The sequence below is a fragment of the Copadichromis virginalis genome, linkage group LG1 (genome assembly GCF_057382275.1).
Source record: "Copadichromis virginalis isolate Kocher_CV1m ecotype Utaka linkage group LG1, C_Virginalis_male_GT1.1, whole genome shotgun sequence".
Taxonomy (NCBI): domain Eukaryota; kingdom Metazoa; phylum Chordata; class Actinopteri; order Cichliformes; family Cichlidae; genus Copadichromis; species Copadichromis virginalis.
This window is the reverse complement of record NC_140618.1, coordinates 655,454-799,632: the sequence shown is the minus strand read 5'-3', so window position 1 is coordinate 799,632 and position 144,179 is coordinate 655,454. Positions and strand designations below refer to the sequence as shown.

Below are 144,179 nucleotides of genomic sequence, written 5' to 3'. Positions count from 1 at the left end.
ATTTTCTCTGACTTATTATCATATTAAAATAAAAAGGAATTTCTATTTAAGCGGCTGCATATTCTTTACATATCAAAAATCGTTTGATGTGTTTTTTAAAATGCATTCCTTGAAGAAAACAAAGGCGTGCATAAATTAGCAGCTAGCGCTGCAATTAGACAGTCACAGTGATTGGAAAGGAATAATTATCCAGAGGCTGGCCTGCTTTGGGCCTCTTCCACCGCTCATCCCTCCGTACAAATAAGGAGAAACAGAGAAATACAGATCAAACTGAACCTAAAAAAGCACATTATTCTGACCAGCAGGGATAGAAATGAAAATCATTACAAGTTATAAACATCACATTGTTTCACAGCTTATTAAAGAAGCAGATCGAGTTGATGATCCGTATCTGCAGCCTTGTTCAGATTCTTTCTGTTTTTGTTCCAGTTCCATAAACAAACGTTCTGATTTTGCTTTGAATGTTCTGGTTCTGTGACTTTACTGGAAAACAAACACGAGTCCAGTCTGCAAGAACCTGCAAACACTTCTTTGCTGGCGAGCCTCATTTGCTCATTTTATTCCAGGATTGTACCAGACCAGCTTTGCATGATTCAAGTTCAAAATAATCCTTCTTTGTCCCATCCTGGGTCCTGGTGCAGCCATATTGTAGCTCCTCTCCTTGTTCTGTTTAGCTTTGACTTCACTCAGGATTTTAGGAAAAGGACGTGGCCAGTGTTAAAATACTGTGTCTCTTAACCACATCCACCACGCATGTTCAAAAAAAGCTTACATTGTGCATTTAACTGTGATATCGAGGCACATTTCACTAGCATCCGTATGTGATTAGTAGTGGATCTGAACCCTGGTCCTCACGACCGAACAACCTGCAACATGAGAGGAAGCAGAAGAAGAGTGTGTTTTCATGGTGACTCTGCTCGGGGTCTGTGTGTCTGTGAAGGTTCTCAGTCATCCAGGTCATCGTAGTCAAAGGAGCTTGCTCCTCGAAAGAGTGACCTTTATCCTTGAGATGCAAATGGACTCCTGAGTCTTGTCCCATGGAGGAGCCACCTCCACACTCTTTCGAGAATGCCAATGTTCACATTTTGGACAGAGAGGACAGATGGTTTGAAAGAGGAGTGAAAGAAGCATCTATGTCCACTGTGAGCGACCATCTTTGAACAGAGGCGGGGGTTTACGACACCAACTCTCTGCCATCTATAATCCAGTTTTGAGATCCTTCCCAGACGCCTTAACGCCCACTCACATCCTGGGCCATCTGACCTCAGGAAATCACATGATAGGGTGGGGCCAGGTTTCACGATGAACTCACCCGAAACTCTGGCTGATTGTGACCCACACCCGCTTTCACACCTTGGCTCAGGCGATTAGAGGATCATCAGGGGGTCCTTTTGTCCCTCTGTGGGGAGTTACACCCACTAGGTTTATATCTGGGACTCTCCACCATTTGACCTTAGAACTGAAGAAGCTTCTCGGATGAGAGGTGAAACGTCTTCAAGCAACTTAAAGAAGTCCAGACGCTTTTCTTTGCAAGCTCCTTTGACCTCAGGGTCTGTGCTAGTGTTAATGCCTGCACAGCTGTTGGCCTCCATGTTGAGCTGAAGTTATTACACAAGATATCTTCAGCAGCACCGTCTTTTTCAGACTGGATCTATTTTGATGAGCTTTCAGAATGTGTCTCAATATGTTTTCAGTTTCCATGGACTGCTTTTGACTGCTTCATCGTTGCTGAATAAAATGCCTGCTGGAAAAAGGAAGGATAACAAGGATAACATTTTATTAAGCACTGAAAGCGTGGACTCACTCACCGCAGCTGAGCCATGTTCAGTTTTTAACCAATCCCACGACTTCTGTGACGTTCATCCATCAAACCAGAAGAAAAACCTGGTCTGTCCTCGAGGTTACCGTCCGTCTTTTTCGTTTGCTTTAAATGTGGCCATTCCTCTTAGCCCGCTGCTGAACTCACAGCAAAAACAGTCTGATTCACAGGCCAAACTTTCCCTTCTCCGATATGTTGATTTGATATACTCCAATAGAGCCTTTCTCCCAGACACCATCAATTGTCTATAGATTTTTCTGAGCTCTCCTTGGAAGAGAAACAAAAGCAGACCCTGAGAAGCCTCGAGCCTACGAGGCTTTATTGATATCGATGTTGGGAGAATATCGCCCATTTTCAACAGGGGATCAATCACCCCGTCACTGCCGCTTTACGAGTTGCTGTGCTCGTGGGCTCTCAGTGTGTGCGTGTTCATGACATACAGATATACATGAGAATAAACAGATTCAATGTTAACGCAGTGAACAGACGGTTAATCAGCTCGTCACACAGCACTGCTCCGTACTGAAACACGGGGATAATAGGATCTCTTTCAGTTCGGCACATTTCATAATTCAGAGCAAACCTGAGCAAATCATTTTTTCATTTGGTTAGCTGCCTCTTATCTGAGGATGGTTTCAATTAAAAATAGAATCTATTACAACAGGCTAAGTCAGGTTAAGCACTGAAGACGAACGGCTCGGACTCATAGGAATAAATTCAGAGTGAAATCACTCCTTCCTGTCAGGCAGCATGGTGGGCATTAGGGGCTGAACTGGAAGAGGAAAATCCCTCAGGTGCTGTGGCAAAGCTTTCACTGTTCACAGACACATTTCAGCCTGCATCCTCACCGAACGAGCAAAGAGATTTACCAAAGGTGGAAGAGCCTCAGCGCAGACATGTGTGGGAAGCATGAATTAAGTTCAGCTGTACGGATCCTTTTAAGGTCTGGAAGAATTTATGTTTTGCCGCAATCCTCAGAACAGAAAAAGCAGGAAAATGGAGGGGGTGGGTTGCAAAGCAGTTTGCAGAGGAAACAACCATTATCGATGAGGTGTGCTGATTGCAGCTCTCTTTCTGCTCATTTTCTTTTCTTCCTATTATTTCTACTTCTTTCTTTCTTTGTTGCTGCATTGAAAAACCAGACAAAGAAACAAACTTCTCCAAAATTATTTTGTACCATTTTAGATCAGTGAAATCAAAGACTCACATATTTCTAGTTAATATGAATTTTCTATTTATCTAACTTTTTCCATGGGTTTAAAAAAACAGAAATCAACGAACAAACATTCGAGAAAAAATTAAATCAAACACGAATAATCTCTGCTGATGCTTCACCTCACCTTTAAACCTTGGCCACACCCACTAACATGACATCAAAGACTCATGTTAGTAAAATTAAAGTTTTCTTCTGCAAAATCATTTAAGAAAATGGAAAGTAATCATTTTAAATAAGTTAACTCAGGTAAGTTAACAGGTGCCTTTGATGGGCTTGATTTTGCTACTGAGGAATAACATTTTGACCCAGCAGGGTGTCCACAACCTGATTTATATAATGGTGGTCATCAGATGTTCTCATCTGAGCTTCACTTTTCATTTTATTTTTCAGCTTTCATCAGTCCAGTGGAATCTCTTTGGAAACCTTTTCTGGTTTCCTCTTTGCACACACTTTTTTTCTGTCTGTGCATCATCACCATCAATTCTTTCTTCACCTGGAGGTAAATGTACTTCCTTATGTAGGGAAATGGGGGCGTGTCTGTATGCAGACCGCACAATGATTCTGATTCACTAACTTATGCACGATGTTGCACGGTAAATGGATTTCCACGCACGTATAAGTGAATGAGGGCCATTCGCTGTGAGGGGCCATTTTTTACACTGGATCCATAAAGTGAATTAGCATCGTGGTTGCTTGGCGTTCTGGTGGGAGGAGCCAGAGAAATGAATGGTGTCAGCAGTCTGGCAGATTGAGTCAGGAGTGAAGCTGTAGTGTTGTGTAACTTAACCTGCAAGGAAAAAAATGTTTGACTTTTTTTTCCTTTTCAGGTTAAACTTACGAACTTCATAATAACCCAAAGTTTGTTCCATGATGTCACTGTGAGCCTGGCTCCTGGAGGTGGTCAGGGTGGCGGCACAAACACTCCTGACTGCAGGTCTGGAGGTCTGGGTCAGAAAAGATGAAAGATAAACACAAATTTAAAAACAAAAGCTTTTATCTGTATTGCCAAGTTTTAAGGAAAAGATCATCACCAAATGTGCAGCTGGCATAGCTAGATAACTTCCCGTTAGCAAACATTTGATTCAAGCAGGAGAGGGAAGCTGATGCACATACATGTACTGCAACACACAAACACGTAGATATGAAGTCAAGCGTGTGCATTTCCACATGCATGCAATCCATGCAGTACCAGTTAGAGCAACAATGACTGTCTGCTGTCATTCCTGACAGCTGCGGGGTGTGTGTGTGTGTGTGTGTGTGTGTGTGTGCGTACGTGTGTGTGTGCGTGTGTGTGTGTGTGTACGTGTGTGTGCGTACGTGTGTGTGTGCGTACGTGTGTGTGTGGCTGGTCTAAATTGGTCCAGCTGACAAAAGCATGGTGAGAAAGTCTCATGTTACATTTGCTTGTGATCCAAATCAGATTTATTATCATCATCAAAGATAAAAGTGTTGTTTGTGTTTGTGTCACCATTTAATCCCAGGATACCTGCATCCTAACTTAGGGGGATTTGTTACACTGAATTTAAAAACTCTGATGTAAAGGGTAAAATGGTTTACACTTAGATTAATATAACATTCGTGTGAAGGCATCTGTGTGTGCGCTACTTTAAACTGTGTTAAAAATAAATGGGCCTGAAAGTGCTGGATTTGGGCTGGATTTATGAAAAAGAAAGCTCACCCTCGTTCAGTTCTAAAATTGTACACATCATGACCTACTACAAAAGTAATCTGGTCCTTAGCAGGTTATAAAATTGTTTAGCTCCTGTTAGCTCCTCTGTTAGCTCCTAGCTAAGTCCTCACCTTGGATAAATGACACCAGTCGCTGCTTAAAGCGTTGTTGTCAAAAATCTGATTATATTCAGAAGAAATCTGGTTTATATGTTCATCTTCTTCATTTAAAAGATCAGTTAGAGATGCAACGGCTCCCTGTTTCCCACACCTGGTTACAAAGAGCACAGGTAATCCTAATGTCCCAAAAAGTTGATTCTTTTCTTCTGTGGGAAGAAGTGGGTCTCACCAGGTGACTTCTTCAGTCTCAGCTTACTGCAGGTTTCCCCAGCCTTATAAACAGGGCATTTACATAATGGCTGAAACTGAATGAACAATGGGCTGGAAGGTCAGTTTATGATCATTAATATGCAATCGTCATGACCATTGACCACTGATCAATGGCCATGAGTCCCATTCACAGAGAGTTGGGGAATGGCTGCAATCACAGCATTGTAAGATGGTGACAGATGTACCCTTAGGCCCCCTCCTCGATTCAGAGATGGTCTTTCCCTTTTTACGTAAATGGCCTCCTTGACTCCGCCCTCAAACCAGCGTTCCTCCCTGTCCAGGATGTTACATCCTCATCACTGAAAGAGTGTCCACTGGCCTGTAGGTAAATAGACTGCAGAGTCCTGGCCTGACGAGGTGGCTCTGCTGTGTTGTAGCCAGAGGTTGTTTGGTTTCCCCGATGTATAAATCCTGCCAATCCTCCTGCACTTAACAGCGTACACTATGTTACTCTGTTTATGTCGGGGACCCGATCCTTGGGGTGGACCAGTTTTTGGCGCAGCGTGTTTTGGGGTTTAAAAGCCACAGAGACTGTGTTTAGAAAAAATGCGTCTCAGCTGCTGTGATACTCCTGACACGTACGGGATCACTACAGGTTTTCGCTTGGGCAGCGGTTGTCCTCCTCTCCTGGATTGGCTGGAGCTTTCTTTAGGAGCCTTCCCAGCTTTGACAAAAGTCCAGCTGGGATAACCACATCTACTCAGGGCCTTCTTGATGTTCCTCTGCCTCCCTGTCCGCTGTGTCAGTGGGGATGGTGTTCGCTCTGTGTTGTAGCGTCCTGATGACGCCCAGTTTGTGCTCCAGTGGATGATGAGAGTCAAACCTTAGATACTGATCTGTATGTGTAGGTTTACGGTACACATCAGCTTTTAGATGTCCCCCATTACTGATGGAAATCTCACAGTCTAAGAAGGCTAACCTGCCACTTTTCATATCCTCCCTGGTGAATTTGATGTATTGGTCCACCGAGTTAATGTAATCCGTGAAATGTGGTACGTCCTGAGATTTGATTTTCACCCAGGTGTCATCCACATAGCTGAACCAATGGCTTGGTGGTGTTCCAGGGTAGGATAGCAAAGCCCTCTTTTCCACTTCTTCCATGTACAAATTGGCCACGATGGGTGAAACTGGGGAGCCCATGGCACACACATGTTTCTGCCTGTAGAACTGACCCTTGGGTGTGAAATAGATGGAATTCACACACAGTTTGAACGCACTTGGTGGATGCTGAGAGTGGTCCTGTTGCTGAGGTTGGGGTCATCCTGTAATCTCTTACGAACTGCCTCCAACGCTTCCGTGACTGGGATGCAAGTGAAGAGAGATGTAACGTCGTACAAGACCATGGTTTCATCTGCCTCCATAGTGACATCTCTCACCTTCTCAACAAAATCCAGGGTGTTCAGGATTGAAGCCAGAAACTTGGAGATGTTATAGGTGACTGAGTTGATCATACAGACAATCGGTCTTAAAGGTGCACCCTGTTTATATATACGATAGCCTTTTCTAATGATAACCTTTCTGGTTTAGCAACACTGTGCACCTACTCTTGTCTGCTGAAACGATGATGATGTTGTTGTCATTGCTAAGTGATGTGAGTGCCTTCCTCTCCTCCATGCTGATGTTGGATGCATCCTTACTTGGATAATTGAGCATGTATCAAGATGCAATCCTAAAGTGTTATTTGACATCATTAGTAATATATATATATATATTAGGGGTGCAACGATACACAAAATTCACGGTTCGGTTCGGTTCGATACTTTGGTGTCACGGTTCGATATTTTTTCGATACAAAAAAATGTTCATGCATTTTTAATTTGTCATTTATTAAAATTATAAATATATATTTTAACTCAAAAGTACAGTTTTTAAATTTAACCCTAACCCTTGTGCGTGTTTTTTATTTTGACAGCGAATGCGCACCTGCGGACCACTTATGTGCAGCCCTGGTTATTTAGCTCGTCATATTGCAGCCACAGAAATTCTTTTGTCCATGAAACCATAAAGCTGCACTTTCTTTTTGCCTTATAGTCTGATTTGTCATAACTTCTCCGTTTTGTGGTAAGCTTTTCTTTGGCTGTCACTTCTTCACCCTGACCTGTCTTATTTGGCTCAGCAGAACTAAAATATATATCCTGCTGCTTTTACACACGGACTCACATAAGCTCAGCGATTCTCTGCGCGATCAACCTCTCACATGTTTAAGCTGCGGGAGATTTCACTTGTCATGTTTGCATAGTAAGCTAACGATTAATAAGACGATGTCAGAGGGATTGGTGCACAAATTATCATCACTCACAGATCAGTGCTGTCGCTCTCTATACACAGTTCGCACGATTGCAAAGTGAAAGCAAAAAAACAAGCGCAAATTCAAACGCGACTTCAATATGTCACATATTGACAGTGGCTCACCGATGCCAATGACATAATTACCCAGCTACATTTCTGAAAGAATGCAAAAGCATTGACATATATTTTTCCTACAATAGCCCGACGGGCAGGGAAGAGATAGATTTTGGTAGCCCGACTGAAAAAAATCGCTAGCTCCGGGACGTCGGGCTAGCGATATTGCGAGCCCTGTATCTGATTGAGGAATCACTCATCTTTGGAAAAGAGAGTTTATTACAGAGAAATGGCTCTTTCCAAAATAAAAGCTATACTATCCGCTTCTTCTGGGCTATATTCTCAGCAGCATAAGGAGAATCCTGTGCTAACAGCTGTCTAAATGACTCGGCTAAAGTTAGTAGCATGCTTGTTGTTTTTGTTTTTGCACTAGGATGATGTCGGCGTAAATGTGCAGTCATATTCGTTGTGTTCCCACTAGTGCTTTCAGGTTAATCTCGTTGAAATGACCTTAACGCCACAACACGGCAAATCTCCGTTAACGAGCTACCGCCGATCGCTCCGTGCATGGGGCTAGACGGCCAACACGTTAACGAGCTAACTGCGCTAACACACTAGTTCACACCAATGTAATTGAGCATTGCATGGCACATCCAACATACTGTTTTACTTTAGTCCATGACTCGCTTACCTTCAGGGTCATACGTCACATGAAAACCAAAATAATTCCAAATGCCAGATCTGAATGAGGGTGGGGGAGGTCCATGTTGCAAGGAGAGCTTAACTTCTGTCTCGCTAGCTTGCCCTGCGCTCTTCCTTCTGACTATGCTGTCTGTCTGCACTCACTTTGGATTCTCATGTCAGATCTCCGGTTTACGCTTGTTTTTAATCATTGAAGAAATATTGCTAAGTTAAGGACCATTGTGTCACATCTGGATTATTGTAATTCAGTGTTCACCTGTGTAAGCAAAAACTCCCTGGGACATCTACAGGTCGTTCAGAAGGTCGCTGTGAGGCTTCTGATAAAGACTCTTGGCCTTACTCTTCATGAACAAGCACCAGCTTACATCATTGAAGCCCAGAGGTCATGTGATCAGGACCTGCTTACTGTACATCATCCAAGGCTGAAAACTACAGGAGACGGAGCTTCTGCCATAGTGAGTTTGAGAAACAACATAAAACTTATCTTTTAAACTTGCATTTAGTTAACCTTTCTTCTTATCCTCTGTTATTTTGTTGTGAAGCACTTTGGGTCCCCTGTCTGGAAAGTTGCTATACAAATGAAAATTTACTTACTATTTTTCTTTATCTTTATTTTCCTTGTGGTCATGGTTTACAGTTTTCCAAAGCACATAAAAAGCTCAGAATTACAGTTAATTCTGTTTTGCACTAAGTACCGCAGCAATTTTGTAATGTTGTAAACCTGCTCAACATTTGGCAATAAAACCCTTTTTGATTCTGATTCTGATTCTGAAAAATTCAACTGAATGAAATTTAAAAAAATAAAAATAAAACTGCAGCAGGCTTTAATATTTTATTTTAAAACATTACAAACTGCAGCAACACCTGGCTACAAAAAGAGAGAAGGAAGTGTTGGAAAAAGCTGATTAATTTATTCATCCAAAGGAAGAAAACTGGAGAGGAAATCTGGCAGGCTCCTGTTCCCCCTCACCTCGTCCACTCGCAAGAGGCAACCGGACATTTCCAGGCAACAAAAGCGGGACACGGCCTGCAGGCTTTGATGTTTATTTTGTTTTAGCACCCTCCCCCCCCACCCACTGCCTGTCCTGCTTTTGTGTCCTTCCAGGTACAACAAGCGCCCCACCAGCCCGCCCAAAAACAACCTCTCAGGGTGCCGTCTGAGTGTGACCCAGGTCAGGGGATGTCCTGTACTTAAACCCTGAACCCACCAACACCCCTGACCCCTCTGTCCTCATCCTCACAGTCTGCTATCACCTCACACACACACAGTGCCTGGTTCTCTGAGCAGTTAGCTCACTGGCTAACTCCTGACTGTTACTGTACATGCATGTGCGTGTTAGTCATACAGCTTTGTATCACTCACTGATGGATAAAATCCAGTGATGGGAATAACAGCATTAAAAGTAACGGTGTTACTTTATTCAGTAACGAGTAGGGATGGGTATCGTTTAGGTTTTATCTGATACCAGTACCAAACTGGTACTTTTGAAACAGTGCCGGTGCTTAAATGGTGCTTGAACCGGTGCTTAAAGAATGGAGAACACAAACTTGGTCCAAAAACCTCTCATGTTCAGCTGTTTTTTTGTAAAAAGATAACAATGTTAGCCTTTTCTGCAGCTATAGGGGATTTATGGCATCACTCTTGGCTGGAAGCAGTGCTTAAACAATGGAAAAATCAAACTTTGTCCAAAAACCTCTCATGTTTAGCTGTTTTCCACTTTTTCTTTGGTCACGAAGACAGCCGCATGTAGCTATGATGGTGTTTGCTAGTTCACCTTACATGCATTAATGTAATAACGTGGTTAGCCTACTCAACGTAAATTACACACGAACAACATTAAGCTACTCACGCAGAGAAGAACAGCTGCTGCCATCATCACCCGTCATCATTCCTGCTACACTGGCAGGGCTAGGGGCCAGGACTCTATTCTTCGGGTTTTTGGGGGATGTTGCTAACTCCGGGTCAGATAACAGGCAACCCACGCACAGTAGATGTGCTCGGTGTGAGGTCTCGCAGCAAGCTATCAAATACGGTGCATTTCTGGGCTTTTAAAAAAAACGCTATGCGTCGCCAGGTGTTTCATCAGATTCGAGGTGTTACCTCCTTTGCACAGTATCACAGTATCACCTTAAAGCACTTGTTGCAGGCTGCTGAGTTTGCATTTTTTGCTGTGAAGTACAACCAGACTTTTGACTGCTTCACTTTGGGCATTTTTAATCTGTAGCTCTGCTCTAAAAGAACATACGTACCTGGGCCCGCCTACTATCTTTGAAAAGGTAAAATGATTGGCTAGAATCCAAAGTGTATGACATCACAGGAAAAAAAAAGCACTGAAATGTGCGCTGCTTTTTGGTCTTGTTACTACCGTTTATGTCAGAACCGGTGCAATAATGGCACCGGATACTGGTACCCATCCCTAGTAATGAGTAATCTAACTAATTACAATTTCTATCGTTACAACGCCGTTACCATTACTAAGAAGAAAATGCGGTGCGGTCGCGTTACTATTTTTAAACAAACAGACGGTTGAAGCTGTGTTCAGGTTACCGCAGCTTATATCAGTTGCACGGAAGTAGCTGTAAGTAATCTGGATGCTACAGCTTTAAGCAGCTGCACATGCTCCTGCGGGCGGCAATCACTTTCTGGCACAACACCTGGATCTCAGGGGGCAAAACAATCACATGAGTGCTGCTGTTTGACTGAGGAAGAATAAAGCAGTTGTGGTAAACAATCACATGGCCACTTCAAAATGTCAAAGCAACAAGGTGATATATACCAGTTTTTAAACTGTGGTGATTTTCCACGTAAAACCAGAGTCGTGATAAACTACATATACGTGTGTTTTATCCTCAATAGTTTCGCTAAGGACAGTGCTAGCAAGCACTCTCTGCTTATGAGCAAAAAATAAAAAACCCTGCCCTTTCGTGTTGGTGGAAAAATGCACCGTGTCGACCAATCAAAAAATGATATGGAAACATGACATTTGGTTGTTTAGGAAGACGGGGAAATTTTAGGAGTGACGGCCAGAGAGAGAGACAATTTATATTTGCATTTAAAGTTATGAAATATGATTCATTAAACATGTTTGTGGTTGTTACAGTAAAAAATTATTTTATGTTTTTTTGTCTGATTTTAGATCAGTTGTGTTAATACAGTTTGTCAAAATGGAAACATAACTGTAAATTCAGACACGTGAGGCTGTGCTGAAAAGGATGATACCAAACAAGGCAAAGTAAAGAGTTTTTAAAGGTGAAATGTAGAGGAAACAAAAGTAGTTAAAAATGGCCAATTATACCCTGGACCCCAGAGGGTTAAGCATTTTTTTAAGTAATGCAATAGTTACTTTTCAAGTAATTAATTACTTTTAGAATCTTGTAATTCAGTTACTAACTCAGTTACTTTTTTAAAGAAGTAACTAGTAAGTATAATTAATTACTTTTTCAAAGTAACTTGCACAACACTGGTAAAATTACTGCTGCCTTGTACACAAGTTATCATGGATCATGTTGGCTGCACAGGGAATTTTTCCACCTAGCCTGCTAGCATTTCCACTCAGGTGTGATTTATTAGCAGTAACATTACCAACCAGCTAGCTGTAGGTTAGCTACACGATTCTTGTGTGTCATTAAGGTGAGCCCAGGAGTCTGGATCAGTTAGACGACCTCATCGACTCATTTTATTACATGAGATGGTTGAAAGGTTTAAATCTGAATCAAACCGTTAGCTTGTGTGGCTCGTGGTTGCACTTGGAGCATAAACGTCATATTCTTTGGATTTTAGGGGAAAATTTATTGTTCACATCCAAATCAGTTTACAGAGAAGCATTCAGAACTGGGAGCATTTCTTTTTTTTTAAACAATTATTTCTTTTTTGTGATTTTACTCCCACATTTGTGATGGTGGTCCATCGCAGAGTAAAAACCTCCACTGTGCTCGTGGTGGCAGGCAGAGAAGGCGTAGGGAGCTGGATGGGTTTGGAGGGGGTCTGGTGGTGGTTGTGTTTAAGGAGGGGGTTATGTTTCCTTTCACTGACTGCCAATCCATCAAGCCTCAGTGTACCACTGCGCAATCCGACAGGCAGCATAGAAAAGAACAAGGCCCGGCAACAGAGCCCCCTCTCCACGGCCATCACTCATTCCCCGGCAGGCTGTGAACTCTGCCTGACCTTTTCCAGAGCCTCCAACTTCCACTCCTCAGCACCTTCGATAGTCTTAAAGGCGCAGACACAAACTGCTATCTACATTTCTGAGTGAGTTTTATTGGATGATGAAGCAGAGGAGGAGGTTTAATGTCTGCGTGTGTGTGGTGACCACCAAGGAGGAAACAAACACAGCGCTGAGCGAGGATCTGCACAAACACTCTGCAGAGGCTGGTTGGGCGCTCGTTGACATCATTAGGCCCGACACATTTTTGTCACGCTTCCAGATCTGACGCGTCTGCATTTTGCTGAATGTCGACTCGCTGGTTCTCTCCCTACCTCCCTCCCTCCCTCCCTCTCTTCCTCCGCCTCTTTGTCCTGCTTACATGTTTAATAGTGGAGACGGCTGGCTCATCGCAGCTGTCCAGACAACACTTTGTGCTGCTGTGGGAACAAATAAAGACAGAAAAAAGTGACAGAGTAAGGATGTAAAAATAAGACTGTGCCCTTGATATCCCGTCCTGCATGTCTCCACCACTACAGGCTTCATCAGCAGCATCTCTGACTACAGCAGAAACCACCAGCCCCTTTTTCACAAGTTAAATTTACACGAGTTTCTGCTCTTTCCATAACAGATGACTTCCTGTCCGGTCAGTCCGGACTCGTCAGCAGTGCAGCAACATGAGAGTGGAACCAAGAGGGGAACTCCTGTACAGTGAATCTGAGAGACTCAACCACATCTTAAACCAACCAGCAAACAAACCCTCAAACATGAAGATCCAAAACCTGCAGTTCCTCTGCCATCCAGCAGAGGCTCCAGCAGTGAGTAAGTCCCCATAGACTCCCATGTTAAAACTTTACAGCAGACATAAACATGCTCACATTGTAGACTGGGACTTCTAATCAATTTTAATGTTTTTAAACATGTTTGTTTTAAACATATGTGAGACCAGCACAATGTGTGTGTGTTGATGAGTGCCTCCCTTTTATGAAGGGTGTATTATGAGGGGGGTTATCTTCTCTAATCTCTGTGAGAGAGCTTTGCAGATTATTTTAAAGTCAACATTGATAAGGGATATTGGACAATAGCTGGTTTCAGGGTCTAAGTACAGGGTCTTTGCCTGGTTTTAGCAGGAGGCTAATGTTGGCAGAATTCATGTTTGGTGGTAGTCACCATTTTGTTTGATTTCCTGAAACATTTTGTGGAATACTGCTGGAAAGCCGTCTGGACCTGGAGCCTTATTATCGGGCATACTTTTCAGGGCTGCCTGGAGTTCACCTGATGTATCCAGTGCTATTACCTGACTGGTCATTTCAAAAGCTTACATTGTCAAGAAACTGATTAATCTCCTCTTTAGATGGGTTTATCAGTGGTGCGTAGAAAGTTTTGTAAAAGTCCCTAAAAGTGTTGTTTATTCTTTCAGGGTCATATACTTTGTTTCCAGATAAGTCTTTAACAGCACATATAGTTGTTTTTATTTATTTAATTTTAACTGGTTGACTAGACATCGACTGGATTTGTTACCATGTTAAAAATTTTGTACCAAGAATTTTGTTTTTTTATTAATAATTTCATTTAACTCTAATTTTGTTCTGCATATTTTGTTCAGTATTTCCTGTTCCTGGAGGGACTCGTAGGCTTCTTCTAAGGATTTGATTCCTGAATATGTTTGTTTTCTCGTTTCTTTTAAAAACAGAGTACTGTACATGGGACACCAGAGCTCTTCAAAATAAAACAGGAAACATGTGACACAGACATGAAACACATGAAGGGTGCTTCACACACACAAAGCTGTTAGAGAACGACAACTGCAGGTGAATAGTTAAGTTAAACAGTTGGTGTCCAAAAACATCCTCTGATGGACATCAAGCCTGTAAACATGTCGACTTAAATACACTCAGAGGCCTGACATGACCTTTCCCTGATTATGACCTCTGACCTGGTGACCACCACTGTGATACCAAAATCAAAGAGGAGACTGAACGCAGTCAAAGAGCAGCCCCAGTGTGTTCACCCAGGGGTCTGAAGTCAAACTGGAGTTTTTCACACAGTGCTGCTGTCTGTCTGAATACAGCGTTGGGGAAAGGTCATGGAGGAAGGATCAAAAAATATGAGAGTAGGAGACAGGAGAGCACTGTTTGTTTTATGTTCCCCTCCTTCGGAAAAGATCATTCATGTAGACTGTCAGAACGGAGACTTTAGGAGTCCAACACAAGACGTGAAACAATGCAATTAGCAGAAGAAACGAGTTTACAAGAATCAAAAAGACTTCTGACGAGATTTCAGAAACCAGGCAGGCAGACAAAACGAAGGGAGCGGACGGAAGCATGGAAAGGTGGGGAAGGTCAGGTGACTGACGGCGAGAAGGTTTTGGATTTTCACTTTGTAAAAAGTGCAAACTTCCCATTTGGGAACTCGACCGACTAATAAACCTGAGACCACCACCTCACAGAGTTTGCAGCGTTGGTGTTGAGGTTGTTCAGGGTAAAATGTCCATTGAGGGGTTTAAGTTGTTCTGTCACAGTCACTGGCATCCCAGGCTGTTGAGATTATAGTATTTATAAGCCGACACCAAACCAAAATGAAACACTGACCTAACCCATGGAACCCAGGTCCACTTCCTGTAAGGGTCAGGGGTCAGGTTCATTGCTAATTTGTGTGTTCATGTTACATTTCTGAAAGACTGAACATTTCAACATTTCTGCTTTTTGTCTATGAGTAAAAGTGGAAAACAATTACATTTTCACAGAAACATCCAGAGTATCCAGGCGCTACATTAAAGCGTAATGAGCCTCAGGTTGTGATTTTCTGTGTGTAGTTAAGGAAACAGGTCTGACTTAAAACAACTTTTTATGTGTATTTGAGCCAGTAAATGGATGCAGCAGCCTCTGGGGTGATGGAGAGATGGATAACTCACTAACATCTGGGCAAGCGACAGTAAAGAGGGATTTAGTGTTAGCCCCAGGAAGGCAGGGAGAAGCTGTGTGTCCATTAAACGCTTTATTACAGAGCCAGCAGCCCCATGCTAACTCACTTAGCCCAGTGTGCAGGAGGCTCTGCTCAGCGCCTGTCAGGCTATCAGCCAGGAAACACTGAGCTGCATGCAGAGGTCCCCCCACATGCTCTGGTTAGCTTAGCCTCTCAGATTGCTCGCTTATTTGTCAATCAAAAAATGACCTGTAGAATTTAAATGCAGTGTTTGTGCCATCAGAGAAATCCCTGTATGTGTGCAGCTGTCTCCACAGCTGTTCAGCTAAAGGTTAGCTGCTGTGTCTTTGAGACGTTAGCTTGTTTTCCTCTTTGAGGGAGTGTTGCCTGCTCCTCTCTGTGTGTAGGAGGATAGTTACTGATATTCAGGCATTTCGAAGCCCTGATCACAGTATAATTCAGTTTTTTTTATATCGGGCCAAATCACAGCAGCAGTTGCCTCAAGGTGCTTTAGTGTTGCAAGGTAAAGACTACAATAATAAAGACAAAACGCCAACAGTCAGACGACCATCACCTCTAAAGTCCAAACCCTCCAATAAGAGGAGGACCTTTATCAAACATCCACATCTCAAGTCTAAGACAGTCTCACAACGATGCCGGATGTGTTAAAGTGCATTATTTTTGTCTTACTTAAATCTAAGACCGATGTGATCGTGTAGTTCAGTGGATTTCTTTCAGGTTGGTCCTTTTTTATGCTCTGTAACCAGTGTTGGAGAGTAATGGAGTACATGTACCGGCGTTACATATTTAAAATACAAATATGAGTAACTGGATTCCGTTACAGTTACCGTTTAAAAAGGTGGTATTTAGAATACAGTTACTTTGTTGAAATAAAGGGATTACACGGCAGCATTTTCCTGTTTCATATGTTCGGCTATGGTCTCTCTATTTTTGGTAATTCCACGCCGGTGGAAACCCAAACAAAACACGCATTAAGAGGCTCTAATGCCTATGTCTCAATCTCGCGACCCATGTCACCTATACTTCACCCATAATGACTTGAAGAAATATTTTTTAAAATTATTGTTCAAAAAATTATTTAATATGAAAACAATAGGCTCAGTGTTACAGGCATAGCCCTAAAGAATGTAGCCTCGTGGGCAGTGTAGCCCAGCTGTAAGTAAGCTATCAAGACTCGACTGTACACTGTGTTCGTGTTTTCCTCCGAAACAATAAGTTCCGTTGCAGCAGCCTTTCAACGCCTCTCTCTGTCTCTCGCTAGCAAACTTGACCCAGACAACAAAGTACAGCTAGTTTTCAGCTACGAGCCGACACGAACCCGACGTATTAGCCAGAGGTCACTTTACTACGGTTCGGAGCCGCGGACCTGTTTTATATACACGCGAATAGTTTTCTATACGAGACCGCTGCAAAAAGTGCAGCCTTACCTAATGTCCACCTGCTGTTACTCATTTATATTAAGATTTAAACATCTAGTTGGTGTTGGTGTGGAGAGTAACCTTCAGTAATAGTAATAAATCACATTCATGTAGTTGTAAAAAGCACGATAATATATTAAGTAATCCAAAGTATTCAGAATACCTTACTCTCATTGAGTAATGTAATGGAATACGTTACAAAATACATTTTGGGTCATGTAATCTGTAATCTGTAATCTGTAGTGGAATCCATTTTAAAAGTAACCTTCCCAACACTGCCTGTCCCTGAAGGCTTTTCCACTGGTCTTTAGAAGTTAAAGAAGGCTCATGCTCTTGCTCTGTGGAGTACCAGACCCCCGCCTACTTGTGCTGTCGGGGTACTCGCTGTCTTTGGAAGAGTTTTACCCTCTGCAGGTTGGAACTGCTCTTGTTTTCAGGGATGGAGACACTGAAGTGTACAGCCTGGCTGCTGTTGTGGTCTTTTACACTCGATGAGCTCCTGCACACCACAGGTATGACAAATGGAACATACATGTAATCCAGTCCTTCTTCCAGCATCTCTTTGTTCTTTGTCCTTCAGGAAGAGCATCACTGACTGTTTGCTATCCACAGTGGATTCAGCCCCTAAAGGCTCATCATGTCGGCCTCTTTTTAGCCTCCCTCTACCTCAGCCTGTAAGTAGTCATCAGTGATGATCAGGATTAATATTAATGTTGTCCGATCTTTAAAGCAGCAGTCAGAGAGACTTTTGGCTCTGAGGGTTAACCCTAACCCTTCCAGCCAACACAGAGCTGGTTCCTCTTCTTTTGGAGGCTGATCACCTCCACTGTCGGTCAGTGAGTCACTAACTAGCAGGTTGTAGATTTTTTATAACCTTTTCCCCAAAAGCAGTTTCCTGTTGCCCAAAGAGTGAGATGACAACTCTGCGCTCTGTCATGACAAGTGTCCGTTTTCCCTTCACACAGTGCTCCTGTGTGTAATGAAATGAACTGCTCACCGATGTACAGACAGCAGCTTTGACCGGCCCTGCTTTGTTTGTCAGTCTTATTAAACTCTGATTTACTAAGGGGAGGGGCCCATTTCATTCCAACTTCCTCTAAGTCCACCGCATTTTAAGAAGTGATGGCGCTGTTTGCTGAGGGCCTTTCAGGGCCACGATTCATATTAGTGGAGTGGCGGTAACAGATCACAGATCACACCACGACCCTCCAAAGGAGGGTCAAACCCCAGCTTCCTGTCTGAGTTTGTGCGTGGACACACGTGCAGCCTGTAAACTGTAACCTCCCTGTGCACATGTGTGCATACATCGCGTGCACGGAGAGCTCCTGCAGAAAGAAGAATGAGCCGATGTCGTGTGTTTGGCTAATGAAGACAGCAGTCGACAGAGAGCCGGGAGAGCGCCGAGCGATTACGGAGAGGTGCTAATTCATAATTGAAGTAATGGATGAAATGTGTCTCAGAGCTTTTTAAGACACTCTCTGTGATTTCAGTCTGATGAGGTGTCGCACACCTTTGTGTTGCACCAAACACACACTCGTGAACACACACATCACGGCAGGAAAGTTCTGATCATACACACCGCTTCAGTCCCGACAGATTACAGCTGTCCACCACGGCGCTCCTGGAAATGTGAAGGCCTCAGCTGGGTCTGAAGCTAGGATCAGGTCTCCGTTTGATACTGCATGAATTTACAGCGTCGTGCAGGAGACGCCGTGTTTTGCAACTCTGAGGACCGTGTCACTCAGTCAGCAGTGTAGAAACCAGAGCGTGGAGGTATTCAGATTCCTGGATTTCTAAAAACATTTATGCATTGCTAATTTATTTGCATGTTTACCTCCTGACTCCAGTGTACACACACCAAACTGTTAACATATGAAAGAGGGGGTAGCACCAAAATCCAGCAGCGGGAACCACACCAACAGAGAATATCTGACAAAATCCCATCTTTAACAGCAGGTCTTCAGACTTGGGGTGAAATGACAAGTGTTAGCACGGCCACCAGCTAACATCCAATCAGTGTTTCTTCTTTTGGCCCGGCACATGGATGAATGGTGTCTTTCAGAGCGTGTTGTGTGATTGTAGGCCATCACATACTGCCAGAGCTCGCTGACGTGTTAGATACACTGAATGCAGAATCTGCTCGTCTGCAGTGTGCTCAGGCTGGCTTTGACAGTGCAGCGCTGTCTGTGTCACACTCTAACAGACAGCCAAATAACCCCTTGGCAGTGTAAACAAAGAGAGATTACACCCTGGTGAGTGGAAGGAGTCAGCCTGTGAGCTCCCAGCACTGAGCTGGATGCATCAGAAAGACAGAGGGAGGATGGTAGGTACACACTGAGATGCTAAACATGGAGGATAACAGTTAGAATACCTATAATGCACACGAGCCTCAGTGTGAGTCGTCTTACTGAGGAATCTTCAGGCTTCAGTGGGTTTGATATATTTTTTAATTAAGTGCTAGAGGAAGTGAAGTGAAAGGCTAAAGCCTGTTGTTTTTAAAAGGGAATCTGCAGCACTGACTTTTGGCTGATGGTGGCACAACCACAGATTCACAGAAAAAGCGGTTTCATCTCCAACAATGTGTTTGATGCTTTTAAGAACAGAAAAAATGGATAGGCGTGGTAGTCGGGCTGCAAACACGGTCCAGAGGTCCAGTTCTGAGACCCCACTTAGCTTAGGTGAAGCCTAGCAGACAGCTAGCAGCTACGGCCGCCTGTGTCACCATCCACCTGTCAGTCAGAGAGGCCACGCCCTAACAATGCAAACTTTAATCCAGGTAAGTTATTAAAAAACATTCTCTCCTGGTGCAGATGTTATGAAGGAGGTAGACCAAACAGTTTGTTTATTAGGCTGTGGTTCTGTGTAACACTCATGCAGAGCTGCAATCTGTGTGACAGAGAACGACAAAAGTGTCAGAGGTGACAACCCTGGGAATGGGCTCCTTTGGTCCTAGTACACCAGTACAGCGGTCCCTCGCTATAACACAGTTCACCTTTCGCGACCTCGCTGTTTCGCAGATATTTTTTGGTGCAATTTTGCATGCTTTAACAGCGCATTGTGTTCTCCATCCTGATTGGCTGTAGACCATTGCCAATCAATCTCCTCCGTGCTGTGTCTCCTGTACAGCAGAGAATGTGTTCAGCTTGTCAAATTTACATAAATCTTCAATCAGTGTGACTATGAAGTGCTGTATGTGTGTATGTTTTCTCCCCAACAAACACAATAATGTCGACGAAACAGTCAAAGGCTCCTGCGGTAGCACCCAAAAGGCAGAGGAAGATGCTAACCATCACACAGAAAGTTCTGGACATGCTAAAGGAAGGTAGAAGTTACTGTATTTTTCATATTATGTGCACATTAAGCGAAACAAAACAGTCAGATAAGTCAAACTTTACTCAACTCAACTTTACTTCTTGCTTCCTCCACTTCCATACCATTGAGTCATTAATGTTGAATTCTCTGGCAGCTGCTCTGTTCCCATGTTCTGGACCCGAAGGTTTGAACTTTTAGAGAGTTTAAACAAGAGAGAAAAGTGTGAAAATGTTCATGCCTGTCTGAGAAAAGTGTATAAAGTGTGTAGTGAGGGGTTTTACAGCCTTAAAACATCTATAATAATTGTAAAAAATAAAGCTGACTACTTTGCAAATTTCACCTATTGCTGGTTATATTTAGAACGTAACTCCCGCAATGAGTGAGGGACCACAGTAACAAGAGTTTGTTATCAGCAATCAGGTGAACGCATTGATAACAAACTTTTTCGTTTGCAAAGCCACAGGCTGCAGTAACATGACCGTCCTGATGGTGGTTCATGCTCTTATCTGAGGAGACTCCCCCTGCACAGTGACACATGTGGAAAGCTGTTTTCTACATAGTTCATCATCAGGTCAGGATGTTACTTTTCCACTGGGACATGCAGCTCTTAGTATACGGCTATAGTAACCGTGCATCCACAGGCTCCTGTGGATGCAAGTGGCTCGTGTGCTTGTATAAGTGGCCACAGACCTCAGACTATAGCTACAGTGTGTAAAGTGGATCACCTTTGATGCTGGATGGTACCTGAATGCACATCTGCAGGTGTCAGTGTCGAGCGAAACAGCTTATTGCTGTGTTCCTGTTGGCCGCTTTGCAAACGCAGGTCTTTGCAGCTCTCACACTGTGAGATGATTTGTTTTGTCCCATGCTCTTTGGTGGCAGTACAGGTCCAACCGCCATCTCTGACTGTGGGACCACTGTGGGGGTTTTAGACACAACTCAATACATCATCACGATTCTTCTACGTTGGTCATCTTTGGTCGAGACACTATCTCTACTTTAAGATTCAAACTTTCCTTTTTGCTAAAGCATAGGACTGGATCAGGTGACCCCGAATCCTCCCTTAGGCTGCTGGGAGATTCCCATGATGCACTGGGTGTTTCTTCTTCACTCACTATGTGTCAACAGACCTGTCTGCACTGAATCATCCTTGTTATTATTAATCTCTGTTAAAAGGGAGTTTTTGGCTTCGTCACCAAAGTGCTTGCTCAAAGAGGGTCAAGTGATTGTTGGGGTTTCTTTGTGTTATTGTAGGGTCTTTACTATAAACACCTTTGAGGCAACTGTTGTGATTTGGGGCTGTGTGAATAACTGTTCACGACACAGAGCGGTACTATGTCGTCATCACTGCAGATGCTGTTTTATTTGAATTTTATCTATTGCCTTTCTCTCTCCTGTTTAAACTGACCCATTTACCTTTAATTTATTCTGCCACCACGTAGAAGATCGCTGTCCTGTTAGGTGTCTTTCCTGTTTTGTATCTCTCTGTCTGTTTAGTGTTGTCACTGCTATGGATACTTTATATACTTAAAAGCAGCTAGGGTTGCCTTCTTCTGTATAAATCAGTGACTGGACTGTTGCAAGAAGCCGTTCCAGCCACGTTTGGATCTGTTTCAGGTGTTTAAGCTTGAAGGTTCAGACTCGAGCTATGCGTCGTCTTACTTAGAAAAGGTAAACTTCTGAAGCTGAATGCAAACTTACTGCTTCTCTTACGCCTTTTGCATTCTGTTCCGATCAGAGCGTCAACACCCCCGGTCCCCTTCACGTCTCCCCCTGTCAGGGGCTATCTGTGTCAGACCCCCACCCCGGCTAATAGGCCTGTCAGCTCGCCACCATCATAGGGTCGATCTGTGTGATGACACTGGATGTCACAGCCGCTGCCCATTAGCAAGCGTGACTCGCCTCCAGTGTCAGTGAGTGTGACGTGCCCGATTCACTAGCTTACACACAGACCATGATATCATGTTAGCACAGAGGTCAGCAGGTGACCCCAGCCAAGGGTCCCGCACATGGAGCACAGCAGGTTCCAGAAACCTGAAACTCGGGTAGGTCAAGATGAACTTTAACGAACGAGAGAGGAGTCAGCAACAGGATGATTAATTAGTTAACAATTTATATTAATGTTCACTGAAAGACCTCCACTTAGAGTGCAATTAATTCTAATTAAAAGAGCGGCTCCAGTTATGTCGGCGGGAAAAAAGCCTAACAATATAATCAAGCTAATTAAAAGGGGGTGGTGTGGAACCCCGTAGTTATCAGGACGCGATGATGCCTGAAAATCAACTTGATCCGTGTGTTTATGCACAAACACATGAAGCAGCTTGTTTTACAAACGCACCACAACGGCATCTCAATTAATTACACTCAGTGCACGAGGTTACACGGGAAGTATTACCACATGTTTAGTTATCCAAGAGGAAAGCTCTCCCTGAGACTCGGAAACATCTTCTTACAGAGCGAGCCACCAAACAGGGCACATGAACACGCAGATCCGTGAAACCGATATTAGAGCCATGCAAGTTAAAATGTTGACTCCTCCTCCTGTAACTGTAACTTCCAGTTTGAAAATTTCAGTTATTTTTTAAATTTATAATCTTAATAAACATGAATCTGATGTTTATTAACGCACACACACACAAACACACGCACACACGCACACACAAACACACACACAAACACACGCACACACAAACACACGCACACACAAACACACACGCACACACACGCACACACAAACACACACACAAACACACGCACACACAAACACACGCACACACGCACACACAAACACACACACGCACACACGCACACACACACACACACGCACACACACGCACACACGCACACACACACACGCACACACACACACACACGCACACACACGCACACACACACACGCACACACACGCACACACACACACACAAACACACGCACACACAAACACACACACGCACACACACACACAAACACACGCACACACGCACACACAAACACACGCACACACAGACACACACATACAGACACACAAACGCACACACGCACACACACACACAGACACACAAACGCACACACGCACACACACAGACACACACATACAGACACACAAACGCACACACGCACACACACACACAGACACACAAACGCACACACGCACACACACACACACAGACACACAAACGCACACACACACGCACACACACAGACACACAAACGCACACACGCACACACACACATAAACAGACACACAAACGCACACACACACGCACACACACACACACGCACACACGCACACACAGACACACAAACGCACACACGCTCACACACACACACACACACACGCTCACACGCACACACAGACACACAAACGCACACACGCTCACACACACATAAACAGACACACAAACGCACACACACACACACTAATGTTAAAACAGGAAACCTCTGATAAGACTCCCTTGCCAATCAGCCTTCACTGGTTTTACTCGCAGTGACAACCTTCTGTCCGTCACACGGCACAGTCGCCGTGCTGCTGCTGCCTGATGTCTGACAGTGTTCGGTGTCACACACCAGCTTTGGCTCGTCACTCTCCATCTGGATGTCAGTCTGTTGCTCCTCTACAGCCCGCTTTCAATCAAACCTGTCACTCAGCCGCTCCCGAGCTGTCTTTTGCTCTCCTCGTCCATCAGCCGCCAACTTGATTTGTTCATCATTTCCTTGTCTTTTTGTCGTGTTTCTCCCAGCATCGGGGGGGCAGCGTGGAGACAACCGAACAGGCCACTGAGTTAGCAGGTAGCTCAGCGGTGCTGACTGACAGCCGGCGATTGAACCGTTCAGCGCGGCACTGAACCGCTCAGACACGTCCCAGTTTACCTTCATCCCATGGACGCTTTGGGAGGTAGAAAAGACTCGGTTTCATTCTCTCGCTCTCTCTCTGTGCCTCTTTTTTAATCTAACTTTGCGTGTCAAAACGTCAATTCCACGACAACGGGATGTGACAAGCAGGGCCTGGGGGGGAGGGGGGGGGGCTGGCTCTGAATCGAGGCCCTGGTGCAAATTGATTTTGATTTTCCTCCAAATCAGTCAAAGTGTTCAGCTTTAATGCGAGCTGATCAGAGAGCCACTTGGAGCACGAAGGACGAGGAGAGCAAGACAGTAACTGGAGAGATTAGCTGGGCTGTCAGTTCGGAGATCAGTGCCCATCACTGTCAGCGAAACGCACACACACAAGCCCGTTCAGCTATCTTAGTGAGGACCTTCATTGACATAATGGTTTCCCTAGCCCCTTACCTGAACCCTAACCATTAAAAATGAGTGCCTAACCCATACCATAAACCTAACCATAACCTAATTGTAACCCTGATACTACAACCACATTTTGAGACTAAAAAGGCCTTCAGATTTGTGAGGACCGGTGTGTGTGTCCTCACAACTAACTGTTCTCACAAGTATAGTAGAATGCAGATTTCGGTCCTCACAAAGATAGCTAGACAGGAACACACGCACACACTTGCTTCTCTTCACTGTTTCAGAGTGTACAAACCCTACATAATGGTTTTTACGTAACGTCCTGCAGACTGCAGAGACTCAAACTTCCCTGTAACATGTTTAATGTTTATTACACAGGGTTGGCTGTAATCTAGGCAAAATAACTCTTTAACAATATCACATTTCAATTTTTTTTCTGACCCATCTATCAATTTTCTTGGCCTTATCCAGGGCCAGGTTGAGGGGGCAGCAGCCCAGTCCTCCCTCTCCCCAGCACCTCCTCCAGCTTATCGAGGGGAACTCTGAGATGTTTCCAGGCCAGTCGTGAGCTCGAATCACTCCTGTCCTGTGCGTCTGGGGTCTACTCCTCCTGGTAGGACATGCCTCACTCAGAAGGTGCCCGGGAGGCATTCTAGTCAGATGCCTGCCTCCTGTTGATGTGTAGGAGCAGCGGCTCTACTCTGAGCCCGTCTGCAATTACTGATCTACAGGGTGGACCATTTATATGGATGCACCGTAATAACATGGGAATGGTTGGTGATATTAAAGTGGCACATTAGTATATGTGAGGGGGCAAACTCCTCATGATGGGCGGTGACCATGGTGGCCATTTAGAAGTCGGCCATCTTGGATACAACTTTTGTTTTTTCAATAGGAAGAGGGCCATGTGACACATCAAACTTATTGTAATGTCACAAGAAAAACAATGGTGTGCTTGGTTTCAATGTAACTTTATTCTTTCATGAGTTATTTACAAGTTTCTGACCACTTATAAAATGTGTTCAATGTGCTGCCCATTGTGTTGGATTGTCAATGCAACCCTCTTCTCCCACTCTTCACACACTGATAGCAACACCGCAGGAGAAATGCCAGCACAGGCATCCAGTATCCGTAGTTTCAGGTGCTGCACATCTCGTATCTTCACACCATAGACAATTGCCTTCAGATGACCCCAAAAATAAAAGTCTAAGGGGGTCAGATCGGGAGACCTTGGGGGCCATTCAACTGGCCCATGACGACCAATCCACTTTCCAGGAAACTGTTCATCTAGGAATGCTCGGACCTGGCACCCATAATGTGGTGGTGCACCATCTTGCTGGAAAAACTCAGGGAACGTGCCAGCTTCAGTGCATAAAGAGGGAAACACATCATCATGTAGCAATTTCAAATATCCAGGTTTCCATTGATGAAGAATGGACCCACTATCGTTGTTCCCCATATACCACACCAAACCATCACTTTTGTTGTTCCAACCGTCTTGGAGGGATCCATCCAATGTGGGTTAGTGTCAGACCAATAGCGGTGGTTTTGTTTGTTAACTTCACCGTTCACATAAAAGTTTGCCTCATCACTGAACAAAATCTTCTGTGTGAACTGAGGGTCCTCAGTGTTTGTTTTGCCCATTCTGCAAATTCTGTGCTGATCTGGGTCATCCTCGTTGAGATGCTGCAGTAGGTGGAGTTTGTAAGGCTGCCATTTGTGAGTAGCTAATATCCGCCAAAGGGATGTTGGACTAATGCCACTCTCCAGTGACATGCGGCGAGTGCTACACTGTGGGCTCTTTCTGAATGAAGCTAGGACAGCCACTGGTGTTTCTTTATTAGTGACAGTTTTCTTGCGTCCACATTTTGGCAAATCCAACACTGAACCAGTTTCACGAAACTTAGCAAGCTCCCAACTTACTCTCAGCTCCCAGTGTAATGTAATAGACACACCTACCCACTTCTGCAAGTGTGAAATGGACATGCACATGTGTCACACGGACACGGTGTGTATTACATGCTTTGTCATGATATCGTGTTGGCCGCTGTGTAACCAGGAGGCCACCAGCTGATGGAGCCAACAGAACCACATCATCTGCATCGAGCAATAATGTAACCATACTAAACCCAGTAATCAAATTACAGTTACTAATCACACCACTATGTTATTACTGAGTTCTTCAGCTGTCTGCACAGTGAGCAGACAAATCTAAATGGAATGGGGCCCTGTGGAGAAACTTGTGCTGATTTCACTTCATACAGAAGGAGGAAAATAATGGATTAGTCTGCAATGTTTGAGGAGTTCATTCATAAACGCTGCTTTTATTTTGTTTGCAGTAGAGTGCCAACAAAGACTGTAACTGACACGCAGCAGCTGCAGACGGCATGCTAGAACAAAGGTGGTGAAGAAGAGTGGTAAATGCAGCAATGAACAGTCAGTAGGATCCATGTGGCCACAGTGTTTTTCTGCTAAATGCTCTCTGGACAGCTTAAACTGACCGACCTCGAATCAACAATCCAAGATGACGCCAGTGAAGGTAAAAATCTTAGTCTGTAATGCTGGTGATGCACGAATGGTTCTAGCTTACTAAGATCAAAACAGAACTTTCCTATGGGGACACACTAACTCTGGAGTGATGTCACTGAGTGTTCAAGTGCAGCTGAAGCACCATGTAACGCAGGACGCTTCCTGTCAGCAGGACACCTCAGTCCCTCTGACACAATCTTACTGCTGTTTTCAGCACCCCGATTTCATATGTACTTTCCAATACCCTAGAAGACAAATCCCCTTACAGTGTATTATACTGCAGTTCATACGCCAGTGTGTGTGAATGTGGCTCAGCTGCAGGGGCGGGCGAAGCAGAGGGTTCAGCTGGTCGGCACAGCTGTTGGCCATCACCTAATTGTGAGTGTCTGTCTTACACAGTGGTGTGATGGGCGTGTGTGTGTGGAGAATCCTATTTTGGAACTGTGTGATGCTAATATGCATTGAATCGGGTAAATAAACTAAAATCACCTCATGTGTGCCCGTCTGTGTGTTGGGAATGACCGGTGACAACGTATTTCCAAGGTGAATATTAGCCTGTAATGTTGTGTGTGTATGGGTACCACATTCATCATGTTAAACTTTTAGGCTTGGCTGAACTGTGTCTGCTGAATCTGAATTGTCACACGGTAAGAAATGATCTCCCGTAACGACCGTCTGACTGATTGCGGTCCAGCTTACCCTGTGGTGGGGAAACTGGATGTCTGTTCATTTGAAAGAGTTTGATGGCCTTAAACTCTGAGTGGATGGGAAGTGACAGCATCAAAGCAGGAGATAGACCACTCTAACGTCATGGTCTCTCCTGTCGCCAAGAAAGTGCCTCTGGAAAGGAGGGGGAGGAGACGTTAGGAGGCATCACTGCAATGCAAAACTAAGCCTTCCCCATTACCACGGGCATTCGTCAGAGACTAAAGACTACAAAACCTCTTGCGTGGCAGTAATACAGCTCTTTGGATCTATGCATGCATTTCCATGCAGATGCACAGCCATATATTTCTTACTCCTAGCCCTGATCTCACTCTCCTTTCAATGTAAGTCCTGTTGTGTTTTTATGGGCTTTGAAAGGCCAGAGAGGATCACAAGCCTGTTTCCCATGAGGTCAGCACTTTCCTCCAGCGCAGGGATGGTCTTTAAGGTAGCTTGTAATGTGCAAGGAGACGGGACCTAATAGATTGATACACAGGTTTTGACATGCTATTTGAGCGTGCGGGCTTGCTGTAATTGGCCACGTCATCATGCATTAAATTAACGATATATAGAGGAGTGCCCTGAGACGAGTGTCTTGGCCCGATCCGTCAGCCATCAGCGCAAAGTGCATGTGACAGGCCTCTCTGAGAGGAGGAAGAGGAGAGGGGGCGGAGAGGAGGAGGGCGCTTTTTAAAGTATTACTCTGATAGACGTTTCACTGCAAACTGTCTTTTTCTCCAACTACAGCTTTTATTCTAGGCATGTAGAAGCCACCCAGCCATCGCACTCGTTCAACTAGCTGCACTGAGCAGAGGAAGTCCACTTTGGCCCAAAACCACGGCTTTGCTCACATGTCTCCCTGCATCACGAACAAAGCTGTGTGTTAACTAGAAAACAAGAGCCTCTTAATGGACAATTCTCTGAAAATGGTTATACACAGTATTTATTTCAATGTTATCCCCATAGCACCAATTCACCACAACAGTGACCTCAAGGTGACCTTTATATATTACCCTACACCACCAGAAAGAAACCCCAACAATCAGACAGCCAACCACTTAGTGACAGTGGGGAGGAAAACCCCCTTTTAACAGGAAGAAACTTGTTGCAGAGCCAGGCTCATGTGAGGGGAAAGAGAAGAGAGCAGACGGACCCAGAGATGAATAATAATCACAACGGGACACGCTCCTGGTCAGGACCATCTTTATTTGTGGTTCTGACTTTAGATTTTTGAAGGTTTTGATTGGAGTAAAATAAAGCAACAATTACTTTAGCGTTCAATTCTCCTCTGTTCACTGAGCTCAGCATTTATTAGTACAAAGGAGATCAGTAGGAAGTGGAATGGCTCTCAGTTTCAAGCTTAGTTTCTTTTCATGTTCATACGCAGAACCATCAACGCCTGTGAGTTTAGACATTTACCAGAACAAACTGGGAATTTCAAGCCAGTGAAAGAGGTCATTTTTAATGACTAACATGTTTGCTTACAGTTCAGAGGTGAAGAAAAACATCTCAGAATCACTTCCTCACTCACTCCCAGCGTGCGGCTGCACGGCTGCAAATCATTTAAAATTCCACGTTGTCTGAGAAAATCTGCATAAATACAAGTTAGTGACAGCAGCTGTGCAGCCAGCCACGTCCGTATTTAAGATGAGTGATTACAGAAGATTGTCTTGTTAGGACCACACAGACATCTCAGGCGCCAACATGAAATATTCAGCCTTAAATGCAGAGGCTGCAGTGTCCTGCTACAGGCCACCTGCTGTTAGCTGGAGCCAGCTCAGCCTCACGAAAACCAGCCGGTTCGAAGAATATCCAGGAAGAACGGGACCTGCGGCTCTACACTGACTCTAGTGATCGACCTTTATCCCTGTCCAAATCTCCATTTACAAAAGAGTTATTTTCATTTTTTCACACGCCTCCAGTTTTTTGGAGAAGAGACCAGGTGAGTATTTCGCCTGTTTTCTCAGAGTGTATTCTTGCCTCGCTCATCATTTAAAGGTAACAAATAGAACTAATCCAGAGGTTACTGTATATATTCAACCTTTGTTTAAAGTGAAAACACTGACACCTAAGACGACCTGTTCTTTTTTTCTTCTCTTAGACATAAACAAAGGACGTGAGCACTGTTTGTTCACGTTTACAGACAGGGCTGTTTAATGGTAGTCCTACAGGATCCTCTCTCTGTGCCAAATTTCCATCCCCACCACATCAAACCTTCACCATTTCATCTGAAACATAGCTCAACGTTTAAGTCGTCTCTTGAATTATCACCTGCGTTCTTTAACAGCCTACAACAACTGTATAAAACACAACAAAAGCATCCAAAGAAATAATGTGCATATTAAGATAATGTTATATAAGAACAGAGAGCCAGCTGCACAACCAAATCACTGTGGAGCTCATAACCATCAACAGCACTGCCCGAGCACCGCCACCTCCATCCACCACAGGTATGCCAGTCAAACCTGCAAATATTTGCTGTGGATTATGACAGGACGTCTGTAGCCCTGCCTCAGCGAATCATGCTGCTGTCTCATAGCGTGAAGATGCTGTAGAAAAAAAGGGTTCAGGATTCCTCTGAGGCCAGCGGGCGATCAAAAACGCTCTCCAAATTATCGGAAAGAAATAATCCAACTGAAAAATCATCTAATGCTCGTTTTGGCAGCACCTTCAGTTTTACTTACACAGTGACTAATCACATCAGCAGTCACCTCGAGGCCCTGTAAGCTAAAGACCTACAATAACACAGAAAAAACTAAACTGTGACCAAGTGCTTGGCAACAGTGGAAAGGAAAAAATCCCTTTTAACTGGAAGAAACCTCCTGCAGAAAGATGCTCTGGGAGAGGCAGCCATGTGCAATTTTAATCAATGTATCTTTTATAATGTATCAGTAGTTTTAAGATAAGTACTGCATAACATAAAGTATTTGACAGAAAAGTACTTAAGCAGTACCTGAGTTTAATTACAGTATAATTATTTGTGTAATTATTAGTTATTACTGACTTGTTTCAGTACACCTGCCTTTAAGTCTTTGTAGTTCAAATAAAGTCAGTGTAATTACAGGTGAATTAGTCATGGCTGCATTTTAAGTCACTTTGTGCCAAACTCGCTGGGTTTGCTCGAAAACATTCAGTCAGAGGATTCGCTGGTCCTGCCGGGCGTTACAGCAAACTCTTAACCTTCATTATGTCACAGTTTCCACCACGTTAGCTCCTGATGTTAGTTAGGAACCCTCTCTGTGATCACTTACAACATCTGAAGCTTCTCAGCACGGCCAGCTTTTAATGACATGCTAATCTATCAAACAAGGCCTCGGTTCAGACAAAGGAATTAGAGCCGAGCTTTGTGCAAAGGGTTCCCAGATTAGTTTGCAATCTTGAAGAAATTATTAAAAAGTCTCACCTTGGCCTGACTGTCTAATGTAAATGGCACGTGTGTGAAAGGCTGTGTGTCCATACATGTTCATGCATATATTCATTTTATCTGTGTGTGTGTGTGTGTGGGTGTGATGGAAACACTGACTCCTCTAATCTTTAAATTAGCTCTGAAAAAGAGAGCGCTGACCTTTACACAGAAGTTATATAAAGTTCAATTTAACAAGCTTCTCCTCTCTGTGATTTATGAACCTGGAGGCTGAAGTGGAGCCCACTCCTTCACTGCAGGAGGAGCAGAGAGAAAAGTCTCACCTGTGGAGGAGTTGGCCTCTCTTTCCAACTTTTTATTGGTGTGCGTTTCGCACTCTCTTTGTGTTCATCTCTGCTTTTCCCCGGACGCACATTAGCGCTTAGCTCAGATAGCAGGACAAAAATGACTCAGGCACTGAAAAGCAATCATGAATGTTGCTTCATGTGTCAGTTCATTTTCCCACTGTGGCTGCTGCTTTCCTTCCATCCCTTCACCTCCTTTCCCGTGGTTCCAGGTCCTCCTCCTCCTCCTTGCCCTGAGCTCACGTTAGCTCTCAGCCTGTGTTTCCAGGGGTTAAATCACGTCAGAGCAAACCTGCTGTGGACTGGGCAGTGATCACATGAACCTGCTGACCAATTAGTTGTCTGGAAAACATGCTCATCAAGATCCCATGGACCACCATCTCAAGCTTTAGTTTTAACCTCACTAGCACTGAGACATTCTTGGAAAACCATTTGCTGTCTTAGCTTTATACATGCAGACATTGTAGCTCCAGCCTGGTTACAGGTTTAACTCTTTTCCCCCAAAAGCCGACTGGCACTAACCTCTGAAGCTCTTTTCTAAACTGAGAAGCTGGTGATAGAACAACATGACTGGGGTTACATCACACGTTTCTTTAAGGAGAACGAGTAAAGGCGGCACGCTACGACTTCCTCTATGGAAACGGCTAAAATGATCGAATAGCTTCATCTAAGCTTCGTGATCATTTCACAAAACTGTAGCTGGAAGTCTGCTAGCTTGCGTAGTCGGCATTCTATCCACATATGTATACATGTTTTTAATATACAAGGATGTCAGCTTGTCACAGACTCACACATCTGTTTAATTTTAATCAGACTGTGATTTCTCTTCCTTCGTACACCTGTCCACGTTGACTGTGTAGCCTGATGTTCAGCTCAGGGATGCCTGATCAGGAAAACATGTCCTGGATCTGTTGAGTTGACTGAGACTGCAGGCCTGTGGAGCTCAAAGCAGAAAGGTGGGGCGTTAGTAGAACTCAGCGGGGGTGAGACAGATCGAAGGGGCAGAGGTAAATAATGAAGACGAGGGTGAATGACAGCGACGAAGAAAAGGCCGGATGGGAGGAGGGAGAGCCGGGAGCAGCCAGGTGGCGTTTGAAGCAGGAAGCTGGCGAGACAACAGAGGCGGCTTTACTCCAGAGACACAGCAATCGGACACCACAATGGGAGTCACGCAGGCCAAACTGCGTCTGTGTGATGGAGACGTTCGGCCTTTCATTGTGTCTGCAGAGCACCTTTGTGCCATCCTGAGACACAATCCAACAGCAGAGTGTAAAGAAGGAGCAGGGGACAAGTGGGCGAGCAAACACGGTTAAACAAACCTCCTGTGTAAATGCTCCGTTTGTGATCCGGTGCCCATTTTTATTTATCTCCTGCTCCTCCTCTCCTCCCTCGGCACACCTGGGCCTCGGAGCCTCGCCGGCTTTGTGTGTCGAACGCCGTCAGGACATATTTGCATAGAAAAGCCGTTTGCATATCAAACAGCTGGGACAGCGAGTGCACATCATCTCTCACTGATTTACAGCGAGATGCATGTTGCGCTGACACGCTGGAGTGCGTGTCCCCTTTACCTCCATTTGCCCTTTGTGGGCATATCTTAAACGATCGCAGCGGCAGTTAGTGTGTGAATTTACTCTGACATGCTCAGTTTGCTGTGTATGTTCTCTCTCTCTCGCTCTCTCTTTCTCTCACACACACTCACAAACACACACAGAGGATCCACTGTGGTTGCTAATAAGGGTATTCGTCACGCCGACAGCTCTCAATGACAGTGCTTTTCCACTGGCCACCACGATTCTCTGTCAATTATGAACTTATCTTTTGATTCTGCCTGTGTGTGCTTGTGTGTGTGTGTGTGTGTGTGTGTGTGCTACCTGATGTCATGATGGACGTTAGTTAAGAGCTAGGGTCGACCTTCATCATCATCTGAGCTTCCAATGCAAACCGCCCTCATATCTGACTCCTCCCCTTCTTTTCCATCAGCACCTGATGTCATTGTTGATGTGTTAACAGACCTCTCTGCATTGGATTGTACTTGTTGTTAATCTCTGTCTCTCTTCCACAGCATGTCTTTATCCTGTGCACTTGGTGGACTCGCTCTGCGGTAGAGTATCACTTCCTGTTCCTGCTCAAACACAGTGGTGTTTCTGAGTAGCTTATCTGCTTAGCAATTTAAAATACTTTAAAATACATTCTTCATCCGAAGCACACTTTCTGTGTACTCACTACCTAATTTATAGACAAAGTATTCACTCACTGTCTCTGTACTGTTTCGCTAGCTTAGCTTGTAGCCGACTCGTTAGCACCATGGCTACTTCTCCTGTCCCTCCTGCACTTTCTTGCTCATTGTGTCAGATGTTTAGTTACTCCTCGGCCTCCTTTAGCAGTAATGATATCTGTAACAAATGTAGCATATTTGCAGCTCTGGAGGCCAGGATTACTGAATTGGAGACTCGGCTTCGCACCCTTCATTCACCCGTAGCTAGCCAGGCCCCTGTAGCTGGTGCAGCCGAAGATAGCGTAGGCCCTGCCAGCTGTTCCCCAGCAGACCCCAAGCAGCTGGGGAAAGAGGGCGGCTGGGTGATGGTGAGGAGGAAGCATAGTCTTAAACAGAAGCCCCAGGTACACCACCAATCTGTTCATGTGTCTAACCGACACACCCGCCGGGGGTCAAACTCTGGTAATTGGTGATTCTGTTCTCAGACATGTGAAGCTAGAGACACCGGCAACCGTAGTCAATTGTCTTCCAGGGGCCAGAGCAGGCGACATTGAAGGAAATTTAAAACTGCTGGCTAAGGGTAAACGTAAATACAATAAAATTATAATTCACGTCGGCAGTAATGACACCCGGTTACGCCAGTCGGAGGTCACTAAAATCAATATTGAATCGGTGTGTAACTTTGCCAAAACAATGTCGGACTCTGTAGTTTTCTCTGGTCCCCTCCCCAATCAGACCAGGAGTGACATGTTTAGCTGCATGTTCTCCTTAAACTGCTGGCTGTCTGAGTGGTGTCCCAGAAACGATGTGGGCTTCAAAGATAATTGGCAAACCTTCTGGAGGAAACCTGGTCTTGTTAGAGAGACGGCATCCATCCCACTTTGGATGGAGCAGCTCTCATTTCTAGAAATATGAACAAATTTATTAAACCCTCCAAAATATGACTATCCAGATTTGGGACCAGGAAGCAGAGTTGTGGTCTTACACGCCTCTCTGCAGCTTCTCTCCTCCTGCTACCCCCCCAAAAACCCATCTCCATAGAGACTGTGTCAGCTCCCAAACAGACAGAAAACAAACTAAAAACCAGCAACAAACAACTTAAACATAAACACAAAGAAAGAACAATACAGTATCCACATCTGAACCAAAGAGTAAAACAGTGAAATGTGGATTATTAAATATTAGGTCTCTCTCCTCCAAGTCTCTGTTAGTACATGACTTAATAATTGATCAACAAATTGATTTACTCTGCCTTACAGAAACCTGGTTGCAGCAGGATGATTATGTTAGTTTAAATGAATCAACACCCCCGAGTCATTCTAACTACCAGAAATCTCGAAGCACAGGCCGAGGGGGCGGTGTGGCAGCAATTTTTCACACCAGCCTATTAATCAACCAAAGACCCAGACAGACTTTTAATTCATTTGAAAGCCTGATGCTTAGCTTCATCCACCCCAGCTGTGAAACTCAGAAACCAGTCTTACTTGTTATCATCTATCGTCCACCTGGGCCTTACACAGAGTTTCTCTCTGATTTCTCAGACTTTTTATCTGATTTAGTTCTGAGCTCAGATAAAATAATTATTGTGGGTGATTTTAACATCCATGTAGATGCTAAAAATGACAGCCTCAACATGGCATTTAATCTGTTATTAGACTCAATTGGTTTCTTTCAAAATGTAAAAGAACCCACCCACCACTTTAATCACACTCTAGATCTTGTTTTAACATATGGCATAGAAACTGAACATTTAACAGTGTTTCCTGAAAACCCTCTCCTGTCTGATCATTTCCTGATAACATTTACATTTACAATAATTGATTACACAGCGGTGGAGAGTAGACTTTATCAAAGTAGATGTCTTTCTGAAAGCGCTGTAACTAGGTTTAAGAATATAATCCACCCACTGTTATCATCTTCAATGCCCTGTACCAACATAGAGCAGAGCAGCTATCTGAACGCTACTCCAACAGAGGTCGATCATCTTGTTAATAATTTCACCTCCTCACTACGTACGACTCTGGATACTGTAGCTCCTGTGAAAACTAAGGTCTCTAATCAGAAGTACCTGACTCCGTGGTATAATTCTCAAACACGTAGCCTAAAGCAGATGACTCGTAATCTGGAGAGGAAATGGCGTGTCACAAATTTAGAGGATCATCATTTAGCCTGGAGAAATAGTTTGCTGCTTTATAAGAAAGCCCTCTGCAAAGCCAGAACATCTTACTATTCATCACTGATTGAAGAAAATAAGAACCCCAGGTTTCTCTTCAGCTCTGTAGCCAGGCTGACAAAAAGTCAGAGCTCTTGTGAGCCAACCATCCCTTTAACGCTAACTAGTAATGACTTCATGAACTTCTTCACAAATAAAATTTTAATCATTAGAGAAAAAATGACCAATAATCATCCCACAGATGTAATATTATCTACAGCTACTCTTAGTACCATTGATGTTAAGTTAGACTCTTTTTCTCCAATTGATCTTTCTGAGTTAACTTCAATAATTACTTCCTCCAAACCATCAGGCTGGACAGCTGCAATTCATTATTATTAGGATGTCCAAAAAACACCCTGAAAAAGCCTTCAGTTAATCCAAAATGCTGCAGCAAGAGTCCTGACATGCACTGGAAAGAGAGAGCAGATTTCTCCTGTTTTGGCTTCCCTTCATTGGCTCCCTGTTAAATCCAGAATTCAAAATCCTGCTCCTCACATACAAGGTCTTAAATAATCAGGCCCCATCTTATCTTAATGACCTTGTAGTACCATATCACCCTATTAGAGCACTTCGCTCTGACACTGCAAGCTTACTTGTTGTTCCTAGAGTATTTAAAAGTAGAATGGGAAGCAGAGCTTCCAGTTTGGATTCAGGAGACAGACACTATCTCTACTTTTAAGATTAGGCTTCAAACTTTCCTTTTTGCTAAAGCATATAGTTAGGGCTGGACCAGGTGACCCTGAATCCTCCCTTAGTTATGCTGCAATAGACGTAGGCTGCTGGGGATTCCCATGATGCATTGAGTTTTTCCTTTCCAGTCACCTTTCTCACTCACTATGTGTTAACAGACCTCTCTGCATTGAATCATATCTGTTATTAACCTCTGTCTCTCTTCCACAGCATGTCTTTATCCTGTCTTCCTTCTCTCACCCCACCCGGTCGCAGCAGATGCCCCACCCCTCCCTGAGCCTGGTTCTGCCGGAGGTTTCTTCCTGTTAAAAGGGAGTTTTTCCTTCCCACTGTCGCCAAAGTGCTTGCTCATAGGGGGTCATATGATTGTTGGGTTTTTCTCTGTATCTATTATTGTAGGGTCTACTTTACAATATAAAGCACCTTGAGGCGACTGTTGTTGTGATTTGGCGCTGTATAAATAAAATTGAATGAACCATTTCTTCATAAACTCCTTCAGTTCCTAAAGTCTGAGGCACACCTGAGAGTTAAAACTTCCAAACTGAGCTCCCGTGAAACTTTTGTGAAGCATTCAGAAATTTGCCGTCCGTGAGCTTTAAAACACTCGACCAGAGCTGATGAAGAGCTCGCAACCACCAAAGGCTTTTATTAAAACATAAAGGATGAGTGGCGCAGAGACACGGTCAATATATAAGCAGGTGACAAGTGTTTAACCCTCCCCTCGTGCAGCCGTGTGCCGCCGCCATCCGTTGTTCCGTCTGTGAATGCAGGGCCATGCGGTCTGGCCGTGGCCAGGTTTCTGCTGTTTTGCATGCTGAAATCTCATTCCTCCTCCTGCCCTAAATTAGTCCAGAGTCTGAGGTAATGAAATCACTCACAGCATTAGGAAGTAACTTGGCATTCCTTTTTGTTCCTGTGCACTGCTTAACGGTCCTCCTGAGGGAACCGGGCTCTTGCCAGTGAAAGTTCCACCCTGGCACAAACCGAGCCTTCGCAAATGAAGACATATGTCGCTAAGAGAGAAGAAAAAGGCCAGCACATACCTCTGAGTGAACAAAAAGGCCTCATAAATCCAACCTTTCCAGTAAGACACAAATGAAATTTGGAGCTGAAGTTTTAGAGTTTCTCTCTTAGATGATTGGAATGAATATGGGCTGGTTAAAGTTTAATATCCTATTATGCGCGTCTGTTTAACTTGCCTGGACTGTCAGGGACCCAAGCTTTTTTTCTTCTGTCACTCGCTCACTGAGATTTTTCAATATTTTCCAGAGCTTATGGGCATCCGTAACAGCTCAGATCTGCTTTTTCATTTGACATGTTGAGCCTCCGGGGTACGATCTGTGTCACTTAGGAAGGCTGAGTCTGGAGCCTCTGATGTGTATTACAAGATATGTAAAACAGCTCCAGTGTGCAGCTACAGATAAGCTCTTAGCTGAGCGATGGAAAATATTACACAATAACTGACTGAATGTGTGAAAGTGACTTGAAATAATGAAGAGCGTTTGATGAGAAAGAGAACATTTCGGGATAATAGCGGCGTGAACGGTAACTTCTCTTTCTTTAAACCCTAAAACGAGGCGCTTCACTAAAAAAGAAAGCACACCAACTGCGACATTCACGCTGGAGCCATACAAGTCCTGAAAGTTTACATGCCGCCACTTTAGGTTTAAGTAACCACAGCTGGCCACATTTGGCTGATAACTTGGTTATCAGTCAGGAGACTGTACAGGAGCATCAATCAGACACAGATCAGGATCAGTAACATTCAGATAAAATCCTAAATAAATAAAAAGCCATCTTGTAGGTCACATGATGTCATTCAAACACAGTCCAGAGGTCCAGTTCAGGGACTCCAGTTAGCTCAGGTGAAGCATAGGAATCAGCTAGCAGCTACACCCGTCTGTGTCGCCATCCACCTGTCAGTCACAGAGGTCACGCCCCTAACAGTGCAAAAGTCTTAATACAATTTAAACAGATGAGCTACAGAAACATCCTCCCCTGTACAGGTGTTATGGAGAACCAAATCTTTGTGTATCAGACTGTAAATGTGTTTATTTCTGCTGTGAAGCTTTAATATCGAAGTCTATGGAGACGGACTCACTGCTGCCTCTGCTGGACGTTAGAGGAACTGCAGGTTCACAGGTTACTGCTTAACACATAACAAATTTACTTGGATATTTTTAACAAATCAATCAATCAAGAATGACCAATTTATTAAGTGGAACTCTTTAATTCAATTCAATTCAATTCAATTTTATTTATATAGCGCCAAATCACAACAACAGTCGCCTCAAGGCACTTTATATTGTACAGTAGATTGTACAATAATAGATACAGAGAAAAACCCAACAATCATATGACCCCCTATGAGCAAGCACTTTGGCGACAGTGGGAAGGAAAAACTCCCTTTTAACAGGAAGAAACCTCCGGCAGAATCAGGCTCAGGGAGGGGCGGGGCCATCTGTCACCACCAGTTGGGGTGAGAGAAGGAAGACAGGATAAAGACATGCTGTGGAAGAGAGACAGAGATTAAATCAAATCAAATCACTTTTATTGTCACATCACATGTGCAGGTACATTGGTACAGCACATGTGAGTGAAATTCTTGTGTGCGAGCTTCACAAGCAACAGAGTTGTGCAAAATACAATAATGTAAACAGGCAAAATATACGAATGGCTAAATCTGAAACTAATAAATATATGTACAATATATAATAGTATATGCAAAAAAAAAAAAAAAGTTTCTGGATGTGTATACTAAATGTTTTTCTACGTGTGTGTGTGTGTGTGTACACATATTTTACAGATTAAATAGAGTCAACAATAAATAAAATATATAAAAATATACAGAGTGAGACATGTGCAAAACAGTGGCATTACTGTACAGTATGGAGTGCATAATGTTGAAGTTCCAGTAGTGAAGCTGAGGTGTCTATGACGTGTTCAGCAGTCTGATGGCCTGGTGGAAGAAGCTGTCTCTCAGTCTGCTGGTACGGGACCGGATGCTGCAGAACCTCCTTCCTGATGGAAGCAGTCTGAACAGTTTATGGCTGGGGTGACTGGAGTCCTTGATGATCCTCCCCGCTTTCCTCAGGCACCGCTTCCTGTAGATGTCTTGGAGGGAGGGAAGCTCACCTCCAATTATCCGTTCAGAGCACCGCACTACTCGCTGGAGAGCTTTGCGGTTGTAGGCGGTGCTGTTGCCATACCAGGTGGTGATGCATCCAGTGAGGATGCTCTCAATGGCACAGCAATAGAACGTCCTGAGGATGCGGGGGCTCATGCCAAATCTTTTCAGTCTCCTGAGAAAGAAGAGGCGCTGTTGCGCCCTTTTCACTGTTTTGTTCATGTGTACTGACCACGTAAGATCCTCAGCCAGATGTACCCCAAGGAACCGGACTGTAGTGAACCGGAGGTTAATAAAAGATATGATTCAATGCAGAGAGGTCTATTAACACATAGTGAGTGAGAAAGGTGACTGGAAAGGAAAAACTCAATGCTTCTTCATTCAGATCAAACTGAGGTTATTGTACTCGGCCCCCGAAAATCTTAGAAATATGGTATCTAAGCAGATTCTTACTCTGGATGGCATTACCTTGTAGTGATGTTTGATTCGTGAATGAATCGTTCAAGACTCGAGAATCAACTGACTCACTGACTCATCCCTGTTTCTGTTAGCAAACTAATTCGCTTAGTAGAAATATATCTAGCTTAAGAAACAGCCAGTTTCTTAACAAAAGCATTTCTGCTCTGAACTGGAAGAAAAAACCCTGAGTAGAAGCTCACATCAAGAAAATAGCTCCTCGGTTCACAGTAGCATCGCTCTGCTAACATGCTAACAGCACATTTGAGCTACTCACCCCCTCCCTTCCTGTGTTGAATCGTAAGCGTAAGCGAATCACTCAGGACTCACTCACCCCCTCCCTCCTGGCTCACAGCTTCTTCTTCTTCTTGGTTGGCAACCAATGTTAAGGCGCATTACCGCCCCCTGGCGCACAGCTCAATGGACATTTAGATGCGAAAATATATATTTAACACATTTAAGGAAAATACTAATAAAATAAAAATAAACAAAATAAATGTTTATTAAGCAATTTTGATAGGAAATTGCTTAATTTTAGAAATGTTTTTGCTCTTTTTTGCTCTATAAAATAGTTGTTTTTTTTAGAATCACTCATCTTAGCAGTAGGATTTACATGAAAAGAGAAACAAATTAAGTTTGAGTGAAAATGTAAATTTTTTGCACTCTCTGGTCAACTGACTCAGTGAATCAAATGACTCAAAACACCCGATTCACTTTGGTGAGTGACTCATTAAAATCCGATTCAGTAAAAAGAATCAAATTTACCATCACTATTACCTTGGCCTCCAGTAACACTGTGCGGAACCTTGGAGTCATGTTTGACTTACATGCCCCTTCTTGAAGGTTTCAGTCCAGTGTAGTGTGTTACTAATGGCAGTCACTGTGGTCCTTCAGATCAATAACAAGCTACTCCTGTGTAGTTCTGGGCTGACCCGCCTCCTTTCTCATGATCATCCTGACCCCTTTTGCATGGAAGGCCTGTCTGAGGATGGTAGATGGTCATTTCCAAACAATCGCACAAAAAACGGTCACCTTCTCATCAAGCTTCATCGTCTTATAGCTTACCCTAGCCTCGTGCAGTTCTGCAGTCTTGTCCCTTACATCCTCTGACAGCTCTTTGGTTCTGAACATGGTGTGAAAAATTTATTCTGTGGACAAATTAAATGTTACATCTCAGGTACTGTTGTGGCAATAGTTTGAAATCAGTTATTTTCAGTTTCCTCTTAAAGATCTTAAAGTTTACCTGAATCCACCTCAGGTGTTTCTGGTGTGACCTCACCACGGTTGTTTCTTCGCTTTATAAACTCTTACAATTCTCTCCAATTGTATTTATTCGTCACCAAAATCACAACAGCCTCACGGTGCTTCATGCTGTAAGGCAGAGACTACAGTAATAAGAATCTTAATTTACAGTGAGGCGCTTCAAGGCCTTTTGTTATTTTATGTATGTTTAAGATATTTTAAGACTATTCGCGTAATCCAAGGAGTAAATTACTTAATTAACATGACACGAAAGAACGCGGTGTGACCTGATTTCTTCCTCAGTAGATTTTATAACGGCACTGGGAATAATCTGATCCCTGACCTGATGCGTGCACGTATGACACACACTGATTTAAATTTTTCCTGCACATAAATGTGCGCCTTCACTAAAAGCACTCTTTCAGACCTTCAGCAAAGCAGGCTCCGTCCTCACTTACCCCACCGCGAGGAGGACAGGAAGCAGCTGGGATGTGTTGGCGTGACAGCAGACCGACCAGAGGACCAGTTTTCATAGTTCTTTAATTAATTATGCCTCTTTTTTATTCCCCTCCCCCACCATTGCTGCGATAAACCCAGTAATTCGCTGAATGCGGCGTACACATTCCACATCGGCGTCACATCCTGATGTGACAAGCGTGGAGGAGTAATTGATTACATTAATAGCTAATTGCTGGCTCATAATTGGGTCTGACTCAATTAAAAAACCTCTGGGTGATAGTAATGAAACAGGGCGCTGCGGCTGAGCGAGCGGTGGTGAGACCGATCTCGCCACTTTCCACAGGCTTCGAGAAAGGGGGAGGGGGTTCTCGATACACCTGCAATGCTAAATCATGACTGCCTCAGTAGATAGAGGCCAGCCTGGGAATGCTTTGTGCTGTTTTTGCAATTCCTCAATGTGGATTTATATCTTTTGCTTTGGGAGAGGTTGTAATATTTCACCGGGTGTGCGGCGGTGGAAGTGCACACGTGGGGGTTGTGTGAGGGTTGGGGTTGCGGAAATACGGTATCAGCATATATTGTAATTTCATTTTGATAAGGCCGTGCTTATGGCCCGCTACGGCTCATTGTAGCAAAGGGAAGCAGCATTATTTTACATATTCTCCCAGCGCAGGGACACTGAAGCGCAGTTATTAGCGCGGCAGCGCTAAAAGGGGATAGCATCTGCAAATGAGGACAGGTGCTCGGCTAGCTAACACAACGCACTGGAGCGGCCTGATAACACAAACGTGCCGTGAAGTCGGTTTATTTCCTGAAATGCAGATGTGATGCGTGCTGATGTTTGTCTCTGTGTTTAGCTGAGTCTGTATGCAAAGAGGCACACATTAATATTCCTGCACGAGTGTGTATCGCGTGTCTTAATCTGTGTGTGTGCGTCAGTGAGTGTGTGTGCATCCCCTACCTCCGCCGCTGTCAAAATTTCCTTTCAAAGCTGCCTGATCGGGTCGGGCCTCGTCAGCCTGTCACCAAGGCCGGCGTTTCATTAGGGCTGCCGCTCTCCGTCCGTCCGCCCCGCCGAGCACAAGAGCTCAAACACATGCGCAAATTAAATCGACATCCAAACTCACTCCCATACACAAAGCAATTTAAATGATATTCATTAGAGCGATGACAAGTCCTGATGAGCCTTTCAGTACTGCAGAGAGGCTGAGAGACAGGGAGAGGGGATGGAGGGATCTTTTTCTCCCCATCAGCTTTTTGCCAACTCTGTTTCAGGGGCGCTCAGCCAAGGCTCCCGTCAGCGCACGTCCCCTCAGAAGAAAAATACACATCGTGTAAAGAGCTTCTACCTGTCCACGTGTGGTGTCGTCTTCCAGTGAGATAAGTATGTCTGAGTGTGGGCCGTGGGCCCATGCTGAAGATGTGAATGATCTGAAAGCTGCCGGTGGTGTGGGTAAAGTTTCCATCATAGGATGTGGAACACAAAGGCGTTTCCCAGCGATGGTGGTCAGCACCCCCGCTGGCACTTGTGACGTACATGAAAAATAAGTATGAATTGATCGGCCAGTCAATCAATAATTACAGATCTCAAGTTATTAGAAGACACAGTTTGTCCCAATGAGCTGTTAAAGGACTTCAAGGACAGGATGTACAGACCGTCAACAAGAAGCTCGATGAGAAGGCAACCGCTGTTGTCATGATTGTTCAGAAACGGAAGAAATAGAAAGTGACCATCAGTCTGGAGCTCCATGAAAGGCCCTGCATCTCAGGGTGAGGATGCACATCAGAAAGAGGGTGGATCAGCCCAAAACTACACAGGAGAAGCCACCCTAGCCCTAAACTGAAGGCTTCGCTGTACTAGACTGAGGTCTCGATGGTCTCTGATGCTGTCGGCATATCCATAACGCTGAGTCAGTGTGTAGTTCTAACCGTGCAGTGATTTGTTTGATTCTGTCGGGACGTTACTGCTCTCTCTTTCTTCTGCTCCTAACAGAACAAATCAATTCTCTCCTAAAAGCCTCTGAGGAACCTTCAGGCTTGACAAAGGTGAATGAAGCTCTCTTATATTAAATGTAAACATGCTGTCCGAGTGTTTGCGGTCATCGCTGCACTGAATGCATGCGGCGCTGTACATGTAGCGTGTTTCTACAGCTCCGCTCAGCCTTTTGTTCCTGCAGCCGCACGCACATCAGCTCAGATGTTGTAATCAATTTGTGCGGCCAGACGTGGTCTGGACATGTGTGTTAATTAACGCTCTTGTGGGAGGAAATAATTTAACCGTGATAATTAGCTTGAAGAGAAGCAGTGAGAGGGGTGTGATCTCTGGAATGTCTGCCATCCAAACTCTAACGAACACCACAACATCAGCATTTATAAGGCACGAAATCATCAATGTTACAGTCTCCACTGTTCAATTAAGGAAATGACAGAGTCGTCCGAACCTCCCAGCATCCTCCTTCAACTTCACCTGGAGCTCCGTGGTTTTATCCTCCCTGTCAGCCTGTGAAGTTCACGTGTTGGGACTTGATGATTATGGCTCACTATCCTACTCATTATCCATTTTCTGTTTATCCATAGCTTGATCTGAGTTTCCTAGGACTGCTGTGTGTCAGTGACTATGTTCAGAACTTTCTGGACTGGCTTTTCAGCTGCGGCTAAGAGGTGGAGGGGTTCTCAGGTGGTCTCAGACTCATCTCTCTGCTTTTTGCAGGTGACGTCAGAGTCTCAGCGTCCCAAAGTGAAGTTTAAACAACTCCCTGCCTTCAGCGCCAGTTGGTTGCGGCAGATGGCCGCCCCTCCCTCAACCAGGAGGTTTCTTCTTGTTAAAAGGGAGTTTTTCCTTCCCGCTGTTGTGCTGTTGGAGTTTCACTGTACTATTGTAGGGTCTTTCTTTACAATATAAAGCACCTTAATAAATAAAACTGATCTGAACTGAAAAATGAAAACACACATAATACGAGGAACTCAATAGCAGGCAGTGATTTCAGTGAAGTCATACCAATTAATGCACAATTATCATTCATTAATTAATTATCCACTCAAAGGGTGACTATCTGGTATGTGTTTTAGTAAAATAAATAAGACCATGCTTTAACGGGTTAAACACATTTTTATTACAGTCCTGGTGAGTTTCCCTCCAGGGAGGCCGAAGTCTTTGGAGAGGCGTTGAGAATCTGACGATCTGATTAAAGACATTAATACTCCAAACAGACACAGGATTGTAAAATATGATCTGAGAGATTATTTAAGCAAAGATCAGAGATGGAGGTCTCCTGAGTGAGAATCCATTACCAAATATAATCTGTTCCCCTCTGAGGGGACGCTATCACGACCTGCAGAACAATACAGACGCTGTTTGATCTGCTGCTCTGCAGATAATACGACACCTGCATCCTTCCAACTGCACCAAAATAATGCTGGAGCCATCTGAAATCATTTACCAAATGTTCACAACTGATGCATGATTACATACAGTATTTATATTTATTAGGTGGGAAGTAACAAAGTATAAACATTGTTACTGTGTTTAAGTAGAATTTTTAGGTATCTGTACTTCAGCAGTGATTTTTCTGTCCAATTTTTACTTTTACTCGCTACATTTTTAAACAAATATCTGTACTTTCTATTGCTTACATTTTCAGAACAAGCTTGTTACTTTTGGTTGAACACATTTGAGAGGAGTTTTTATTTCACATCACGGCGGGCCTTTAAATATAAAACCGATTTGAGCCTAAAGCGTAACACGCAGAAGGCATCCCAGTTACAGGGATGTAACATAAAAGGAGATGAAAGAGGCTAAACCGTGCGGCATAATCAGGGGTAAACATGGGTTGTTTTGGGGTTTTTTTGCACAACACTGGAAAGACTGCAGGTGTCCATAAGTTGGGGTCGCCGTGCTTCAGCATCTAGCTGGCGTTACAGAAGGGGAGTGAACATAAAGGGAGTAACTTCTTTTTCTAAGGTAATTTGAAATGCAGCTCAACAAACACACAAAGTGTCAGGGCGCGGATCTGTGACTGTTACGTCCCCTGGCTAGTCTAGGAGGTTGAAGGAACGAACATAAAGGTGGATAGAGAAGGAGGAGCCAAGATGGTAATGTTAGAAAGTTTATTTAATACTGGTGATGGGATCAGACTGAGGTATAACGTCAGGGAGAGCCAAGGCCAACATAACAAACAAAACATCCCTGATGTTGAAATAAAAGAAACTTACCTAACTCCAAAGAAACAAAATATACAACCTATAACCATAACCTACCCAACAACACATAAACAGGAGAAAACAGGGTGTCCAAACAAAAGGCAGCTCTCCCCTACAAGCAGTCTGAACATGAAAACAACAATGCTCATACAAGTTACAAAGGCATGCAAGCCTGCACAAGTATGGCAACCAAAATAGCCCGAGGGCACAGAAGTCCACAGGCCTTAAATAGTGCTCTGCTGATTACCAATTAGCCGGACTCTGCGCAGCATCCAATCAGGACAGAGGAGGTGGAGCCTGGGCAAAACAAAGGGTTAGTAGGGAGAAGAGACATCCTCCTGGGGGATGTAACAGTGACCCAGCAGTTTATTTTGTATGTCTGATTTCTGATGACATATTAAAGTAATGGTAAGTTTTTATTAGTCTTAGTTAGGTTTTGTTTAGTTAAAGCTTCGTTCAATCTCCCTTGTTTATGTGTCGGTTTCTGTTTCCTGTGTAAGTCTGATTTTTAGTTACATCTGTGCCTCGCTCCTCTCCCCTGTTTCCATGTTCCTCTCCTGGTGTATCATTCTCCCCAGTCTGTTATGTGTTTCATGTCATATTGTCAAGCTCACGTTGTCGCAGTCTTCGTCTCATTATGTTTCCTGTTTTATTTTGACAGTCTCATGTTTCCATGTTCAGTGTGTTTAGTTTTGCTTCCCCTGTAGCGTCATGTTCCTTTGTGTCGCCTGTGTTTTCACTTTCCTCATTTCATTTTGTTAAATTATAGTTTAGCTAAAGGTCCAGCTGCTGTATTTGACAAGGAGAGCAAAGAAAGAGAGCTAACTTCACTCAGAGATGAAGAAAGATAAGAAAGACAGGGCAGGAGAGGAAGAAGAGAGCTTAGATTTAAAGGGAAGGGTGCTCATTTAAAGCCCACATGTAAGTCCTCATGTTTTTAAACCACATATTGGGTCTGTGCATGTGACATTATGTTTTTTATATCATGAAACCTAGGCTGCATCAAAATCCTCTGCAGGTTATTGCTGGATAAACTGGTTAGCTTGCTGCACAGTGGTGGATTTGCTGTGTGTGACTGGTGCACAGTGGCTGTGGTACTCATGGTAGGCGTTGGGTCACATCCAGTGTAGCAGAGATGAATTTGAAGTTAAGCTGATGATGCTGAGATCCATTCACTGAACTCCACCTTCATACTGTTTAGTATGAAACAGCATAAACACCGTACGGTCAGTGTGAAGGATGAAAATCAGCCATGAAACATCTCTGACATCAGGTTGAATTTAGAGTTCAGTTCAGTCCAGAGCAGCAGGTCAGATGATCACAGCCTGTACTGGAGCTCTTGTGACTCTTTCTCCCTCCGCCACTGCAGCGGATTTTAAGGTTCCCCACCTGTTGAATCCCACTTTAACCCTTGACTCCCCAGCGGTGCCTTGATTAACGAGTTGATGGAGCTTGTAACTCGAATTTCACGTATGTTAAATCCATTGAAATGATTTCAAATGCCATTAATCCGTTCTGGACTCCAAAGAACCACAATTTTTTATTTATTTACTTTTGTTACATGTTTTGAAATAAGAAAACTGTATTTAAAAATAATGGATATCGTATAAAAAGACAATACAATAGAATGGACTGCAATAAACTGGTTTCATTCAGTATAATGTACAGTGTTTACTTGGAGGAGGAGAAAGGCTGAACTGAACAAATGAATCTGCTGATTTTTCAGAGCCTGTACTTTTTCCCTTTTACTCGAGTAAAGAAGTTCGATCAGTACTTCATCTTTTACTAGAATATTTTCAGCATGACTATCTGTACTTCTACTTAAGTCTATACTTTTGCCACTTCTGATTATTATATAATCTGAGAGTGAACACTAAATAAATCACAGTTAGCCTTCATACTGTTAAACTCTTTATATAAATGATAAAAGCAGCAGAGAAGAGGAGAGATGTATTCATTTGTTAAAACACATGAAAACTTAAATCAGTTTTTTAAAGTGCGTCTGATAAAGAAAATAAGAGAAACTCAGAGAAAATCAGCCTTTCTGACAAAATATGGAAAGTTATTTTGGATGCTGAGGAGTTCATTTTTGTCTTTTAAATTTTTCCTTTTTCACTAATTTTATAATTTTGCCTTTTTTTTGGTGAACTCTTAGTTTCCCTTTTTATTTTACAATGTAACAATGTACGATAAGTATATATGAATGAGTGTTGATGACATCAGGAGTCAATTACACACAAAGAACAGAATTTCTTAGTAAGAGATACAAGCCATAAAACTCTGTATGTTAAGTACAAGTAAGCACACACATAGAACATGTGAAGCACACGCTGTGAGATTAACAGAGGGCGCACACGCATAACCAGCAGAATAATGTGTGACGTTTTATCCCTTTAAAACAAAGAAAATGCTGCACACACACCTGCGAACTCACCCACCCACACTCAGCACGGTCCTGTGTGTGTGTGCGCGCGTGTGTGAAGTGGCTGAGCTGTGTTTGCAGCATTTAGAGGAAATTACCCTGCGAGCGATGCCTCGGCCGCAGCAGATAGCAGGTCGACTCTCCAGGCTGCACGCCATATTGATTTCTTGTTGTGAGCAGTGCTGTTCAAGCCCCATTTAAGATTTCCATCCAGCCTGCCGCCCAGAGTGCACCAGTCAGCCGTAAATTAGGGAAATTGCACATTCATCACAGCGTTATTTTAAGATACTTTGGAAATATGTGTGGAGGGGAGGGGGAGGAGATGTACCGCATTCAGGTAACAAACACAGCTGGACTAGCGTTCCGGCTAACGATGTCTCTGACAGACTGAGTCTATTTGACGGCTTCGTACAAATATTTCAGCTTTCAGCCGTAACACTTCTGTCCTGCCAAATCCATCTGAGGGATATCCCCATTCTCATCCACTGATTTCTCATTTTATCATTTGTGGGGTAACAAACAATCTAAACAGGAAATTAAAAAACTCAGACATCCTGACTACGAATTGTGGGGGGGGGGGGACCCCGAACACACAGACCATTCAGGTGCGACCTACCCCATGCACCTGCCAGCTCTCAGAGACAACAATGTACCAGACCTGACAGCTTCTTCCTGCTCACTGTTATGGCATCAAAAAACAGGCACAGAGGAGCGCGCTGTTTGTGGTTATGGACACGGACATTTTTATTTCAGTCAACATGAAACTGAAACTGACAAATTTCAACCTGAAAAATCTGCAGGTCAAGTTTGCAAGTCCTCTGAGGGGATGCGTCTACCGTCAACAAAGGATGGACAAGGACAAAAAATGGACAAGTGCTGCATTTTTCCTAAAGTAGTGCCCTGTGCCTGAACTCGGAGAGTAGATTTTATTGATGTATAAAGCAAAGGAATCCTTTACAGACCAATTTATCCTGCTTATTTGGATGTTTTCGCTTTTTAAATGTGAAAAACTTCCGATTATGTTCGTGGAGATGAAAAAGCGATGCTGCTGTGATGCAAACAGGAACAGACATCAGTGCATTCAGTTTTTCATGATGTGACTTTTGTTCTCCGGAGCAGTAAAAGTGCAAACCTCTTTTTTTTTCAAATCCCCGATCCCTGTAAGAGGTCACATCCAGTGTGTTGGTAGTAATAAATGAATGCAGACTGTTTAGTGTCCGTCTTCCTTCGGTATGCATAGAAAAGAAGGCAAGAATATGAACGCTAACCCTTGTAAGGACTTGTTAAATTTTTACTAAAAGGTAAATAAATGTCAGGGCTGCCTCTGATGTCTGACTTTGATGTGCAACTTCTCGGTCTTTCGGCACACTCGCTGTAGTCTTCTTAAGAAACTGAACCTGCTCAGGCTGAATTTCCATATGTCATAGCTCTGATCTGAGACATCAGCAGCTCTATGAATGAAGAACTTCCTCCAAATCAAGACATTAGCAAATCAAGGCCCTGCTAATGTTAGCATACTAAGAGGCTGCAGACAGAGATTCACAGAGCGATGCTTTGGTCTCTCACATGCTTCTTTGATCTTTTACAGCCAAATGAGTTCAGTTTGGTTTGTTACTGTCGTACCAATGCTCTGCTGTGCTCACTGGAAGTGAATGCTGTTGCTGCAGGTGAAGCATGTTGGCCCACATGGATGTTTTTCAATTTTACACCAACTTCAAACAGATTAGCTTCATTTTTCTAAAACTGAACTACCTGCAAGACCTGAAGGGTTATATTACTGGCATGCATCTGTCCATCCATCCATCCATCATCCATCCATCTAGCCATCATCTGTCCGTCTGTCCATCCATCATCCATCCATCTTTCCTTCCATCATCCATCCAGCCATCCATCATCCATCCATCCATCCATCCATCCATCATCCATCCATCTTTCCTTCCATCATCCATCCAGCCATCCATCATCCATCCATCCATCATCCATCTTTCCATCCATCCATCCATCCATCCATCCATCCATCCATCCATCCATCGGTTTAGAGAGGTCCTTTGCAGTTTGTCCTGAAGGATCTTGGGGTGTTCCTACGCTTGATGAGATTTGAATCTCTTCAGTGCGATCTGGTTCTGCCCCAGGGTCTCCTTCCAGTTTGGTGAGACTAAAGCTGTTTGACTGAAAAAGAACTGAAGCTCCTAAGAGTGGACCAGATGACAGCCCTGGAAACACTGAATAAATCTTCCACGGGGTCTCATACGGAAATATTGTGAATTTTACTTTCTCTATGTAGAGCTTGTTGACTCTGTTGACTCTGTTCCTGCGGGTATGCAACATGGGTGCAGATTAGCTTGTTTTCATAATTACTGGCAGCAAAAAAAAAAAAAAATCTGAAATGGGTCAGTCGTAAGATCTACGATTCATCCTCGTGAGAAACACCTCCACTGCTGAGAAGGTAAAGGATCTGTTTCAACTTTGCTGTTCAATATATTTTCTTTTCTTTTCAGAAAGGTCACCGTCTTCATCATTACCAAAGATGTGACACAAACATCAGCCAGCCCAGTGTGCTTGCACTCAATTGACATCTCACCTGAGAAACTGCAGTCTGAGGTAAGTTAAAGGTAATAAAACCCTCCCAGCAGGAGCTGTTATGTTTAGCAGGACAATAAATAATTGGATGTTCAGCAGCCTGCTGCTCTGTGTGCGAAGAATCGAATGGTGGGAGAACAAACAGAAGCAGAAAGAGAAAAGAGATGGACAGGCCGCCTGTACTTGTACTCCCGCTTTCTTTGCGTTATGCTGTGTGATTCCTTTGTGAGGACCATTTCCACTGAGCTTGTATTCCCACCCTCCCACCAGCCCAGATTCACATCAAGAAGTCTGGATGTGCAACACACCGCCTCATGTGCACGCAGCAGCTTACGGCGCTCCTCTGTGATCTGCACTGAGTGGCCTACAGATTTACAGTACATCCCAGGAAGACCACCTCCCAGTAAACCTTAGAGAGCATGCAGGTTTTTATGCACAAGCCTGTGGACATGTGCATTTATTTATTTATCATTAACTGTCAGTGTCTCACTGCTGGAGTTAAAATAATGGTTAGGGTTAAATTAACACATAAAAATTCACATTTATTTAACCTTTAACCTTCATCTGAAACCAGGACCACCTTCCTTCTGGCTCTAAATATGTTTTGATATTTAGAGCCAGAAGATGTGAGCTGTGAGGACACGGGATCCCAACCTTCGATTCGAGCTAACATCAGTCAAACATAACGTGGAAAACATGAACCTACAAACACTTAAATAAATGGCTCACATCGACAGGAAGCGGGGACGACCAGCAGACGGCAGACAGCAAAAGCACTCCCGTGATTTTTCTTCTAAAACAGGGCTGTCAAACATGAGGCCCGGGGCCAGAATCGGCCTGCCGAAGACTCTAATCTGGCCGAGTTGACAGCTTTGGAAAACAAGAAAACATTTTAAATTTGTTTTTCCTACTGATAACAGTCAAATGATGAAAAGGTTCCTGTGTTTTTTCTACTGCTATATGAATATTTTTTAATTGGACTATAGTTAAATATAAATAATTAAAGGACATTTTCTGTGACTTAACAGAAACTTATGGTGTGTTCACACCGAACGCGATAGACACAACCAAAAACGCGCCAGACGCCCCTAACTTGACGCGTGCAAATTCGCACCTCGACACGTGTCCAATGCAAATTAATTGCATATTGCATATTTTGACGCGCGTGAACCGGAAATGTGGGAGGAAGTTGTGCCAGTTGATTAGCCTTTCCTCCATATTGAATGAAGTATGAAGGGCTTTGGCTGGATCTGCCCCTTTGACCTAGGTCAGAGCCACGTCACCAGGCTCCTGATTGGTTGTCGCGGCGTGAATTGACGCTGGAGTTCAGATTTTTCCAACTCGAGCGGTAGACGCGATACGCGTGTATGCACAAAATGCAACACAAAAACTGGCAAATAAAAATACGCGCGTCAAACACGCCCGACGTTCTACTTTGACGCACGTTTTCTCATCGCGTCAAACGCTTCTGAATTTTCGCAGGACCCGCACTCGCGTCATCACGCTTTTCCATTGACTTTACATGTAAACCTGACGCTTTGGTCGCGTCTATTGCATTCGGTGTGAACACACCGTTAATGTTTTGTAATTACGGCACCGTCTGGCCAATGAGCTACCAGGACGGTTTGTTATTTTACACATTTATTTATCATAATTTAAGCCCAAAGAGTCATGCTGACAGATTTCTTTCTTTGCAGCATTTCTTTATCATGAGAGAAACTGAGATGTGCTGTTCTTTTCTTTTTCTTATAATCAGATATCTGAAGAATTAAATGTGCAGCTAAACACTGTTGTACAAGTAGAGTTTCATCACTTTGGCCCACAAATTGGCCCTTCATGTAAAAGTTCACGAGTCCCTTATAATGATGTTACAATAAAATATTCAGTTAATAAATGATTCAGTTATTCCATATTTACAGCAGCTGAAAAAGCAACAATAATAACAGGAATAATATTAACGGTAGCAGTAATAATAATAATTCGACACATAATGAGGTTGTGTTATTGTCACGTGACAGTTGAAGGCCTCAGTGCAGAGGGAGGTCACTCCACCGCAGCGTCCAGCCAATCACAGAGCAGGCTTCTGATACACCTTCTCATACACCTCGATAAAGAAGGCAGAGCGTGTTCATGTAAACGTACAAATCCAGTAACTTTGTTCACATTTTTCAGAGTACTGAAGTGAAAGCTTTGTGTGTATGAGGATCTGTTAGCTAAATTCTTCCACTCAGTGTGGAGCTGATGGGCTTCAGTCCACATGATGTTTACACACAGTTATGTGGTTAGTGAGTGTGTGCGAGCACGGTGGTGGTCTCCATCGTCTCCCGCACGCCGGGTTCGAACCTTAATAAGCTCCCGTGTTGGCAGAAAGACAGAAAATGGCTTCTCACACTTCAATTTCACGCATATTTTCTTTGAGGCTAATGAGAGCCTTAAACACAGCCAGACTTCAGGCTGACATTTGCACACACAGTGCCACCCTGTCACTGTGGATGAAATCCTACCTGCCTCTGTGTGTGTGTGCTCGGTGGGTCTATGAACACATTTAGATGCTGCTTGGGTCTTCAGCTGATATCTACCTGTGCTGAACCGGTTCTGCTCCTGTGTAGGGCTGCAGGTCTTTCACCTCTCAGCGTAATTTCACTGTGTTTTTCCCGTGTTCCTGCTGCACATCATCAGATTGATGGTGATACAGTTCCTATTTAATCACGCTCGATCCACAAAAAAATCTGCCTAAATAAACACTTGAAAGGAGCTGCACATCTTGTCAGCATTGTTGTCATCTCCCATGAAGCTTAAACAAATATACCTGCCAGGTTTCTTACCTCGCCAAGAGGTGTCACAAAATGGACGTCCGAGGTAATTATAGAGCCGCAGACGTGGAAGGGAAACTCTGTGGGAGTGAGTGTCGCTCTTTATACTTTCATATCCCATGAGGAGGAAGAGGATGGAGCACCGCTGCTCTCTGCTTTTTAATCTAACACTGAGTGGATGAAACAGATTTTCAGTTTGCCGCGTGACAGAACGCGCGCATCTCTGCGTTAACGGTCATCTGCAGAGCACTTGAAAGATTTTATTCATGCTATTAGTGACAGGTTTTTTCTTTCCAGCATGTTTTAAAAGAGACTGTCATCATCATCATCATTATCTGCTTTTTTGTTATTAGACCTTAAAGGGGACACAAAACACTGAAATTATAAAGGCTAATTTACCCCACTGAGCCTTGCTCTGATGGACTGACATGGATAAAAAAAACATGCGTAGCACCATCTTCTGCCAGTACGTGACGTCATGTGGTTGGTTGGTTGCGGCTAATAGACCTGCATTAGTTTGTGTTCGCTAACTAGTGACAGGATCGATAACTCAGAGGAAAATAAGGACACTGAAACTAAACATCACTGTAGTGCTGCAACAATGAGTTTATGTTAAACCAGGATAAACTGTCCGCTTTACTGTCTGTCGCTTTAGCAGGAAGTAGCTGTTCGTTGTTTGGCTAGCTGCACTCATACAGGAAAATCCAGCTGTTAGCCGTAATGTTCGGGTATGTAAAGCACTTTATAAATGAGGACTGTGGAGGAGAGCCTTTGATTTTGTTTTGATTGGCTGGAGCTCACAAACAAGTGCTTTGAAAAGCAGGTGGGTGGGGCTTCCCCTCTCTATGATATCATCCAGATCCAAGAGTAGAAAAAACAGTCAAAGATCGAATGTTTAAAGCAGCCTTAGCTTTTAGCTCACTGCACGTACACTGGCCTCGTTATTAGAATCTCTGGTCATGTTTTACACGAATATTTGCCATTGAAAGAGGTGAGACATAGCAGACCACCGCCCAGTGTCAGGTTCATACCACAGCTGCTCTACATTAACAGTACTGGTTAATTATGTTTCTGTAATGGTTAATCCAGTCTGTGAGAGCTCTTCAGCCAAAATCATATTTTTAACTGTGATTACTGTCTTTATCTGTGAATTTTCATATTTAATGTGTGACAAGAAGCAGAAAAATTAATCAAGTGCATTAATATTATTTAACCAAATTACATTTAATTACAGTTACCTACATTTCTGAACAGAAAAATCTGTTTTAGTGCTCAAATATTATGCTTGATTCATTTTATTACATTTTAGGACAAATTCCAGCGTGCCAGCTCAAATTTGGGTATAAAGACACAAATTCAGTTTATATGTGGTGAATATATTTTTCAGTCTTAAACCTGTTTTTGACAGATTTCTAAAATATGAGTGTTTTTATGACAGGCGGTCTAATAAATTGTATATGACAGGAAGTATGAACTTCAGCTTTGAGCTTTTTTCAGATAAACTTGACTTAGATGTCTTTTTAGTAGACTGTAGTGTAACAACTCATTTGAATGTGAAGGACTCGGGAATGAAATGTCTGAGTATGCCTTAAGTTTGGAGATGCTTCACTTTCGGCTCCATTGATTCCTCCTGTGCATTTCCAGCTACTTCTTTGATTTTATCAGTGAGAGAATAACAATCATCAATATAAGTAATAATAATAAGAAGAACATTAATATAAGAACTCGCAACTGTCAGCAGATTCCTCGATGGAGATTGCTTAGAATGGACATAAATGTACTAAGACATGGAAAAACTACAGCGACAAATATGTTCATAAAGCACCACGACACGACCCTTAACTAAATTTTTTACTAGCGCGGTAATGATGTAATGTTTTTCTGTACTAAATTCAGTAGGTTGGTACTCACATTACAAAGGTTCTTCTGTTATCTGACGCTGGGTGGATAGGAAGAACAAAAGAAATCAGATTTTTTTCTTTCTGCGCTCACGCTACAATCAGCTGATTTCAGTTTGGTCTTTTCAGGAGCGGTAACATGACCATGACTATTGTTTTAAATGCACAAAAGGACAAGAGCGTGATGTTATGTGGAAACAGAAACTGATATTTATACCGCTAACAACATCATAGACAGCATGCTAATGCTGTGCTAGCTAACGCTATGCTAGCCAAGAGCCCAGAGTGATGTTAAAGCCGAGCATATGCAGACTCCAGCCCAGCAGCCAGAGCCTGAACTTCAACAGGTAACAAACTGAAGAGCTGTACAGTACAGCCATACAGTAGAATCACCATGACGACCACATTAAAGTCTCTTTGCGCTGGTTTCCATCTTTGTTTTGTGGATCTACAAGCGTTCATACTAAGAGGAAGATCAGGTGTACAAAGTAGGATAGAGATTTGCGTTGGTGTGTGCGACTGTAGCCAGTAGGTCTATATTGTTCATTGGTAATTATGACACAATGCGTTTCAGCTTGTTTAACAGAGAAACCCGAAAGCAGCGTAACAAATGACTTTGTCTGGCAAGTAGTTAAGTAACATACTGCATTACTTTTAAGAAAACTACGACTAATGTAAAACAGATAATGACCCCAGCACTGATGGGTGGAGGGTATTTGTTGTCCATTTTGAGATGACTTTATGGCCCAACGTTACAGACTAATCATGGCCAGCGTTGCTAAGTCTGCGCTCGATGGCTAACCTTGCTTTCTTGGTAGCGTTGTCGATAGCAGATACAATCCGAAGTCAGGAGATCGCCGCGCCAGTTTCCTTCAGCGGCTTTGTGATCCATGAGACCGAGCTCCTTAAGGCACCAGGATAACAGACGAGGCTACAGGGAAGCGCCACAACCATGGTTTCTGTTTGCATGTCTGAGACTGTGTGTGTGTTTGTCTCCCACACGCCCGCTGCTGCCACTCACTGTAAACTAGTCTGCAGTTCGTCACAGACAGACGCTGACACACTCCCGGTCTAATGTGCTCATTAGGGACTGCACAGCACACACATAATTGATAGCCACGACACACACAGTGCACACACACACGCGCATTATTGCAAAAAACAGTTTCCGTTTTTAATGCTGCAGTAGAAAACAAGGTTATATGAAGTCATATAATGGGGTTCATTGTCAAGAACAACAACAACAAAAAACAACAGAAGGAAGTGAAAAGACGACCGGCACAGAATGCATAACGGTGTCTGTGCTGTTTACATGCCCATATTTTACACATAAGTATTTTTTCTTCTTCTCTCTCCACTCTGGCAGCTGTCAGTTACTTCAGCAAATTAACTGCCAAAAATGCAGCCGAACCTGTCACTCAGGAGGTTAGCGTAGCCATGGTTACCTTTCATATCCCAAAAAGATAAAGCTGCAGAGGAATCATGGCCGACTAATTAGACAGAAAAAAAAGGAAAAAAGAAAAGGCATTCAGCGATATGAAACAACCCAGAGTGCTTATAAATAACAGTTTACATGTGAAACATCTTCATAAAGGAACATCTTTTTGTACAGCCTCAAATATCTTCTCACTGTTCGTTCACGTGTCGGATAAAAAGAGTCTTTAACCCTTTGAGCACGAGTCAGGAATAAAAAGATTCACCTGTTGTCCTTCGTTTGCTTTCTCCCTTTGTTTCTGTATCCTTTGATTAAATAACACATTTATAAAACTATTGTGCAAAACAATTTATTTATGTCTTCATATACTGTGCACCAGCAGATAGTCATAGTCCTTTAAATTAAAAATATAGAAACAATGCATAATTTAGACAGGATAAGTCATATGTCTTATGTACATATTTTACACAGACCTGAATTAATAGCGGCCCCTGATCAATGAAAGTAAATCTTTTTTTTTCCCTTTTATTCACAAAGCTGCGATATTTGTGTCACATCCTGTGAGACGAGGATCCCGCATCGGGCGGAGGATCTGCTTGACTCGACATTTTCTCTGCTTGGGACGTGACGCGTGTCTAATTTTCACGAGGGCCTCGATAAATTTCCAATCTCTAATCTCAAGTCGACAGTGTTTGGATGTCCGGTGCAGAAATGCTTTGACGTACTCAGAGGGTTAAATTTTAAATGCTGCCTCAGCACCAAAAACAATGAAACAGAAGACAGAGCAGTCAGGAGTGAAAAGAGAAAACAAACCATGAAAAGGGCACCAGGTTTAGCTCCAGAAGGTTCAACTAAACTTTGTTTTTTTATGCATGCAGCTTATCACACCTCAGTGATGCCAAAATATAAAAACAACAGAAATCCATTTACACAAATCTCAAAATACAAACACTTTGTTTTAGAGCTCTTTTTTTTTACTTCATATACTGCCCCATCAGCCCCCACCCAATCCCCGCCCTTAAAAAAAATGAACGTCTGCGTGAAAAGTCAGTCTACATCATACATAATAAAATTAAAAATCTTCTACAACACAAAATGTAAAACCATGTGCCGAAACTCAGAGCAGTAGTTGCATGGCATCTTTGTGCAGTCCTAACGCTTAAGGCGTCCTTCGTCATCGTTTCTCATCTGTCAGAGACGGCGAGCAAGCCGGTGCTACTGTTTGTCCAGCTCGCACACATACATGAGGTGATCCTCTGGCGACTTCCCATGAGTCTTACTCAGGTGAAGCTTGACCGCGTGCTTGCTCGCAAATGTCCGATTACACAGTTTGCACTGATAAAGGGCGCCGCTGTCGTCGTCCTCGGGAGAGGGCAACGGCGATTCGGAGGAGGGCAGAGATGTGGTTAAGGATGAGGACAGGGAGATGGGTAAGGAGGACGGGATGGATGTGGGGAGTGAGGACGGCAAAGGGTGGCTGGACGGGTGGAGGTTGGAGAACAGTTTCTCAGACAGTCCTTTGGTATGGCGTTGGTGGTGGTGTTGCTGGGAGATCTGGCTGAGCAGCTGCTCCCCAGAAAGCTTCGCCAGGTCTCGCAGGCGAAAGCCCAGGTGGGATTCCAGGTGGCTGACGTAGGTGGACGGCGAGCGAATCTGAGAGGCGCAGTCACTGCAGAAAAACACAGGGTGACCAGAATCCAGGTTCTTCAAGAACTTTGTGCCACCGGTTCTCCTCAGCTGGTACTTGACATTTGCCAGCCAATGGGATATGGTTGTCATGGAGAGACCCGTAAAGCGGGAGATATGCATTCTTTCCTGTGGGCTCAGGTCCGACATCATGTACTTGCCGTCATTTGTTTGTCTGAGACTGGAAGCAAACTGGGCCTGTAGGATGAGGAGGTGCTGAGGGTTCCAGTTGGACTGGCGGCCTTTACGCTTCTGGGCAGGCGAAACATCTTCGGTCTCTTCCTGCGTGACGCCGTCGATATCAGAGCGCTCGGACTGGCTGGTGGGCGTGGAGGACTTGGACACAGCCTGGCTTTCTGTCAGGTTCCTCAACATGTCTGAGATATCTGAGAGGGCGTTTTCTCTCAGAGGTGATGTGGACATGAAGGAAGCTACTGCAGCTGAGGCTTTGGTCATGCTGATGGTGGAGGAGGGAGACACCGAGGATGGGGTGGAAGTGGGGGAGGAGAGAGATGTCGACCCCAAAGAGTTGCTGCTTTTGTCTGCATTTTTTCCTTTGGTAAGGTCTATGGGTTGGTCGTTGTTCAGATGCTGCTGGTAGAAATATCGCTCGAGGTGCTCGCTACCGGTCTTTTTGGTCTGTGCTGGTGGTGTAGAAGCGGCCACTGCTGCTTTCTCAGCCAAGCTGTTGCTCATCTTGAACAGCATGCTCATTGGGTCCAAGGAGGGCAGGGCCGGCTTGGCGGCCTTCCCCAGGTGCACGTTCATGACGGACTGCAGCGCACTCAGAGGGTTCACAAACGGCTGTTCTGGAGGCGGGTGATCAGTGATGATGGCTGTGCTGCCACACGCAGAGGTGGGTGGGGGTGAGGTCACGGCAGCAGACTCTACACCATTCTCTGCCGTCTCCTTTGTAGACACATCCCCGTTTGCATCTCTGTGGTTGGGTCCATTTTCTTCTTCTGCACTTGCATTCTCAGGGGTCTTACTGCCTCCTGGTTGGCTTTCTTTGGGGGACTCTCCTCGGGCTGACTCCTCTGCCTCGCTGTTGCACGGTGAAGGGGTGGTGCGCCTCAGAGGAGAGCCCCTCACAACAGCAGCCGGCTCCCTCATTTTCTCCTCCACCTTGGCCACCTTCTCTGTCACTTTCTTGACGAGTTCCTCCATAGCATGGAAGTTGTTTTTAGGTAGTGGAGAGGTCTGGCAGCTAGGAGGCGAGATCAGCGGCTGGTTCTTGGCAGTGGGGGAGAGGATCTCCCCTCCGGGGAACATATATTTCAGTGGGGAGCTCTTTCCAGAGGTACCCAGTGAAAGCTTCATGATGTTTGGTAGCTGGTAGGCAGCGTGGATGCTGGGATATCCTCCCCAGCTGGGAGCTCCATTCTGGGCCTTGTTGATGGCTGAGGTCACTGTGTTCTCCAAGGACTTGAGGATATCAAGACCCCCCTTTGGACTTTCCTCCAGATCCTCCTCAGTCAGATAGCTATACTTTGAAGTGATATCAAACTTTTCCTCAACCTCCTCCTCACCTACGGCCTTCTTCTCCTTGCTCACATTGTTAACATTATTCAGAATGGACTCTGCAGTGCACTCCTCCTCCTTCGCCTCCTTCTTTATCTCCATAACCATAGGAGTGGGGGAGATGCTGGTCGGAGGAGGCACCGGGGCAGGTGGAGGGGAGAAGGTGGTAGCAGCCAGGGGGACCGACTGCACCTTCTCTTCAGCTGCTGAGTTTGACCTCGGTGCCTGGGCGGATGCCTCTATGATCGGTTTGCCTTTCTTAATCGCAGAGTTGGTGACTTTGATGAAATGTCCTGTCACCATCATGTGAGCCGTGAGCTCCTGCAGCGTGTCGTGAGAGCTGCCGCACTCCATGCATTTGAGGATCTGTGACTTCCTGGATTCGAACTGCCAGGCATAGCTGGCACCATTTTGGTGTCCATAGCGGTTGTTGGGCGTGATGTAAGGGTTGGTGACCTTTTGGAGTATATCGCCAGAGTCACTGAGGGAGGTGGGCTTTGGTGTGGCGCCTCCATTAGAGTCTGGCGAGCTGGGGATGTCCAGGTCAAGAGGGGCTCTCTTTCGAGCAGAAGAGATAATCTTAGCTGTCACAGGTGTGACAGGCTCTTTCAGAGGCACTTTCTGGTAGTGTTTCGTCTTAATCATGTGGACACTCAGGTCCTGAAGGGATTCAAAAGAGTGTCCACAGTACATGCACTTCAGAACCTTCTGCGCGTCCTCCTTCCCTTCCATCTCCAGCAAAGATCGTTTCCTAGGTTTGGACCACCGTTTAGCTCCCTCGCCATCCGTCTCGTGGTTATCATCACGGTAGTGGCCCGTCTCATTCATGTGCACCGTGAGCTCCACCAGCGTGTCGTATGCTGCGCTGCAGTCCTTACAGCGGAATTTGCTGGCACCAGTGAATATGGAGCCATAGAGCTTGGAGCTCTGCCGGTAGAGCTGGACGGTACTGAAGAGGTTGGGTTCTGTTGATGGGGTGCTCACGGCCACTGTAGGATGTTGGACCAGCGCCATCCTGTTGTGGTGGTTCTGGGAGACCTGCTGGAGGGTTTTAGCCATGGCTGTCTGGTGCCAGTCGTAGCCTCCGCTCCCACAGCTGCTGCTACTGCTGCTGCTGCTGCTGCTGCTGTGGCTGCGGGGGGGCTTCTCCGCTGGGGGCTGGCTCAGGTTCAGGTTTAGGGTGGACCAATAGGAATTGGTCAGAAAAGAGGTGTAAATGGCCTTCATCTTCTCCAGGCTGTCAGCAACAGAGCCTGTTGCTGCTAATATGGCCTCTTCGCCAGCGACAGTGGCGGCAGCGTTGGCGGCGGCCATCATGGTAGAGGAGGAGGACGGCGACAGGGCATTGGAGGGATCTTTAGAATGGAGGATCTCGTCCTCATTTTTAAGTGAGGAGCTATCAAAGTCAGACATTCTGTCACTGGTTTCGCTCAGATGGGACTCGCTGTCCAGCTCCTGACCAGAGAAGTCAGTGGCGTTGGGGGAGTCACGGAAGCCCGGCCGGTCCTTGAAGAGGAAGTCCTTGTCTGGACACAGGAGTTTGGCAGCGGGCTCTTCCCCGTCCTGGGCCGAGTCGTCTCCATCCAGGTCTTCATCCAACATAGCTGCTTCCTTCTCATCTTCAGGGACGTATGCTGCGAAATGAAGAACAAAGACAGAGAGAGATCGGTTAGACCTACCACAGGAGGAGGATTGTATTAGTCTCAGAGTTGATTCATCATGATGAAAACTCTTCTGACTAATGTGATTTTTGAAACATGTTGCTAATATTTCCCTGAACAGCTAAAGGATCAAACTCCAGTCCTCGGCGGCCGCTGTCCTGAATCTTTTCCATGTATCACTGCTGCAGCACACCTGAATAAAATTAGTACGTCATTAGCAAGACTCTAACGAACTTGACTGCATGCTGAGGTGGCAGTTCAGCCACTTGATTCATGTTACAGCAGCTCACGAGTGAATGAACATGGTGCAGTAAAAGTACTTTTAGAAGTACATTTTTCCAAACACATTTATTTAAATGAGCAGGTTGGGGGTTGCCACACCAGCATGCAGTCAGTTTTATTCAGGTGTGTTGCAGCAGGGATGCATGGAAACGTTGCAGGACAGCGGCCCTCGAGGACTGGAGTTTGACACCCCTGCTTTAGTGTGTGTGAGGGGCACATGCATCATGACGGGCGCGTGTTGCTTTGAATAAGGATAAATGAAATGTTTGCATCGTGTACATGGCCTGACTGCTTTCTCTGAAGCAGCAAACAAATAAATGCAGCGTATCTGTGAGTGAAACAGCCTCGATCTTCAGGACATCTTCTGAACCTGTTGAGAGGCAGCATGAGCCGACGGCACGGGCTTCACACTTTGTGCAATCGTTCACAGATGAAGGATTTACTCCCATAAACGGGACTCGTGCTCGCACTGACATTGTTTTCTCATTGGAACCGAGTCAGCACCCCGCCCCTCCTCCCTCAGGTCTTTGTTCTGCACAAAATCAGCGGGAGACAGGCGGAGAGAGAGACTGAGGATGGGAAGAGAAAGATGAAGTGAGGGAGAGGCGAAAAATGTCTCTTCAAACACAACTTGCCACCTTATTCTTCTCAAGGGGCAACAGCTTGAAATTAAAACTAAATTTGAAATTAATGAAGCACATTCTGGCGGTGGCATTCGTTTCTGAAGTAATAAATTACTTGTATCAACCTCGGAGACAGCGGTTCCTGTCTGTCAATTAATATGTCTTACGCTTCTTCTGCAGACTCTAATGCATTCTCTAACAGACACACTCGCCATTTAAATTAAGCATGCATGTTCACTCATTACACCGCTCAGCCCTCGCCTCCTCGTAAATAAAAAAAATGTATGTACGTTTCCCTGCGACAAATCTCTCCCCGCAAAACCCATTTGCTTCAATTACAGAAGATTAGAAAAAAGTTTAGAGTTATTATTTACAGTTTAGCTGCAGGGAGACGGCTCGAGGATCTCCATTTATATTCAAATCCCTCCAGTTTAAGAAGAATACAGTGGAAATCACACAGAGAAGAGATGCATCAAGACAAATCACACTGTCGCCTCTCCGTGCAACTACCAATGTTTTCTTTGGTTAATAAGTCCATCAGAGGGGAAGCAGATGAGCAACGCTCGCGCTGTGCACGTCGAGCTGAGCGTGCTCGCACGCGCACATGCAACAGATACAGAAGGAGAGGGTGTGTGTGTGTAACGGGCTGTCACTCGCCCATCTGACCTGGCGTGTAAGCACAGGAAATGCATCTGTAACCACAATCCACCGCTTTCACAGACACAAAGGCTACGTTCACACTGCAGGCGAAAGCGACTTTTTTGACCTTCTGCGACCCATCTATCCGATCATGGTGTGACAGTGTGAACGGCACAAATCCGATATTTTTAAATCCGATCTGGGTCACTTTCGTATGTGGTCCTGAATCCAATACATATCTGATGTTTTAGAAAGGGACTGCTGTTTGATGGTCATGTCGCATTAAATCCGTCTTTTATGTCACTGACACAATACAGACGCCAATTATCAGCGCCGGAGAAGACATCACGAACGCTTCCATCCAGTACAACTGTTGGGAAGACAACGTTGGAGAAACGTGAACATTTTATTTGTACTGTATAATCTGCAGATTCTGACAGAAATCTGCAGCTATCCTCTGAAGCACTGCTCCTCTAAAACAGCAGTAAGGATCATTATTAGGACAAATGTAGATAACACAATAACTTTATAACTTAAAGCAAAGTTGGGAAACGTAAAGTCCGAAGTCTTTATATTGAGGCCATCAGTCAAACATACTGTTTGCTCTGGGTGTAAACAGAGCGCGTTGTGTGTGACGTCTTCTTTTGCGCATGCGGCCACTTTGAGGGTTCACACTAGAGCGCGTTGGCTGTCGCATTTTGTTTGTAGTGTGAACGAGCAGACAAAAAAATCGGATTTGATGAAAAAAATCGGAATGGAGCATTAAGACCTGCAGCGTGAATGTGGCCAAAGAAACGAGCTGCCGCAGACACCGTCAGAGGTCTGGTCCCACTGTCTCTGAGCTGATTATTCTAGCCAATAAGGTTACGTCCCCATGCTGTCTGTTCGGCAAAGACTGGACACAGTGGGGGAATGACGCTGAGAGGTCGGTCGTGCTTTAACCGAATCTTGCCATAGCTCAGATGGTTTTAACAGGTTTTTGTTGAGCAGGAAAAAAACCACTGAAACCGGAGCAAAGTGACACAAACAAAACTTCCTGCCTGGAATACCTGCACGACCTGCTGGCATCATGTGTGTGTATGTGTGTGTCTGTAATGTACGTGTGTGTACTGCATCAGCAGTGAAACGGAGAGAGGAGTCTTTGTCATTGTCAGGCTCCTGTTTGCCGTCGGCGATGATACGACACTGCCGTGGGATAAACAGATGTAGAGAGACACAGATATCCCCGAGCCATCACGCGCACACACACACTTCCTGTATGTACTGTATGCACTGCAGTGTAACAGCTCTGTGCCTCGAGGCGATCTCTGGAGTTTGTTTTCAGGGTCCACCTGAAAAGCTTTAAACGCGTCACGGCGAGCGCTTTAAACCCGTACGGTCATCTGACCTCTCACCGACACTACGTGCGGTAACGGCGCCCTTTGTTGCAATAAAGCAGCTGTGTATCTGAATGCGTTTCGTCTCTCAGCCTCCTTGGCTCTACCTCCGTCTGTCTCGAGCCGCCACCCGTGCATACGAGCACTCACCATCTGCTGTGAATCAGCCCAAACGACAGCTGTGTAAGAGAACCGTGCAGAGCCACAGCAGCCCAGAGCGCTCATCGAGGCCAAACGTGAGCACGTGAAACCACATTACGGCGAGCCGCCTCTGAGAGAATCCACGTCTCTGTAAAGTACACAGCTTTTATTGGAAACCACGTTTTAGTGGTGAAAGTGTGGAACAAAGAGCAGAACTGCAACAAAGGCAATGAGATTTGAAGATCAGTGGTTCTTCCTCGTTTAAAGGCTTTGTGTTGCTAATGTTTGTGGTTCTTCCAACGGTTCCTCCTGGATTCTCCTGGAGTCTCTGAGCAGTCCCTCAGTCTGTCAGCCCGAGTTTTATCCTAACACGCAGCCTGCAGGAGGTCCAGATGTTCTCGTGCAGCACCTCTGATGAGTTAGCTGAGTCTGTGCTCTGATGAAAAGGCTGGAGACAGGCGAGCAGCTCTAAGATGATACATCATCTCAGTGGCAGGAAGTGAATTATGAACTTCTCTAAATTTCTCAGCAGGAGATGTTTAAAGACATGACGTCGATTCAGATTTGTACTATCCAAAGTCCTTCAGGCCTTCACCTTCACAAAGACCTTCACCTTTCTTAAGAAGACCAAAGTTTAAATGCAGCATCTGAAAACTTCCTCATGTATACTGAGAAAGACTTTTCCAGTCACTCTGCTTCTCTGTGACATCACACTGTAATATTTTCATCGTGTGTACGGCATGTGTGAGGGGTCAAAAATCCTGCAGCTCTGATTTTACTGCAGGTGAATTAGCCATGTACACCAGAGAGGAGGGAGGAGGAGGGAGGATGAGGGGGGAGGAGTGAAGTAAAAAATGAGGACACACACGCTGAGATGATCCCCAACGCTGCTGGCTCGGGCTCGATTGTGACCCAGGATACTGAGATCAGTACGCACGCGTACACACTTATACCACGCTGCAGTACGAGGAGGCAGGGTCAAACACACCAGGTATGCAGGTGCTCTTTTAATTAGTAGAGCAAGCTGCAGATGAAGGATCAGCAGGGTGGAGAAGCTGGTTTGATCTGAGAGGAGAAAAAATACAAATTTTTTTCCAGTTTTTCAGGACATTATACTGCTGCTGTTCTATCAAAATTTTAAACAAATATCCTCATATGTGGCTCTCATTTTTCTTAAAAACAAAAATAAGGTAAAAAAAAATCTGGTAATTCTTTGTTTTTACATTCATCGGGCCCCAATTAGCCAAAATATCAAAGAGAAATTAAAAATGCTGCCGTGGAAGAGTTCGGGTCTTAGGAGGTTAATGTGGTGAGGGTGGAACTTTAACCATCTTTTCCTGAAGCACGTCGAGCGGCTTTAATGCCTAAAACTGATCCAGCCGCACGTTTAGCCCCCTCTAGCCTCCTGACATGGAGTGTTGTCTCTCAGTGAACAATACCACCTAACGACACGGTAACGAGACACGGCTCGGGGAGCGCTGCTTCATGATGATCACGTCCTCTCCCTGCCTCACGTCTGTCCCTCCGCAGTCAGCAGAGCAGCCACGTTAATGAAGTTAATTGAATCCACGATCAATAACGCTTAATTATAGTGATTTGAAATGCACAGACAAATTGGTGGGATAGCCCTTCTGCACGTGCACTCAGGGTGCTGTAGTTCCTCTAGCTATGAGGCGTGTGGCCTCACAGCTGCTAGCAGTCTGGAGCAGCATTGGCGACAGCGTTCACCTGCATGGACGTCAGCTTGGGAGGTTTCACAGCTGACTATTGCCATGACGACAGCACAGCTGATAAAGCTGTGTAGCTAACGTGCTCTCGGTTCAGCGGTGATCTCAGAGCTTTTGCATTCTGAGTGGAAACGTGCACACAGCGAGTGTGGGAAGTTGCTTGGTATCTATTACCTGCCAGTCTGCTCTGATCTCTTTGGACAGCTCTGATCAAAAGATGTCATCCAGTCCACTCGACCCGGCTCGCCGGGGGAGCGTGCGTGCACGTGTGTGTGTGTTGCCGAGTAAATCACAGCGAGGCCTGGGTGTAAACAAAATGACAGGATCACTTTAAGGTTCTGTCAAGTAGGCAGGAGGCGATTATGATAACGCCCGCTCTGTTCCAATGCAAACGGACACACTTAAATTCAGCGGGCGTGGGATCGCACCCACGGCGGAGCTTGTTCTCCGCGTCCGCCGCTCTTCTTTAGTCCTCCTCGCCTCGCAGAAATAATGCCTTTCTCTGGTGCTCAGTAGAGCTCGACTTACAGGCTGGATGTAAACACACAGAATGACATCTTCCTGAATGTGGGCATGAAACAAAAGAAGTCCTTCGAATGAATCTGCGCGGCAAACGTGGATGTAAAGAGGCTGAAAGAAGTTCCACGGAGGCAATAAAAGGTGTAAAATGTGCCGAGTTTGGGAGAAAAGAAAAACGGTGCGCAATAAAACTGGAAAACAGCTCTGCTCCGAGGCAATTTAGACTGCAAAACACAAACCATTAAGTTTGTGCATTATCTTTTAATTTAATCTTGAATGATTTATAATCCATCACGCAAGGCTTCAACCATATCCAATTATTCTCTGCTGCTTGATTGACAACAAATGTGATTTATTAAGCTAATAAAAAGTGACGTGCTCTGAAAATAACCAGCGAGACGGACACGCAAACACCTGAGAGATCGATACTCTGCACGTATGTGTGTGACTTTAAAGCCGTGCGAGAAAACCCTTTGAACAATCACGTATGCATCTCTTTACTTAAAAGAGAAATCCGTCTCCATCCAACGCGCTCGCTCTGCAGAAACGTCGGAAATCAAAATGTCAGCCGTGTGACGACTGATGGCTTTTCCTCACGCAGGCCGACTGATTATATTAGACTTTAATTCCTCCGTCCGCGGCTTACGTGTCATCTTAGTCTGCGCTTTATCTGCTAATGTTACGCTCAATCACTTGATATTAATGAAAAACAGAGAGCCAAGCAACGTGTGTGTGTGTGTGTGTGTGTGTGTGAGGAGGAGGGGGTTAACGGTCTACAGTTTACATGCATATCAATGTAGGAGTGTGCCATTAAGAAATATTAGCATGTTTACAGCATCACGCCGTGTACGGGCTCATTTAGTGAAGCCGACACACACACACACACACACACACACACACACACACACACACACACTGTGAAACAACAGAGATAATTTTAAATCTGACCAGGAAAGAAAATTACGCACATTACAGAATCGTACGTGTTCGTGACGTAGTGTGGAAAAAAAGGGGTTTGCTGGAGCTGACAGCCATCGACCTCCAGGGCTGACACATGAGCCTGCAGTTCCTCTAATTCTCTGCAGAGGCAGCAGTGAGCAGGTCCTCATGTTAAAGCAGAAACATTTAGAGCCTGTTACAGAGACAGTGTGGTCAGTTTGCATTATTAGGGGCGTGGCCTCTCTGACTGACAGGCAGATGGTGACACAGGTGGCTGTTGCTCCTAGTCAGAGCGTTTATGCTGTTGGAGCTTTTGTAGCATTTTTAATGACATCATGTGACCAATAACATGGCTGCTGTGAGGTCACTGGACTAACAGACCATCCAAGAAGACGGAGCTCTAGTTTTAGGATTTTATGGCTAAGCTAGCAAGCATCAGGGGAGAGCTAAGCTCTTCACCCCAAAAACAAACGGAGGCTTTGCTACTAGGAGGTGACACCATGGTGGAAGGTCCATCTTTGATATGACAGACACAGGGTCATGCATGTGAATGTGTGCATGAGCGACAGGGCAGCGCATGATTAAACGTCATCCTAACGTTGAATTTACAGCTGATTTTCCAGCAGTTTGGTTTGTGCAGATAATGTGGGAGACTGATCTGGTCCCAGCTCGTTTCCCTGATCGTGACGGGTTCTGATGTTCTTCTGTTCTCCTGAGTTTAACTCCTCCAGCTCTGCAGGTGTCTGCAGATACAGTTCAGGTTCACGCTGTGCTCCTCTCCGAGCTGCAGACATGTTGACACATCATTGCTATGACTCAAAGCAACAAACAGGCGCCATGATTACGAACGCTGATTATGTTTCAGCTCCAACATGTTTCCTTTAGAAAAGTCTGTGCTACACATTGTTCTACACATGAGTTCCTGACGCCATCGATACGGACTAAACAACATCTCCATCACTCACATCAGCTGTGCAACTCATTTTACTCTCACACGTCTGTCACACACGTGTCCCTGTGATTCAAAGGAAACTAAAGCCACCATGAGTCACCAGAAAGTGAGCTTCCTGTTCTCAGGCAGAAACCGAAGCATGGCTGCTGTATGTTTATGATCAGCTGAAATCAGACATCATCTTATTCTGAACTGTAAGTCATGCAAAGCTACCCCAGCAGAGAGCAGCTGGGGCCACGTTACAGTTGGTGGTGAGTCTCAGAGGAGGACGAACTGCTGAATCCGCTCGGATTTCTCAAGTTTCTCTCTGAATCTGCAGCTTTCCTCTGCAGGATGGAAACACATGGAGGCCGTCAAACTGAAACGATTTCACCTGCTGATCAGAACATCAACAGATCTGTTCACTGACACCTTCATCGTATGCAGCAATTAAAAAGAAACCTGAGCTGCGGCTTTAAAAACACATTAGCATGTTGTTAACATCTCATGTGATGGATCTCCGGTCCACGCTGCCCCTCTTCATCAGTGTGTGTGTGTGAGGTTTCAGTTTCAAAGCGCTGTGTGTGTGCGTGTGTGTCTGTGTGTAGTTTCCAGCGTGGTGGTAAATACACAGACAGCCATGAATGATGTCAGGAAGCAGAGCGCCATTTTTAATCATGTAATGAGACCCCGAAGACCAGAAAACACCAGACCGAGTGCTTTAATGTCACACAGATGATGTCAGAGTGGGACCAGAGTGTGTGTGTGTGTGTGTGTGAGAGAGAGAGAGAGACCAGGCTGCAGGTGAAGCAGTAACACACAGCTGTGAGAAATGGTGAGCTGGGCTTGACGTCCTCGTCTCTCCGTGACCACAAGTCTTCAGAAAACCATCTGTGGCTCACCTTCAGAGAGCTGACAGGAAGTTAGACTTCTGAACTGCGGAGCCTCTGTCTCTGAGTTAGCCCCATGTTAGCAACACAAGCTTTAACATTCAGAGTTACTGTTTCTATGGCTCGTGTTAAACAAAGACCTGACTTCAGAAATCTAGGTGAGGGACAGGGGAGCTGCCTAAGGTGTTCGGACCTGTTCCTGCAGAGCTCCATACGAATTAAACCGAGCACCATGTGAAAACAAAACGCCGTCTACGATGAACACATCCGCTCACGTGGAGGCCTCGGTCCAACGTTCCACTGTCAGGACGATGATCGCTCCTGCAGTCAGGTGATAATGTGACTGCAGGCTTCTCTGTCTGAACGTTGCTACCGTGGGATTACTTAATATCTGAAAAACAACTGACCTGCCACAGCCACGCCGATGTGTTTGTGATATATCGGCGCCAGCATTAATGCTTCCCCTCCCTTGAAATCCCTTCTCTTTCACCAAACCCTGCTGCTGTGGTGTCCTAAAAAGGAGAAAAGAGCTTTCACAGGCTCGTCCACATCGAACTGCACCTCGGGACACTGGGTCACATTTGTCCAGAGGATGCAGAGATTTTTAAATTTGCACCATCAGGAGACGATCTGTGCTCAAACTGAAGAAACGGCATCATTAATTTGGTGTCTGTGATGCTGATGAATGAGACGTTTCACTGAAAAGCTGGACTTCATTTACAGGAAAAAGACTGCTGTAAGTAGTTTTAATTTTATGCTTTGTGCTCTACCAAACAAAACCATCTCCTCCACGATGCTCATTAATTTTTATATACAAATATTTACATCCAGTGTGAAGTTATGAGGCCTTAAAGCCTCCAGATGCTCCGTAACTCCAATGTTTCTCCCGCTGGATGTCAGAGTAGACGATCAATCAGATTACTGCTGACAGATGTCACACAGAAGGAAAACAAGCGCCGTACCTGCCCTCTCATGTGGGTGGGTTTTAACCACCTTCAGCACCAGGTGGTCACATGTTGGTCATATGCTCCACCAAAACCTCTAAAGTTTGTGTATCTGTCAAACCAAATCAGTTTAACCCAAAATATGCTGTTGGTTTGGTCTGAATCATCAGGGCTTGCTCGCCTTTAAGTCGCTGTAACCCCACAGCTTTAAGAGAAACCCCAACAACCCTTTGAGCACTCAGCAAGAGAAGGAAGCAAAAACTCTCTTTTAACAGGAAGAAAGAAACAGACGAGCAGGAAAACACAGAGACGCCAAAACAAATGTGTGTGATTGGAGCTTAGTGTGGGAGTTTTTCTTGCGCACCTCCTCACCATAACAGATGATCTGATATCCTCGTGTCGGTGTTGTTCCCACATCATCATAATAAATGTTGTTCCAGGTTCAACATTGCAAGTGACCAATCACATTGTTGTGATGTACTTTTGCAAGCCAAGCCATTCATTCATTTATGAAATTCCAGTGTTGCAAGGACAATATGCATAATGCTTACCGTTTATTAAAGAACAGCATCCTGAAATGCAAAGAATTCAAATTGCTGGATCGGCGGACAGAGGTGGTTTCTCGCAAGTTAAGTAGATTTTTTTTTTTACGGCGCTTTTTTCCGAAGTCGCAAAAGTATGACGTCACAACAATGCGATTGGTCACTTGCAATGTTGAACCTGGAACAACATTTATTATGATGATGTGGGAACAACACCGACACGAGGATATCAGATCGTGCTCACCATAACACCAATCCACACGTTAGTGAAACGAGCCCACGCGGGAAGCATCGTCGGTGGCGAGTCCACACACTCTGACCACAGTTTGTGATTCAAACAAGAAAACCTGACAGTGCCCAAGCGTGAAAAACCAAGTAACGCTTAGCTTCATCCATGCCGTGGACTGAGGACTGGACCGACACCAGCTCACCGCATACCCCCGGTTCAAGATGTGACAGGACCAGCGGTAATTTGAACTATATGATAAGAATTGTTCAGTAATTCCTGAGAAACATTCCTGGTTTGGGTTCAGTCCAGATTAGATTTTTTCAGTGTTCAGACAGAACCAGCCGCATGTGGAGACACCCAACGATTGATCAATAACTCAATGGCTGCTCGTTAATCAATCAAGTGTCCTTTGACTGGGTTGTGCTCATCTAAGTAAAGCAGAGCAGACTGTCATTTCTGTGTGTGGCGTTCACTGACACCGAGTAGCACCCAGGGCGAAGCTCGAGGCGAAATCATTCCTGGTGGAGTTACAGAAAGGCAGGAAGCAAAACGTTAAACACTGACTGAAGCTCGGCAACTGACATCCACCTCTGCCACTCGCTGCATTTCTACACGTGCTCTCTGGGCTTCCTGTGTGAGCGTGTGCCGCTCGGCTCTAACCCCGCCTCCCGGCCTCTGTCTGCAAGGTCACAGGAACCTCCCACAAACGTTCCAAACACGGGCGTTTTGCCTGAAGCCGATAAGATTTTATTGCACAAAGACAGGTTTGTGATTGCATATGAAGAAAATCTGCTGTAGGATTTTTACTGACACGTGTTCGCTGCTGAGTTAACATGAACCACGTCTGCCTGACTCGTGGCAGCAGGCTGGCGGGATCAGAAGGAAGGACTGACTGCAAGCAGAAAATCACACGCTGCTGTGCAGAGGGTTCACCTCGAGGCCACAAAGTCCCACCCATGACACAGCAGTACCTTCTCAGAGAGGTCACCTGCTGATGTGACCACTTCTTATAGAGCATTCACCTCTAGCTCAAACACAGTTCAAAATGTAATAAAACTGAAATACCTTTAAAAAAACTACGTGGCAGGACGCAGGCTTGTGCTTGAGTCAGAGTAGTGGGTGCGTCTGCGGTGGACGACCCTGTTGTTAAGGCGGCAGCTCGTTCCCGTCTCAGTGACGAGCCTCAGGCTCACTTACACAAAACCTCCCGATCTTCTACATCCACCTTTCTGAATGAAGGCCATCTTAGTTTGAGCTTCTACGGATGAAGATACAACAAATCATAACTTTAATTCTGAGTTATTGTCCAGCCCACTGTGAACATCTATCCACCCACTTTGTTACAGTCTGTTGACTTTACTCCACGAAACACTTTCAGTCAACCCAAAATCTCTTTCAGACACGAACACACCCCGGGGGTTCCCGTCACACTGTGGAAACGCCGATCACAGACCTGACACGGACACGTCAGCTCCGACGGAAACAACACAAAGACCAGCAATTAGGGCTGAACGATATATCGCATTTGCGATAATATCGCGACATGATCAAGCGCAATTTTCTAACCGCAAAGGCTGCGATTATACTCTGGACATGTCTAAATTCATGGGCTGCATCCTCCTGAGGCCGCATTTGTAGACCGATTACGTCACAGCGACGCGCCGAAGGCTGTCCAAATGACTACCATATCCCAGAATTCATAGCGCGGCCCAGCCAAACTCCAGTTTCCAACAATGGCGGCCGCTACTAAGTTTTAAAATTACTCATACTAATCTTTCTGGGTCACAAAATAAACTTTTAAAATATTTTCAGGCGAGAAAGTAGTTGTGTAAACATCAAATATCTGCTCGGTTTATCAAGATATCCCATATTTGCAAAAGTGCTTCGACGTTTTCAGAGGCGTCTGCTACCCACCAGCTCGACAGCTAGCCGGGAGCTCGAGGGTTACTGATGCGGCCGAGAACGGCACAACTCCCGGCACATCATTTTCAGATCACCGCGGAGTTTCGCTGCTCGGGTTAAACGTAATATATAAGTCACTTAGACAACCTAAAAATGTTATTGTTGGGCTTTTTTCAGTGTTTTGTTTGTTCGTGAGTAAATCGGTTTGGCTGAGATTAAAGTTATTAGATTAGATAAAATAAAACTTTATTAATCCCCCGGGTGGGTTCCTCCTTGGTTTTCACACAGCTGACTAAACGTCAAACAGAAAACTTATTAAACAGAAGTATGAGACAGTCGAGAATTTACACCAGTGTCTGGTTATATTTTAGATAGCAAGAAGCAGACGGCCGAGTTTATTAAACTCCACCGAGACAGCGGTGACGCTAATCAGAACTAGACCGTCCAATTTCACGCCTTTAAATTTTAAAGGCGTGTTTGTGTGTGTGTTTATACAATTGCTATTATGTTTGCACTTTATGTGTAATGTTACTGACTGCAGAGATCAGTAAGATGTGTGTATTTTTTATTTATTAGTTTTATTTATTTAATATTATTTTGTAATTGAATGACTGTCTAGTAGTTCACAGATGTCGAAAAACTGAGTGTGGTAAAGCCACTGATTTTGTTTATGTATATTTCTGCAATCTGCACATTGTACTGACTTTCATTTTAATGTTTACACCAGGGTTCCTTGTCAGCACTTTATGCTCAGATGTTTGTAAGCTAAAAATAAACTATTGTGTATGTTCAAATATACTGTTGTGATTGAAGAAGTTAAATAAAAATGTCAGTCATCAATTCATGCATCACCTCATGTCATCATAACAGAGGTCTGTCTTCCAGGAAAGAACAGTTTAAAATTAATGTAATATAGTATTGGCCATACTATATGATGTATTGCTTGTCTTTGTTTAATAATACAGAAGACAAAGACCTTAAAAAATAATCGCATATCGCATCGCAATCGCAATATTGGGGCAAAAAATCGCAATTAGATTATTTTCCATAATCGTTCAGCCCTAGCCTAAAATCAGACTAATGTTTTCCTCTCAGGTCACACTGAGGGAAACGTTCACATTCAAACATTGAATGATTCGATTCATTTTCATTGTTACTGGTTTTCATGTGCACGGTGACGGAGTGACGTTTCCAGATGAGTGAGCCCACACGCTCAGGGAAAGGCTTCATGTCTGTCCCTAAACGTGCACGAAACACAAATCCGGACCTTCGATGTGACCTGCAGAGCCTGAACCATGAAATAACGGAAATAATCATTTTAGTTTGCATCATACTTGCTATGGTGGCAGGAACTGTTGCTTAAAGCTGTGAGTTGTTACTGAAACTGCACATCCACTGACTTTACTTCCTGTTAAACTTATTTTTATATTATTTTGTGCTTTTTGAATTTCCAGGGGGAATAAAAGCTAGTGAGGCTACTTCTGCGCTCACATTTGATGCGTGCTGAGTCAGGACTGCTGCACGGAGGATCCTCATTTCAGCAGATTCAAATTAGGAAGCGTCATCAGTGACAGCAGCTTGGCGGAGAGAGGGAAGCAAACCGCCATCTTTTACTTACACAGCTCTGATTTTAAGGCTGTATCACCCCTACACTGGTACAACAAGGTACACATAGTACTTACAGTAGCTTCCTCTAGCTTTAAAGTTCAGTATCAGAAAATAAATACAAATAGAAATGAGGTTGAATATTAACTGAATAGAAAAGCCTGCTATTGTACATGTACAACAAAACTGTGGGCGCTCCACGCCGTGTGTGTTGGAATAAATAACAGATCAGGTAAATGAAGCTAAAACTTTGAACACATTTGACAAATTCAGGTCTCTCAGGTTCAGGTGAGTTTCCTCCCACAGCCCGCAGGTGTGCATGTTTGGAACCTTTTTGGCTGTTAAACAGTTAAAGAATAATTTGCACAGAAACGTCTGAAAGTGGACGCAAAGCGCCGTTTCTGCACGGGTCCTCTGAGTATGGCGGAGGTTGACGCTGAAAAGCGAAGGTTCTTGATTTTCTGGAAACCTAGCAGACTCAGAACCAAACGGCTCGTCTTCGGACGGCAGATGTGCTTCCAGATGTTCCGAGGTGATCTCGCTTCACGGTGGACGTTTCTGCTCTGCTGCCTGCAGATACAAACGGGCTCTGAGGATTTAACGAAGAACAAAACAAGCAGCAGACAGAAGACCTGCAGACGCAGACACCTTCACAGCGAATCCACATAAATCAACTGGGTCACGTGACTCCATCTTTAAATGCAAACATCATGTTTTTCTGAGCAGAGCGACTAACTCTCAGTTGGCTCTCTGAACCGGAGGTGACGGATGGATCTTCAGCACTCTGAGAGCACTCTCCATCCCTCCGTGAAGCCTTTTTAAACCCTTTCTCTGGTTTTTCCAGCCCATCTCCTCCTAATTAATAAGAGCAGGAGAGCCTGTTTTATCAGCATTCACTCACTCCACTCGTCTGAGGGAGGAGGAGGAGGGGGGGTCACGCGAGAGCAGGAGGAATCTTAAAGAACTACTGAGCGATAGCAGTGATGAGGAGTCCTCCTCTTCCTCTCACCTTTTCTTTTTTACTCCTCTTTCCTGGACAAACCTGGGACCAAGCGGCAGCAGCAAGGGTCATATCTTTTTAATTATCTTTGCCGCCTTTGATTAATTATTCGCCGTGACAACAGCACGTCGGTAATGCTTTTCACCTGCCGCCGCTGACTGACGGCCCCTCTGTTGAACTCTAAAGCAAACAGCTGCTGCCATGATCGCCTAGCAACGGCCCGTGATGGATGAGGAGCAGAGACGGATGGCCACAATAAATCAGCACGTCTGCCTCGGTGCTATAGAAACCTGGGAGGAGAGGGAGCGACGGAGGGCAGGGGAGGAGGCGGCGCTCCAAAAAACACTGGAAGGAGCAGCGAGGAGGATCCACGGAGGCTACGTGCTGACTTCCTCTCTCACCGAAAACTCTCGCGGGGTTAGCGGTGAATCTACAGAAGCGGCCAGGAGGTGGCCGAGCCCACAGTCTGAACCCGGGGACCAATCAGAGCCTACAGAGACAGGACGCAAACAATACAGCCAGGCATCCAGGATTGGAAACACACACACTCAAATGGGCCTGCTGGTGCTTCTGTCCTCCCGCTCCAGAGTAGCTCAAGTCTGCAGTATCCATGTGACCGTGGCGATATACCCCAGTAACAAGTGAATCACCCACCAGTCAAAGCACTTTAGACTGACATTCACTTCAAGCTCTTTATCTAGCTCTCGTCCATTAGCAGCTTCACAGTCTCCAGCTAACCCACCCAGCTCGTGTTTGGACTGGAAGTCGGAGAACCCAGAGAACCGCCACGTGGAGAACATGCAGCCTAGCATTAGGTCGCAGTGTCCAATCACAATCGTGACTGCTGTGGTTGCTCACACCTTTAATCTCGCTCTTCCTGTAGTTCATATACACCCCCCCACCCCCGCGTGTCGGGTTACAGCTCTGCAGGGATCCAGTCTAAATAATGTAACAGTGATGAATGAGGGGCCAGATTCATATCCATCAACAGGCTCTTTTTAAGGAGCATCCATCTTCTTCCTGTAAGGCCTCCCTTTGAATCAGAGGACAGGCTCTGTGTGTGTGTGTTGGACACACACACACACACACACACACACACACACACACACACACACACACACACACACACACAGAGGTTTACATAGCTACAAGCTGTAATTATTCATGATGTTCAATAAGAACACAAGCACGTAAAACAGCGTTTAACGTTTCTGTTTCCTCTCTGATCACCACAAGAGGAATCAAACCCTCCTCCTCCTCTCCTGGAGGAGATCTCCGCCCTACTCTAACACACACACACACGAGGCCTGGCAAGGCCGTGTTTGATAAATGACACACGTCACTGTGTCAGGAGAGAAGGGCGGGTCTGTGATGTATGGAGCGGACGACGAGAGGGGGAAATCGACTGTTTGGCAGCGACACACCATTCGGCTCTCAGAGGCCTCCGAATACATGCAACACACACACACACACACACACACACACACACACACACACACACACACACACATACCTGTACACGGTCTCTGCAGGAAAATCACACTTTTGTGTTTTAAGCTGAAATCTAAGTTTACATCATTTCAGAACCAGAGAAACACTTTGGACCCGACTGAATTTTACCCATGATGCACCCTGATTATTCACATGCAGATTTATGTGTGTCTGAAAGTAGCTGCTGATGCCACAGACCACGCTACCTTTAGTCAGCACCATCCAGTGCTGGCAGTCCAGGACGCAACTGTTCAGGTGTAATCCGGATAAAAATGATGCTTCCATGGAAAACGTCAAATGGTAAATGGCCTGTATTTGTATAGTGCTTTACTTAGTCCCAATGGACCCCAAAGCACTTTACACTACATTCAGTCATTCACCCATTCACACACAGGTGATGGCAGCTACATTGTAGCCACAGCCACCCTGGGGCGCACTGACAGAGGCGAGGCTGCCGGACACTGGCGCCACCGGGCCCTCTGACCACCACCAGTAGGCAACGGGTGAAGTGTCTTGCCCAAGGACACAACGACCGAGACTGTCGGAGCCGGGGCTCGAACCGGCAACCTTCCAATTACAAGGCGAACTCCCAACTCCCAAGAGTCAATCTGCCCCAGGTACAGACTTTAAGGATTCAAGAAATCTGGATCATCTGTACTTTCAATGCCAGTGGCACCAAAACTAACAAAATGAATTATAAATTATAAAACCAAGCACACCATTGTTTTTCTTGTGACATTACCAATAAGTCTGATGTGTCACATGGCCCTCTTCCTATTGAAAAAACGAAAGTTGTATCCAAGATGGCCGACTTCTAAATGGCCACCATGGTCACCACCCATCTTGAGGAGTTTGCCCCCTCACATATACTAATGTGCCACAAACAGGACTTTAATATCACCAACCATTCCCATGTTATTATGGTGTATCCATATAAATGGCCCACCCTGTACAGTCATTATGTCTGCTATGTGGGTATCAAACTCAACTGCTGTGATCACATTTAAACTCTTACTTCATAACCTTGATTTTACCATACAGCTCACAGTTTGTGGTATCTTACATTTATCTATGAACTGTAAGTACAGAGCATCATAAATAAACTGACAAATGTATGAAAACAGTTATCATGTACAAAGTCGTTTGATACACTTCCAGTTTTTATTTCATTTTTCCTGTTACGTAGTCTGGATCCAGTCCTCTGCTGGGATCAGGACTGATATTAATCCTGATCCTGCTGAAACGCAGAGAACAACTCCGACTGGATCCAGTTTGATCTTCTACGATCACATAATCCTGGTCTTCCTGTGAACGACCAGATTTCTGGATTTGGTTTCACTGGATTTGAACACTGGGCGCTGGATTTAGGGTTAGTGAATCCAAGGGTGACGAAAATATTCAAGACTAAAAGTCACATTTGACTTCTACAAACCGAGCATGGCCAACACGTCTGCAGTTTTTGTGAAGCTGGTTTTCCAGCATTCAGTTGAAGCCCAGCATCACGTGTGTGTGGGGTGGGGGGCTGCTGGTTGTATCAGGTGTTTATCTATGCAGCTGACTTTTTTTTCATTGACACAGAAGAAGAAGAAGAAGAAGAAGAAGAGTTCATTGAGAATTAAAGGTGGAGAAGCTGCTGGTGGATGTGGGCAGGCAGGCGGGGTAGGGGGGTATCAATCGCAGGCGGGGAGGGGGTGGGGGTATCAATCACAGTCCTGTTTGGCAACAGAGATGCTAGTATTTCAAATAAAACAGGCAAACGCAGACAAATGGCCTGAACACGGGGCTGTAACCTGAACCCAAACTCTGGCTTTGTCTCGCTTTTTTCCTGGCTCGCCGTCTTCCCCCTGCCTCTTTTCTCTCTGGCAGCCGAGGTGGCTGACATCTGCAGAGTGCATTTAAAGAGAAAAAAATGTGTCAGAGGAGTGTGATGCACTCTTTTGCACCCCCCCACACACACACACGGCCCCCCTTGCTCGGTTTCATTAGCTCACTGGCAGGGTGGCACTTCTCAAGCTCATTACTGAGGAAGGATTTATGGCGCGGCAGCCAGTGGCGGAGAAAAGGCATCTGTCAATAATTGCAGGGAGCAGCAACTCCCATCTCCACCAGCTTTGAAATCTCATTAGGTATGCAGTTATCAGGCATAAAGATCAAAAACATTACTCAGCTCCGACAGAAACCGACCAAGAAACATTAATTAGCAACAGGCCCTCACAGTAGAAAATAAAACAGCCTTCCTCCTCCTCGCCCCCTCCCTGCGTTCAGCATGGACGACTCTCTCTCTCTCACCTGCCTCCACTCACACACACACGCACACACACACACACACACACACACACACACACGCACAGACACACACACGCACACACACACACACACACACAAACACACACACACGCACACACACTCATCTGCTCCATGCAGATCGTTGTGTGTGGCGCTCTGAGCGTACAGTGGGGTTTTCTGGGATGTTGAATGGTTAAAAACTAAAAAAAAAAAAGAAGCAGAGCCCGAAGACAAACCCGCAAACAGGAAGTGATCAGCTACTCTGGACCAAAACTGGCCGTCTGTGAACGACCCAAGCTTCATCCTCAGAGAGGATGCGAAACACTGCGTGGTGGAGACACTGTCGGACAAAGAAACTGTATCCACAGCCTGGAATCACTCTTAAAGGGACGAAACTGGAATAACAATGATCGGACGTCCTCCACAGCTGCTGATCTGTTCTGGGACGAAATCTGAAAGAGTACAGATTTCTGTTTGATGGAGGATCAAAGCCCTCCAACAAGGTAAGAAAGTAAAACTCGCAGCAGGTTCACCTTTGCCCTCTGACCTGATTGCAGGTTAAAGCTCAATAAATTTGATATATTAATAAGTTTAAAGTTAAATAAAGTTCTGCTGCACTTTTCCTGCCTGCTTTCAGCTCAGTGCTGGCTCACAAACACGGCACTCAGATCAAAACTTTCAGAGGCTCTGATCTGTGTGTGTCTGTGGACTGAAGAGGAAGGCCCTGTCAGCCTGAGGAGGATGTCAGCTTAGGCTGGCCCTGATTACCAGACCTTCAGACGGGTCCTCGCTGCCGGCTCTCCTGCCTTTCATCACACTCACGCACGCACGCACACACAGACTGATGGCTGCCAGTCTCGTCTGGGTTAGGCCAAAGCCTCCGTGGGAAAGCGAAGGACACACACATTTCGCAGACATAAAGGGAACCCCCACTGAGGGTAAGAAGAAACCAGACCTGGAGCTGAGCCCAGATGACACTCAAAACAGACACACACACACACACACACACACACACACACCTTGTCTCAACACTAACTCTTGTCTCAACACTAACTCATCCTCCAACTGGGCCTCTCGTCTCTCGATGTGTCTCCTGAGCATGACAGGAAGTCTAACGGGCCGTAAAAATAAAGGCAGCAGTTGGAGAGGAACGGCCGAGCTTCTTAAAGAGACTCAAAGCATCATTCAGAGTTTGAGGGAAATGATGACGATGATTAGGAACCCTCTGTGATGAAGAGCGTGGGAGCAAAGAAAATCTCAAAGCAGGCTGTGTAGCTGTCTCAGTAATAATCTGTGAGACCAGTGTGTGTGTGTGTGTGTGTGTCACAGAAACCTTGTTTATCCTGAACACACACACACACACCTGTCATTCTTCCCTCCGTCACGTCTTCTCTGTGTCGCTTCAAGAATGAAAACGATTTCCCTTTAAACACACACTGCTGATGTTTTAGCTGCTGTTGTTCTGACTCCCCCCCCCCCACACACACACACACACACCAGGGTGTTTGGAGAGGAAGAGGAGGTGAGCAGGGAGCAGACAGACAGAGGAGAGGGGGGAGAAGAAATGAGGAGGAGCGGATGCAGCCTTGTGAGCCAATTTAAGAAATAACTGCTGATGCATCAGCTATCGACTGTTTGAGCGCTCGTGATAACGCTCAAGGCGAAACTGGGAGCGAATGACAGCATCAACTGCCGGCAATAAAGTGCAGAGCGCCAGACCAAGGGAGGCTAATTGACAGCTGTCAACCTAATGGGAGCCGTGACGGAGGATTGTGAGAGAGAAGGAGAAGAAACACTGTTTAGAAACCATCAGCCACTTATCCTGGAGGAATGGGGGGACCCCCCGTGACTGTCGTTTGTCTGCTCGCCGGCTTCTTCGTTCCTTTCTGCTTCCTCCCGCCTGTGCGCATAATCTGCTTTACAGTGTCAATGGCTTCCTGTCCGTCCTTGTGATCCAATATTTAACTACGGTACAATCACAGCATCCGCCAGCTTCAAACGCTTCATTAAGGGGCCGAGTTTAACCGCAGCGGGTCACAGACGACGGCCTTGGTGTTCCAGCCTCACGCTGAACGAGCTTCAGAGACCGTGGCGTATTCCCGTACACGTCTCTGACCTCACAGCTCATCTGACCTCATATATTTACTCCAGATAAAGATCAAATTTTAGGGCTACGTCTCTGAGTCTGAGAACCACAAAAACACCAAACCTGCTTTGCTTTGGGTCCTTCTCTTTGTGCACAACACATCATTTCCTTATTTTTCCGGAAATGTGCTTTTTATTTTTCAGGTAAACTTCTAAGTTCTCCGCCTGAAACTGATGGTGTCACGATGGTGACACTTCCTGTTTGGTTTCAGATGTGTCCTCTCAGCTGAGATCCACTCACATTCACCATAAGACAGACACTATCTCTGCCTTTAAGATTGAAACTTTCCTTTTTGCTAAAGCATATAGTTAGGGCTGGACCAGGTGACCCTGAATCCTCCCTTAGTTATGCTGCAATAGACGTAGGCTGCCGGGGGATTCCCATGATCCTTGTTCTGATGGATGTCTCTTTGCTTCCCATTTCTGATTGCCAGGTCTTTACTTTATAAACACCTTCAGGTGACTGTTGTTGAGATTTGAATCGAACGGTTTGTAGACGAGGTTACGTACGAGTGAGCGCCCTGCAGGCTGGGGAACCAATAATATCACAGCTTTAAGGAACCAATCACAGTGTGCGAGTCAAACAAATAATGACGTGGAAACATCGTAACGACTGTGAAACAGCGATCAAATGTCCATATGTAGCAGTTTGTAGCATTGTTACCGTGGTTACCGCCTGATTAGGGCAGGCCGGACGTGAAAAAGACCCTCAGATATCGAGTCACCAGAATAACGCTGGTTCGTGATCAGATCGTGTTTTCTTAAAAATCCTTTTACGGCCTTTTTTGAAGCTGCTGCAGATCGGCCATGTTGGAGCAGGCGGTGGAAGCCACTCCCACTTTAACTCTGTGACATCAGGAAAGTGCCGCTCGGCTGGAGACAGGCTTCCTTCCTCACATTGTTTTCTAAGACCTGCAAAAAACCAGCTCAACAGTTTGTGTTTGAGAACGCAACACTTTATTATTCTAACTGCTGCAGTCGTCCGCCGAGCCGTCGAGGACGCCGAACATCCGAGTCGTGGTATACGTCTGGCATTTTCAGGTTTTTTGCTTAAAATCTAATTTTAACAAAGTCAAAAGAAGAAAACAGTCATCAGCGGTTCCAGAGATGAAGAGACCCGGAGCAGCTTCGTTTGAAGGGAAAACGTGCGTGTGGCCCGTGTTGGTTCACCGGCGACCGAACATGCAGCAGCTGAGCGCATGGGCACGAAAACGGCGCGGGGTTCTTCGTGAACATCTCCTTAACCCGAGGAAAAAGGCCGACCTCTGATACCTGAGCGTCTTCAGCAGCCATGTGTGTGTGTCTGTGTGTGCGTCTGTGTGCGTGTGTGTGCTGTTCACTAACAGGTGAAATAAATCAGAGACGAGTGGCATGTTTCTACGACTAACCAGAGCTCAAAGATCATCTGACAAACCTTGACGTGACTTTTGGAGCTCAAAAAGTCTCTGAATCGTTTCTACTGAAAGACGTCGCACACCGAGGAAAGCGCCAACCTTCCCTCCGTTTGAGCCTCACAGTGATCAGCTCACCCATAACATCACGAGTCACATGATCTTCAGCCTCATCGTCACCTGATTTTACCGAATTATGATGAAAAGCTGCAGTTTGGAAGATAATCATTAAAACTTTAAACAAACTCAACCAGCTGAACTTTAACGATGGATCTCGTTACATCACGGAGACAATGACACACTCACGCACACACACTCCTATGAACTAAGACTTGTTGTCCTCACACGAGTGTGTGTGTGTGTGTGTGTGAGGACTTGTAATTCAAATGTAAGACGTGCAGGCGCCTCACTGATGATGGCGTTTTTTTGTTTGGGGATAAATAACGGCGCTGTGCTGTTTGATGGTGGAACTTCCTGTGTGAGAACAATGAAGTGTGACTTTGAAGCTTGGGGACAAAAGCCCGCTGATGTCACGAGCTCGGAAAAAATAAAGCCTCCTGCTCAGGACGGTCACCTCGAATGAACCCTCACCGGCGGCGGGGTGGACGGGAGGCAAACGAGGACGGCGTACGATCATGTTGATTAAATCCAGCGATGGTGGAGAGCTAATTGGCGAGCGTGACAATGTGCGGAGCTTGTCATCTCCAATCATTAGGCCTGTCACAGATCCATCAGCTGCTCGGCTAATTAGCACAACGCTAATGAAGCTGGCAAAACAACTCCTCTTAAGACAGCTGAGCGCGCTCCGTCACCACGGCAGGAAGCGTGTGTGTGTGTGTGTGTGTCGGGTGGTGAAGGGGAGAAGAAACGGGTCTAATGTTCAGAAGAGCTCAGCAGAGACTCAAAAATGTAAACGCCAAGAAAACGGCAAGGTTTGGTTACAAAGAGAAAATGTGAGTGAGAGAAGGAGCATCAGATTCACCTCCTCACTGTGAGGCCACGCCGCTAACTGCTGCGCCACCGCGCCGCCCTGGCCTGCAGGAACAATCCTCTGAACATCCTCACACTGACACGGAAACACACAAATGTGCTTTTAGATGAGAAACATGGCGTCCAGTAAAAACAGTCTGCGCATGTGGAGCGCGTGCTGTGAGCTTGCTGTGGCGTGCACGACCAAACTTTCACCTCAGACAAGCGTGTCCTGAGCACACGTGCTGCTCAGGGAACAGATCAGCGTCACGGCGGAACACGCCGAAGGAAAAGCAGGCTCCTCGGCCCAAAACTCCGAATCATCCTCCCAGAACTCTGTCACCACACGGCAACCAGTTTGACATCACCCTCTCAAACTCAATCTTCCAAAACCGCTCAGCTCGCAGCTGCAGGACGAGGAGAGGAGGAGAGGAGAGGAGGAGAAAAAATAGGACGTGGCTGCTAGTTTGAAATGAAGCTCCTCCTTCAGCAGGCACGTTTATTCTCAAGAAAGAAATCCATCGTTTAGCTTCTGCATCCATCCGCGGCTTTAACCCCTCCCGGCATGTCCATTACCCCCCCACCCCCCAGCACTGATTGACCATAAGAGCCTCTGATGAATGTGGCTGTCAGCGTTCAGACGATTGAATCAAATATGAAGCAAAGCCTCACATCTGTAACACCACAGTGTGTGTGCGCGCTCAGCAATCCTCCAGTTAAAGCCAAACACCAAAGGTTAAAGGTCATCGTAAAATGATCTGTGATTCAGCAAGATGTTAAGCTGAGCGCTAACAACAGAACGAGGTGAGCGCTGAAGTTTGTGAGGTCGACGTGACTTCAGCCTGTCTGGGGGGAGGAGGAGGAGGAGGAGATTATTGGGAATGAACAGATCAAAAGCCCGGTCGGGTGACGGGTGATCAATCAGGCGTCAAATCAAAGATGGCGACTGTCCATTAAGCTCTTTTCCAGCATCACTCCCTCCTCGCTCTGCAGCCCGTGAACTAATCTTTACTTGGGGAGAGAAGTCTTTCCCAGAAACTGAAAGAGGAGGGAAAGAAAACAGAGGTGGAAAAATCTGAGGGCCGGGAATGACCGGCCCCCGATTATCGAGGATAAATCGACGGCCGGAGGAACAACGAGAAACTCAGAAATATGACGACACTAAAAATGAGAAAAATGTTTTAAAAATCCATCAACTAAAAAAGAACAAGATAAATCTGACTTTGTTTTCTGTCGGTTATTTGGTAATCCTCAAAAAACCCATTGGAGTCGGCAGACCCAAGGTGCTGGGTCCACACTGAGCCCGACCAAACCTTTTCCTAGAGCTCATACTGACCTTTGACCTCTGCTGGAAGCTGATGGTCACATGTGTGAAGAGCTGAAGGTTTATTCTGAAAATTCACTTCATCGAACATGCAGCCTACAGGTGTGTGTGTGTGTGTGTGTGTGTGTGTGTGTGTGTGTGTGTGTGTGTGTGTGTGTGTCAAAATAAAAATATTTTACTCAAAATAAACTCTCACACACTCCAAACACACGTTGGGTTAAAACGGTAAAAATCTGAAAAATAAATCCAGCTGTCTGTTTTTAACTAGAGATGCTGTGTGTGCGTGAGAGCGCGTGTGTGTGAGAGTGTGTGTGTATGACAGTGTGTGTGTTTGTGTTTGGAGTGTGTGTGTGTGAGAGAACGAGTGTGTGTGAGAGAGTGGGGAAATATTAATGAAAAGTAGCTGCTTAGCGGAGGGGGGCAAACAGCGGGGCTTACCTGCGGCGCGCCGCGGCGCTTGCTGCTTCCTCCGCGGCATGTCGGCTCAGGAGTCCGGCGGAGAGTCGCTCTGAGTCGGCGCTGATCCGAGGCAGCCCGGGGGCTCCGCGGAGCTCCGGCAATGTGCCCCCCCGCTGCTCTCAGGACTCCCGCATAGAGCGGGGAGGGTGCGTGGGGAGCGGGGGGGGGGGGGGGGGGGGGGGGCAAAAACTGCAGAAAGGAGATTTAAAGAGGTGACGGAAGACCGGCGGGAGTCCCGGTCCGTGGCCGAGCCTCGGCGCGCCGCTCCGGCAGCAGCAGGAGGAGCAGCTCCGCCTCTTGAGTCGCCGATGAGTCCGAGCTGCAACAGGCGAGCTGCGGGGACAAAACCGGAGGACAGACCGGAGGACTGCGTCAGTCAAAGTCCGCAAACCTGCCGCGCGCGCACTGAGCGGCGCTTCGTCTCCGGTTCAAGCTCCGCGCTGAGCGGCGTCACGTAGCTCCCTCCTCCCGACCTCCTCTCTCCCTCTCTCTCTCTCTCTCTCTCTCTCTCTCTCTCACACACACACACACACACAAACACACACACACACTTACTTTGCGGGCTGGGACTTCGCCGCGTGCCTCCCGGTGATCACGCGCACTTCTTCAGAGCGGGAACAAACATCCAGATAAAACTGCTTCTGCACCGGGAGCGGAGGAGCGGAGGACCGGAGGAGGTGTTTGTCCGCTTTGAAAAATCCGCTGAAGACAAGTCCCTCACTCACCGTGTGCGCGTGAATCGATGAGATGCGTGCTTGATTGGATCTCCCTGCTTGCAATAATGTGCATGAGGAGGAGGAGGCTCGGGCTGCCGTTGAGACTTGCTCCTTCTGCCCAGGAGCGCCTCCCTCTGCGCTCCTGCTAGAACAAGGAGCCGTGTCCGCGCGCAGGTGAGCTCCCTCAGGTGAGGCCACGGTGAGGAGGCGCGGAGCCGCTCGCGGACGAGAGCAAAGTTTGGAGGAGGAGGTTTTCCGGCGCTCGGATCTTCGCGCAGACCCGGTGAGTGTCCCGTGTGTGCCCGCGCGCTCTCCGCGGCTCGCGCTCCGAGTGTGTGTCGGACTGAGCGCGAGCTGCTGCTGCTCCGTTAGATCCGCCCCAGCATCTGTCCGTCTCTCCATTGGCGCATCCATCAGTGTCACACACACACACACACACACACACACACACACACACACACACACACACACACACACACCACTCCCACTACGCGCACGCGCTGACTGACACGGTCCACTTTGGGAAATCAAAGCTGCGTTTCTTCTTCTGTGAATCAGAGAAACACGGAGCCACGCGGAGAGGACACACACACACACACACACACGCACACACTCACTAAACACGCGCGTGTTTATGAGGGAAACAAAGTTTAACCCTCACGTGACCAAACTGAAAGCGAACAAACACATTTTTAGATTTTATTCAAAGATATTTCACATGTTTGAGAGTAATCTGATTACTCCGATCAGCTGTGTGTTTGTAGAAAGCGTAGCCTTAACACTTTTAAAGGTACTTTTAGTCTGCAAGTCAAACTGCGGCAGATGTGCACACAGATGTTAGCTGATTCTGTGCACTGTGTGTGTGTGTGAGATGTTGAAATCAAAGTAATTTTTTCAGATTGTTTTTCTTCTGATTTTAAAGTTTCTCAGCAGCTTCATTTAAATTTGGACTTTTATTTATTTTTAATTTGGTTTAAACTTTTTGTTTCACGTGAAAACATCAGCGCGCGCCGCACAGCCGCCTGCCTGCTCCTCTCTCTACAACAACAAAAAAAAAGAATAATATTAATTACATATTACAATAATACAAACAATCACAATAATTATTGTTATACTAAAATTATTCATAATATTAGTAATAATGTCAGTATAAAATAATTATAATTATTGATATAATAATAATTATTATTAGAATAATAGTTATTATTAAATATATTAATGATAATTATTATAACTATAATAATAATAATGATAATAATCATTACTATTGTTGTTGTGGAGGGGGGGTGAGGACATGTATCGCGGCGGGTTCATCTGTGAGGAAACGTCAGATGTCCGCAGCCTTTTCTGCTGCGCGTGCACGTGACAGATTTATTCTGAAAAAATGCGGCATAAATGTGCGGAACATCCGCAGTTATTTGGAAAACAGGAAATGATTTTCAAAGTTAGAGACAGAAAAGTTTTTTAATGGTTTTTTAAGCATGCGGGGAAAACCGACACACACGCCTTACTGCGTGCGCGTGTGTGTACGGGTCGGATTTTACGCAGTTTTTGCGCAGATTCCAGTTTGTTCTTTTTTTAAAACAACGCAAAAACTCAGAAACCTGTCCGGGGTCACTGATGGAGGTGACGTTTTTATGGGTTTGTTTTGTTAATTCACGCGCGCGCGCGCGCGCACACACACACACACACACAGATTTGTGAGCTGGGTGAAAATGATACATGAATAAAAACAACGGACGAAAGTGTTCACGGAGCTCTGAGCTCACTTAAACTGACATCCAAAATCAAAACTCTCAGCAGTTTTTTAGTATTCACAGTTTAAAATGACTCAAACACAGTTTGTTGATATTTTTAAAGACTGAAAATAATTTTAATGTTCACACAGAAATCAAATTGATCAGTTTATTAATGATCTTCTAGTAAACTGATCAGTTTCTGGTAGATCCATTTGCAAACATTTTTCCAGTAAAATGGTTAAAAATCAGGAAACTTAAATTCAGCACAGATGGAATTTCTCTCGTTATCTGTTCCTAAAAATGAGACCAATAATCTCTGCAGGCCCCTCGCAGTCTGAGACCAGCTGCTTCATCCCACCGTCTCGGCCGCCGCCTCCAAAATAAAAGACAAAAAAAAGAAACCTGGCAAGCTTGTGCTTTTATTTTACAGAGAAGAGAAAAAAATCACATTTGCATGAAACCAAAACAGGACAGGCTCTCCACCTGAGAGCTCCCTAACTCCCACAGAAGGAGCTGAAGGGGCAGGTAGCCCCCCCCCACACACACACACACACAGACACCCCCACCCACACTGTCCTCACTCCTCCTCTTCCTCTGTGGGTGAGTTGCGGAGCTAGCAGGGTTGAGGGGGCAAGTGCTGACCAGCCCTCTTTCTTTCTCTGTCTGCTGTTATTAGGTCACCACACACACACGCACACACCCCTCTGCTCTCCTCTGGTCAGTGCTGCCACCAGGGAGTGGGGTAATTTAAGCCCTCCTTGATGCAGCCTATTCATCACTGTCCCGCGCTGCGCCTTCAAAATTAAAGTCTGATCTCCAACGTTCAACTGGAACCAGATAAAACCCGGCAGAGGTCACAGACGGAGGGCCGGGTAGGTCGCAAACCGAGCCGAGGCTCAGCGGGAACACAAAGTCGCCGCTCGAAGTTTTATCGTTGTCTTCATCGTCTTCATCGTCTTCATCATCTTTATGTTGGTTTGTTGGGGGGAGGGTGCAGGTCAGGCTGAAGCCTTCAGATGATTCCCCACAAATCCAAACTGTGAACTCGGCATTGAGAACAGAAAAAATGCTCCCCACGATCGGGGGAAGCATGCTCGAGCGGCGCTCAGAGAGGCTTTTTCTAACAGACCTGATCAGAAACAAACTGGGAACTTGTTAAACCCCTCGGCAGCTTTTAAAAGCTCCTCGCCGTTCCACATCTCAGCTTCACAACTGCTGCTGGGCGGAGGGTTCCTCCCCCAGGAACATGAATTTTTATGAATGCAAAGAAAAGTGATAAAAATGAGGCAGCAGGTCTTGAGGATGAAGCTGGGTGTCCCTCTCAGTCGTGGACAGGGGTCAGAGGTTACTGCTCGTGTCATATGGATCTGTGTTCCCGGGATTCTCTCCCTGCTCTAACTGGAAACCAGTCAGAAAAATACACCACCAGTCTCAGCCTCCTGCTTGCCAGACATATGAGAGAAAAACTGTATTTTCATATTAACAAATATTTAAAAGTGATATTGTTCGTTGTTTGTCTCTGGTTTATTGGTGGCAGAGGTGCATTTGTTTTTTTTTTCAAATTTTGACTTGTTTTTAAAAAAATCAAACTGGATAAACTGGACTCGATTGAAACTCAGAGAGGACGGGACGCGTTCATTCAGATTTCCTGTCGGCCGAGCAGAGACGCGTCCTTGCTTCAGAGCACGTTTCAGTCAGCTGTGCTGGGTTTTTTTCTGGCAGGACGGAGAATTAAAAATTTAGTGAAATGAGAATCTGCTCGCTGCACGAGGATCGTTAGAGGAGGAAAATCATCTGAAGCGTTTCTTTGTGTCCTTGCAGCCGCCGAGCCGTCACTCTGACTCCTCTAACGCTCACGCTAAAAGGTAAAAAAATGAAGCGACGTTAAAACATTTAACACACAAACACACACAATGGAGAACAGGCAGGAAAATGTGTGTTTTTACGGCAGTGCGGTGAGGATATTTTTGGCTGCAGGTATTTCTCAGGAAGAGTTTGTGTGTCTGATGACTTTGTTTTTATCAGCGTACAGTAAGACGGCGCACCGCTGAGTGACTCACTGCTTCCTCCTCACTGCGAGTGTGTGTTTTCTGTGGAAGTGTGTGTGTGTGCAGAAACCAGGCTGACAGCTGCAGCTCATTACAGGCACTATTACTGATGGGGACTGCTGGGGGAAATTCCTTCTTCCACAGAGCAAGCCACCCTGTTTACCACACACACACACACACACACACACACACACACACACACACACACACACACACACACACACACATATTCATAAAGTGGAGCTTCAACATCTGTAAGCAAAACAAAAGGAAACAGAAACATTTCTGTTTCCTTTCACTGTGGAGTGGAACACTGAGAAAAACATTAAAACATGAATGGAGCTCCTGCAGGAGACGCGATCGCTGTCTCCGGGTACGAGCGGCCTCCTCGACACAGCGTCCGCACCAGTGCCGTGAGTGGGTGCGCACGTAAATACAGACACATCCACAGCCACGGGCGGAGCACTCTGAGAGGAGATGAGATCATCCACACACAGTCAGAGTATACAGTGTCCAGTGACGTTAATGAGAGGGCTGAGAGCCAGACGCACATGTGTTACAGTCATTAGGACAGACTTCAGGCCACTGCGCTCCATTACTGAGCCGCTTGCAAACATGGGGGGTTTCTCAAAGCCATGCTCAGGGACCACCGGGGCTCCATCACAGGCCTAAATGAACCCCCTGAGGTCTCAGTCGCCGTTAGACACAACACGACCAAAATCCGAAGACTAACCCGGATAATTCATTTTTATTATTAAATATATTCATTTTGCAAAACAGGAAATATTCACTCTGTCTCACATGCGTCAAAAAAAGCTCAGATGTTTGCTAAAACAGTTCAGGTCTTTCTCTAATTCTAATATATCAGGGTGATTTAGGCCACAGCACAAAAAAATCTGCCCAAAACCCTGGCTTTTGGTAATTTAATTACATGTAAAAGTACTGAGAAAAAATTTCCTTTGAATGAATCGTGGTAAAATAAATTTCCTTGACTCGTGTGCAGTCAGTTTATATCAAATAAACTTTAATGATTAATTACTGGAATAAATAAACTTTGATATTATATATTTCAGTTGCATTTTACTCACATGTTTACTGAGGGGTAAAAATATATAATAATTTTTTGAGTGAGTGTAACACAATAACTTACTCCAGCTTTCAGTAACCATTTGGTTTGGCTGGTTTTGTCCGCTCACTAAACAAGCAGATTATTTAAAAACCATTTACTGTTTCTCGTACACCTGTACACAGTCTTTCCATTTGCTGACCAGGTGGATGTTAGGAGTTCAATGCAGAGAGATTATTTTTCATACATGCGATGAAGAGATGTTCAGATACTGCAGCGTCCCTCCCTGATTAAACTTTTCCAGCTGAATGTTTCAATTTTCAATTTAATGAAAAACTCAAATACCCAGTGTGGCTGACAGGTGAAAGGAAATCTCTTCCTCCCAAACGCCTCCCATCAAACACTGTCTGCCTCTTAGATCTGATGTGGGTTAGCCATGTCTACGTCAAAATTTTTCTCGTTTCATTTTAAGTGTTTGAAAATGAAATGAGAAGAAGCATTCTTCCCTAAAACGTTCAGTGTCTGGGCAAACCACGAGACCAGGTTTAAGGTTTTAAAAACTGCGCTGAAAGATGTACATACATACATCGACCATCCATTGACTGTCCATCAACCATCCATCACTCGTCCATCGACCATCCATCAACCATCCATTGACCGTCCATCAACCATCTATTGAACATACATCGCCCATCCATTGACCATCCATCGAGCATCCATCAACCATCCATTGAACATCCATCAACCATCCATTGACCGTCCATCTACCATCTATTGAACATACATCATCCATCAACCATCCATCACTCGTCCATCTATCTACCATCAACTGTCCATCTACCATTCATCAACTGTCCATCATCCATCAACCATCCATTGACCGTCCATCAACCATCTATTGAACATACATCGACCATCCATCGACTGTCCATCTACCATCTATCGACCATCCATTGACCAACTATCGAACATCCATTGACCATCCGCACACACTTAGATTTGATTCATTTTAAGGGCTTTAAAGGCAGACGTAAGATACTTATTTATTTTGAGTTTACATTCCTCAGTGCGTACAGGTTCAGTGTGGCTCAACCTACTCTGCTTGTTTCCTGCCCCTTGGACACTATTCCTCCCAGAGCTCTTCATGAGTTTCTACTGGTCATCTCCCCTGACTTCTCCGTTATCAGTCAGTCACGATCATCTGGGTGATCCACTGGTTTAGATCATTACTAATTGCAGGTCCTTTTGCAAACTTCAACTCGTTTCTTAAATCCCAGAGAAAACTGTGGCCCATCAACTGCTTACAGCTGGTGCAGCCTTCGACAACACTGAGTGCACTATTCCCACTGTCATACTTAATATTCACCAGCCATCTCTAGGGATGGGTATTGTTTAGGTTTTATCTGATACCAGTGCCAAACCGGTACTTTTGAAATGGTGCCGGTGCTCAAACGGTGCTCGAACCGGTGCTTAAAGAATGGAGAACACAAACTTTGTCCAAAAACCTCTCATGTGTAGCTGTTTTTTTGTAAAAAGATAATAATGTTAGCCTTTTCTGCAGCTATGGGGCATATATGGTATCACTCTTGGCTGGAAGCAGTGCTTAATCAATGGAAAAAACACAAACTTTGTCCAAAAACCTCTCATATTTAGCTTTTTTCCACTTTTTGTTTGGTCATTTTAGCCTTTTTGGCCAGGGTGAAGGGAGTATCTGCCATCAAACAAGAAGACAGCCGCATGTAGCTATGATGATGTTTGCTAGTTCACCTTACATGCATTAATGTAATAACGTGGTTAGCCTACTCAACGTAAATTACACACGAACAACATTAAGCTACTCACGCAGAGAGGAACGGCTGCTGCTGCATCATCATCCTCATCATTTCTGCTACACTGGCAGGGCTAGGGGCCAGGACTCTCCTCTTTGGGTTCTTGGGAGATGTTGCTAACTCCGGGTCCAATAACAGGCACCACAAGCGCAGTAGATGTGCACGGTGTGAGGTCTCGCAGCAAGCTATCACATACGGTGTATTTCTTGGCTTTTAAAAAAACGCTATGCGTCGCCAGGTGTTTCATCATATTCAAGGAGTTACCTCCTTTGCACAGTATCACCTTAAAGCACTTGTTGCAGGCTGCTGAGTTTGCATCTTTTGCTGTGAAGTACAGCCAGACTTTGACCGCTTCGCTTTGGGCATTTTTAATCTGTAGCTCTGCTCTAAAAGAACGTACGTACCTGGGCCCGCCTACTATCCTTGAAAAGGTAAAATGATTGGCTAGAATCCAAAGTGTATGACATCACTGGAAAAAAAAAGCACCGAAATAAAGCACCGAAATGTGCGCTGCTTTTCGGTCTGGTTACTACCGTTTATGTCAGAACCAGTGCCATAATGGCAACGGATACCGGTACCCATCCCTAGCCATCACTAATATTAAGTATGATATAACGATCATCTCTGCACATATTGGGTGATACAAACAGATACAGAAGACCTAAGATACCACAGATTGCTTCATAAAGCATCTAACGACATAATGATGTCATCCAAACGTCATCTCTTTTTGTCCGGCACGTTTGGAAGCAGAATCATGGTCCGCATGCTTTGTTGTGCCAAGCACATCAGCTTTGACAGTATGAGCACTGTATTTATTTATTTGTTTATTCACATTATTACCTGCATTATGCAAAAAAGCAGAGGAATAGAAAAAGAAAAGGGGAGAAAAGACGAGGGTGGTTGAAGAGTTGAGGGTGAAGCCAACAGTCATGCTGGCCTCCACCAGCATGATGCTGCCCATCATGCTGGTGGAGGCCAGCATGACGGATAGCTCCGTAGGAAGCGTGGTGGCCCCATGATCGGAAGGTCGGGGGTTCGACTCCACTGAATGGCTACCCTGAGGTACCCCTGAGCAGGGTACCGTCCCTACACACTGCTCCCCGGGCGCTGCATTGATGGCTGCCCACTGCTTCACTGGGTGAATGGGTTAAATGCAGAGGAACTATTTCCCTATGGGGACTAACACATACACACATTAGGGCTGCTCAATTAATCGAATTTTAATCACGGTTACAATCTGGGCTTTCAACGATCATTAAAAATGACTGAGCCGATTATTAGCCCCTCCCTCATGCTTTACTCTCGCGCTGCTTCGTGTGGCAAATCGAGCGCACCTCTCTGCATTTCGAACACGTGTCACAACAATTAAGAGCAGCGGTCCCCAATCCCCGGGCCTTGGACCGGTACCAGTCCGTGAGTCGTTTGGTATCGGGCCGCGAGAGTTGAGGCTCAGGTATGAAATGTCTGGTTTTCAGGGTTTTTATCGGTTTTCAGCGTTATTTTGTTATCGTTTTGATTGTTAAGTCGGTTTTCCTGGGTCTTTTCACCTGTGTTATGAATAAATCTTCTTTTTTACGGTACCGGTACTAGTTTTATTTTGTTGTATTTATCCGCGACACCTTAAAGGCCGGTCCGTGAAAATATTGTCGGGCATAAACCGGTCCGTGGCACAAAAAAGGTTGGAGACCGCTGATTAAGAGGACCCAAGGGAAGCTCGGAAAGCTAAGCAGAAGTTATTTGGAGAGGAGAGTGACTGCCGTTGGTTGAAAAGAGAGGTAAAAAAAAACTTCAGTGGTGTTGCACACTATTTTATATTATTTTTAAAAGTCATTATTCAATACATTGTTATTATTAACCCTTTAAAGCCGGTCAGAGCAGCACGCTCCGTTTTGTGTAACTATTTTTAAATCCCTGTAGAACCTGAACCGCGTAAGCTAGCGCAATTTTTTTTTGCATATGAAACTGGAGGAGTTGTACTTACATCTTATGCCATCAGCTTGTCCTAGGTCATGGTTTCCTTCCACATATAGCTTTGCAAAAATTGCATAAAAAGCGCTTGCATGAACAAAAACATAATATTCCAGAAACACGTTTTGCCGATCCGATCAGCTGTTCGTAACACTTCGCACATGTCCGCCATTTCCTGCCCGAAACCGGAAGTGACGTCATTTTCGCGGAAAATGTAGTTTTTTACTTGTAGGCCTTAAAAGCCTATACTGGTGCTTTTATAAGTCATGTTTGACTTTTCTCAATAGTTTCTGGGATGCTTAGAACTCAAATTGCACTGCTGGAAATAGTTTATTTTGATGCACATGCTGTTTTCTTTGCAAATTTGCATCATAGGATTGTTTTTTTGTTTTTCCTGCAGTATATAAAAATTGCTGTATCTCCAAAATAAAACTATGAAGACACTCAAAATAAATTTCCTGTTGTTGTAAACTATTTTTTGCAACTTTTTTGTATTTAAAGTTTTGAGGGATAAACCTCTTAAATTTCTCCAAGTAGAGATATATGTAAAAAAAAACAAAAACAATTTTTAATTTTTTTGTAGTTTATTGCACTTTTTTGCAATTAATGTAGTTACTATGGACTTAATGCATACATATTATTAAAATATGGGCTATAAAAGTTGTATTGATGTATAGCAACTTGAAATGCTCCCACAAATGGCACTACAACATGTAAAAAAATAATATGGCGGACTTGTTTGTATAGTAGGTCTTAAAGGGTTAAATAAATATCGTCAAATAATCGAGATCTCAATTTCAGTGAAAATAATCGTGATTATCATTTTTGCCATAATCGAGCAGCCCTAGTATGATGGATTATGTAGAAAAAGTAGAATTGGGCTGAAAGATCTATCGCTTTATCACCTATTCAGGTTGTAAATCGTGTTTTTAAAAAGTAACTAAGTAACTAAGTAATTAATTACGTTTGAAAATAAGTAATCATTAAAGTAACGGGATTACTTTTTGGGGAAGTAATCAGTAATTAGTTACTGATTACTTTTTTCAAGTAACTTGACCAACACTGCACAAGACACAATAAACAACAATGGGAACTTTAACACACGGGAACACTACTGACACACATGAACCTAATGACAGGGCAGGGGAAGGGAAACTAAATACAATGAACAAAGAACATACTGGATTCTTTCAAAGTAAAACAGGAAACATGGAGACGTAGACATGACACACAGGGGAACCTGATAAACCATGAACTAAACTGCAAACTAAACATGGCTGAATAACTAGATAACTGAAAAGAAACTGGAATACAGATGAAATAACAACACAACATGAAACTCAGAAACACTGGGTCGCATGACCCAGGAACATGACACCTGGCTACTCTTTGGGTCTCCGAAAGGACTGTGACAGTGACCTCTGACCTCTGTGCCGGTGGTCCGGGTCTGCCTGGAGATTTCCTCCATCTCAGTCCTGGTAAGCTGAAGTTCTTGTACTCAGCCCTCAGAGCTTCTCCAAGGAGGTCAGTCAGGACTGATCATCTGCGCAGAACCTCAGCATTATTTCTGACCAGCGTCTGAAATCTCACATCTCAAAGCTCATCCAGTCTTTTTTTCATATCATTCAAGAAACATCACAGAATTCTGGCCTTCATGGCATCGCCCCTCCTCTTTCTTCACCTCCCTGCACGATCGTGTCACACTGTTATTAATGACATAACAAGCTCTTCATGGACTTTGTATGTCATTAAACACCAGCGGGCCTCTCCGATCTTCTGATCAGGTCTCCTGACTGTCTCGCACTGTGGTTTTAAATCCAGAGGTGATCACACTTTCAGTCTGTAGCTCCTGATCCTTAGAGCAGCCTTCCTCACCCCATTCAGGTCGAATCTTTTAAACGACCTCTGAAAACCTATTCTTACATTAGCTTCTTAGCTTTTTGGCTCTTCTAATGTTTGTGTGTGTGTGTGCATGAGAATGTGTATTAGACCATGTGTGTTGTATGTTTGATTGTGTACGCTTAATTTTAATGTGTAATTTTTGTCAAACTGTGAAACACTTTGTAACAGTGCTGTACAAATACAGTTATTCTTATTATTACATTATGGCAGTTAAGGCACATACTGTGTGTGCACTCTGTGCTGTCGTGTAACTGTGGCATTAATCAGCCTCTTAAACTGGAACAGGCTGCTTTTATTAATTATGTTCAATGAGACGGTGGTGGTGCCACTCTCAGCCAGCCCTCCCTCCTCGTTTAGAGGCACCAGTCACTTCCTGAAGGGAAGACAGCATCATTACAGCATAATGAAAATGGAGTCCAGTGAAGTGCAGTACAGAGTTCAGAAGGGACTCGTGCTTTAAATCCAGAGGTGACTTTTCTTGTGTTTACAACTTGTGTAAATGGAGGAAAAATCACTGCTGTAAGCTGGGACTGTGTTCCCGCAGATCTGAGGCATATTAATGGCTTCGTTTTGACACAAATGTCAATATTATGAAGGAAACACTGATGATCTTTCAATATATGAATTTTGTAGAAATGTGTCTGAAAACCTGAAACACTGCAGAGCGCTCCGCTCCTAACACATCGGCGCTCCTCCCTCCACCTGACGGTGTTAGGTTCTGCTCTGTCTCTGAAGACAGCTGAGTGTGTTTAAGGTTTTTAAACCTTTTTTGTTCTGTATTTTTTACATGATCAGAATAAATTGGGGAAAAAAAACAGTTCTGGTTAAATTACCACTGGTTGCAATATAGCTCCCACAAAAGTTTTTTTTAAATTCAGTTTAATGCCACAAATTTGAAAAAGTCAAGATTGAAATCTACGACTGGAATACTGGAAACTATGAATACTGCTGAGCACAGCTGTGAGACACGGACTCATCACGGTGCCTCTGATAAATATCGACAGGTTTAAAGAGACCGAGTGAATCCAGCCTCACATTTATCAACAGCGTTTCTCAGCCAGTGAGAAAATCTTCTGCTGCACGTCAGCCTGCTGCCCCCCCCCCCCCCCCCCCACACACACACACACACACACACTCTGAAGTGATACCCTGTCTCTGTGTTAAATGCAGGCACCCCGGGGTGCACCGGCCACACTTTCTCCTCAGTGACGGGCAGCTGGGGCCCTCGGGCCTCTGCGCTTTCTATCTGCTTTGACATCTACGTCGGTGTCACGGCTGCTCCACGCCTGCCTGAATTAGTGCTTTGGCGCTGGGGCTGAAACGGCCAGCGGTGTGCCCTGCCCCGGGGCCAGAAGACGAGAGGTCAATCTGCTCAAATGATTTTCCACTTCAGCACAGAGCAAGGACTCGTAGCTCTGGCACGTTCAGGAACGCGGAGGCTTCCGTACGCCGCCTGCTCCTCAAATGCTCAGAGGTTGAGTTTGATCTGCGCGGACAGACGGCGACGAAGCGCGGAGACGGCAGACATGTGCTGACCAGCAGATCGCCATCATCATGCCTCTGACCACGCTCAGTGATGTGCTGTGTGTGAGTGTGTGTGAGTGTGTGTGTGTGTGAGTGTGTGTGAGTGTGTGTGTGTGTGTGTCAGTGTGTGTGTGTGTGAGTGTGTGTGTGTGTCAGTGTGTGTGTGTGTGTGTGTGTGTGTGTGTGTGAGTGTGTGTGTGTCAGTGTGTGTGTGTGTGTGTCAGTGTGTGTGTGTCAGTGTGTGTGTGTGTGAGTGTGTGTGTGTGTCAGTGTGTGTGTGTGTGAGTGTGTGTGTGTGTGTGTCAGTGTGTGTGTGTGTCAGTGTGTGTGTGTGTCAGTGTGTGTCAGTGTGTGTGTGTGTGAGTGTGTGTGTGTCAGTGTGTGTGTGTGTGAGTGTGTGTGTGTGTCAGTGTGTGTGTGTGTGTGTGTGTGTGTGTGTGTGTGTGTGTCAGTGTGTGTGTGTGTAGTCCAGAGGAGTTTGTAAAGGCTTTCTGTCTGAGGTGTCAGCCTCCCAGAGAGAGGATCAAGTGCTAAGCTGAGGACTCAGGAGCTCAGTGCCAGCTCTGTGCACGTGTCCGTCCAGTAGCGCGCGCACACACACACACACGGAGGCAGTGACACATCCCTTTATCTGTAACTCCGGTGACCACAAGTCTGACTGCAGTCACCCCGCAAAGCTAAATCCACTCACTCAAAGGCCAGATCAGTGTGTGTGTGTTGGGATGTTCAGAGCTTCTGCAGAGAGCAGAGCTTTTCTCCTGAGGGGGAAGTGCAAAGTTGAAAGGCCAAACACACTTGTGGGGGGTCAGCGAGCAGCCTGGCAAGCGGAACAGAAACCTCACAGTGTGTGTGTTTATATTTGCCACACACACACACACACACACACACACACACACACACACACACACACACACACACACACACACACACACACAGCGTGGTATTACTGTTATATTACCATTAGAAAACATGATTTCTCTGTAAGGATGACACATCAGCTTGTGTGTTATAAATCAAACATCAGTGACGAGCTGATGTCTCCTTGGATCTAAAACTTTATTTTTCAGATACAAACTGGTTTTACGTATATGCTCACGGGAAATGTTGCAGAAAATTCTTCACTGTGACAAAACTGAAGCAATAATGAGCTGGTCCTGATGTTTCTGAACAACAAAAGGAACAAAGAGATTCTGGATCATCAGGTTTTCAGGAGGCAGTGGCACGCCGGTTCGGTCAAAGCTCAAGACGTCAGTTTGAGCTGTTCTACGTTTATTTGATACAAATACATGTTTGGGTGATAAAGGGGGCGTCTGCCTTTGAACACACGTTCTGCTTCCTTGTGTATGAAACACACCTTGCAGCAGCAACATGAATTTCATTCACACTCTGTAGGAACACAGCTGCTGCCCTGTTACACCTCGCTTTATGGCGCTGTAAAGGGAGGCGGTGCATGTCGAGGCGTCCGGCAAGCTACACGCCAGCGCGGAGAAACGCGTTAAAAGCTGAAGCGTGTTTGTCTTTCTCGCAGTTCAACTACAGCACGAGGACCGCCCTGGCTTCTTCTTCTGTGGTGTGCACAGATTTGGGAGACCTCAGCTGGAGGTATGAGGGCACACACACGTGAAAACCTGTAAGGCCAGCGGACACGCTGCTGCTTGCTGAGTAGAATTTTCGCGCATCACGCACTACTCCACTTTCACATCAGACTCACACACACATCGTTAAATCTCTCAGTCTGAGTGAGTGTGTGTGTGTTTGGGTGGAGATGACAGCAGAGAGGAGGAAGTACACAGGAAGTACATTAGTTATCACTCCCCCGTCTTCTCTACCTTTTCACTTCTTATCACCAGCAGACGTTTCAGAGCCGACCGAGCCGCCGCTCTTCCCGCTCTCGCAGTTCTCTGCTCCACTTTCATGTCGTCGCTGCGATCCAGATGACACTTGGCAAGCCGCAGAAGCCGCAAGACAACTAGATGAAATATTTAAATGAAATATGGCAGGGGTATGAGAGGTGAAGAAAGGATGAGGAGTAAGTGATAGAAGAAAAAACGAGCCGAGGAACAATACTCCAAGTGTCAGGGATTTCTTTTCTTGGCTCGGAGAAGTGATGGGAAGTGCAGATGAATTGGCTTTGACCCGGGTGTAGCCTGAAGACACAGGTATAACTGTATGAGCTCACACTAATGTGTCCTGGAATGATCAGAGGATAGTCTGAACCCTTCAGCTTCAGGCAGCAGCACTGCAGTCCAGATGGACCGGATAACGGCTCTGACCCCGGGCTCGGTGCTTGTACGGAAGCTGGCGTGGCACCAAAGATGGGCGGGGCCTAAGTGCAGTCCTGTCATTGTGTCAACCTTAGTTTTATGAAACCAGACAAGTGAGGTGGAGATCTGCCAATCACAGGTAGCACCGCCCGAGGCCCGCCCCTGCTTGCTGCTCCTTTGTGACGCTACTTTGACACTTCCTGTTACGCCCCTCCCCCACTCCCCCTGAGACTGTAAATAGTATCATTTGTCTATAAAGTTGTTATTACACGTGCATCTCTGCATAACATTGTGTCCTTATTAACATTAAAGAAAACAAAAAAACAAAGAATAACTTTATTAAGATTGTTTTTTAGTCTGTAACAGATTTAAAGTGCATGTAGTAGTACTGCAACTCTCTAAAATACTACTACTACACTTAAAGAGCATCAGTTTGTCTGAAATCAAAAAAATAAATTCTTATTCACACTATAAACATTTTTTTGACCGACTTGATTCAGAAAAATAAAATTAAACAAAATTGAAATTGATCAGCAACATTAACTACTCAGCAGACGGCCTGGCCTCGTCTCCCGTTGCAGTCACAGTGAAGCCGAGCGCCACATACGCCTGGGTGGAGGTGCTACAGGAGAACCAAGGGGAGCGTTAAAAATCTGCTTGTTCCTCTGTAGCACACACGGGTCAAACAGCCTGACCTGAACCGTCACCGACCCCTTGTCGTCTCGAGGTGAGCGACTGCAGGCCGCAGCCCTCCTCTGCAGCCGTGTGTCTGTAGGCTGATTCAAACAGTCATACAGGAGGTCAGTTTTATTTTTCATATTAGTTATGTTTTTATGTCAAGTTGCACATTTACTCAGAGGACAGGGTCAGGACCTGTGTGGGGTAACGTGATGATCTCACAATAAAAGTCCTTATTCTCTGAGCTGCAGTTTACATTCATCTGTTTCCCGCTGCTCTTCAACCGAGGCTGAAGGAGATCAGAAAAACAGTAATCTGATAATAATTCATAGTTTTTTATTAATCAGGAAGTGAAGCTGTACTGTGTTAGTGAGCGTGCCCTGAGCGCAGGAATAGTAAAAATCAAAAACAATAAAATGAAACCTCTTTACTGAAAACTGTGTGTGTGTGTTTTACACAGTTAAATATCTTCTTATTTTCTTAAAGCTGTGAAAATATTATAAACCAGGATCAAAGACAAAGCAGGAAAATCCCACCGTAAGTCAGCAGTGTGCCGCAGTCATGTGACCTCAGCTGCAGGTCTTCGTTACTGAGCTGATTTTGTCTCTCTGTGAGCAGGTGAGCGATAGAATGAAGCGTAATATCCAACAACGTGAAACAGATTCTTATCTGACTGCAGATCGAAGCTCATTCAACTTTATTCAACTTCACATGCAAATCAGAACAGCAGTCGCCTCAAGGTGCTTCATGTTGTAAGGTAAAGACAACAATAGAGAGAAACAAACAGACAGCCCCCTGTGAGCAAGCAACAGTGGGGAACGAAGAACTCCCTATTTAACATGAAGAACCCGCTGACAGAGGGAGGGGAGGGAGGGAGACGGAACAAAAAAAAGGTTCAGTTACTGCAGAACAGCTGAAGCCACCTGACAGACACCACACCTGATCTCAGGTAACTTCAGCAGGAGGTACCAGAATAATCTGTGATGGATGGATCCAGACAGGTGTGCTGTGACTGAGGTGTCCGCCTTCAAATATTCAAGTTCATTATTCAGGAACCTTTAATCTGACTTCCACCCACTGTCCCAGTCTTCGTGGATGTTCTCAATGTCTGCGTACACAGTGACATCATCAAAGACAAACCAGCTGTTCTTCTTCTACTCGCTGATGTTCTGGAGTCCCTGCGTCTCAGAGTGACGTTTTCATAAATGTGCATGGGTGTAGTCATGAGAGCAGGAGAAGAAACCCTGCATGCAGTAGTCGCAGTTAAGTATTACTTCAAATAAACAGTGTGTTTCCCGGCGCTCGGCTCTGTGGACAAATGAAAGGAAGAAGGAACGCAGGGCTCTGATTGGCTGCAGATGTGAGCTCAACTCTGGCTTTCGTTAGCATCCCGCTGCCAGGAATATTTGCTTCAATTCAATAAATAGAGCTGTTAGGAGCAAAGCATTTCCTCGTCACCATGTCGGGGTTTCAGAGCGGATGTTTCACGTCGGGTGTTTTCCCCTCAGCTGCACGCTTGCAGAAAACACTGGAGAACAGCTGCAGACTCACAGCTGCACATGTGGCTCCGACGAGGACTCGAGGCACAAATACTTTAGATTATTGTGAAGAGTCAGGTATTAAAGAAGGGCATAAAATGAAAAAGAAAAAGGCTCTTAACTATTTTAAATATTACTTTTACTCTGTATTAAAACATCTCAAAAGAGAAACAGTTTCCACCTCTGCAGGTACACCAGATAAAAAATGAGCTGCTTAATTTAAAAACAGACAAACATCCAGCTGTTCGTGCCAGTTTTGTAAACTAATTCTTTATTGAAAGGTAAAAAAAATTAGGATTGTTAGAGGAAAGCACCCCAGAGGGTCATTAACACCACCCAGAGGGTCACTGGCTGCCCTCTCCCCACGCTGTCTCAAAAGACACCGCACACCCAGCCACTCCCTGTTTGTACAGAGCAATCAGTGAAAGGACAAATACACTCAAACACAGCTTTTACTCAACTGCAAAAACACGTCTGAGTGCTGCTACAAAATACTGATCACTACGCCGCTCTTGAAATGATCTGCACTGACCAAGGTTTGTGAATGTTTGTTTGTGCATGGGGCTCAGGCCATTGTCTAGGTATAGTATTCTTATTAGTACAGTATTTTATTTTGATTTTATTTAAATTTCATATTTTTATGCATGATGCACTGATCGGAGAACACTTTCAGTTTCGTTGTACCTGTGACAATGACAATAAAGACTAAAGTCTATTAATTAATTAATTTAACCTGAGTGTGCATCAGCTCTGCGTAAAAATCACATTTCCTGTCCTGTATTTATATATCAGGTCTTTAAGGAGCTGGATGTTTGGTGAACAGGTGGAGTAACTGTCCTCCATCAGATCAGCGCTGCTCCTCCTTCTCCTCCTCCTCTGTGCCCTATCAAATCATTGCATGGAGATATCCCGGTGATCCAAGAGGGCCCGGTAGAAAGGTCATGGAGAGAGTCCGTAAAATGGATGAAGCCTAATGATTAGCTCAACCTTTACCTAATCAATAATCATTTATCCAACAATATCACCGGCAGCCATAGCCCCATTTGCCATTAACCTCGGCGCTGAGGAGAGGAGCAGTATTGTTTCCCGTGGCAGCTTTATGGTTCTCAGATGAGTGGTAGGCTCCTGTGCTATTAAAGGACTGCAGGTATTTTAGCGCAGCGCTGTCGTATAATCAGCCTTTGAATGATCCGAATGATTCAGCGCGTCGCCGCCGGGCACTTTTCACTCCAAACATTATGAGAAAGAAATATTAAAATACTTCTGTCAGTTTTTAAAGCTTTAAAAATGCATTTTGTTTCTTTGCTTCCAGAGAGAGAAACAATCACTTCTGTTCAGCTTTATTTGATCTTTTCACATTAAAATACTGTAGCATGAACACACACACACACAGTCTCCTCTGTGTCTCTCCATGATGCCATCTTCATCATAACCTCTCCCTCTTTATTGCCTTTAATGACTCCCTCTGTCTTTTCATTAATCGATTCTCGCTGACATGGTCTGAATTATTTTCCAATTACAGCAAATAAAAGAAACAGAGAATCCGCTGCGAACACATGCCTGCATGTATGTTTGCATCTGACTGGAGCTGCACACACACACACACACTCACACACACACACACACACACACACACACACACGCACACACACACACGCACACACACACACACACAGCAGGGGAAGCTATAAAGGTCAGAGGAAGCCAACAGCTCTCCTGAGTTGACACTCCTGGACGGTGTGTGCGTTACAGAGGTGCGGCAGTTACACATGAGCAGAACGCACCGACACACTCAACACGCATCCAGAACACAAGTCAAACACACACTGATGCAGAAAGTCTGCAGCAGTAGAAACGAGGAGTCTGTCTGCCGGTCCGAGCGACCTCCCGCAGGTCATTGATTTAATAGGTTTCAGCAACCAGGCGAGAGTGAACCGCCTCCTATTCTGTTCTTTAATCACATGACTCGAGCACACCATTCACACTTTTGCTTGAAAATGTGCACAAACTCGTAGTCTCAAAAAAAAATTTACCATGTGAAATGAAAAGAGAAAACGTTCCCAAAGAAGCCGATCTGAGCACTCGGCAACCGTCGCAGTAAAAACTCTGCTGACGAACATAAATCCCACCGGAGCAAAGGTCCTTAAGGTTAGACCGCACCTTTTACAACCTCTGTTTAGCAGAAGTGATGTAATGGTAGGATGGCCAAGATTTTATTTAATTAATAGTATTTACAGCTTTACAGAGCTCAGTTTGTTGGCGTGCCCCATACACTATACTGGTACACTAACACAGTACAAACTAAGTAATTTCAATTTAAGAGATGTGACCTTGCTTATTTTCAGACACATATGTGCATATATATGATAAAGATGGTAGAATACAGAAATACTGTAAACCATCAAAGTCTGCCAGAGCTTATTTTTTTGGAGCATTTCAATTTGCTATGCATCAATACAACCTTTATGTCCCAGATTTTATTAATATATATATGTAAGTCCATTAGTAACTACATAAATGACTAAAAGTGCAATAAACCACAAAGGCACTGAAAATCTTATTTGTTTTGTTAACACATATTTTTTCTAGATACAGGAAATACTGAAGTGTATGAAAAAAGGTTGCACGAGATAGCATTAAATCAGAGGAGATTTATTTTGAGCGTTTTTATATTTTCATTTTTTTGAGAAATACTCATTTTTATAAACTGTAGCAAAAATTAAAATTGGTATAACTGTGTACAATTTGAAAAAAAAACAACAACTACATCAAAACTTGATGTAGTTGAGAGAGACTTGAGAGACTTCCAACTGCCCTCCAAGGTGCTCAGGAACTTTTACTCGTGCACCATAGAGAGCAATCTGACGGGAAACATCTCAACCTGGTTCGGGAACAGCACCATGCAGGACAGACGAGCTCTACAGAGGGTTGTGCGGTCAGCTGAGCGCACCATCCGCTCCGAGCTCCCTGACCTGCACTCAATCTACAGCAGGCGGTGCTGGACCAAGGCCAGGAAGATGGTGAAGGACCTCAGCCATCCCAACAACAGACTGTTCTCTCTGTTGAGGTCAGGAAAGCGATTCCGCTCCCTGAAGACCAACACAGAGAGACTGAGGAGGAGCTTCTTCCCGCAGGCGATACGGTCTCTCAATCACACCACCACACAGTCCTGACCCACACATATGGTTCTTACACACACACTGGACTTTCTGGACTTTGGTTTTGCACAACACTGGTCACTATATTCTTCATTTCCGGTTAATACTTGTACAGCTGCTGTTATTGTGTATATATTTATTTAGATTTAGATTTCTTCATACATTCTTATATAGTTCTATATTGTGTATTTTGTTGTACAGTTATTTTATTTTCAACTTTAATTTATATATTTTATCTTATTCTTCCCAGTTAAATTTACCCTTCATTCTAATTTGTGTTGTACAGTTATTTCATTTTTAACCTTAATTTATATTCTATTCCTTCCTAGTTAAATTTACCCTTTTTAATTTTTCATATTTATTTCCTATCTTATTCATAGCCTTTTCCTTTTTTGTTTTCTTTAGGTCACGAGCAGTTGTCCAAGCATTTCACTACATATCGTACTGTGTATGACTGTGTACGTGACAAATAAAAATTTGAATTTGAATTTGAATTTGAAAACAAACAATTTCCAACAATGCAATCTAAATTCTCAGTGTCCCAAAAACTGCTTCACAGAAAGTCAAAGGTGATTTTTCAACAGCACCAGTGGAGGTGTGACAGGCTTTGGAGGTCAATGAACGCAAACTCATTAGTGGAAGGAAACAGTGACTTGGGATTTATTGAACGGGTGATATGTAAGTGCGGCTCCTCCCATTTTGTGTGCAAAAAGGAATTATTATTCTAATGTATTTGGTTGCAATTCTACTGAAATTTAAAAATAGTTACACAGACGGGCGCTCCCATTGGCTATAAAGGCTTAAAACAACTAATACAAGAAATTCACAAAATGTCCCAATGTTCAGTGAGTCCGAGATCTCGGTTTGTGTCCTGTACATCACACAGCTACAATAATGTCAAAATCAACCCATTTAAGTTAAAAGAGGAAAGTATTTGTCTTCCCGACAGATGTGAAGCTTTTCAGTCAAATTTCATGACAGGGAGAAAAAATGAAACTCACAGTGTGAGCGCTGTCTGCCGGCCTCTTGGGCTAAAAGAGAAATATACACAAACAAGGCAGAGGGTAATTCAGTGCACATGATCATTAAAAAAAGGAGCAAAAAGAAGCCACATAAACACATTAACAAATGACCAAATATAATTTCATTACCAAATTACAAAATACAAAAATAACAGCACATAAGTAATTTTCCAGTTGGACGTAAATATTAGAATATGAATAGAATTTATACTATAATATAATATAATAATATATATAATATATAATATAATATTTATATATTATAGGCTTTTATCTCAGCTGCTGCTTCATGCCGTTCACTGTCTGGTATGGCACCGTCGTTAATAATCGTATTGATTCTTTTAGAAAGCTAAACATAAGAATCATTTATTCCTATTGCTATTTATAAATCATTCAACATTTAGCTGTCTTTTTCAGCCTGAATCTACTCGTTTCTCCGACTCATAGAGCAAAACTGGTGAACCTCTCTCATCAAACAACTGTAACTGGGATGGAGCAAATAATCCCAGATGTGTAGCTTCAGTTAGCACACAGCCCTTGCCTGTTTTCAACTGCCCTTAAAAGAAAACAAATTTTTTATGGTGTGTGTGTCGGGAGGGATGGGTGGCACGGGGTGCAATGCTCAGAGAAAGAAAGTTTGAATTTTTCAGATTACAATTTTTTTTACTTCAAAAATTCTTAGGTTTGAATATTTTTGTGCAAATTCATCGTTTTTTCTCTGTCGTTTTTAAACATTCTTCTTATTTTGTTTTGTTTTGTTTTACCTTCAACAGCCCAACATTGTAGTTTTGCACCTCTGAGAGTAAAGAAGCCACTTGGATGAGTGACAAAACATTTCCCCCACTGAATTTCCTTACCTGGATGATTGAGCGTGCATCAAGACGTCATGTGTCTGGCGTGTGTGTGCTTGGACGTCCTCCACTGTCACTGAGTGTGTTTTTATAAACCTGTCAAAGAGGGGGTGTGTATCTGTGTGTGACTGTGTGTATATATGTGTGTGTGTGTGTCCTGAGCCGTCCTGGCCTCTCCCCCGTCCCTCCTCGGAGGGAGGGGGTGATATACGGAGCTTTAATTGTCAGGTCTGGCCCCCACATTCCTCGTCTCCTCCATCCTCCAACACTGTGTCACTTTAACAACCACAAATTATCACTGCGATGGAGATCTCCGCCTCGCCGCGGCTCTGCGAGGATACAGAAACACTTCCTTCAATAAATTACACACACACACGGTCATTACCTGCCTGCAGCCCTCTCCCGCTGCACTCGGCGCTCTGACTGACATTTTTATTGTGTCGCCTGAAGATGGGAGCAGATCTGACTAAAAGGGGCTGAAATGACTCCTCGCCATCATGCGACCGAGGTTATTGATCCTCACAGAGCTGAGGGGGAACGCTGATTGGCGGAAAGCGACCTAGGATCATTCCTCCAACAACATCTGACTTCATCTGATCAGAAGGAAGAGTTCTGTGAGGCTCTCTCAGTCGTTCTCCCTAAAACCAGAGACAATCAACTTTCTCTCTCCGCGTTCATGTGGTTCATTCTTATATCGGCACTAAACAGAAATAATTCCAGCCAGCCAATCGGATGCAGCCTAAGTGCTTCAGCATGGTGAGCAGAGCCGGGCTGATGCTCTCCAGCCGACGGGATGCCACGTAAGTGTTTCAGTCTGTCTTCAGAGAAGAGCCGTCCAGGTCCGGGCTGCTGCCTAATCAAACGCAGACCAGAAACAGCTCGGACTGATTTCCTACATCTTGACATGATATCCTGAATTAATTACCAGAACTTGAATAATATATAAAGGAAAAATAAATGTCCAACACTCAGGGCGAACACAGAGAGGCTTCAGAGCACACATTCTCCCCTGTGTGTGTGTGTGCGTGGCTGCATAACCTTTGCAGTGTGTTTCCACATTGTTCTCGTGTGTGTTCAGGATTCACACCGAAGGCAGCTTCACACACAAACTGTGACAGAGTTTATTCAGGATGTATCCAGTCGGAATAATTAACCCCAGTCTGATTTCTATGGAAGTTTATCAGCTCGGAGGCGCCCCCTGTCCCACAGCTGGGGGAGGGGGAGTAAATGCTGTCTCTGTTTCAGACAATAAACTTCATAAAGTGTACTGTAATGGAGGCAGAACAAGCACTCCTTTGTGTTTTAGCCTCACAGAGGATCAGTGTTACACATTTTGTTCATGTTGCTCATTGGTTTATGGCTGTCTCCTCTATGAGGGTTTCTGTTTTCATAAATTTATAAAAAAAAATAGATATTTAAAAAAAAAACTGTTGTCAAACAAAAACAAACAAAAACTTTTTATCACCTTTGTCAGCAAAGGCCTGGATTTTAATCATTTAGCAGTATTTAGTTTCACAGAGCTCAGTTTGTTGGCGTGCTCCATACACCACACAGGCACACTAACACTAACGGTTTAAATTACAAATCAAATAAATTCAACTTAAGAAGGGTTCACTGACCTCTTTAGTTTGCTTTACTCATTCTCATTAGACAGACTTATGGTGAAAGAGAAAATATATGCAAACACGGCAGATGGTCATTCAGTACACCTGGAATACATCAGCAGGAGATGTTTCAAATCTTTTTTGACCTCCACAATCACTAAACACAACATAGCACACATCCTTTGAAACCCTGCTTGTCGGTTACAAAGAAACTGCTTCGTAAAAACAAAAATCTCTTTGTTTTTAGGAGAATATATTCTCCTCTTATTCAGATAAGACAGCAAAGATAAATGAGCTGACTCAATTCCGTTGGTTGCGATTTTAGCCCATTTTTGGGAGTGCTTCAGCAGCTTAGATTCATTTTCAGCACCCCCAAAATGAATCTATGCACCCCCAAAGATTTCCTACGTTTTTTTGACAATATTTGCTGTTTGTGTGACACACTACTAAAGATATAAAAAGCATACAGTACTGTACTTGTTTGAGACGTAACATTTTAACAACAAAAGTATAGATAACCCCCCTCCCAAAATGGTTTGTTCCAGCTCTCCTCTCCCCTGCTCTGGCTCTAGCACCGTTGCTGCCATGGTGGCTGAGACGCAGCAGAGCGGAGGTGTAAGTGCCTGGCTTAAAACAGGACATATTAGCTGCATTTAACCTTCAGTTACTCTTTATATAGTTAGGTAGGAGTCAGAACATGTTTCTTTTTAGCTGAAAAACATTACACTAGGTAACCTGCAGTGTTGAAAATGTGTTTTCCAACATTGTTTGCTACCCTACAATCCGTCCTGCTCTGTGGTAAATTCAGCGACATTTGACTGTCCTGTTGCTCCCATTGAAATGTATACAGCCTGTTTAAAATCTAAAACTTTAAATTGTCCGCAGCCTGCTGTTGTTACTACTGTCCTGTTTGAAATGAATACTAACTGACTGAATGCCCATTAACCTTATAACTCCTGTTGTGTGTGTGTGTGTGTGTGTGTGTGTGTGTGTGTGTGTGTGTGTGTGTGTGTGTGTGTGTGTGTGTGTGTACAGAGAGACAGCCAGGTTCATAATGGATATAAGGGCGTTTTTTCAAAAAAGGAGCCACATTCAGGTAAGAGTGTAAAATCAAATGATCCGTCAATCAAGAATAATGTTGGATCAGTGTTTCAATATTTATATCTTTTATTAGATGTTCATGTGGTTTGGTTATTTTCCTTTTGACTGAAAGTACACTGAGAGAGGATTTTTTGTTATTGATCTTAATAGTATTTTTTCATATTAATGTAATTTTTCATCTAATTGAATCTATTTGTGTATGATTGTCAGTCCAAAGGGGGAGAGAGGAAAGAGGGAACGTGAGGAGAAAGTACAAGGTCAGGAAGAACCAGGTAAGCAAACAGACAGGGAGCAGTGACAGGCACAACAGAAACTGTTAAACTGACAAAGAGAAAAACCTGATTTTACTCACAGTCTGGAAGTTGTGTCCTCCCTATATTAAAGCTGCTAAACAGAATCTGCTAAACAAACTGGGTTGAAACCTTTTTGACCCTCTTTAACAACATTCCAACATAACATTATCATTGATCGGGGAGATTAAAATTAATGATATATTTTAATGCACTGTAAAACCTAATAAGTTCACAGAACTCAAAAATTGTTGTGTAACAGATTACACAACAATTTTCTAGTGATGTTTTTAAAAGTTTTAAGTTTAACTAAAATAAAAATTGTAGTTGCAGTTGCCTTAAATTACCTCAATGTTAACTCATAAATGTTGATATTCCTCAACTTATAATTAGGGAGTAATAAACTCAAAATGTTCAATATGTTTCAACTTAATTAAGGTGGGAAATACACTCAAAATATTTTACATATTGCAACTCATATGATGTGGGAAATGAACTCAAACTTTTTCATATTTTCTAACTTATAATATGGGAAATAACACTTAATCTTCAAGATTTTTAAAATACTGTGGGAAATACACTTACAAATAATTCTGAACTATTTGCCCAGTAAATTATAATCAGCTAAAAGTGTTAGAAAACATGTAACAACACTAACAATTTAACAACTTTTTATTAAACACAATGTGCTTTTAAAAAGGCACAAACAACAGAGCTCACTCATAAAAAAGTGCTTCATAAATAAAACAAGAGAAAAAGACTCCAAGGGTCACAACCTTCTGGATACATGTGAATAAAAGCTCGAGAGTCTGCGTATTGTAGGTCTAGTGCACAGAACTACCCAAAAAGCAGGAGAAATGAGGCATCCATGTACTGGTTTACACAACTGTACATAACTGGGAACAAACATCAGGTAGTGCATTGAGGTATTAGGCAACACAACGTTAAACATGAATAGTCCACAAAATGAGCAGTCATTCACTTTAAATTAGAAGTAGAAAAGCCCAATGATTAGGAAAAAAAACAAACAAAAAAAAGCTTCCTCAATACTCAGCTCAACAAGTAGTCCATTCTGAGTGATTCACTCATTGAACAAATCATTCTTCAGCGTCAGTAGACGCCCTTTCAGTGGTTTGTTGTCCTCAAGGCACATCACAACCTTCTGGATAAATGTGAATGTAAGCTCAAGTTTCTTTGGGTATTGTAGGTCTAGTGCATAGATGTACCCAAAGAGCAGGAGAAATGACTCAGCCAGATTTGTGGGACCATTCACAAGTATTTCATCCTCAATGACAATGCAGATGCTTTCGGGACTGAAGAGGGCCGAATCAGTAGTGTCATCCGTGACAACTGTCAGCAGAGCCACAGGAGTGTCAGTGAGGTCTGGACCATCTGCTGACTGCAAAACAAAAATAATACAAGAATGAGTTCAGCCCCACAAGGACACAAATCATGCTATTGATTAGAGGTGTGAATCTTCATAAGTCACACGTTTCTTTTAGGATTATAATGTCAACGATTTAATTTGATATGGCGATACATCATGATGCATTACAATAATCTTAATTTCGGTTTGACTTCAAAACATATGTTTAAATAAATGTTTTCAATAATAAATATATGCCAAGATTTTTGTTTTTGTTATTTACCAAACATTTCTCTGACCACAACATGGCACCTCCAAAAAACTAGAACACTTGAATTTTAAAAGGGAGATAGTTTTTATCTGCAGATTTTTTTTGTATAATAATCTTTCAACTATTTTCATGTTTTCTGGTTTATGCGTAACAATCTTCTTGCAATCTTATTCAACAATAGTTGATATATGGGAGAAAACAAGTCAGATGAGGACTGTTGAACCTCCTTCCTGATATACACCCTGGTTCTCCTTGAGTTCTGAGCGATGTCATATGTTTGACTGAACAGCTAGGCAAAGGGGTTGATGCTGAGGCCAGTACACTTACATCACAAGTCCTGAATAACATGGAGGCATCTTCACGCAGGTACACAGGAAGTGCACGAAGGACGAGGGCCCATCTTGTATTTACATCATGCTGTTCCTAGATGAACATACAATATCTATTAGAATAGTATTTACACAAATGCAGAGTAAAAACAAAGTGTTGGATAGCCATGTTCTGATTGTCATTGTTATAGATCAGGGGTGTCCAAACTTTTTGTGTAACGGGCTAAACTTGTCAATCTAGAAGGGTAACCCTACCCTACCCTACCCTAGCCATAGATGGTAAATTCTGTATTTTGGATTTTTTTGGATATTTTGATAGGATAGATTTTGTCAAGATGTCCTTCTCCTAAAATGACAACCTTGTATCCATGGCATAATCACTTAATCTCGGAGCACAGTTGAAGCAATTGACACTATGGCTTCTTACAGCTGTGTACAAACCATCGGTTAATGTAATCCTGAATCATGTGAAATGAAAAATTTACCCGAATGTCATAAATTCTCATGAGCTTTGCTAGCTCCTCTGCAATCTTGCCAGTCTTGATGGCCTTGTCTCGGAACAAAGTGATGAGTCTAGGGGTGTGTCTGTCCAGCTCCTTGTAGAATTGAGTGCGCAGGTTAACATTGTTGATTCGGTGGAACTCTGCCACCACCTGTACATGAACAGAAATACACAGAAATGAACAAAGATGAATTAGGAACAGAATTGTGAATGTATTTTAAAAAGTTCTCAGGTTAGCAAAACCAGAGAAATTCTAATCAGAACCAAGGCCAAAATAGAAAGTTATTCGTCATTCTTTGTAATGTTATCTAAAGGAAATTTAAATAAATAAACTTCTAGAGACTTTGTTTACTATGAATGGGGAAAAAAAGGAAAAAAAAACATCACAGTGATGTGTTGTCATTTTACATCTGCCATTTGCTTTTTGGTAAATTGTTTGAAAATCTAGACTTTTAAAAACTGGGAGAACAGTAAAGAGACAGACAGACAGACACACACACACACACACACACACACACACACACACACACACACACACTTTTAATTTTATTTTATTTTTACCTGTGACTCTATAAGTAGGGCTGGCCATCTGTCCACGACGTCTCTCACTCGTGGAGCTACAACAGCTCCAACAATTTCTTGGCGACGTAGGGCATAGGTTGTGTCCATGAGCTTGCCTATGACCAAGTAGTTTCTCTCAGTCTTTTCGACTTCATGCATGATCTGTTCTCTCATTTTTTCCAGAGAGGCTGGGGTTTGATCCTTCGGTAGGTTAGTGATGTAGTTGACCTCAGCTTTTCGAGCTTTCTTTATGTTTTGATGGGGGTGATCATTGTTGGGGTTGTTTCGGCTCCGCCTCCCTGTGTTGATGGCTACTTCTGCAACCCCAGCTTTGGCCAGATTGTTACGGTAAGATGCAAGCTTGTACCCCATGTGGCGTTTCCATCCCAACTTCACCAGCTGTCATTCTGAGACATGGATGAGCTCTAATCAAAGCTTGAGCAGCCATTGCCAATTCCTTGTCATGTGCGTATGCTTTAAAACTGTAGATTGTTTCTGCCATTTTTCTAAGGATTTCACTCTTCTGTGATCTCTTTAACTTCAGCAATTTTCCTGATTCTTCATAAACTCGATTTCCTTCTTCTAGTATATGATCCATTTCATAACCAAAACTAGGAACAACAAATTCATCAGGCCAACTCTTCTGGCGCTGTATCGCAGGTACATGTGGGAGTATGTCTGTGTCAGAAGATGCAGTAGAGAAGGTGTCGCTTTCAGGTCTGACAACTCTTAATGTGCCCTTCTCTGGTAACTCCTGGATGTCCACAAGGAGACAAAGATCACCATCAAAGTCCGGATCCTCATAGTGAAGGCTAAAGTCCCCATCCAGTCTTGGCTTGAACCTCTCTTGAATTATTTCTTTCAGCTCCTCCACTGACTTTGGTCGCTCAAGTAGAGTAAGTTTCAGGGCGGTGTCTCGTTCAACATACACACGCAGCACATGCTTCTGGGCAGCAGCCATCTTTTGGTTCCTAGGGGAAGAAAAAAAAAGAAAAAGGGAAAAAAAAGAACAAACATTAATTTTTATGGAGAGTAAACGTGATACAAACAATGTACACAAGTCCATAGCCTCACTTGAACGATGGGAAGTATGGAAGGACACCTGCTGGAGTGAGGCAGTTTATTCATGGACCCACTGCCCAGCACAGCTCCAAGAGAATGTTGAAGTCAGCTGTTAACCTGCTTCAATAAATCTTCAATGTAATAATATGAAACGTTTTGGTGTCAAGAGCAATCTTCCATCTACGTTGTAAGCACAGAGAGGTGTTTTGTCATTTAGCTCTGATGGGGTGTGAACAGCCAGATTATTTGGGAAAAGTTCGTAAGATCTCAGGTGTTCAATGTAGTGCGATATGTGCCTTTGGCAAAGAAAGACAACACTACTATTAACCAGGAGAACCTGTTCAATTCTACAGAACTTAGGCAGTCCTCCCTCTTGTCCAACAGACAAAAACATTCCTACATTATAATCAGTTCCATCAATGCAGATCTTTGATGTGCTGTAAATAACATTGCTTGCTGTTATTTGTTTAACATATGTCTTTGCAACATCTGGAAGCATTGATACCAGTACAGAGGAGACATTTGATGCTTGCTGGTGAGGTCTGAAGAATCCTGAGGCACTGAGATGAACAACCCGTTCTCACTCCCAAAGCGTAACATTTTACGCTAGGTGACAAATCGTCACCATATTACGTTTTCGGCTACCCACCACGTTCCTAAATGACGACCTCGGAAAAAGAGGAAATATGAGAACCGTCTGGACTGAACCTACACATGTTCGCTCTTTTTCTTCAAATCGCTTAGAAACACGCTATTTAACATCATTAAAGTCCTGGTTAAGGTCAGGAATAAGGTTATGGTCAGGGCTAGGGATAAGGTTAGGTTTAGGGCTGAAATACAGGGCTGGAACGTCTACTACCGCGGGAGCGTCATTGCACTGGATTCCAGCAATAACCCGCCGCGTACCATAAGAACGCCGAAGGTCTCCTTTCACGTTCCTCAGGAACGCCGCAGGACGTGACAAAACGTCGACATGTTACGCCTCGGGAGTGAGAACGCTCTGAGATGAAATGCTACCATGTACTGATGCCTGTCGGCGAGTGTTTTTAACACATTTTTAAAGTTTTGTGTATCGTGTACAACTCTCTTGAAAAAACTGTGTTTTCCCTCAAACCTCATTGTCCACAAGTGTACAAGGGGCCCAAAAAGACGTATAAGGTCAGGATAGTGTTCAATGTAGTGATGCTTAGGACGGAGTTTGAAATCTGGAAAGGCTTCTTTCAGCATCTGTCTATGATCTTGGATCTTCGACTGTAAATACTGGATGGACTCCTCTGTGAATTCTGAAGACAGTGATAACTCTACTACCTCTTTTAAGTCCATTAGCACAGTCCATATCCCATCCTCTTCAGGAACAGCATTTCCAATAATCAAAGGGAGCAGTCTAAGCAATGTGGCATTTTCATGGCCATTACCACCAATGCTTTTCTTTAAAGCAAAGCTCTGTGGTATTTTATGAGGTTTCTCAAGCTTGTCTGTTCCTTGGTAGGGAAATGACAGAATTCTGTCATTCAAATATTCAAGGGTGAAGTATTTGCGACGGATCATCTCTCCAATACACAGGGCGAGCTCTGTAGGCACAATGCCCTCCAAAAGATCATGGAGGGCATCAGGTGGAAAGCCAGTGACAGTATGAAAATGCTCTAGTTGCTGTCTCAGGACACAATCTGCCTGAACACCATTTTGACTCCGACTGACCCCATGCATTACGGCATGCACATCACTATTATGGCTGTCTTTTGTCCTAAGACTGAACTCGCCGCTTGCAACTTCATGAGTCTGAAGTTTAACTTGTGTTGCTGTGCAGAACCTGCAAAAGTGTTCTGCTCTAAAAGACTTTGAAAAGCCTGCCAACTCATGGGCTGCAAGATTGTCACACACCACACACATGACTGTTCCTTGGACTACCTTACCAATAGACTCAATAAATATCCCATCTTGTTCAAGGGTACGGAGGTCTCTCAACAAAGGACCAAGTGCTTTTTCATACCCAAATGTCTGGATGTCAGCCACTTTACATAAAGCAGCAAGCTGAATCACATGCAAGGCTGACCGGTATTTACTGGGAAGATCAGCAAGCATCCAGTATACTGAACAGATTTTGTGTATTTTGCGCGATGTGCCAAGTGGATTGGCTATCTCCAAATCATCAATGTACAAAATTAGTGTTATTTTGAACTCATCTGAAGACAAGAATGTGTTCTCTTTGAAGTACAAACCATCTTGGTGGCTTACATAGACACCGTTTTGTGCCACCTTTGTTTCTTTAATTTTATCAAGAATATCTGTATGACTGAAGATTTTTTGTATCATTTTGAGAATGGGAACATGTACTGCTGTGTGTCCTGGCTGTAGCAGATACTGTACAGGCTTTACCACAGGGTAATTATTTTCGATGAAGGTTTTCCTTCTCTTGGTTGAGGATAACGGCTTCCCCTTAGCTGTGGCACTGACAATAACATTGCAGTCCATAACAGTACTGACAACCTCATTTAGAATTGCTTCACTGACAGTGATATCATGACTCTCTAAGACCTCTCTGATGTCATGTTTGAGTATCGGTTGGGACAAGAAAAATATCTGAGTCAAATGTTCCACTATTTCCTGAGATGCCATTTCTGACACATGAAGAATAGATTGCATCTTTAGAAATAACGATGCCAAGTTATGGTTCAGCTGGGCCTTTAACATGTCTGGGTCACACTGACTGTTTATCTCATCGAGATCAAATGTGTCTGCAGACCCTGGACTGTGAGTTTCAGCAGGTTCCCGAAGACTTTCTGCTGCAACTAGCTCTGGGGCGCTATCGTTGTATGCCAATACAACACATTCACCAAAGCCTGAATCACCACTATGCTTTCTACTTTTGTGTGCATTAAATGCTGAGTAACTATTTGTTCTGTAATTACAGTTTTTGAATGGGCATGGTACCATCTCATGACTTCTTAAATGATTTCTCAAGTGACCAAACAGAATTCCCTCAGAAAAGGGCTGTGTGAAGTTACACAAAGGACATATAAAACAACTACGTGCTCCTTCAGTTGCATCAACTCTATGTGAATCATTATGTGATCTTGACAGATGAGCTTTCATTGCCTCGAATGATGGAAAAGTACAAATGCAACTGTCATAGAGACATGGCAGGGGGGACACTCGTGAATATTGGGTATGCAATACAGTGTAGTGCCAAAATAATTGTCCCCGAGTATTTGAAGTTGCAGAACACAACTTGCATTTCCACTCCATTGGGCCAACTTCACCCCTGCAATTAAAACATTTGCAGTCAAAACCATTTCAGCCCTGTTTGCACTTTTGGCTTTTCAAAATGCACTGTTTACACGCATTGTACTTAAAATGCATGTCAATTTTTAAATTAGGTGGAACATAATTATGCCAACAAGTTCACACAGTAATTAAATTTTGTCTGTTCTGTTGCAAAAAAAAAAATCTAAAAATTTTGAATAATTCAGGGCAAAATTCTCTAGTTTCTTTGTATTTATTTTTTATTTAAATTAGGACACAAATTATAAAACTCACCCACTGACAACTGGTGAAATGCTGACTCTCTGTAGCGCTCTTTGCAGTCTGATATCTGTAAACAATATGTGCACAAAGACGACTTGTTAATGTTCAAAAACATTTTTTGCACAGCACACACACACGTAGTCAGCTGATCTCATCTGATGCAGATCTGCTCCTTGATCAAGTGACATTTGTCCGGATTTTTGGCACGAGTCACGTCGAATCAGCACCGCAGCTGGATGGCCCGATTTACATACCCAGCGCAGCTGATACTCACCACAATAATTTACTAAGATTATATGCACTCCTGTTATTAAGTCCAGTTCAGTCTGTTAATGTTAACCGTTTCAAACTAATGTTAATAGGTGTGTTGCTAAGCTTAATAACTTAAATAACAAACTTGAAATTTACCCGTCCTATTTTCCCCTTTATTGTTTTTTCTCTGTGCTGTAAATCTTCTGTCTAAGAAGAAATCTGAAGCTGCTGTTCTGAAAATGAGCTACCAAAACTTTTTCTGAATGAATCAATAAAGATCAATTTATGGAAAGCTGTGATGAAGGCGGTTTTGTCTTTAATTATATTCAACAATATAACATATTCGACCACTTTTAAGTGATTTTGTGATCTTTAATACACTTTAATACACTAAAGTTAAGGTTTTTTACCTAATTTCTAGTAAGTGGCCCAACCCCTCCTATATTTTTATGTATGTGGCCCTCAGTGAAAAAAGTTTGGACACCCCTGCCTTACAGGTTAGGGAGTATTTGTGATCCGCACAGTCTGCATCAATGATTCTTTCTTAGCCTGGGAGCAGAACGCGGCTCTTTATTTTCATTTCATTTCAATTTATCTAGCAAAGATCGATAGGGTCTGGCTTAAAGGTGTCAAGGAGGCGCCTCAGTCTGGCTGGTTGAGCCTTGTCGAATTAGCGCGAACAATTTAGGTGAACTTCGTTCGTAGCACCGAGTTTGACCAGTGTGTAATGTTAGGCTGAATCAGGCGATGCATTTTTCCGCAAGGCTTGACTTGTAGAGCTCGCTTAGTGGAATACCCCTCTAAACTGTTAAAAGAACTTCGAGATTATCTCACAACCACACATTTGAGACTACGAAAAAATACAAACATGTGTCTAATTACCATCATGATAACACACTCATGTTGTTTATTATTGTTCGCTTCATGCTAGCACACACACATAGCTCAACAGCGTAAACTACTGACTGTGTAACACGGACACTTATTGAAATAAGTATACTCACAATACGCACGTGCATTACCGGCGAATACGACAACCGGTAGAAACGGACAGTAGAAAATTTTAGTAGAAAGTTCAAAGGCATAGAGCTAGAACTGCCACCGTCAACTTCCCGGGCAAGAATACAATGCATTATGGGAAATGTTGTCCCCCACGGAAAACCGCCAAAACGTTACACCGTTCTAATTTGAAATAACATTACGTATTTGTCACATTCGAAAACTTCTAAAATTACAATTACTTGGATTCGAATTCATTTATAACAAACATTCACTGTGCGCAAAGTACGAATGTATTTCCAGTAAAAAAATAAAAAAGAATGTTTATCGAAATTAAATTTAAACAAAACAAAAACACGTTAGACTTACCAAATTTAGGGCAGTTGATGAAAAAAAATAAGGTGGTGGTCGTGGTAGGTTGAAGTTGGGGACTCTTAATCCACACGGGCTGGCCAAATCTTCCCTGCATCAAGGTAAATTCAAGATGGCTGACTCAGCTTTCCTGAGGGAGCGACAAGACTCCACCCACCAGAACGTCACTAATATATGCTTCTTAAACTTTTTGAGCGTTCCGAACAAATTAGCTAAAAAATATTGAGCCCTATTCAATTAAAGTTGCATAAAAGCCAACAGAGCTCAATACTTTATAGTTTGCTCAACTACAAAACGACATTTGAGTGTTATGAGCTTATTAGTTATGAGCTAGAACAACTGTTAGGGATTACAGTGTGGGGTTCAGCCACAGCTCTACTAAAACCTCAGCCAGTAATAGGTCGGCCAACTTTTGGACCGTCCAGTTGTCTGTATGACTGCCGCAGTACGTGCATCACATGTGCTCACTATCAGAAAGAGCCAAACAGCCCTGGTGGAGTGAGGAGCTGTAAAGAGAAGCAGATGCTCTGTTTCTAAAAATTTTTAAGCTTGTTTCAAAGATTCTGTACTGCAGCTTTAAATGTTTTCCAAAAGCACACACACACTTATCAGTGTTTCTCAAACTTTTTACAGTGTGGACCAGCTGAGAAAAATGTCAAGCTCTCCTAAGGACCACCATGAAAGCATGAAACTCATAAATCTTACAACACAAAATTAGTTTCTGCAGTAAAGATGTTTTCATGCATGGTATACATTCTACCACAGGCAAAGTTGCCTCCATTTTTACATTTTTAAAAAAATATTTTGTAATAATTTATTTGTAATAATTTATTCTGTTTTGGAGTGTTTTTTATGCATCTGTATTATATTAAACACACACATTCAAAGTGAATCTCCGTCCAAAAAATGCACTCAGTTTACTTTTTACTCACTATGAGCATCATTCATTATTAGTAATTCAGGTTAGGATATGTATTTTTTTATTCCAATCCATTCTTCTTTTGCAGCATTTAAATAAACTTTATCAGATTTGATGGTTTTGTTACAGACTTTTCAAAAAAGTGTTTTTCTTTTCTTTCACAAATGTGGGGATTAAATGGTGTTAAAATGTACAAAAGAGTGATGTCATGTTTTGTGACAAGGACCCAGGCACAGAGAGACTTGATGAATTTAAGAATCTTTTGATTTAATAAAGAAATTTGCAGACTTGCACAGAGATGGTAAAATTATAATGACTGATAACGGAGACGAAGAGGACAGGGAGGAACAGGGGTTTAAATGCACCAAAGTGACAGTCAGAGAGAACTCGGGACATTGCCACCCTGGGGTGCACTGACAGAGGCGAGGCTGCCGGACACTGGCGCCACCGGGCCCTCTGACCACCACCAGCAGGCAACAGGTGAAGTGTCTTGCCCAAGGACACAACGACTGAGACTGTCCGAGCCGGGGCTCAAACCAGCAACCTTCCGATTACAAGACGAACTCCCAACTCTTGAGCCACGATCGCCCCCAATGCTCAGGGAAACTGAATGGAATGGGAGACAGACGGGTTGGGAAAAACATACATGAAAGTAGACAACGGACACAAGGAGGGGAACATATAAACAGGGAAGGGAGATGAGACACAACAACAGCAGTTCGGAGGTCAGTGGTACAGGGGAGACTGGTCTGTAGGCCGACTGCGAGGCCAGCGGTGGTGAGGTGTGGTTGATGGTCAAACGTGTGGCCAACGGTATCTCACAGGGGCCCAACAGTGGTGATGAACCCCCCTCAGGAGGCTTGGCAGTGTGGAGGATGCAGGTGGCAGAACTTACTTCGCTGAACCTCCAGGTGCTGAGGAAGGATGCTGATTCCGAGAGAATCTGAGAAATAAAATTCAGCCCTGATGTTCCCAAAATCTGACTTCAGTCTTTTATTTACAGATTGTGGATCTGTCAACATGAAGGTAAGTAACATAGTCTCTCTACTAGCTGACTTGGAAACAAAACCTCAGCACAGAAACAGCTTTAGTGAAGGTTACAAATGATCTTCTTATGGCCTCTGACAGTGGACTCATCTCTGTGCTTGTCCTGCTAGACCTCAGTGCAGCGTTCGATACTGTCGACCATAATATCCTATTAGAGCGATTAGAACATGCTGTAGGTATTACAGGTACTGTGCTGCAGTGGTTTGTATCATATCTATCTGATAGACTCCAGTTTGTTCATGTAAATGGAGAGTCCTCTTCACACACTGAGGTTAATTATGGAGTTCCACAGGGTTCAGTGCTAGGACCAATTCTGTTTACATTATAAATGCTTCCCTTAGGCAGCATCATTAGAAGACATAGCATACATTTACACTGCTATGCAGATGACATCCAGCTCTATCTGTCCATGAAGCCAGATAACACACACCAATGAGTTAAACTGCAGGAATGTCTTAAAGACAGTAGCGGTTTTTGATACGGGCGACATGGGCGGTTGCCCGGGGCGGCATCACGGGCATCAGCAAAAAAAAAAAAAAAAAAAAAATTGCTCGTTCTCATGCTGCCCCGACATCAGCCAGCGCATATTGGGAATGTCACAGTCACCGATCGGTTTTCTATCGCCCATTTGCTGGTAGTAAGGGCGCCCTCCGTTTGCGAGGTGCGCCTGCTGCTTGCGGCACAGGGAGGAGAGGGCGGGGCGGCGGGGGTTCTCTGGCTGGCTGGAGCAGCATCTAATAACCAACTCGCAAAATAAAACAAAATAAAAACAAACCAACAAACACGAAAACACCCGACATCATGATACAGACTTATAATTTGCACCGATGTTTTTTTTCGAAATTCTATACGTGAAAAGTGAACGCGAGAGCCCTCGGTGCGCCTGCGCGCTGCTGAAGTCAAAGTAAACTTTATTGTCATCTCCGCTACATACAGTCCAGCATATAGAGAGACGAGGCGACGAGGCTGCAGTTACAGCGGTGCAAGTAAACAAACAATAAATATAAGAAGAGTAAGAAAATAAATCTACACTTTAGGACTCGGGGTAAAGGATCAATAACAATTGAAAATTTATAATTTACAGTTTGATGATTTAAAGTCTCACACACAACCCGTTGAAAGGGGAGGGGCCGGCTGCTTCCAAATAGAGCGCATTTCATTCATAATGATGTAAATCCAAGTCCATTATGTATTCATGATTTGAGTCCTGGGTTGTGTGAAATCCCAGAAATAAACCTTAGACAAAGGGAGTCTGTGAACTAAGGTGTAGGTCTGTTAGGTTATGTTGTGGTGATCCTCGAGTTGGGGGATTTGTGTTCATACTGGAGTGCATAATTAAAACCAATGGAAGATGGACAAGAAAAGTTCAAAGTCATCAGTTGCTCAGTTTAGAAAAAAGAGAAAAGAAGAGGAGGAGAAACGGGCAACAGATGCAGGTAAGCAGATGCGTGATTGGATGATGGCAGGTCATCCTGAAACAATCAGAATCAGAATACTTTATTAATCCCTGAGGAAATTATGTGGGTTACAGTTGCTCCAAGAAGAAATGGTAAAAATAGTAACAGTAACAGACTAAACTCCAAACATTATGCTACAGATTTTAATATTAATTAGTCATTGTCAGTTGTTGATTTGTCCTGTTCTCATTGTATGACGAATTATGATGGCTGTTTGGTAGCCGTTTGCATACAATGTATACTCTCTCTCTCTTTATATGTGTGTGTGTGTGTTTCTCTGGCGAAATTCAGTATGGTTCCAACAACAGTTTTATGTTAATGTATAATCCTTAATATGTTTTATGTGTGTGTGTGTGTGTGTGTGTGTGGGGAGGGGGGGGGGGGGGGGTGCCAGAGGGAGTGTTTGCCCGGGGCGCCAAACAGGCTAGGACCGCCACTGCTTAAAGACATAAAGACCTGAATGATATTTTATTTGATATTTTGATAATTATGGAAAAGGGTGGAGTGCCCACTCCGGGTCGGGGATGAGTTCCTGCCCCAAGTGGAGGAGTTCAAGTATCTCGGGGTCTTGTTCGCGAGTGATGGGAGAAGGGAGCAATGGCGTGTCCAGCGGGGTGGCCTGGGGGGGCACAGGCCACCCCCCCAACCAGACTGGCCACCCCAGGTGCCACCCCAAAGGTAAAACAATAAAATTAAATCAAATATCAAATGTACGATTATGTTTTCACGGTGAAGCTCAGATATCCGAGTGTAAGTGAATGCAGCATCCTTCTGCGCTATGCGCATCACGTTAGCAAAGGTAGGAGAGCCAAGCAGAAAGACGGCACTGCAGGAAACAATTTTTCGGTGAAAGAAAATGAGGACAGAATAAATGTCCCGGTAAGTAATAATAAGTTTGTTGAGTTTAGTAAACTTCGGTGAAATTAGAATACCAAAGAAAAAATAACACTTAAAGAATTATTGCAGCTGTGGAATATTTCAGACAGTATGCTACTGAGGGCAGCTAACATAAGAGTTATGAGTTATAAGATATAATCCAAGTCGTAACATTGCTGTATGGAGCTGCAGATTTGGTTGCAGGTTAACATAGCTGGACTGGCCATCGGGCATACCGGGTATATGCCCGGTGACTTATTTTTTATTTTTATTTTTTGTAATGGCATGAACAATGAGAGGTGGTGGATTGGCCAGATGCAGGTCGATGTGTGTAAAAATTACTCAGTTGTTTGGTGGTGGCTATGGGGGAGCTTCCACAGAGGCCAGAAGGTGGATGAGGGAAGGGGAGGCAGGAGGAGAGCCCCGAGGCGGCCACCAGTCCGCGTGTCAGGTGAACTGAACTTCAGGTAAGAAGTTATGACCTGCAGTCTATCTGGGTCAGATATAAACTAAGTTTAGGTGGAGTTTATTTCATTGTGCTGACTTTTTACCGTCAGTTACAATAACTCATACTGCGTTCTAGCCAGCTTGACGGAGTTTTTATACAGCTGGGTGGGTGCTATGATGTTACTGATAGTGAACTTTATTTTATTCATAAGGTTAGTTAGTAGAGTTGCCAACGGCTCCTTAAAAAAATGGAATGGTCCCTCATTCAGAGAAAATATTACACGTTTCATATTGAGCTGAGAAGAGACGCAGTTTGTCCCGGACTTCAGCTAGGATGGAAAAAGGCACAAAGCTGGAGTTATTGTGTCGTTACGCTGTCAGCTGCCTCTTCTTCTCTCATTCTCTCCCCCTCCCTCTCCTGTTGCTACTTCAATCATGAAACTCATCAATGATCAGCTGATCGTCTCTCTTGTTTATTTATCGCCCACTTTGCGCCAGAAAGAGGAAACCAGCAGATGTCGCGCTAAACAACAGCAGCACGTTTAAGCTTGATCAGCTGTTGTCAGAATTTATTTAATATTAATTTCTAGTATCAGCTGATGTTTGCTGGAGCCACAGCTGTAAACCTGCTGGTCATGATATCGGTTTGGTTATCTGGTGAGAGGGAAACATGAAGATGAAACCAGGAGATGTCCTTACTGAATCATCAGAGCTGAACAGGTGATGGAGGAACAGGTTTACCTTTTAGGTGACAGGAATGAGTTGAAGGGAAGTTATGAACTGTTTCTGAGAGACAAATAACACCAGGATCCTTTTCTAAGTAGCTGACAGCTGGTAACTGTGCAGGGGCGGGTCTAGGAAATTTTTGCCAGGGGGCCAGGTAGGGCATTAACAGGGAGAGGGGGGCACAAAGAATGGTAAATGGTAAATGGCCTGTATTTATATAGCGCTTTTCTAGTCCCTAAGGACCCCAAAGTGCTTTACATATCCAGTCATCCACCCATTCACACACTGGTGATGGCAGCTACATTGTAACCACAGCCACCCTGGGGCGCACTGACAGAGGCGAGGCTGCCGGACACTGGCGCCACCGGGCCCTCTGACCACCACCAGTAGGCAACGGGTGAAGTGTCTTGCCCAAGGACACAACGACCGAGACTGTCCAAGCCGGGGCTCGAACCGACAACCTTCCGATTACAAGGCGAACTCCCAACTCTTGAGCCACGATCGAAATACTTTTCTTTCTTATTCTCATTTAAAATATCTAGCTTTTATTAAATAATTATCTAAATCTTACAACTAAAGTTTTTATCTGACGTAAAATGTATAGAAATCATACATATACCAACAAGACTGTACATCACTGTCACAACAGCATTTGTTTTCATTCAAAGTCTTTATGGCTTTACTACCTGGTGGGCCGGTCTGTAGTCAAAATGCCCGATTTTCTGTCCCAGTCCAGCCCTGCAGGTTATACTGGCAGTGTCACCATGCCAGCTGACTGTATTTCATCATCAGCCAGTGCTGTTCTTTATCAATATTACCAAAGTTTACCATAAGGCAGCATAGAAAGTATTTACTTGCTTTCAGGTTTTATTCAAATGTTAGTCTTTTCAGTTGTTTCTCCACTTTTTTCCTGTTTCAAAATCAAACACCAGTTTGTGAGAAGATTATCTTCTTTTTTTAACAGGCAGAGAAAGTTTTACATTGGCATTGGCTAATTTGTCAATTGTTTGTTACAAATGTTCGTATTTTAATATAAAAAAAATGTTTTTGCCCAAAACATATGTGCACTATATGTCAGTAAAAATGCTATGCAAATATTGATGTCCTTGAATGCTGAGTAAACACTGACAAAGCACTGATTGTATCTCTTGTACTTTATCAACGCAGTATCTAAAAACTTTGCACCGTAGTGGTTAAAATCTCATTCTAATAAGAGTTAAAAGCGCATTCGGTTATTAGGTTTATAGGATTATTGAATTATGGTGAACGGTTGGTAGAATTGTTTTTAAACATTATCTGCCAATTACATCTGCCACCCTTCTCCAAATCTGTGCCCCTACCTGGCCCCCCCAACAAAAATTTTCTAGACACGCCACTGGAAGGGAGCCGGAGATCGACAGACGGATTGGGGCTGCAGCTGCAGCAATGCGGATGCTGCACCGGTCCGTCGTGGTGAAGAGGGAGCTGAGTGTAAAAGCGAAGCTCTCAATTTACCGGTCGATCTACGTCCCTACCCTCACCTATGGCCACGAGCTGTGGGTAGTGACCGAAAGAACGAGATCGCGGATACAAGCGGCAGAAATGAGCTTCCTCCGAAGGGTGGCTGGCCTCTCCCTTAGAGATAGGGTGAGAAGGTCGGCCATCCGGGAGGGGCTCAGAGTAGAGCCGCTGCTGCTCCACATCGAAAGGAGCCAGCTGAGGTGGTTCGGGCATCTGACAAGGATGCCCCCTGGGCGCCTCCTGGGTGAGGTGTTCCAGGCATGTCCCACCGGGAGGAGGCCCCGGGGCAGACCCAGGACACGCTGGAGAGATTATATCTCTCAGCTGGCCTGGGAACGCCTTGGTATTCCCCCGGATAAGCTGGAGGAGGTGGATGGGGAGAGGGAGGTCTGGGCCTCTTTGCTTAGGCTGCTGCCCCCGCGACCCGGCCCCGGATAAAGCGGATGAAGATGGATGGATGGATGGATGGATGGATAATTATGGAGTTCCACTTCTGACCAAATTATTCCTTCGGTGCACATATTAAACAAATATGTAAGACTGCTTTCTTCCATTTGTGCAACATCTCTAAAATTAGAAACATCCTGTCTCAGAGTGACGCTGAAAAACGAGTTCATGCATTTATTTACTGCCTCCCATTCTACTTTTAAATACTCTAGGAACAACAAGTAGGCCTGCAGTGTGAGAGCGAAGTGCTCTAATAGGGTGATATGGTACTACAAGGTCATTAAGATAAGATGGGGCCTGATTATTTAAGACCTTGTATGTGAGGAGCAGGATTTTGAATTCTGGATTTAACAGGAAGACAAAACAGGAGAAATCTGCTCTCTCTTTCTAGTCCCTGTCAGGACTCTTGCTGCAGCATTTTGGATTAGCTGAAGGCTTTTCAGGGAGTTTTTTGGACTTCCTGATAATAATGAATTACAGTCGTCCAGCCTGGAAGTAATAAATGCATGAACTACTTTTTCAGCGTCACTCTGAGACAGGATATTTCTAACTTTAGAGATGTTGCACAAATGGAAGAAAGGGTTAAGGTTAGGGTTATGTGGAACCAACTCCCAGTTTGCACTTGGGCCCTAATACATCCCTTAGTCACAGGGCGGATTATTAAACATTACCCATGAGCCAAAAACAGCAAATAAACAAATAAACCAGTAAAGGAGACTAACTCATGAGGAGGATGGTCAAAACTTTTATTTAGCAGAAGTATTCAGTAGATTAGAAGTGGAACATGAAGAGGAGGACCCAAATGCAGGGCACGAACAAAAGCAACACATTTATTTGTTGCTTCAAAATCCAAAAATTAAACAAAGTCATTAAAACCAGAATCAAACAGAAATCAGAGAAGTGTGAGGAGCACAGATAAATGTTCTGTCAACAAAGGGACAGTGAGCAAAGATGGAGACTGGGAATTACTGAATGGAACATTGGTGGGATCATAACACAAGAAGTTAAATCAAACTAAAACAGAAAATAACCAAAAGATTAATGTGAAACACAGAGACAAGAAAGCTCGTGATCAACATGAAGACAGAGATGAGGGAACTGATGAGGAGTCACCATAACAAGACTGTCCTCCGAGGAAGGCCAATCCAAACATCAGGAATCTGCAAACACTCCAGCCCAACTTTTCTTTCAAGGTCAGACCAGTTGAGCTCAAACAGCTCAACAGGTGACTCGGTGTCCCTGGATGCTTCTTGTGTGCTGGTGTGTTTTTCTCCAGAAGTGAATGGCACAGGCAAGTTTCTAACAATGAAGGCAGAAGGTGAGTATGACTTGACTTTAAAGCCTAGTAAGAGGTAAGCATCAAAAAACAGGCCTGAGCTGCTCACTACCACACAGATCAGGTTAAAAATCAGGCAACAAGTGGAGAGAAGAGCGAAATACTGCTGGTGAGGAGTTATGAGTGTGACAGCTGGAGTCAGAACCAGAACAGAAACCATCTGAAGACATCATCTACAATAACAATGGATGAAAACACAGGATCACAAACCAGCAAACCCATGAAGGCAAAAAGGAAACTAGCAATCAGACTGACTTCCAGAATAAAGAAATGCAAACAGGAATCCAGAACTTCCTAAACGTGAAACAATGGTGAAATCTCAAATACAACAATCAATGTTTGTGTTTATGGACTGTAATTAAAAACCAATCATTCAAACAGAACCAGAGAGAAAACGTCCCAAAAAGTCTACCACAACAGTCACATCAAGGTGCTTTGTATTTTAAGGTAAAAACCTTACACCTGCTGGACACGAGCGATCCAACAGTCTGGAGTATTCTGAGAGGATCCTGATTGGTGGAAGAGCTGCTGTACCTTCAGAGAAAACATTAACCTCTCCTCCAGCTCATCTCCTCCTCTCAGCCAGGACCCGAAGAAGAGGAGGGAGAGAAACGATCACCTTCAATTGGATGACTCTCCTCACATTGACACTCGAATTATTATGAAAGAAGTTGACTGCAGATTTACAACCAGTGGAAACCAATCAGTCAGAGGAGTTAACAGCAAATGCCATCCTCTCTCCCAGATACTCCGCTGTCTCATTGCTCCTCATCTGAATCCAAACAGGAAGCAAACGTGGAGAATTTCCCATTCCCAGAGTTTTCCCTTTCAGTTTCCAAGCTGAAATACAGATCAGCCTGCCACATTAAAAGCACCTACTCTGAGTATGTAGCAGACTGGCTCCACCACATTAAAAGCATCTACTTTTAGTATATAACAGATCAGCCCCACCACATTAAAAGTGCCTGCTCTGAGTATCCCCTCACCTAAAACAGGCATAATTAGCCTGTGGGTATTTTAGGATAATTGTTCTAACTTGTGATAAATGTCTTTTTTGCTTCCACAGAGGCTGTTTCATCAGTAGTGTCATAAAGAACGAGGCTCAGCTCTTAATCATCGGGACAAATACACCATTAACTTTTGAATTCATTTCCTGAATCTGCATCAGCGACGGTAAACTCTTCCTCATTACGGAAGCAGATGCTTTAAAAGCCAGACTGGATGGGATCAAAGGCCAGCGCGGCTCCCCGGCTCACTGCTTTAGCTCATTTTCATTAAAACATCTATCGCATAATGCATTAACGCTTTAAAAGCTGCTCACGAACACCTTTCCTGTGATAGAAATGGGCAAAGGACAGCGGAGAGCCTCGCATCAAGTCAATCAAAACGTTCCTGCCGATGGTGGCGACCCTGACAGGTGAGAGGAGCGCGTGTGTGCTGGGCAGAGGCCGCAGAGCCATGCAGACCAAGGGTAATGCATTTTTCTCCAAACAAGAAAGATTGCTGAATCCCTGCCTCCCGGAGCATGGGGGCCTGGAGGGGGAGCAGGGCAGTGCATAGTGATGCAGGTATATGGATGGCCTGAGGAGGTTTCCATCATTCATAAAGCGCGGCGGCCGTACGCGCCCTGACGCCGAATTGATCTTGCAAAAGAAGCTGGGTGGCAGAGCGACCACTTCATTAGTCTCCCCGAGCTACAAATCACCTGCTGCTGCAGCGCTCAGAGGGGCCGGCGTTATCCGTTGTATTACCCCGCTGCAGCCTCAGCACGCTAAAGGGACCGGCCGCTCATGCAGCCATTACGAGTGAGTTATGTGGCGATGCCAAAATCTTCCTCCTACATCTGCAGGTCACTCGGAGCAGAATAATTCACAGCAAGGAGCATCTGGAAGCTCGTTTGACTTTTCAAATGTGACTTTTAGAAATAGAGATGTGATCTGAAAAAACTGCACATTTTCTGTTCGGTTTGTCGACTCGATCATATCGCACCTTAAAACCGAGCATTAGCATCCAGGCTGAAAAAACCCTGCAGTTTCACTACCGTCCAGCAGAGGCATCGACATGTTTACAGCCTGATGCACAAACTGATCTATATAGATAAGTTCCCCCTTCATAAAAAACTTCATACCAGCTGGAATGATGTTGTAACTCACATGTTTAAGCTGCTAGCTGTCTGCTAGCTTTACCTGAGCTGCAGCCAGTGTTGGGGAGTAATGGAGTACATGTACCGCCGTGACGTATTTAAAATACAAAACATGAGTAACTGCATTCCGTTACAGTTACCGTTTAAAAAGGTGGTATTTAGAATACAGTTACTTTGTTGAAATAAAGGGATTACACGGCAGTCTTTTCCTGCTTCATATGTTAGGCCAGGGGTCGGCAAGCTGCAGCTCCGCATGCGGCTCTTTAGTCCGTATACTGTGGCTCCGCGTGGTTTGGGAAAATAAATTAGAAGTATTTAGCTGAAGTGTATTTTATTTATGTTAGTTCTTTTTTAACTTGTAGTTCTAAATTGGAAGATTATTGTGATATTGAAATATAAAAATACAATTATATTCTATTATTTTTTCATCGTTCAAAATAAGTGTCACACTCAAAGAAGCCGATATACTCGCCGAAACACCATGCATTTATCGAGACTTTCAACCCCAGGTAGGCCAATTATGGATCTTCGGCTCCACATTATGTCAGCAACTATTCTCCACCGTGAACTATGTTAAAAAAAAACACTGCTCGCGCCTCAAAGATGACAGATGTAAAGCTGCCTGCATAAAGATGAAAGTGACTTCGTACAGCCCTGATTTGCAGACACTGTGCGCCTGAGGTTCAGGAGCAGAAGTCCCATTATAAAGATATCACGGCAGACCCGACGATGTTTGCATGAACACGCTTTTCAGCATCTCTTTATTGACCACTTTTAAAACACGGTTGCTGTACGCATACAGCCGGCTGTAGCTTTTCAGCCTCACAGCCCAACACATACCAACACAACACAACAGCATAGATGGCACAGACGTAAAGGCGGCGAGGTGTGATTGCGGGTGCCGCTCAGGTGCGTCCGCCTCCCCTGCAGCGGCGCTGCAGACCACGCCCCGCCACACACATTAACCAGGTAAAATACATATTTAGGCAGAATTTTGCAAATATCAATTTTTCATTTTTCAGCAGCATAGTGCTTTTTTTCTATTATTTTTTAAAAGTCAGGTCAAGGCTCCAAAAGCCCAAAGGCGATATAAGGGTGGCTTACAGCAGTTTTTGTTTGCTACATGGATCATTGTAGTTCAGCTGGGTGTCTTTGCTTTTGTTATATTTCTTTAGGAGTTCAAAATGTGTTAATTACATAAATAAAATGTAACTTTCTCTGTACACTTCATGGATTTCATAAGCAACACACCTTAGTTGTTCACACAAAGCATAAAGGTAAAAAACAATATATACAGCGTTATCTTCATTTTAGATGTCAGAAAGTATTTGCGGCTCCCAGAGTTTTCTTTTGCGTGGGAACCGGCTCCAAATGGCTCTTTGGGTCCTAAAGGTTGCTGACCCCTGTGTTTGGCTATGCCCTCTCTATTTTTGGTAATACCACGCCGGTGGAAACCCAAACAAAACACGCATTAAGAGGCTCTAATGCCTGTCTCAATCTCAAGAAATATTTTAAAAAAGGATTTACATTTAAATTAATTTAATTTAAATTCTAGACAAAGGGGAGTAGCAATTTTAATACATAAAAATATTAATTTCACAGTACTCGATACAGTTATAGATCCAGAGGGAAGATTCTTAATCATTAAACTATCTATACTTGATAAAAAGCTGTGTATTGCAAGTGTATATGGTCCAAATGTTGATGATCCCTCATTCTTTCACGGTTTTTTCAGTGCACTCTCTGAACACTTAGATGGCACACTTGTTCTTGGAGGCGACCTCAACCTTGGACTAAATGAAGAAATGGATAGGCTCAATACAGCAGGAACTCAGCGTAATTGGCAGTCCACAAATATAATCAAACAGTATATGAGCGACTTTGGTCTTTGCGATGCATGGCGCTCCCTTCAGCCCACCAGTAAGGAATATTCTTTCTTCTCACATGTCCATCACTCCTACTCTCGTCTGGATTATTTTTTGGTCAGCAGCTCACTGCTGAGTGACATTTCAGACACTGAGATTCATCCTATAGCTGTCAGCGATCATGGTCCTGTATCTTTAACACTAATGCACAAGAATAATACTACGCCAAGAAAAAACTGGAGATTTAATACATCACTAGTTAAAGATGAAGACTTTATTAAATATTTTAAAAAGGAATGGACTTCATATTTAGACTATAATGACACTCCCGAAACATCAGCTTCTGTTCTATGGGAAGCAGGGAAAGCTGTGATGAGAGGTAAAATAATTTCTTTCTCATCACATAAAAAGAAAAAAGAAAACAAAAATATTCAGGAATTAGAAAAAAACATCAAATCACTAGAAGAAGCCTACGCGTCCCACCAAGATCAGGAAACATTGAACAAAATACGCAAAACAAAACTAGAATTAAATGAGATAATTGATAAAAAAAAACAAAATTCTTAGTACAAAGACTACGCCTACAAAATTATGAACATGGTAATAAATCCGGTCAATTTCTAGCAAACCAGCTAAAAATAAATAGAGAAAAAACAACTATATGTGCTGTTCAAGATTCATCTGGGAACACAATATATGATCCGATACAAATAAACAACATTTTCAGGGATTTCTATAAAACGTTGTATTCACCACAAATAAACCCATCTAAAAAAGAAATTGATCAGTTTTTGGACAACATAACTCTTCCAAAATTATTAGACACTCAAGCAATGGCACTGGATTCACCACTGACACCAGGTGAACTCCAGGAAGCCCTGATAAGTATGCCCAATAATAAGGCTCCAGGTCCAGACGGCTTTCCTGCAGAAATCCACAAAGAATTCTGGACGTTTCTAGCACCAGTTTTCTACAGAACGTTGTTGGAAATCAAAGAAAAGGGCAGACTGTCATGCGCCGTGGTGCGCGGGCACGAAAGGATCCAGGCGCAGACTCCGAGCTAACAAAAAGACACTTTAATAAAACAACGAAAGGCGACCCGGGGAAAGTAGAGAGCAAAACAGAAACTAAAAATCCGGGGAAACAATGACACGAGGAAGCCGGGATCGGGACGGCGGGGGGCTGTGTTAAGGTTCACAATTGAGGAGGGAGAGTACAAACCACCCATGGTCCAGAGGATCTTGGTCCAACAATGATTTTAATGAACACACGTGTGGGAAGACACTCTGTACGCAGACAGCCAGTAGTCCTCAACTCAATCAAAGCATGAACAGATATTTTATAGCATCAGGGTTTGATTTACTGACGCCCCTTCATGCGTCACAGATACATTTTATACATAGATCAGATCAACACCACCATGGCTTTTAAGACAGAACATCATCTTCTATTTTCATGGCTGGCCCTTCCTGTCTACCTTTCAGTTCTTGTCTTGTTCCTCTTTCTTGCCGAGACAACAAGGAACGGTTCCTCTTTTACCGAGACACTTTTGCAGTTACAGCCAGACATGAGTAACCTCTTCTCTAAATAAATCTAACTAATGTGTGTGTGTGTGTGTTGACCTCACATGCTCTTTGTGTCACCTCTTCACCTACTGTCTGTGTCTCGTCCTCAAATGCTCTTTCTCAATTCACCTGTTGCACTTCTGACCTTTTACCAGACCAGAGGCTCACTGAGACTATGTGTATGTCTTCTACTAAATAAATGTTTTAACCAAGAACCTCTACTAAAACCTTAATATAAAATGATCTGATATATAAGTGTTTTGTAAGCATGTATTGCAATTCCTTCTATGGCTCCAAGTCACTTGCACAATAGATTGTCCGAACATCGCGCCGAACAAAGCTTCCGACCCCCAATTAATTGACCGAGCTCCAACTCTTTAATAAGCACAGATATGCATTGTGTATAAAATAGTCATAACTGCTTAAGGCCTTCTTAAAGCTATCTGTTACATTGTTAAAGCCTCGTCTTAGCCTGCTGCTCAAAATAACTTCCACTTCTGCAAAACTCTCCAAGCCTGTTTCCTGTCAGCCTGTGACTTTTAGCTTTTCTGAAAGACACACACTGTTCAACCCCTGAATGCAATATAAACTCCAGATTATATTATTAATGCAATGGTAATGATGACAATTATTTAACAATAGCAGTAAAATAATTTCCCTGCTCCACAGCTGCAATAGAAAGGGGAGATGATTACTAGGGAGCCAGGAAGCGGGGAGAACATATCAGGACTGAGTTAGAGTAGGGGCTTACGATAGAACGGAACCGTGGGAGCTCGGGAGGGAAGTGTGGCAGTCCGTGGGGGCAGGAAGTCCGTGGAATGGCGAGTGGGCCAGGTGAGCACCGCGAGATCCAGTTGAGCCGGAGGACAGGCAGGTAGCAGACGCCGAGTAGAAACCTGGACAGAAGTAGGCAGGTTAAACAAAGTTCCAAGCAGAAGAGAATGCACACTTTTCGTGGAAGTCTGGTTACCACTGTGGGGATGACTACGAACTGGCGTGGAGCATCCGTCAGCGCCGGATTAAGTGGATCTCCGTGTAATCACCGGGATGGAGAGCAGGTGTGCTGGTGATGGCCCAGCCCGGGGGTGTGGCTACCCGAGCATCACGCATTCCACAGACACAGGACCACGGACCATGACACAGACTTCCATCAAATATGAATTCTGCAAACATTAATCTCCTGCTAAAACCAGGCAAGAACATCTCTGGGCGCAAATTGGATGACATCTCGGAGAGGTACACTGCCGTGAGTTCTCAGAAATTGGCTCCTTGAGCACAAGAAATGACAACATCACAGAACGCAAGTATGGCAAAGCTCGCGGCTCTCCAACGGGAGATTGAGAGACCAGTGTTGGACTGCAGAACTGCTTTGAAATTCATATGAGCTGTTCGCACTAAAGTAAAAAATACCATCACTTATGCGGATACCCCTTTGAAGCCAGCTGCAAGGCCGGCGCTGAACAAAACACCCTGATAACGACTGTGTTTAGTCTGTTCCTTCCCATTCCATGCAAGGCCACCTGGGTTGGCTGGAAGACTGTTTACTTAGCCTGGCAGGGCGAAGGACACTGTCTCAGCTGAACTATGGACATGCACACATAGGGCTGCTCAATTAATTGAATTTTAATCACGATTACGATCTGGGCTTTCAACGATCATTAAAAATGACTGAGCCGTTTATTGACCCCTCCCCCGTGCTTTATTTTCGCGCTGCTCCGTGTGGCAAATCGAGCGCACCTCTCTGCATTTCGAACACGCATCACAACAATTAAGAGGACCCGAGGGAAGCTCGGAAAGCTAAGCAGAAGTTATTTGGAGAGGAGAGTGACTGCCGTTGGTTGAAAAGAGAGGAAAAAAAAAACTTCAGTGGTGTGGAAACATTATGGGTTGGCGGAGTCAGACGTGGATAAAGTAGACACAGTGTGTAAACTTTGCTACAGTGTCATAGCTGCACCACAGAGCAACACTGCAAAGCTCACTAAACATAGATGTTTACATTTTTGATTTATTTTTTATATTGCAAACATTTGCACTGTTATCAGTATTTGCACACTATTTATATTATTTTTTAAAGTCATTATTCAACACATTGTTATTGTTAACCCTTTAAAGCCGGTCAGAGCAGCACGCTCCGTTTTGTGTAACTATTTTTAAATCCCTGTAGAACCTGAACCGTGTAAGCTAGCGCAATAATTTATTTTGCATATGAAACTGGAGGAGTTGTACTTACATCTGATGCCATCAGCTTGTCCTCGGTCACGGTTTCCTTCCACATAAAGCTTTGCAAAAATTGCATAAAAAGCGCTTGCATGAACAAAAACATAATATTCCAGAAACACGCTTTGCCGATCCAATCAGCTGTTCGTAACACTTCCCACATTGAAACAGAGGTAAACACGAACTATCGCATGTCCGCCATTTCCTGCCCGAAACCGGAAGTGACATCATTTTCACGGAAAATGTCGTTTTTTACTTGTAGGCCTTAAAAGCCTATACTGTGTTTTTATAAGTCATGTTTGACTTTTCTCAATAGTTTCTGGGATGCTTAGAACTCGAATTGCACTGCTGGAAATAGTTTATTTTGATGCACTTGGTGTTTTCTTTGCAAATTTGCATCATAGGATTGTTTTGTGCTGTGGTGTGTTGATATCTGTGCATTCTTGTATTATCCTTCTGTGTTACATATTTCGATGTTTTTGTCCTCGCTACCTAGCCTGACCTGTCTCCCCAATGTGATGTTTGTGTATTGTATGTACGGTCGGCAAGGTCTGTCATCTCGGTTGTGGGCAAAAGACCTGCAACTGACAAATAAAGGCTATCACATCTCATAAAATCAGCTTTTATGCGGATGATGTGTTACTTTTTCTCCAAAACTCACAAACCAATCTCTCTGGGGTGATTGAATTGCTAAACTCTTTTGCAAGAATATCAGATTACTCAATTAACTGGTCAAAATCTACAGTCCTCCCGATTAATTGCTCCTTCCACATTTCTTCCTCTACACCACTGCAATTGGGAAATATGAAATATTTAGGTATTAATGTTTCTCCCAAGCTTGCAGATCTAACTAAATTAAACCATATCCCACTTTTTTTTTTCTTTCCGTGGCATGACTTAACCTGGAGATAGACGACAAAGAATACACACACAACAAACCTGGAGGATGAAACAACTCGCAGGGAAAAAGCACGGATTAAATACATACTGAGGTGATTAGGGAATGTGAAACAGGAGTAGAGCTCAGGTGGGAGTCATCTGACATGACAAGATAAAGGGGAGGCAAAACTCAACACATGGACATAGTACACAGACTTTCAAAGTAAAACAGGAAGCATTACAGACCCGGACTTGACTAGGGTATACAGTTGGCAGAGAACAAAGGGACACACTGACAGAAATGGCTGTACACTAAACAGAAGTAACACAGAACCATAACCTGAGAACGAGAACACAAGAAATACTAAGGAACTAAGGAGCTAGTGTGGGGATTATACCATTTTATATCATGTTGATTCTTTTCTATCTTTTTATTAAGCTTTGGAGCAGTGGCATTTAATTTCCATTTAACTGAACATTTATTCTATTTATTAAACATACAGTTTTAATCATGTTATTACACACATTGCATTTGTACTCATGATAGAGTTAAGCATACAGTCTAATGAAGGTTTTGTTTGAGAAAGAAAAAGAAAAGCAGAAGAAAACGAGAGCAATAGAATAAACAACATCATGATGATCTATGGGAATATAACAGTAATTACTAAATGTTAAACATTATTGTGCAGCACATAAGATCGACAGCGCACAGTGTGCTTTGAGGTAGGAGCCAAAAAGGGTGTAGTTTGTGTGTGTGAGCACCCGTGTGTACACCCGTGAGCATGAACGTGCTTGTTTTTAAATGGTTCCTACATGTAATGATCTGCTAGAGGGTGTGGGGGGGCCACAGCCCCGTCCTCCAGGGCATGAAGCAGGTATGGAGGAGATCAAGGCTCCAGACATCCAGAGGCCCCCAGAACACAAGAGACCAAGGAAGACCAACAGAGGGGCAGCCGCGCCACTGTCCCAGAAAGAGCTGAGGTGAGGAGAGTCCCAGATGAGGGCTCACTCAGCAGCCGCGGAGCAGAAGCCAGGGGGGGTTGCAGTGACGCGCCCGTGAGCTCCGCCGGCAGCCAGCTGCGCCAGAGTGACCGAGCCCCAGGCCGAGAGGCCGGGGGCACCCCACCTCCGAAGTGGCCCGAGCGAGCCCCAGGCTCCAGGCCCCGACAAGCAGCCACCAAGGAGTGAGCCGGTGTGTACCTGGATGCCCATCCCCGGACACAAAGAACCACCAACGCACCGATGTCTGAGGGAGTCCGCCACTGGTAGAGTAAAGGGGGGGGGGGGGGGGGGGAGATAGGCCTCCATACCTTGGAGGGCCTGAGATGTCCCCAGAGAGGTGGCGTCTGATACCCGACCTGACATATAGACACAGACATACAGGCACACACAGATACAAACATCCATTCCCACCCTCATGCTCTCATATGCACTTACTCCACACTCACCCAACGTGGAGACAGACATAAAGAGACGCTGTACACACGATCACACTCCCCAAGCGTACTCTATACCCCGGGTCTAGGTACCCTTGCCCCTGGAGGGGGAAACTGCACCCAGACCCAAGTGGTGTTATCCTCTTCCCTGGGGTGGGGAGAAGCAGACCACATCCCATATCCCACTTTTAAAGAAAGTAGAAGGCGATCTGGCTCGATGGAAATGTTTACCCATATCACTCATGGGAAGGGTTGCCGCTATAAAAATGATGGTCTTACCAAAAATAAATTATTTATTCTCAATGATCCCAACTAAACCGCCACGAGATTAGCGGTTTAGATTAGTCTTGGATTTGTCTTGTTTGACTCTTGGTGGCGCTGTCACTTGGTGTTCACTCGCTCTGCGGTAGAGTATTACTTCCTGTTCCTGCTCAAACACAGTCGTGTTTCTGAGTAGCTTATTTGCTTAGCAATTTAATTAACAACTTTTAAATACATTCTTTTTTCATAGTAAAATCTTCACGTGCTTCATCCGAAGCACACTTTCTGTGTACTCACTACCTAATTTATAGCCAAAGTATTCACTCACTGTCTCTGTACTGTTTCGCTAGCTTAGCTTAGCTCATAGCCGACTAGTTAGCACCATGGCTACTTCTCCTGTCCCTCCTGCACTTTCTTGCTCATTGTGTCAGATGTTTAGTTACTCCTCGGCCTCCTTTAGCAGTAATGATATCTGTAACAAATGTAGCATATTTGCAGCTCTGGAGGCCAGGATTACTGAATTGGAGACTCGGCTTCGCACCCTTCATTCACCCGTAGCTAACCAGGCCCCTGTAGCTGGTGCAGCCAAAGATAGCGTAGGCCCCACTAGCTGTTCCCCAGCAGACCCCAAGCAGCTGGGGAAAGAGGGCGGCTGGGTCACGGTGAGGAGGAAGCATAGTCCTAAACAGAAGCCCCAGATACACCACCAACCCGTTCATGTGTCTAACCGTTTTTCCCCACTCGGCGACACACCCGCCGGGGGTCAAACTCTGGTAATTGGTGATTCTGTTCTCAGACATGTGAAGCTAGAGACACCGGCAACCATAGTCAATTGTCTTCCAGGGGCCAGAGCAGGCGACATTGAAGGAAATTTAAAACTGCTGGCTAAGGGTAAACGTAAATTCAGTAAGATCATAATTCACGTCGGCAGTAATGACACCCGGTTACGCCAATTGGAGGTCACTAAAATCAATATTGAATCGGTGTGCAACTTTGCCAAAACAATGTGGGACTCTGTAGTTTTCTCTGGTCCCCTCCCCAATCAGACCAGGAGTGACATGTTTAGCCGCATGTTCTCCTTAAATTGCTGGCTGTCTGAGTGGTGTCCCAGAAACGATGTGGGCTTCAAAGGTAATTGGCAAAACTTCTGGAGGAAACCTGGTCTTGTTAGGAGAGACGGCATCAGCCACTAATCAGAAGGTCGGTGGTTCGATCCCAGGCTGCCTCCTGGTTGCATGCCAAATTCCCTTGGGCAAGATACTAATCCCATGTTTGCCTACTGGTGGTGGTCAGAGGGCCCGGTGGCACCAGTGTCCGGCAGCCTCGCCTCTGTCAGTGCGCCCCAGGGCAGCTGTGGCTACAATGTAGCTGCCATCACCAGTGTGTGAATGTGTGTGTGAATGGGTGGATGACTGAATGTAGTGTGAAGCGCTTTGGGGTCCTTAGGGACTGAATAAAGCGCTATACAAATGCAGGCCATTTTACTTTGGATGGAGCAGCTCTCATTTCTAGAAACATGGACAAATTTATTAAACCCCCCAAAATATGACTATCCAGAGTTGGGACCAGGAAGCAGAGTTGTGGTCTTACACGCCTCTCTGCAGCTTCTCTCCTCCTGCTACCCCCCAAAAACCCATCTCCATAGAGACTGTGTCAGCTCCCAAACAGACAAAAAACAAACTAAAAACCATCAACAAACAACTTAAACATAAACACAAAGAAAGAACAATACAGTATCCACATCTGAACCAAAGAGTAAAACAGTGAAATTATTAAATATTAGGTCTCTCTCCTCCAAGTCTCTGTTAGTACATGACTTAGGCCGAAGAGGCGGTGTGGCAGCAATTTTTCACTCCAGCCTATTAATCAACGAAAGACTAAGACAGACTTTTAATTAATTTTTTCAATTCAATTCAATTCAATTTTATTTATATAGCACCAAATCACAACAAAAGTCGCCTCAAGGCGCTTCATAGATACAGAGAAAATCCCAACAATCATGTGACCCCCTATGAGCAAGCACTTTGGCGACAGTGGGAAGGAAAAACTCCTTTTTAACAGGAAGAAACCTCCGGCAGAACCAGGCTCAGGGAGGGGCGCGGCCATCTGCTGGGACCGGGTGGGGTGAGAGAAGGAAGACAGGATAAAGACATGCTGTGGAAGAGAGACAGAGGTTAATAACAGATATGATTCAATGCAGAGAGGTCTGTTAACACATAGTGAGTGAGAAAGGTGACTGGAAAGGAAAAACTCAATGCATCATGGGAATCCCCGGCAGCCTACGTCTATTGCAGCATAACTAAGGGAGGATTCAGGGTCACCTGGTCCAGCCCTAACTATATGCTTTAGCAAAAAGGAAAGTTTGAAGCCTAATCTTGAAAGTAGAGATAGTGTCTGTCTCCTGAATCCAATGGACTGCCATACCCGTTACGTGTCTGTGAGCGAGGGAGGGAGAAAAAGGAAAAGTAGGAGATGTCACCGAGCAGAAAGGGGAGCTGGAAGCATGTAAATATAATAATAACCACTGCAGCCAAAAAGAGAGCCTGATGAGCCCAGTTGTAAGTAAGCTATTAAGACTCGACTGTACACTGTGTTTGTTTTTTCATCCGAAACAATAAGCTCCATTGGAGCCTTTCAACGCCTCTCTCTGTCTCTCGCTAGCAAAGTCGACCCAGATAACAAAGTACAGCTAGTTTTCAGCTACGAGCCGACACGAACCCGACGTATTATTATTACGGTTCGGAGCCGCGGACCTGTTTTATATACGCATGGAATAGTTTTCTATACGAGATCACAGCAAAAAGTGCAGCCTTATGCTGGGCAGACACTGTGCGATTTTTTCAGTCGTGCGATTCAGCTCCTGCTCAAACTGTACGGTTGACTCGCAGGGGTTAGAAGTTCGTAGGTCACGATGCAGGGTCTCACACTATACGGCCCGATGCTCTGATGCGACCTGAGTGCTCAAACTGTGCATCCATAAAAATGAAGGTTATAACAGAAATTCTGTCACTCTCTCCCTCTCTGTCTATACACTCACACAGACACACCACCACCATCAACTTTGCTAAATTGCTAATGAAAAACATGATCAGGCAGCTGTGATTGAGCAGCAGTGTAAATCCAACTATTTTCACGGTTGTTGTGGTCGTGATAATTTTGTGAGGCCACATCGAAAAGGCTCAGATGAGCTTTCCAAAGTTCTACAAGTTGTGCCTCCATCGCTTGTGTCCAGATCACACGCTGCACTGCCGTGCTGCTCCGTCTTTTTCACTGACATTTGTGTTTGCGCGTGCGCAGTGTGACAAATTGCAGTGACACCCTCACGACAGTCGTTTGAAATCCTCACGACCAAGTGATTGATGATCGGGAGCTGGTCGTGAGGTGTCAATCGCTTCTCGTTACCCCACGTATACTACACGATGCACGATGAAGGCCAAAATCGGGCCGATCGCCAAAACGGTCGCACGACTCAAAAATCGGCTCAAAATGGGCCAAAAATCGCACAGTGTAAGCCCAGCATTACCTAATCTCCACCTACTGTTACTCATTTATATTAAGATTTAAACATCTAGTTAGTGTTGGTATGGAGAGTAACCTTCCGTAATAGTAATAAATCACACAGCAATAGTACATTCAAGTAGTTGTAAAAAAGCATGATAATGTATTAAGTAATCCAAAGTATTCAGAATACGTCCAGTTTAGGTGACAGTGAAATTCTAGGATTCTGTTTGGATGTGACTGAGTAGCAGCTCTCTGTGTCTGGTGTCAGGTATCCCTTTGTGGAAGCTTTACAGGTGCAGTCAGTTGTTTTTTTAGGTTATTTAATAGAACATTGATTAGTGTGTAATTACATCTTCCAATAATTGGTGCATTCTCATAAACTTAGAATAGAATAGAGTAGAATAGAATAGAATAGAATAGAGTAGAATAGAATAATCCTTTAATTGTCCCACAAGGGGAAATTTGGTTTTAATAGAATCAGTCTATTAAAATACACCGGAGTGGGTGCCAGTTTGTGAAAGTCGACATGCTGCTTCACCATCTTGAATACAGTGGCTAAAATAGACATTCTGCTTAACCATGTTTTATGTACATGGCTAGAAACCGGCCACATATGTAGCACAGAAGAGGTCATTTGTTCCCACTGCTGTCAGACATCCACTCGAGTCAGATCCACACACGTGGAACAGAACTAATCACACCTCACAACACCCTGTCACTTTGTATGCCATGACATATATTTGCAGACATACTTTTCTTGCCTAATGTTTAGTGCTTAATGTTTGTTGTATATTTGCTGCTATAACAACTCATTTCCCTCTGGGATTAATAAAGTCTCTGATTCAAATTTTTTCCCAATATTGTCACAATCACTTATTGTCTATACATCTGACCCTCCA

At 44.2% G+C, this 144,179-nt stretch overlaps 2 protein-coding genes and 2 long non-coding RNA genes across 5 annotated transcripts; 1 reads left to right on the top strand and 3 right to left on the bottom strand.

The window, feature by feature from the left end:
- Window positions 1–57,913: 57,913 nt before the first annotated feature.
- Window positions 57,914–86,729, bottom strand: tshz3b (teashirt zinc finger homeobox 3b). Of its 2 annotated transcripts, XM_085463822.1 has the most exons (3): window positions 86,674–86,729; window positions 86,098–86,451; window positions 57,914–61,737 (listed from the first exon to the last, which is right to left on the bottom strand). In XM_085463822.1, exons 2-3 carry the CDS (start codon window positions 86,135–86,137, stop codon window positions 58,112–58,114), a joined length of 3,666 nt encoding a protein of 1,221 aa, XP_085319948.1. In that variant the 5' UTR covers window positions 86,138–86,451; window positions 86,674–86,729; the 3' UTR covers window positions 57,914–58,111. The 2 variants fall into 2 exon arrangements, with proteins under 2 accessions (XP_085319948.1, XP_085320031.1); XM_085463905.1 differs by lacking the exons at window positions 86,098–86,451; window positions 86,674–86,729 and adding an exon at window positions 64,835–65,943.
- Window positions 86,730–87,053: 324 nt separating this feature from the next.
- On the top strand, window positions 87,054–121,844 carry LOC146718033 (uncharacterized). Its single transcript, XR_014921442.1, has 4 exons — window positions 87,054–87,117; window positions 111,064–111,124; window positions 111,340–111,401; window positions 121,292–121,844. It is a non-coding gene; the product is annotated as an uncharacterized LOC146718033 (long non-coding RNA).
- LOC146718034 (uncharacterized) lies at window positions 112,074–114,846 on the bottom strand. The gene is made up of 4 exons (XM_085463699.1): window positions 114,449–114,846; window positions 113,871–114,038; window positions 113,384–113,479; window positions 112,074–112,818 (listed from the first exon to the last, which is right to left on the bottom strand). The coding sequence occupies exons 1-4, from the start codon at window positions 114,818–114,820 to the stop codon at window positions 112,501–112,503; spliced, it is 954 nt and encodes a 317-aa protein (XP_085319825.1). The 5' UTR covers window positions 114,821–114,846; the 3' UTR covers window positions 112,074–112,500.
- A 12,816-nt stretch (window positions 121,845–134,660) lies between the features above and the next one.
- On the bottom strand, window positions 134,661–135,645 carry LOC146718032 (uncharacterized). The gene is made up of 2 exons (XR_014921176.1): window positions 135,065–135,645; window positions 134,661–134,997 (listed from the first exon to the last, which is right to left on the bottom strand). It is a non-coding gene; the product is annotated as an uncharacterized LOC146718032 (long non-coding RNA).
- Window positions 135,646–144,179: the final 8,534 nt, after the last annotated feature.

What these genes read in the sequence shown, in the direction of transcription:
- tshz3b (XM_085463822.1), bottom strand. Translation starts at nt 86,137, where the DNA reads ATGCCGCGGAGGAAGCAGCAAGCGCCGCGGCGCGCCGCAG. An exon ending in AGCGCCGCGGCGCGCCGCAG is followed by an intron (nt 61,738 to 86,097) that starts GTAAGCCCCGCT and finishes TTCATTTCGCAG; the next exon opens with CATACGTCCCTGAAGATGAG.
- LOC146718034 (XM_085463699.1), bottom strand. Translation starts at nt 114,820, where the DNA reads ATGGGGTACAAGCTTGCATCTTACCGTAACAATCTGGCCAAAGCTGGG. An exon ending in CCCTACTTATAGAGTCACAG is followed by an intron (nt 114,039 to 114,448) that starts GTAAAAATAAAA and finishes GTTCATGTACAG; the next exon opens with GTGGTGGCAGAGTTCCACCG. An exon ending in TGTTATTCAGGACTTGTGAT is followed by an intron (nt 112,819 to 113,383) that starts GTAAGTGTACTG and finishes TTTGTTTTGCAG; the next exon opens with TCAGCAGATGGTCCAGACCT.